The sequence below is a fragment of the Mytilus galloprovincialis genome, chromosome 13 (genome assembly GCF_965363235.1).
Source record: "Mytilus galloprovincialis chromosome 13, xbMytGall1.hap1.1, whole genome shotgun sequence".
Lineage (NCBI taxonomy): Eukaryota > Metazoa > Mollusca > Bivalvia > Mytilida > Mytilidae > Mytilus > Mytilus galloprovincialis.
The window spans coordinates 18,605,798-18,749,976 of record NC_134850.1 but is presented as its reverse complement, the minus strand read 5'-3'; the positions used below and the strand labels follow the sequence as shown (position 1 = coordinate 18,749,976).

The 144,179-nt window shown below is 31.6% G+C and overlaps 3 protein-coding genes and 1 long non-coding RNA gene across 4 annotated transcripts; 3 read left to right on the top strand and 1 right to left on the bottom strand.

Moving 5' to 3' along the window:
* The first annotated feature begins 5,087 nt into the window (after positions 1 to 5,087).
* Positions 5,088 to 10,404, top strand: LOC143056286 (uncharacterized). Its single transcript, XR_012972283.1, has 5 exons — positions 5,088 to 5,190; positions 6,211 to 6,841; positions 7,291 to 7,413; positions 8,425 to 8,491; positions 8,891 to 10,404. It is a non-coding gene; the product is annotated as an uncharacterized LOC143056286 (long non-coding RNA).
* Positions 10,405 to 23,642: 13,238 nt separating this feature from the next.
* LOC143057139 (uncharacterized) lies at positions 23,643 to 26,129 on the top strand. The gene is made up of 3 exons (XM_076230381.1): positions 23,643 to 23,887; positions 24,919 to 24,985; positions 25,395 to 26,129. The coding sequence occupies exons 1-3, from the start codon at positions 23,681 to 23,683 to the stop codon at positions 25,799 to 25,801; spliced, it is 681 nt and encodes a 226-aa protein (XP_076086496.1). The 5' UTR covers positions 23,643 to 23,680; the 3' UTR covers positions 25,802 to 26,129.
* Positions 26,130 to 70,537: 44,408 nt separating this feature from the next.
* LOC143056336 (ATP-dependent DNA/RNA helicase DHX36-like) lies at positions 70,538 to 116,913 on the bottom strand. The gene is made up of 29 exons (XM_076229424.1): positions 116,793 to 116,913; positions 113,293 to 113,364; positions 104,506 to 104,777; positions 102,424 to 102,536; positions 100,954 to 101,030; positions 100,461 to 100,547; positions 99,382 to 99,521; positions 96,663 to 96,737; positions 96,210 to 96,305; positions 95,631 to 95,710; positions 95,128 to 95,202; positions 94,467 to 94,633; positions 93,370 to 93,451; positions 92,133 to 92,252; positions 91,302 to 91,404; positions 90,619 to 90,706; positions 89,097 to 89,217; positions 88,208 to 88,351; positions 86,985 to 87,102; positions 85,125 to 85,223; positions 84,485 to 84,658; positions 83,846 to 83,932; positions 83,126 to 83,203; positions 81,338 to 81,437; positions 80,755 to 80,842; positions 78,907 to 79,030; positions 77,715 to 77,798; positions 75,524 to 75,604; positions 70,538 to 70,750 (listed from the first exon to the last, which is right to left on the bottom strand). Exons 1-29 carry the CDS (start codon positions 116,839 to 116,841, stop codon positions 70,601 to 70,603), a joined length of 3,144 nt encoding a protein of 1,047 aa, XP_076085539.1. The 5' UTR covers positions 116,842 to 116,913; the 3' UTR covers positions 70,538 to 70,600.
* LOC143056337 (cyclin-dependent kinase 11B-like) lies at positions 116,908 to 142,390 on the top strand. Its single transcript, XM_076229425.1, has 17 exons — positions 116,908 to 117,026; positions 119,941 to 120,143; positions 121,174 to 121,346; positions 122,466 to 122,640; positions 123,525 to 123,658; positions 125,239 to 125,394; positions 126,141 to 126,332; positions 129,000 to 129,080; positions 130,209 to 130,463; positions 130,840 to 130,961; positions 135,146 to 135,251; positions 137,874 to 137,995; positions 138,645 to 138,752; positions 139,104 to 139,220; positions 139,797 to 139,954; positions 140,711 to 140,900; positions 142,010 to 142,390. Exons 2-17 carry the CDS (start codon positions 119,950 to 119,952, stop codon positions 142,097 to 142,099), a joined length of 2,373 nt encoding a protein of 790 aa, XP_076085540.1. The 5' UTR covers positions 116,908 to 117,026; positions 119,941 to 119,949; the 3' UTR covers positions 142,100 to 142,390.
* The last annotated feature ends 1,789 nt before the right edge of the window (positions 142,391 to 144,179 follow it).

Genomic DNA, 144,179 nt, shown 5'->3' with positions numbered 1-144,179 from the left:
GTTTCTTTCAACAGATGGAAAATATATTATTGATATTGAATAAATACGAAATCAAATGCATTTTTTATAATGTAAAAAGTAAAATCACAACAATACTGAACTCCGAGGAAAATTCAAAAGTAAAGTCCCTAAACAAATGGCAAAATCATAAGCTCAAACACATCAAACGAATAAACTACAACTGTCATATTCCTGACTTGGTACAGGCATTTTTCTATGTAGAAAATGGTGGATTAAACCTGGTTTTATAGCTAGATAATCCTCTCACTTGTATGACAGGCGCATCAAATTCCAGCGATGTGCGAACAAATCAAACAGACATAATAAAATTGTCAAAAATAGGATTACAGCAGTCATCATTGTGTGGTATAAAATCAAACAAAGAAGCAACAAAGAAGCACACAAAAGCACACACATACAGACAAATCACATTAGCACAAATGTAAGAAAAGAATTCAAAATTATTCAATAGCACAATAACTGAATTATGGAATGTATACGTACAGAGCAGAGAAACACAAAAAGGCATATAGACAAAGCACGTTAGCAAAAATGAAAGACAAGAATAACACAATGACGGAATGAATAAGTATAATGTCACGTCAAATGGATTTCAAAAAAAGATTAAACAGTAACAATAATATTTATATAGAGAAATAAAAGATTACTATAAAACATTATTAAGACAACAAACCACGTCAGTACTCAGAATCTATACTTCAAGACTATCGTGTAGTTTTTGTGAAATTGAAACGAAACATGTATTTTTTTTCTTTTAGAATTTTTTTCTCGGGTTAATTAATCAATCGTTGATGGATTTATCTCAGAAGCAATTAAATGGTCCCATTAAATAAACTCCGCAATAAAATATTAGCTTTTGTAATTATTTGATGGGAGGAAAGAACTTAACAAAGTTTAAATCCACATTCCTTCACAATAAATTTGAAAATGCTTCTTGCAATCTTGTTCGGTAAATATATATTTTTTTGCAAGCAAAATAGTTGTTTGTGATAATTTTATCTGTAACTAAGTTGAGTATATGTCACTGTTGCAATTAAAATATACAAATGTTACAACCTCGTTATCTGATTAACGAAGACTCAGATGCATGACCTGGATGATTTACTTAGCCTTGATGATTAAAAAAAACAATTGTCCTTTATAGGTATTGAGTTGCCTGAAAAGTGAATTACCTAGCATCCAAATTCTTAACTGACATTCAGTAAACTAAAGATAAATATCAACAGTGCCTCACAAAGTGTCTAGTATGTTACAGAACCCTAGTATAAACAATACAGTTTATGAACCATAGTATACGATTAAGTTACCATGCGTCCAGTGATGCATTTTAAGATTTAGGGGAATGAATATTGTGCTCCCACTGGTATGCTCATACTATTTGCCACTAGATGTCAAGCAACTAACAATTAATAGGTTATTAAAAAAAATGTACTAATCTTAAAATATGTGTTATCAAATCCAAGGTTTTAATGACGGATGCGCGTTTTGCCTACAAAAGACTAATCTGTTATGCTTGAATAAAAAAAATAAATCTAAAGATAAAATAAAGTGTGAAGTCTCCATTATTTTAAGGTTTTAAACTGTAAATTTATATAAATGACAATATCAATGATAATTCATGTCAACACAGAAATGATGACTAAAGTGCAGTTCAATAAACATGATAATAAATTTATCTGAACAACAATATCATATGATGTTACTTTAAATAGCATGAGGTAATTTCAATTAATGGCTTCGTTTAAATGTATACTTAAGTAAAAGTAAAATAAATACTTAGCTACAAAAGATTAAAGGTAAGTTACTATACAGTAATATTAAAAACTGAAACAACATTGGAAACAAACAATAAGTTAACAATCTGAAACTATTTCACTTTCCCTCTAAAGGAGTAGGTCCGGTAAGGACCGATTTTGGCCTCAAATTTCAGGTTCATCTGACGAAAGATTTTGACCACTTTTTAAACACTTAAGTGTCTATTTTATTTGAATGAATTAATTTATGTGAAAGATTTTAACAGATTTAGTCATTAAAAACGATCCGATTCAAGCTCAAATATGAAAAATCTACCTAATATGCCGAAAAATGTCACTTTTCAGATGGTTTTTGGTAAAAATGAAAGTGGCCGCATCCGTGTTCATCCTCAACCTTTATATATGTTATGTATTATCATAAAATACAACTTACATTTCAATATTAAGGATGAACACGAATGCGGCGGCCACTTTCGTTTTACACGAAAACCGTCTCAAATTTAACTAAAATTCTAGAATAATGAGGATTTCAGTAATTTAGCATGACTTAATGGTGCTAGTACCGGATATATGTGCATTGTAATGTCAAAAACAGCCCATATTTATGTAGCAGAAGCATTCTACTGTCCAATAAATAACTAAAGGTTTACATTTTAACAATTTTGTAAAACTGCTATATTTTGGGGCCAAAAAGGGGTCTTACTGAACCTACTCCTTTGTGTATTTGCATTGGAGTCAGTTATGCATTATTTGCAATTAACAACAACATTTTAAATGTTCAGTAAAGTTTTGGGACACTTCGTAAGTTCTTGATTACCATTTCCTGTAGCATTAAGTGATGTCATCTTGTGGAGGTCTCCAATGACAAGATAAGTTTTTATTAACATAATAAGGTTACGCAAATATCCCTACCCTTACATCCGGTAATTTGTTTCCTCCAATGACAAGAGAAGTTTTTATTAACAAATAAGGTTACACAAATATCTCTACCATTATATCCGGTAATTTGTTTCCTCCAATGACAAGATAAGTTTTTATTAACATAATAAGGTTACACAAATATCCCTACCCTTATATCCGGTAATTTGTTTCCTCCAATGACAAGATAAGTTTTTATTAACATAATAAGGTTACACAAATATCCCTACCCTTATATCCGGTAATTTGTTTCCTCCAATGACAAGATAAGTTTTTATTAACATAATAAGGTTACACAAATATCCCTACCCTTATATCCGGTAATTTGTTTCCTCCAATGACAAGATAAGTTTTTATTAACATAATAAGGTTACACAAATATCCCTACCCTTATATCCGGTAATTTGTTTCCTCCAATGACAAGATAAGTTTTTATTAACATAATAAGGTTACACAAATATCCCTACCCTTATATCCGGTAATTTGTTTCCTCCAATGACAAGATAAGTTTTGATTAACATAATAAGGTTACACAAACAGACTTTCAAGACAAAGAGATAACTGACAATTCTTATATGACTTTATACTCAATTGATTGCGTTCATACCGGTGATTAAATATGAACGTATTATATGTCAGCTGATTGGCAAAGTCATGATTTATTTGTGCTGTTCTAATCATATTCCAACTTCGTTGACTTTTTATGAATGTGTATCAGCGTAGGTGGAGTCACCGAACAAACGACTCTTTCTGTGATGTAAAAAGTAAAATCACAAAAAATAAATCCGTGGAAAATTCAAAACGGAAAGTACCTTAACAAATGGCAAAATCGAAAGCTCAAACACATCAAACGAATGGATAACAACTGTCATATTCCTGACTTGATATGAATGTAAGCAAACAGCCATTTGGACATCGGAAATGTATTAAAGTAAAAACTGTCTAAACATGAACAAATGATGATACAAATTTGATTACTTTACAGTCAGATTCAAAAAAATTGTTTAGTAATAAAGTATATAATCAAAGGTCATGAAATAGTATGTATGGTCTTCATACACACATGTACCTAATAATAACGATACACATTAAACATTAAACATGATAACAAATATCTTCTGCTTTTTCACAAACACAAACAATAATTACATATTCATAATCTTTTAACTTCGTCCGTTTGATTTTAAATCGTTTCAACATTATTTCTATTTACTTTGCATGTTTTACGTCAATTTTTATGATGAGTTTATTTTATAGTACAATGTATATTCACTTATAAGAATAGAGAATACAATTGCCTTGACCTAGTGTGCTCCGATCCAAAAAATATCTGTCTTTGTGACATTACAATAGAAATAATTCATAGGTATTCGAATCAATTCTAAACCATAAATACGATTCTTTGTATTTTTGACTCATATTCTTTTTCGTAATAATGCTGTCATTCGTATTTGGTAACTGATCTTTTTCTAATGTTTTTTTTTTTGGTTATTTCAATTCATTCATATTATCAATGAAAAGAACATAAAATCTTTAAAATTGCCATAATAATGTTTTATTTTTTCATGTTCTTGAAATTCAAAACAAAATCATTCGCCAAAAAATCATACTGCCAAAACTGATCATTATCTATAGCTCTAAATCGCGGAAACTTCGGCAAAAGGACATAATAGTTCTGCATTTAACACAACAACTAAGTAATTGTAAAAGCCTGACTGCTGTATGTATATCCTACTTTATGTCTTAAATACATTGAAAACAAATCATGCAAATATTAGAAGAAAATATAAATCGCTCTGATAAGGGACTGAAATGATTACAAAACGGATCTTTTATCTCATTTGTTTATCATTTTTAAGTTTTCAGATCACAAATTCTTATGTATATCCATTGCAACTTTCCTAGACACACTCTAACAAATGTCTAAGGAATGAAGATTTTCCCCAATGTGCATTACATGCCCCAATCTATTTCAACCATTGCAAATATTCTCCTCTTCCATTGTAATTAAGTCTGTTATTGCAGGCATTAGTACACCTTCCTTTGGATTTTTGTCCCAGCTAGTTACTCCGGTTTTTTATTATTTTGTTCTCCAAAAGTTTAATCAACTGCGTCCTTAATTTCTGGGGGGGGGGGGGGGGAGAGATGGCATAAGAATTTTTATCTTAAATCGAGATTCATGACTCAAATGATGACTATAGGGGAATTATTTGCCATCGGGGTGATCTGACACTGACACACCGCGTACTTCATTGTACTTGTAGGATAACTATTAACAAGATATTTAGAGTATAAGGCTATCTGACAAAACCGAGGTAGAATAATAGTGACATCTACAGGCACTCAAATAAAAGCTATAAATAGAAAAGGGAATTTCCAATTAATGGCTAAGGTGAAATGTGTTTCTATATAAAGTAAAGGATATTTCCAATTAATGGCTTCCATAGAATTAGGTTAGGTTAAGTAAAGAACGAAATTAGCAATTTCAATCTTAAAGGTATGTTGCATTAATACATCATTATTTAATAAGTTGTAATAAAGTATAGATACAAAATGAAATTATCATTGAACAAACAACAAGTTATATATCTGCAACTATTTTACTTTCACTTTATGTTTGTGTAGATTCTATAAGGTATTAAGGGTATTCCTTTTGAGAAAATGTATTTTTGGTTATTCTACATTGGTTAGAGATATAAGGGGAGTTTGACATCCACCAAGCCATGTTTAACCCCGTCGAATGTTTTTTGCCTGTCCAAACACTGGGGCTTGTTACAGTTTGCCGGGTTTACTATCCATACGAACCCCGAAAAAAAATCACTTTCTTTTTTGTTTTGGTTCGTATGAATAGTTAACCCGGCAAAGTGTAACAACTCCCTGTGGTCCAAAGTCAGGTTTCTCCGACCTTTGTTTTACTTGTATGTATTTTTTATATTATTAGTTCATTTATGTTTTATAGTCCATTTTCACTGAACTACTACATATTTGTTTAGGGACAAGATGAAGATCTTCTCGGGTGCGGGATTTTCTCGATGTTTTGAATAACCATTGGTGATTTTCGTCTATTTTCTGTCTATTGGTTGGGTGGTTGTCTCTATAACACACTCCCATTTCCATTCTCAATTTTGTTGTATACATTGCTAGTAATGATCCTACCGCTGCCTTGTGTGTTGGTCTCTTAGGTTTATGACATACAATATTTTTTTTAACACTGGACAATAATAATACCTTGTAGGAGGTATACAAAATATCCATAGTTAATGTACATAGAATATTTTCTAACTGAAGTAAAAGGCAACACATTGCACAAGAATAAAATTCACCTGCATTCTCTATTAGTTGAAATAATATCATTAAAATAATATTGAGAATAAAAATAAGTAATGCGTCAAAGAGACAATAACCCAACCAAAGAGCAAAAACCAATCGATTGCCACCAATGGGTCTTCAACGCAGTGAGAAAAGCGCGCACCAGAAGGCATTTATAATACTTCATAGTTCAAATCTTTGTTTAAAGGATGGATATAGAGGACCGTCGGAGGTACTTTATCGTAGGATCAGTCATCTTGGAGATTGTTCAACCACTGTTTAGGGCCAGATTAGAAAAGGACTACTCGAATAAAGGTCTGGGTTCATTTCAAGCTTTTCTTTGCACTCTACCAGTATTACACATACTGTTTCATTTACGACACAGGAATGCCTACTGTTGTAAGGACAATATGAATTGTCGCAACAACTCAAAACTTCCGCTGATTTACTGCCAGTGGGATATGTTGTACACTGAGAATCCAGGACAACCGGGCCACAACTGTCATTGCAAGTTCATAGCAAACCCTGTCCAGCTTGAGGATCTTGATATAACTTTAGCAAGTTTAATTCTATTGAATTGCTGCCATCTTGGAACTTCTGAAGAAAACGCTATTCGGAAATTACGTCGGTACAAAAATGACTATCTCAGTCACAACATAAATGGTACAATTGATGAGACAGAATATAAAAGCCTGTGGACAGACCTGACTAATTTTGTCCTACATCTAGATCCAAATAAACAAGATGACCTTATCAGGATAGAAAAGAGACCACTTGATGAAGGACTGTGTAATAGATACAGTATAGACCTTTTGAATATTCACAAGAAACTGAATGAGGCAAGTAATTCTTCTGCCTAGTTAAAATCTTTTGATTGTGTTTGTTTATCAAATCAAATCAAATTAAATCAAATATTTTATTGTCGTATAAACTTTACAGTTTGTGACCAACATGTATTAACACAATAAATATACATACATACATATCAAGGGAATACATCCTTTCGATTTTTTTGAAGAGGATGAAGAACCTGGCCTTAAGTATGTGACTTTAACATAAGATAAATAATGTTGCTAAAAAATATATATTATTGTGAACAAATAGCATGTTTTAGCAATGAATAGTCAAATTCCACGAAAAAGTTGTATTAATATTTAACCCTCTCAGAGAAATATACAGACATTGCATAATTTATACATGCTAATATATTGTCAAATGATTTTATTTCATCTGCTTTATTTTGATTTAATATGAATAATTTATAGATTGTTAACCACCCTTTTTGCAGATGGGCACTCAAATTCAAGGAATTAGTTCTGGTATGCAGATGATTGGCCCTCAAATTCAAGGAATTAGTTCTAGTGTGCAGGTGATGGGGCCTCATATTCAAGGAATAACTTCTGATATACAGGTAAGACTATCGCTTTTAATATTTCAAAACATAAATTTAAAGAATATTGAGTTTTGTGAATGTTGCATCTTTTTTTTTCTTTTTTTTTAAATATTTTGACAAATTCGAATATTTGGCTTATTAATGAATAGTCTATGTAGAAACCCAAATATAATCGAAACATTGTAATATGTTGTCATTGATATAATTTAAGGATCATAGCTCACTAGCAATTACTTAACCCTAGTTATGGATGGATTAACATAGTGTTGTTCGATATCTTTCATCGGTGCCAACAGTGGTACAAACATGTCCTTTATACATTATGTTCATCCTGAGAATAAATATAGATTACTTCAAACATAAAACAATGCAAAGCTGTCTGTCAAAAATGATTATGTGAGATAAATATACAGGAATTGATTTTTTTTTTAAATAGGTTTAACCGTCAGATTCTGCATATTATGTTTGTTCCAACTCAGTCTTTTTGTTATTCAGTGGTGTTCATTTTTGCTGTCTGTCATATTTGTTGATCATTGTGTGTTATTTTTTTAAAGAAAATTTCTTTTTTCAATTATCTATTGCTTCATATATTGTTACTTCAGGGTCTTTTAAAGCTTACTACAATGTATATGGTATAGATTTACCTCTTTTTATAAGGCCTTAAGCTTATATGATGTATAGTCATGTCTTGGGGGTTGTATTTGAAATTTGTAACTTTGGGAAACTTACTACCTATCCTTACTTTTTTTTCTCATTTTTTCAGAAATCTGCACAAAATACTTTATTCCTCATGAAAGAAAACACTTTTTACATAGGATTATCAAACAAGTGAATTACACATTTCATGATTCTTATAACATGTATAAGGTACTTTTGGAATTTTGGGTTCTCAATGCTATTCATCTTTGTACTTGTTTGGCTTTATAACTATTTTGATCTGACACTGATGAGTCTTATTTATACAAAACGAGCGTCTGGCGTATTAAATTATTATAGTGGTACCTTTGATAACGATTTACTATGTTGAAGGAACTATTGAGTTACCAAAGAAATGCAGCCATGTGTCAGTACTGCAAGAAAACGTTGATCGAGCAAGGTGAGACTGTTTACTGTAACTTATCATGCCAAACATACTTTAAAATATTATTTTGTCCAAATCCTTCTTGTATTGATAAGATATTGTGGATTCATGTATTTTTCGTCTCTACCAATTTTTGTGGATATATATAAATTTTTATGGATGTTTATTTTCGTTGTTTACCTAATGTTTGCATTACAATGAACCTTTAAATTTGTAGTCTCAAATATCAAATTAACGAAAATCAGTATCCCAAAAATAACAATGAATCCACAGTGCTTAACTGATATGAAAAAAAATTATAACTATCTGAAACAAAACAAAACAGTTAAATTTGATAACTTTCTATAGTTGATCTAAGTAAAACATAACCTGGTGTGATAACTTTATGATAAAGTTTATTCTTATGTTTCATAGGCATGGATGAAAGAAAAATAAATTCTTACAAACTTGGACAAGATATCTTTTATCAACATGGTGAAATTGATCTAAAGTCTTTTCTCAATGAAAATTACATAGACATGATAACAGATGTAGTAATAATGGATGATGGTAGACTTGTGATGTGCTTGTTCGACCAGAGAAGACTCCTAATCTGTAACACAGATGGATCAGAAGACGCAGCTATACCAGTCAAGGGTATGCCATGCGCTATCACAGCTGTCAACAACTTTACAGTGGCTGTAACTGTTTTTCAAACTTCCGTTAATCGTATAGAAATATTTGACATTTACAATAAACAAAAACTTAAATCCATACCAGTACCTAAATTGGGGGTTTGTTTTGGCATAACAATGATAAAAAAACAGATAGTAGTAGGTGTGAACAGGGGTTTATTGATTGTTGATTATCGGACAGGGGAGATATTACAAAATATAAAAACACATTGCAGACCATGGGGCATACATTCTTCTAATGACAAAATATTCTTCAGCAATTACTTTCAAAATACAAACAACCTACACTGGTACAGTTTTGCAGATGATAATATACACACATTAACATTACCATCCGTTCCACTGTCAATGACAACACTACGAGATGGTAGTCTATATGTTCTCTGTACAGATGAAGATGGAGAATCTGTACAACATGTATCAACTAATGGGAAACATTTCAAAACTTCAAAAACAAATCAATCTCAATGCTTCAGTGAAAGTGCAAAGATAAGATATAATTCAAAACAGAAAACAATGGTCACATTAAATATCATATCTGAAATTATCAACATTTTTCATGAAGTATGAATTATGGAACTTCTTATATATTTTCTAAGGGAATCAAAAGAAATCATTCAATGGAAACAAAAACAATGGTCCAAATAAATAAATGTCACACTTCAACATACAAGATAATAGTGTTTGATAACTTAAGATTTCATGAACATTTAATATACATACAGCTTCTCTGTCACTAAGTATATTTTTTTCAATTGGATATTTTTAGATCAATCTTTTAAGTAGGAAATTCATTTACTAAAATAAAACCGAAATTTGAACCAGTTTTAACCAATCTACACAAATATTATTCCAATATTGAAATGATGAACTGTCTTGTTATTTTTATTTACACTATTTGCTTTTTGAAGGCCTTTTTGATATCGAGAATTATCAAGATTAATGCAATTAAATCTGTTTCAATAAATTATCTTTACATACACATATTATATATATTCATTTGATTCAATGTGTGTGGCTTATATTTTTTCCCAAATTTTATAGCAACATTGTAATTTATATAGTGTGGTAATAGTGGTTTTAAGTGAGAATTATTTTGTCTAAATATGTTTCTTGCTAATTCTGCTACATGTAATACATTACATTGATGGTGTATGTTAATGCAGCTTAAACATTGGTTATTGCTGAAGGCCGTATGGTGACCTATAGTTGTTAATGTCTGTGTTATTTTGTCTATTGTGAATAAATGTCTCATTGGCAATCATACCAAATCATCTTTTTTATAATTAATAAGTTGTTAATACAGTCCAACTATGAAAAGACTTCCCAAAAAAGGGAAAATTAGAAGATTGTAATTGGAGCCATTTCAGAGAGCCTGACTAGATTAAATAACAAAATTGTGATAGGTATTTAGATTATAACATAACTGATACAATCGTATTGCAGAACGTATTTGCTGTACCGTGTATTCTTCTCCAGTTTTTTAAGTTTGCGTGTTGAATCAATTTTTGTACATATGCCGGGGGTGGTTACGTTAAACTTAGTTATTCTAATTGACTTTCACTGAATGGTTTTCTTATATGTGACAACGATCAAGATTTAACAGATAAGTTTAAAAACAATTGCCACATATTTAAACAATGTTTTGAGTAAACTGCCATTTTAACTATATATATATATATATATATATAATAGATATATATATATAAAATCCATAACTAAAAAAAGACAATTGACTACAGATTTTTTTGACATAAATTAAGTAGAACAATATGATTTAAAATATAAATGACGTTTTCAGAGGTGGCATAAATATATAACCAATCTTTCCTATAGATACAAAGTTCCATTATGTAGCCTGATATTGAGTTTTGGCTATTAAAAAAAAACTGTTGACAAAAGATGCATCTCGTCTGTATTTAGTTTTTTATCCATGCTGTACAATGCATATGTTGAGAGGAACAACGTTTTCAGACTGTGCTTTCAGTGAAACCTGACTGAGGATGAATAATTCTGGTACCTTTGATAACTTTTTACACCAATGGGTCGATACCATTGCTGGTGGACGTTTCGTCACCGAGGATATCACCAGCCCAGTAATCAGCACTTCGGTGTTGACATGAATATCAATTACATGGTCATTTCTATAAATTTCCTGTTTACAAAACTTTGAATTTTTCGAAAAACTAAGGATTATATTATTCCAGGAATAGATTACATAAGCCGCATTTGGCACAACTTTTTGGAATTTTGGGTCCTCAATGCTCAACTTTGTATTTGTTTGGCTATAGAACTATTTTGATCTCAGCGTCACTGATGAGTCTTATGTAGACGAAACGCGCGTCTTATCCTGGTACCTTTGATAACGTTTTTTTTATGTTCTCTGTTCAAAAGTACTTTATTCATTTATTCAACTGCAATTGTTATTTTAAATGTCTTGCTAAAGTCATGTAATCCTTTAAGCTGTTCTAAGTCAGGTGGATTTACATTAATCAAGTCCGAACCAACAATTAACCTAATGATGACATGAATAACTTGATGCTGGAAAGAGGGTGCACATTTTTATTCTTGATTGTTCCATTTTATGTCATTTTAAAGTTCAATTGATTGTCCCACATCAAAAGTTCTGATCATCCCACATTATGTTATCATGTTATCTTTTATTGTTATATAGAAATGAGGAGATATGTTGTATGTTTTGCAGTATCAAATTAAAATTAATTATTGCATGAGTAATAGTAGATGATAAATATTTTATAAATATCAATATGAAATGTTCAATGAGTAATCTGTTAATATGCCCTTTACATAATATTTATAAGTGAAAATATCTGTAATGTAATGTTTACTTATAAAACAAATTTAAAGAGAGGAGACAAGCACTTCTATTTTTTATACGACCGCAAAAATTAAAAAATTTTTGGTCGAATATTGGTATCACGTTGGCGTCGTCGTCTGCGTCGTCGTCGTCGTCGTCCGAATACATTTAGTTTTCGCACTCTAACTTTAGTAAAAAAGAAAAGAAATAAATAAAATTTAAACACAAGGTTTATGACCACAAAAGGAAGGTTAGGATTGATTTAAGGAGTTTTGGTCCCAACATTTTAGGAATTAGGGGCCAAAAAGGGCCCAAATAGAACTTTTCTTGTTTGTCGCACTATAACTTTAGTTTAAATAAATAGAAATCTATGAAATTTTGACACAAGGTTTATGACCACCAAAGGAATGTTGGGGTTGATCTTGGGAGTTTTGGTTCCAACAGTTTAGGAATTAGGGGCCACAAAAGGGCCCAAATAAGCATTATTCTTGGTTTTCGAACAATAACTTTAGTATAAGTAAATAAAAATCAATGGAATTTAAACACAAGGTTTATGACCACAAAAGAAAGGTTGGGATTGATTTTGGGAGTTTTGGTCCCAACAGTTTAGGACTTAAGGGCCAAAAATGGGCCAAAATAAGCATTATTCTTGGTTTTTGCACAATAACTTTAGTATAAGTAAATAGAAATCAATGAAATTTAAACACAAGGTTTATGACCATAAAAAGAAGGTTAGGTTTGATTTTGGGAGTTTTGGTCCCAACAACCAAAATTGAACTTTGTTTAATTTCATCAAAAATTGAATAAATGGGGTTTGTTGATATGCCGAATCTAACTGTGTATGTAGATTCTTAATTTTTGGTCCCGTTTTTAAATTGGTCTACATTAAAGTCCAAAGGGTCCAAAATTAAACTAAGTTTGATTTTAACAAAAATTGAATTCTTGGGCTTTTTTGATATTCTGAATCTAAACATGTACTTAGATTTTTGATTATGGGCCAAGTTTTCAAGTTGGTTCAAATCAGGATCCAAAATTATTATATTAAGTATTGTGCAATAGCAAGAAATTTTCAATTGCACAGTATTCAGTAACAGCAAGAAATCTTCAATTGCACAGTATTGTGCAATAGCAAGACATTTTCAATTGCGCAATAGCAAGAAATCTTCAATTGCACAGTATTGTGCAATAGCAAATATTTTCAATTGCACAGTATTGCGCAATAGCAAGAAATTTTCAATTGGAGTTATCTTTCTTTGTCCAGAATAGTAGTTGAATCAAACTTAAATCATTGTTTTATTCAATATACAATGTATATTCACTTTCACTACCAACTGATAAATTAAAACAATCTTTACCATTCAGTGATAACAAGCACTTTATTTTTACATTTTAATATTTTATGATGTATTTAAATGAGTAGTTATTGTTGCAAACTCCATTAGAAATTTGAATTGAGGTCAGTTTTGGAAAAAGGGAAAGGGGGATGTGAAAAAAAAATTTGATGGGGCCCCCGGGGGGTAAATTTTTCTCATTTCAGATTTCATAAATAAAAAGAAAATTTCTTCAAACATTTATTTTAGATGATTAATATTCAGCATAGTGAATTGCTCAAAGGCAACAAAAAATATTTTAAGTTCATTAGACCACATTCATTCTGTGTCAGAAACCTATGCTGTGTCAACTTTTTAATCACAATCCAAATTTAGAGCTGAATCCAGCTTGAATGTTGTGTCCATACTTGCCCCAACCGTTCAGGGTTCAACCTCTGCGGTCGTATAAAGCTGCACCCTGCGGCGCATCTGGTTAAAAGTTGTTATTGAAATACGCATTTCCCCCTTCTTTTAAACGTCTGAACATTCAGACTGTAAGCGTAAGCTTTGGAGACTGGTTTGAAAGAGAAAAAAATATATCATCACAATGTTACATAACAATTACCTATTTTGTATTTTATAATTAGAATTCACAATATTTACATTATTAGAGGGAAAAGCAGGCGACAACCTTCATTTTTACCTACGAAGAAGAGGTATATGTGGTACAAATTGGGGAGCAATGGTATTTATTTGTCAGCTGGTCTCTAGTTTTATAAAAATGTTTCAAGTAGATTGACACACAAGAAATAGAAGTCTCATGACCTTTGTATAATATTTTGTTTTTGTTTGACTTTGTATCAATGTATTAACTTATCTATAACCTACGAATATGTGTAAACTCATTGTTTTGAATTTCTGAATCTATCTTATCCAATAAAATTCAGTTCTATCAGTTCTTATGATATATGTAAATTGGATATATCATTACACAATAAATTACTAACAAATAAATGTAGAAATATTTCTTGTGTATTACTGACTTATGAATTAATGAAGAAAGATAACTCTCCAACAGGAACAGATATTATTCATAACAATGTGTCCAGAGCAACATCGTTTAGGAATAGCAAATATTTGTGAACAAGTTTAATTAACAACATGACAACACGAAAAAAACATGTCACAATTGTTACTTATATCATCAACATTCATCGCTGTTATTTACCATACCTAACTTTAAATAAGGTAATCTATCTTTTCTTCCAATAGCTAGTTTTGTGAATATATTTCTGTACACATAATAACATTACAGGAAACAATTTCCAGGAAAAAGAAATTACTGATACATTCAATATTTCGTTCTGCAAACATTTTAGGTCAACCCTGGTGTTAACTGTGAAATGTTGTATTTCACTGTACTGATGGCTATGGCATGATTTTATTGGGTTGTTTTAGTCATGTTCCTTCATTGTAGGCATTTATAACACAAGGTCAATTTGCATTGAAGACTTCATTTAACAATATACCCTTACTCTGTATGGCTAAACTAAGGCAAAAAACAAAATTTAAACAAAATACAAAATCCTGTCAACACCGAGTTTATTAGTTGGAATCCAACACAGGGAAGGTGAGTATGACTCCAAATTATTTAATTGACTAGGATTGTCAGTTGTCTGCCGAATGTTATGGTTCTCTCTGAGCATCCTAGTTTTTTATACGACCGCAAAAATTGAAAATTTTTGGTCGTATATTGGTATCACGTTGGCGTCGTTGTCTCCGTCGTCGTCGTCGTCCGAATACTTTTAGTTTTCGCACTCTAACTTTAATAAAAATGAATAGAAATCTATGAAATTTTAACACAAGGTTTATGACCACCAAAGGCAGGTTGGGATAGATTTTTGAAGTTTTGGTTAAAACAGTTTAGGAATTAGGGGCCAAAAAGGGCCCAAATAAGCATTATTCTTGGTTTTCGCACAATAACTTTAGTATAAGTTAATAGAAATCAATGAAATTTAAACACAAGGTTAATGACCACAAAAGGAAGGTTTGGGATTGATTTTTGGAGTTTTGGTCCCAAGAGTTTAGTAATAAGGGGCCCAACAAAAAAGCCCAAGAATTCAATTTTTGTTGAAATCAAACAAAGTTTAATTTTGGACCCCGATTTTGACCAACTTGAAAACTGGGCCAATAATAAAAAATCTAAGTACATTTTTAGATTCAGCATATCACAGAACCCCAAGGATTCAATCTTTATTAAAATCAAACTAAGTTTAATTTGGACCCTTTGGGACCTTAATGTAGACCAATTTGAAAATTTTACCAAAATTAAGAATCTAAACATGTACTAGATTTTTGATTATGGGCCCAGTTTTCAAGTTGGTTCAAATCAGGATTCAAAATTATTATATTAAGTATTGTGCAATAGCAAGAAATTTTCAATTGCACAGTATTCAGCAATAGCAAGAAATCTTCAATTGCACAGTATTGTGCAATAGCAAGAAATTTTTGAATTGCACAGTATTGCGCAATAGCAAGAAATCTTCAATTGCACAGTATTGTGCAATAGCAAATATTTTCAATTGGAGTTATCTTTCTTTGTCCAGAATAGTAGTTGAATCAACTTAAATCATTGTTTTATACAATATACAATGTATATTCACTTTTACTACCACCTGATAAATTAAAACAATCTTTACCATTCAGTGATAACAAGCACCTATTTTTACATTTTAATATTTTATGATGTATTTAAATGAGTAGTTATTGTTGTAAACTCCATTAGAAATTTGAATTGAGATCGGTTTTGGAAAAAGGGAGAGGGGATGTGAAAAAAAAATGGGCGGGGGGTAAATTTTTCTCATTTCAGATTTCATAAATAAAAAGAAAATTTCTTCAAACATTTTTTTGAGAGGATTAATATTCAACAGCATAGTGAATTGCTCAAAGGCAAAAACATATTTTAAGTTCATTAGACCACATTCATTCTGTGTCAGAAACCTATGCTGTGTCAACTTTTTAATCACAATCCAAATTTAGAGCTGAATCCAGCTTGAATGTTGTGTCCATACTTGCCCCAACCGTTCAGGGTTCAACCTCTGCGGTCGTATAAAGCAGCGCCCTAGGATCATCTGGTTTTAACATGAAAACAAACAGAAAACTAATTTGTATATGTTATTTGTTTGTGCTTTTCTCTGTGATGAATGTTCTTGCTTGTGCTGTATTTCTGTCACTTAGTGTTGTCATTTTAGCGAAATGTTTTAACATTGTGATAAAGCGGGTGGCTTGGGTAGCCTTTAAACCTGGTTCAACCCACTGCTTTTTTCTAAGAATGTTCTGTAAGAAGTCAGGAATATGGCAGTTATTATCTAATAGTTTGTTTCTTTGTATGTTGACGTTTGTTTTTGTTGCTCTTCACTATTCCTGTTGTTCCTATGTTTTCCTCTTATAGTTAATGTGTTTCCCTCCGTTTTAGTTTGTAACCAGGATTTGTTTTCTCTCAATCGATTCATGACTTTTAAACAACGGTAGACTGCTGTAGCCATTATTAAGAAACTTGACAGAAAAATGAACATTGTACTTTAGGCTAAACTATAGCAAAACCATTATCTAGTAAATAACACGGATAATACAATCACAAAAGGGACCGTTTCTCTTTTTAATTTATTCATATTTTAGATCGCAAATTTTCCCAGCTTGCATCATTTCTTGTCCTGCATTACATGCCTTATAGGATCTCAGCCATTTGAAATATTCTTTTTTTCCATAGTAATTAAGTCTGTTATTGCATGCATTAGTACACCTTCTTTTGAACTTTTGTCCAAGTTAGTAACTCCTGTTTTGGTTATTTTTTCCTCCAAAATTTTATCTAACTGCTTTCTTAATTTCTGAGAGGTTTTTAAGAGGTCAAGTTTTTAGTTTTTAGTGGCAAATTGCCTGTTTTTCGTGCAGGTTTGTGGTTCTCACTTACTTTTCCACTCTCCATTCAGCCAATAAAAATTGTACCTATATGTATACACATTTATGAAGGTGTATCAACATGACAAAACGAAATGAACCCATAGGGTCTTCAAACAAAAAGAAAGTATCGGGATTCTAATAAGTTTGTTAAAAGTTGGTATTGACAATTCCTTGTCAAAAATATAAAATATATCAACACATTTAAAAAAAAACCCTAATTTCTTCATTGTTCTTTCAATCCATCTTTAAGTTCTGAAGCTGAGACTTTTTTTTTTTTTTGAAGCTTGAACTGTTTAAGAAGGGCACCAGAATCGTATTTAATCATTTAGCTGTTCTAAGTGTTCAGGAGTTGGTTTCACAAAAAAGCTTACGACTAAGATTGATTATATGTCATGAACAATTCAGTATACTTACGATCAATCTAAGTTGTTTTGTGAAACTGACTCCAGGTCTTAGTGAGAAAAAACAATTACCTTCACCAGTACAGCTATTTCAGCAGGGCACCAAAATCTTATCCAATTGTCAACTATCACTACATCCTTCATTTCATCATTCTGTAATTAAACAAAAAAAAATATTTCTTAAATTATGTGTATTTTCATTACATGTACATGCATGCCTAGGGAAAGATGTTTTAAGAATACATCTGTACTAATCAAATTATTAAGTTCTTCCCAACATAAATTTTATTAAGAAATAATTTGAAAACTACCATCAAAATGACAAATGTTGATGTATCTTCCTCCAAAAAGATAAATCAACCAACTATTTATTGAATATTAAAGTATAATTTATTTCTTTACTGATATGCAAGCCGTTCTAAATTTTCCAAATGTTACAGAATTTGCTCATTGTTGAAGAATTAGTGATGAACAGTAGTGATGCAGATTTACTATTCTAGTCATTTTTGTCTTTATCATGTTTATTTAGAAGCACATTTCCATATTTCACACTGAGGGTGTAACCAATGAACCTCTGAAGTGGACACAGATATAATGTAACTCATTCTTCCTTAAGCCAATTTAAATGCAGCTTTTATGAAAAGTTGACATAGAGATGGTTAGAAAGTGGATACAAATATCACTCTAAAGGATGAAATTTGTGTAGTCTTACTGCTGAAAGTAGCAACTAAATAATGAGAGAAATAAAAAAAATACTTGTTTAACAAAAGATACTTTAGTCCAATACGAAAGGTTCTAAAGCATTCTGTGTGAATCAAATCCAAATGTTTACAGATTTCTATGCTTGACTCTCTTTGCACATATTTAGCCTTATCAACATTTTACAGTACCAATGTGTAGTTGACCTTTATGTTTAAAGATAAATACATCCTTTGGTGTACTAACTCGTAATTGTTCTTAAGTGCAGATATTCCTCCAGAAGATAACATGAAATACCTGTCATGTCAGAAATCCATATCTGTAAAAGAAATTAAAGAAATGAAAATAAAAAAAACATACAATAAAATACATGTCACATCACACCAACAGGTTACAAAATTTGAAAAGTAAACATGTATGTATCAGAACTTCAATGTTTTGACGTCAGACTATTAATCAGCCATGATATTTAGTTTTCTTTATTAAGTCTAACTATTATCTGAAAAATTGGTCATAACTTAAGAATTTACTGTTTAGTCTTTAAAAAGATGCTCAGATCAAAATTACTGTTTCAGGTTACAAACTGTTTAACATTGGCTAGGACCAATGCTCTTTAAATATTGACTTGCATATAAGATAATTATTGGTGCAAGATAACACAGGTTTTATAAGGGAGAGATCTTCGAAATGCACGGTTAGTATTACAGCTGGACTGGTTTCGTTTGTTATCATGTTAATCTATACTATTAAAGTAGAAGAACTCATTTTGTGTGTCGCCTCTCTTCCTATAGGTACCATGCATAGTCGCATGTGTCATCCATTCTTTTGATTATTCAGTTTGGGTTATTTTGGGAGAAAAACGAAAAAAAAGGCGTCCTGATATTGTTTCCGTCATTAGACCGACCTCTAAGTCATAGTCAAGACTTCCGTTTTAAACTTTTAAACATAATTTTCATAATTACTCGGAGTCAGGACAATTATTTTCGCGTTATTCTGCATGTATAATATGATAATACTCCTATAATATATAGAGACTCTCTATATAATATAGCAGTGATCGCCGTGGAGAAGAAACTTAGAATTGATAGTTATTAGCAAATAGACTTTATCATGTTTATTTATAATATACGTATGTTCTTAGTGTACAGAAACGCGAAACTCATGGAATTTAACAGAAAACAATAAACATTTAAATTACAAACTATCAGATAAAGACCGTATTTAAATTTATACTTGTTTTAATAATGAATGCCTCAACCCCTAGAAACCCAAAACCGTAACCCTGAGTGACACATTTGATACTAACAATTCATACACATATACCTAGGATGACAGGTAAACGTTGACAAGATAATATCTCAAGGTTTTCAATTATTATGTGTAGATATATTCATTAATCTATGAAAATGTTGGTTTATTATATGTTAAACAAAACAGTAATTAATTTCTATCAATTGTTCGGTCAAATTACTTATCTGGTCAGTATAATAGAACCTTTTCCTGGTGCTCAAAATGTTCTTTCGTGAAAAATTCAAATGACAAATTCAAATATCAAAACAAAGACAGGAAAATTGTAAGCATTTAATTATTTGAGCCATAACTTATATGGTTCATCGTGTATTACGTAAAATGAGGGTGCTGGCAATTTATTAGATGCGCTGGTGGCTTTGAAGCGGATAAAATAGATAAAATTAAAATTCAGTATCATTTTTATCTAATTTTAAGCATCAACTATTTTGTTGCACGGAACGAACCTTTTTCCATAAAGTAGAAGTAGACGTTTTCTCAAACATCTCTTCCCAGTTTTCTTTGTTTCAGATTTTTCAAGTTTAAGAATTAAAAAGGCTACTTTTGGCGATTTGTTCCCATATGCTTTATATATAAACTAATTCTAGAGTTTAACCAAATGCTAGTTTCTTCAATAGTCATAATGTATTCGTTTTAAAGTACGTTTCTTCAGTCGAATTAATGTTATATATCGCTCAGGGTTTCAGATTTTGCGTTTCAAGGGGCTGAGGCATTTATAATGAAAACTAGAATGAATTTGACTATTAATCGGTCTTCATCTGAAAGTTGGTAATTTGAACACACCTTCTATTTTTTATGACTCCAAACAAAGGTATTTCATTTGGCCAATATTTTATTTTTTAAGTAGTAAGCATTTATAATGTAAGAAACAAAGAAAAACACTTCAAATAATTTGTTTTATACTTGAGCATCATTTGTTTTATACCTGAACATTTTTGTTTTCTTTTCACTTACTATCATGGTCCGGAAGAAACCACTGTTCTAATGAACCACAACATTGACCAAAATCACAGAGCAGACATCAATCAAAAGTTTTCTCCGAAGACACCAACACCTAAACTTCATAAACTTTCTTCGCCAGCTTCCTCTTCACAGCACGCCACAAAATGGACTTACTATGAAACGAATTCGCTTACTCAATCAACTGTCTTGAAATAGTTTAGTATTAATGTTCCAGACCGTATGAGTATTTGGACCGTACGCGTACGGTCTGGACCGTATGCGTACTTTTTCAAAATACGCATTCGGTCGGACCGTACGCGTACGGTCTGATTAACATTAAGAAGTTAGTCAAGTTTATTAGATACAAATGTACATGTATATAACAGATCAACAGAACTTATGTCTCAAATTCATATAAAAAGTTCAATAGTAATGGAAATAAAAACTTAATATTTTAACTATTTAAAATAATCACGCTTATTTAATCTGTTAATCTCCTGCATTTAGCATGTCAGTAATTCGTTAACTGCATGCAGCCCATTATGCTCATTGCAATTGAAGTTATCGGAAGTAAACATAATGTGGGGAGACAAATGTTATAGAATATTTAGGAACTTTACAAAAAAGACAAAGGAACATGCATGAACAAATCATGTTAATGTAAAAGAAAATATGACGTTCCTTGTGGTACATTTGTACCAAGTGTCACCTTGGTCCAGAGTAACAAAATAGGATTCAGATATCAATTAAACAAATATTTAATGTCAATTGTTCGCTTAATCACTTTATTCATCTATTTGTAATAATAACAATTTGTATAACTAAAAATAAAGCTTTTGATAAAGGTTTGTTTAAATTTAACCCATATGATCCCAAAACATGTCTGCTCAGCTGGACCGTACGCGTATACTCATACGGTCCGACCGTACGCGTATGGTCGGACCGTACGAGTATACGTATACGGTCTGGACCGTACGCGTACGGTCCAAATACTCATATGGTCTGGAACATTAATATGTCATCTTCTTCAGGTCTTCTTGTAGCTTTATTGTCATTTGTAAATATAGATGCTGAATGGTATTTCTGTGGAGTGAGTTATACAAATTCGTTTCGGATTAAGTTCTTTAAGTGGCGTTCACGTGTGTTTTAAGCTGGTGACGAAGTTAATGAAAATGTTAAGGGGTTGGTGGCTATAGATAAATCTTAGACGGAGGTCTGCTCTGTGATTCTGCTCCATGATTTGTTGCATTGGCTCATAGCTCATAGGTTTTTAGACAGTTAATTGGCATTCACTCGTATATCATTTAATAAAAGCAAACTGTCCTTAATAAACAAAACTCCTACATTCTCATTTGATAATTTTCTTTCAATATATCTGTTATCTTTTTAGATTACTATAATTACCTTAACAACAATATAATGTGATGTTCACGATGATAAAAAGCAAAGGATGTTCCCTTAGTATTGTAGGTGGGGTGTTTTGAAGAAAAAAATCATTGGTATGTTAAATTATCAGGTTTTTATATCAGCTGAGAAAAAATGCCCCCTTGATACAGATATAACGTATATCTTTGGTGAATGTGCATGTTATGTTTACAAATTGAAGCAAACACCAACAAAACTCTACAACAGACTGACCAAGAAAACAATTTACCACCCTTCAATTAAAAACAAAATATGAAATGAGATTATTTAAATGATACACTTATTACATGTATTAGTCCAGAATATTTTTTTCACAGGATGGATGTTGAGGTTCGTCGACGCTACTTTATTGTAGGATCAGTAATTTTGGAGATTGTGCAACCTGTGTTCAGAAACATATTGGAAAATGACTACTCTAGTAAAGGAATAGGGTCGTTACAAGCTTTTCTAAGCATTCTACCAGTAATACACATACTGTTTCACTTACGACACAGAAATGCCAGTAGATGTAAGGACAAAATCAACTGTCCAAACAACTCAAAACTTCCGCTGATTTACTGCCAGTGGGATCTGTTGTACACTGAGAATCCAGACCAACCGGGCCACAACTGTTAGTGCAAGTTCATAGCAAACCCTGTCCAGATTAATGATCTTGATATAACTTTAGCAAGTTTAATTTTATTGAACTGCTGCCATCTTGGACCTTCTGATGAAAATGCTGTACGTGAATTACGTCGCTTCAAGAATGCTTATCTCAGCCACAACACAGAAGGTAAAATAAATGAGACAGAATATAAAAGCCTGTGGAAAGACCTGACTTGTTTTGTCCTACAGCTGGATCCGAATAAACAAGATGACCTAATCAGGATAGAGAAGAGACCACTTGACGAAGGACTGTGTTTTAGATATAGTATAGATCTTTTGAATATTCACAAGAAACTGAATGAGGTAAGCAATTCTTCTGCACAGTTAAAATTTGAAAAATTCAATATTCAAATGTTTTGGTTGTGTTTTTTTATCAAATCAAATCAAATCAAATATTCTATTGTCGTATAAACTTTACAGTTTGTGACCAACATGTATTAACACAATAAATATACATACATACATACATACATACATACATACATACATACATACATACATATCAAGGAGATACAGCCATTCGATTTTTTTATAGAGGATGAAGAACCTGGCCTAGTATGTGACTTTCACCTAAAATGAATAATGTTACTCAAAAATATATATAATTGTGAAAAAATAGCATGTTTTAGAACAGATGAATATGAAAAGTCACTTCCCAAGAAAAAGTAGCATTAATATTTAACCCTATCAGAGAAATATACAGACCTTTCATAATTTATACATGCTTATATATTATCAAATAATTTTATTTCATCTGCTTTATTTTGATTTAATGTGAATAATTTATAGATTTTTAACCACTTTTTATGCAGATGGGTACTCAAATTCAAGGAATTAGTTCTGGTATGCAGATGGTGGGCCCTCAAATTCAAGGAATTAGTTCTGGTATGCAGTTGATGGGGCCTCAAATTCAAGGAATTAGTTCTGGAATGCAGATGATGGTCCCTCAAATTCAAGGAATTAGTTCTGGTATGCAGATGGTGGGCCCTCAAATTCAAGGAATTAGTTCTCGTTTGCAGGTGATGGGGCCTCAAATTCAAAGAATTAGTTCTGGTATGCAGATGATGGGCCCTCAAATTCAAGGAATTAGTTCTGGTATGCAGGTGATGGGGCCTCAAATTCAAAGAATTAGTTCTGGTATGCAGATGATGGGGCCTCAAATTCAAGGAATTAGTTCTGGAATGCAGATGATGGTCCCTCAAATTCAAGGAATAACTTCTGTTATGCAGGTAAGACTATTGTTTTTAATATTTCAATACATAAATGTCAGTATATTTTGTTTTGTGAATGTTGCATCTTTTTTTTTTTTTTTTTTTTTTAAATATTTGAACAAATTCATATATTTGGCTTATTAATGAATTTTCTATGTAGAAAACCAAATATAATCCAAACACTGTAACATTTTGCCATTCATAGAATTTAAGGATCATAGCTCACTAGCAATTACTCAACCATAGTTATTTCTGGATTAACATATCAGAAATAAATAGTATTGTTCTATATTGAATATCTTTCATCGGTGCCAACAGTGGTACAAACATTTATATTAAAAACTCATCCTGAGAATAAATTTAGTTTACTTCAAACATAAAACAATGCAAAGCTGTCTGTCAAAAATGATTATGCGAGATAAATATACAGGAATTGATTTTCTAAAAATAGGTTTAACAGTCAGATTCTGCATATTATGTATGTTCCAACTCAGTCTTTTTTTTATTCAGTGGTGTTCATTTTTGCTGTCTGTCATATTTTTTTATCATTATGTGTTATTTTTTTAAAGAAAATTTCTTTTTTCAATTAACTATTGCTTCATATATTGTCACTTCAGGGCCTTTTAAAGCGCACTACAATGCATATGGTATGTATTTAGGTCATTTTTGAAGGCCTTAAGCGTATGATGTAAAGTCATGTCTTGGGGTTTGTATTTGAAATTTGTAACTCTGGGAAACTTACTACCTATCCTTACTTTTTTTGATGCATTTTTTAGAAATCTGCACAAAAGACTTTATTCCTCATGAAAGAAAACACTTTTTACATAGGATTATCAAACAAGTGAATAAAACATTTCATGATTCTTATAACATGTATAAGGTATACTTTTTGGAATTTTAGGTCCTCAATGCTATTCAACTTTGTACTTGTTTGGCTTTATAAGTACTTTGATCTGAGCGTCACTGATGAGTCTTACTTATACAAAACGAGCGTCTGGCGTATTAAATTATTATAGTGGTACCTTTGATAACTATTTACTATGTTGCAGGAATTATTGAGTTACCAAAGAAATGAAGCCACATGTCAGTACTGCAAGAAAACGTTGATCGAGCAAGGTGAGACTGTTTACCGTAACTTGTCATGCCAAACATACTTTAAAATATTATTTTGTCCAAATCCTTCTTGTATTGATAAGATATTTGTGGATTCATTTATTTTTCGTCTCAACCAATTTTTGTGGATACATATGAATTTTTATGGATGTTTATTTTCGTTGTTTACCTAATCATGCTAATGTTTGCATTACAATGAACCTTTAAATTTGTAGTTTCAAATATCAAATTAACGAAAATCAGTATCCAACAAATAATTATGAATCCATAGTGCTTCACTGATATGAAAAAATCATAATTATCTGAAATGTTCAACTAAACAGATAAATTTGATAACTTTGTAAAGTTGATCTAAGTAAAACATAACCTTGTGTGATAACTTTATGACAAAGTTTATTCTGATGCTTCATAGGCATGGATGAAAGAAAAATAAATTCTTACAAACTTGGACAAGATATCTGTTATCAACATGATGAAATTGATCTGAAGTCTTTACTCGAGGAACATTACATAGACAGGATAACAGATGTAGTAATAATGGATGATGGTAGACTTGTTATGTGCGTGAACGACCAGAGCAGACTCCTAATCTGTAACACAGATGGATCAGAAGAAACAGCAATACCAGTCAATGGTATGCCATGCTCTATCACAGCTGTCAACAACTTTACAGTAGCTGTAACTTCCAATAATCAACGTATAGAAATATTTGACATTTACAATAAACATGAACTTAAATCCATACCAGTACCTGGACTGGAGTGTTATGGCATTACAATGATAACAAACCAGATAGTAGATAGTAGTAGGTGTGGATAGGGGTTTATTGATTGTTGATTAGCTGACAGGGGAGATATTACAAAATATAGAAACACATTGCGGACCATGGGGCATACATTCTTCTAATGACAAAATATTCTTCAGCAATAACTTGCTAAATACAAACAACCTACACTGGTACAGTTTTACCGATGATAATATACACACATTAACATTACCATCCTTTCCACTGTCAATGACAACGCTACGAGATGGTAGTCTCTATGTTCTCTGTACAGATGAAGATGAAAAATCTGTACAACATGTATCATATGATGGGACACATTTCAAAGCTTTAAAAACAAATCAATCTCAAGGCTTCAGTGATTGGGACAAGATACGATATTATTCAAAACAGAAAAAAATAGTCACATTAAATAGCAGAACTGAAATCGTCAGAATACTTCATGAAGTATGAAATACGGAACATATAATGATTTTTTTCAAAGACTCAAAAAATTAATCATTCAATGGTAACAGAAACAATGGTATAAATGAATGAATTTCACATTTCAGCATTCAATATAGTGTTTGTTGTCAGTAAAGATTTCATGAACATTAAATTTTCCATAAAGCTTCTGTATCACTCTAAGTCGATTTTTTTAAATTGGATATTTGATATTTAAGAAACATATGGTCTCACACTATGTAATCATGATGTCTTGTTATATATACAAAATGGAAAGACAGGTTATATGTTTTGCAACTTCAAACTGAAATTAATTATTGATACATGCATTAGCAAACTAGTAGATTATACAATTTTATAAATGTCAATATGAACTGTTGTATTAGTCTTCTGTGAAATTGCCCTTTACTTTATATAAAGAAAAAAAAACATCTGTAATGTGCTTGTTCATATAATAAGTCCAAAAGGGGAGCCATGTTACACTAAATTGACAAATTATTTTTGCCTATGTGTTGATCAGTCTTTGCTGTATCTCTGTAAATGCTACATGTATAGCGTAAAAGCAACAAACAAGTATTTTGTTATACCAGTTATCTAAATAGAATGTAAATAATGTTATCCTTGATATACTTCTAAACTTATCTTTATATAGTTGTTCAATTTATTATGTATGTTATTGGAGTCTATCAGACTGTTGCCTTTATAATTTATGAAGTTAAAATATATGTAGTCTTTGTATTACATTGTTCTAATGATGATTTTTTTAACAAATTATCACAAAATAAAATAAAATACGTAAATACCTGATTTCCATGTTTAACAAGAAGTATATACGTTCCCTTGATTATTACTGTTATCTGCTACACAAATATAATCTGGGAGACACCCTAAGGAGGTGTAAGTAAAAACAAATCCATATAAATTGTTAGTTATGATAGTTACCTACATCCTCATCATTTAGACTTATTTCAAAAAGAATATTGATGTACATGGTATACATGTTATATTGTTGTTTAAAAAAAAAACTTTAAAATCAATGATTCATTACATTAGTAAATTCCTCTTGTCTATAATCATGATAATATTGTGATTGTTTGAGTTTAAGTTTGTACCTAACAATATTAAATAACTGTTTATTTTCAAATTTTCTAATTTTTATATGACAGTAGAATATGTATATACTGTATAATCAGAAATTATTGCAATGTTTTTATTGTTTCAAAAAGTGAGACAGGGTTATATTCACAATAATTTAAAGTTGTATTTTTTATATGAATTAAACAAGATTTTTCTCCAAATCACATCAATTAAAATCGAATTTTAGTTTAAAATGACCAGATTGCAATAATAAGTGCACACAGTAATTTTCAAACTATCAGTTTATACCTATTTATATATATGATCAGACGTCCATAATACTAGATTAATATTATATGTAGATAGAAATCAACAAATGCCATTTTTATGATACAATATATCAGTAAAATTTTGAAATTCGTTTGATATGTTTGATCTTTTGATTTTGTCATTTGATAAGAGACTTTCTGTTTTGCTTTTCCTCGGAGTTCAGTATCTTTATTTTACTTTACTTTATGTTATTCGTATACGATGACTTTAGAGAAACAATTTCAAGTACATAGCAACCAGTATTAATCAAATCATATATATGTCTCAAATGAACTGTGGTATCAAGATATGCAAATAATTTTTTTGTTCAATATTTGACGTATTCGAACACTTTTTAAAACATCTATAAAATCATACGACAATCTTCAGTACCTTAATGTTTAATTGCAGACGACAAAATGTAACTATTTTCTTTATTTGTATGTTCCTACTAACTGATTTTGTAGAATGTAACATGTATCAGTCTGCCAGCTCACATCTGCTCCTTTTCATTGCGACAATTATTGTAATTTTTTTGCAACCAATAAATATTACAAATCAAGCCAAATAGAAATTATAATACTTTTATTTTAAAAGATAAACATGATAAATTTGTTCCTCTTTAATTTTGATAGTGCACCTACTAACAATACATGTTTAAAACGTGCGCTTCTGTCCTTAAATTTCAGCTAGCAGTGCTGTGTTTCTTTTTTTTTATCAAAATGATTTTTTGGAGTGAAAAGCAAAATGGCTACAAATTGAGGAGCAAAGGTATTTAATGTTGAGGTTGTCACAAGCTTTATAACTCAGTCTCTAGTAGAAGTCGAATGTCCTTTGTATATTTTATTTTACTTTGTATTTATTTAGTAATTTATGGTTCTAACTATCTATAACCTATGCAAATATATGTTAATTCATTGTTTTGAAGTTTTGAATAAATTCAGTTTTATCAGTTTTTTTTTTATTTGTACATTATACAATCATATCATTACACGATATATTACTAACAAATAAATATAGAAATATATAATGTTAGATTGTGGTTTGTCACGTCGTCTGATCTTTTTATTAACGAACGTGACTTATTCCCGAATGTGACTGTTTTTCTGAGTGTGAATTCGTATTGCTTTAAGACGTGGCACGGTACTTATCCATCCCAGACTAATTTGTTGGGTTTTGATGTTGTGTTTGTTGTTGTCATCGGATTTTTTCAAATGTTTTAAAAGTTGTAAATCGTATTTTTTTCTGTTGTATTATTGTGTTGTATTGGTGGATAACTACTCATCCAGTTCATTTGGTAGATTTAATTTTGGATCAACGAAATTTACACTATATATTTGCCTTGCAGTTTTATCAAAAGAAACAACCACAAAGCTAGATAATACAATTAATTATCTAATTACTGCTTCAATTAAATATTATTTAGTATTATAAGTTTCACTTCGTTTTTTATTCTATCTAGTCATCATTTCAGTTTAATCATGTATATCTATTAAATAGTCATTTTATAAAATTTACTGTTTGCAAAACTATGTATTATTCTTGATAATAATGATGTTTTGTCCCAGGCGGATAACCCTGACCTCACAACTTTTTGGAACTTTGGGTCCTCGGCGATCTTCAACTTGGTAGTTGTTATGGCTTTCAAACTTTTTACATCTGAGCATAGTGTTGTGTGGAAATAACGCGTCTGGTGTATAAAAATATCTTTTAACTTGTTACCTTTGGATGCTATTATTCGTTTGTTTCTCTGTCCTATATTTTCTCCCATTTATATGTTTACTTATTGTAACCCTGTCGTGTAATATTGTAATTTCAATATTATAATTAACACTGCCATTAAAGTGGGAGGTTTGGCATGCCACAAACCAGGTTCAACCCACCATTTTTTCCTAAAATGCCCTGTACCAAGTCAGGAAAATGGCCAGTGTTACATTGTAGTTCGTTTCTCTGTGTGTTACGTTTCGATGTTGTGTCTCTGTTTGATACGTTTTCCTCAGTTTTAGTTTGTAACCCGGATTTGTTTTTTTCTCTATCGATTTATGAATTTTAAACAGCGGTATACTACTGTTGCCTTTATTTGACAGCTTTCCTAATGGTTTACTGTTTCCTCATTGCTGAAGGCTGCATGGTGACCTGTAGTATTTTCCATTCTGGTCATATTTGATTTTGTTGAATAGTTGTCTCCCTGACAGTCATTACGCATATCCTTATTTCATATTGAAATGGTTATCAATGAACATGTAAAGGTACAATGCTATAACTTTTAACAATATTGGTCAAATGCAAATTCTGAATGTTTCTGTCCGATGTGAGGAGTCTGTTGTTCAGTAATTGGCATGTGTTGCTGTATATCATATTTGTTTTTCTTTTACTGTTTGTACATCACTTAGTTCATTACTTTTCTTGTTTGAATTGTTTTACTTTGTCATATAGAAGCCTTTTGTATACCCAACTTGAAACTCCTATACACCAGTATTAATATTTTGAAGGTTTTTTCAACAAAAAACTCATCAGTGACACTCAAATAAAGAACTAATCACACCATATACAGTGACCTGTAACTGTTAACTATTCTACATCATTTGGTCTCTGGTGTGGAGTTGTCGTCTCATTGCTACTACAATCTTACCAAATTTTTATTTTTATATGAAAGCTATGTAAAAAAATATGAAGAATATTTGTTATATTATAACTTCTCTGCCCTTATAATACCAGTCGTTTTGAGTTTGTATTCTTCTAAACTTGCGTGGTTTATTAAATTTCAAAGTAAGACTTGTAGTTAATATAGATTTATCCAACCAAAACAACAAAATGCCATTCCATACTGGAACTTACTACCAGGTAGTTATATTTCTATACACTAATGCCTTTGGGAACAAAATGATAAATTCAAGACATTTTTATATTCCCTCGGATGTTTCAAGAAGGCGATGAACAATTGTCTGGCAAGGTTCATGCACAAACATTTATATGTTATAATTTAACAAATCCAGGATGGAAATAAGTCAGGGCTTATATTTGTTTTATTAACATCTAAAATTTATGAAATTCGATTTGAACTTTAAAATTTCTGTGGCCTAGATCAAAAAGTTATATATTAACTGACGGTATTTTTCGATTTTTATGAATCCCTCATTATTTCAGGAAGGAAAAAAATGACCACATAATTGATATCCATGTCAACACCGAAGTGTTGACTACTGGGCTAGTGATACCCTCGGGGACGAAACGTCCACTAGCAGTGGCATCGATACAGTGGTTTAAATAGTTATCAAGGTTATAGGTATAAGGATTATAATTTAGTACGTCAGACGCGCGTTTTGTCTACGTAAGACTCGTCAGTGACGCTCATATCAAAATATTTATAAAGCCAAACAAGTACAAAGTTAAAGAGCATTGATGATCCAAAATTCCAAAAAATTGTGCCAATACGGCTAAGGTAATGTTAATGAATTTTCAACCCATGGTTCAAGCCATTTGACATCCGATACATGTCAAAATTGAATTTTCCTGTTTGTTTCAGTAAAATAGCTATTATAGATTCTTAAATGTAAAACAAAATCATTTGTAAGATTGCGCTCGGCACATGCCAAACCCTTATTCATAGAATAGTCATATACTGCAAAATGCTGTTATTCAGGGAAATCAAGAATGAATCGTTTAACAAAGTATAAATGTACCATGCAAAATAATCCATAGCATTGTTTGACATTGTACTCCAACCAGAATTTTATCAAACGTGTGTGCCAGACCCTTCCATGTGTGTAGCTTTAACAACTATTTAGCAACACCAATGTGTAGTGGACCATTTTACTAAAATAAAACGTTTTCTTGGTGTACCAACCTATAATTGTTCTTCAAAAAACATAATAATGCATAATCAGAAATACCTGTCATGCTGTATACCAATATCCGTAATAAGATAAAAAAAAAAAAAAAAAGAAACAAACAAACAAACAAACAAAAAACGTAAAGTACATGTCAAATAACACCAAAGTTACAGAATTCTCTTGACAGCATTTAAATTGTGTGTATCAAAATCTGATAAGAACTAGAGACTCAAATGAGCCTGTGTATCTCCCCTTAATTTTTAACAAACGGCCACTTTTTACTATAAATCCTCAGTTAAAATTCTCAACTCCAATAGCAAGTCCATTGAAGATTTTAAACAAACGGTTTAATTGTCATTTTTTCTTGTCAATAACGTTTGGTATTTAATGTGTCTATCTATCCACTAGAGTTTTGATACACAAAAATGCAACATTTGAGGTAATTAGCCATTGAAAGGCCTACATCGACAAATGATTTCTGTTTTTTTACACTGATTTTTTGTTCTAACCTTACTGATAAATATTGCTAAAAAGTTTTATCTATCTATTAAAATTTTTCTAGATAATTGTAAAAAAAAAATGGAAAAATAGAGAAAGTGACCGTTAAAGGGCAATTTAATAACATCAATAATAAGATGTCGATTGATTAATTATCTTTCTGATCATTTGTGCAATTTAAGTTTCTATCTATCTTTAACAGTTTTCAAGAAAATAGACAAAACTGAAAATAATCATCATCGAAGGGCAACTCCTGTCATAGCTTGACATAGGGCAAGTGATATGGCAGCGGCGTTAACTGACTACTTAAAAGCTTTATATTTTAGATGATGGAAGATCCGGATGCTTTCATTCTTTGTATAAAGATGCCTAATGCTATGAAGTATCCGTCTGTCATATGTTCATTGTCCATGACCTCATTTTCATGGTTCAGTGACTACTAGAAAAAAGTTAAGATTTTTGTAATGTTAATGTTAAGTCTTTTAATGAGTATTAGGCTAACTCTATTTAGTATGTGCGTACCTTGCAAGGTCCTTTTGCCTGGCAGACAGTTTTCATCTGACCTTGGTCGACCTATTTACATGGATCCTTGAACAAGTTTAAGTGTCCGTGGTCAAGTAAATAGAGCAAATACTTTACGCATTATTGCTTCGCATCACGGTTCTGAGATATTAGTTTAAGTCGACATAAAACCAATCATGAATAAAACTTCTGATTGGTTGTTGTATGATGCGGCAGAGATACAGCAACAGCTATTGACTGAAATGAGATAAAGAATTACAGACTATTCCCGTCTCAGTATAATACATCAAATGCTGGAAAACTAACTATGTGTATTTCAGTTCCGATCAACTGTCATTAATTAATGTACGTTTTAATATGCATTTATTGCACACTGAAATTAAATATTAATGTACAATGTTTACAAAAATGCATTGCACAAGTCATATCTTCTCTTACTGTTCATGACATTAAAATATTAAATCCCTGTGGTGTGTTTAGTTGAGTTTAGTCTCTGATGCATGCTTTTTTCATTATTAATTGTTTTATCTTTTAACTAGCTGTCAGTAACTGCGAGTACTCTCACATCGTATTTTCTTTTTAATTTGACCTGTTGATACTATTTGTAATGCTTTTTTTGTTATTTTTTTAATAATATGGATCTTGTCTGTATGACAGCTTTGATTATTGGACATATTTGCTAATTTTCACTTCGAACTATGAACATCAAAATTATTCCATTTCACCATAAATCTGTACAGGAAATTATATCTAGCTCTTATTGTATAGTTTTATTGTTGATTTTCACCCCATTGGAACTAAATGTTAGATTATGTTTATTTATATAGCAGAACTTTCTTGGTATTCCTAGTAGAAAGATTGAGTATAATTAACGACAACATTATTTTTATTTACCTGTGTAGAATTGAAAACCGTTTTTTTTTAAATTGAGGATTTCGTTTAAATTGGTAAATATTTCACAGTGATATCTTACCATAGCTTTGTTTAATAAGTTATCAAAGGTACCAGGATTGTAATTTAGTACGCCACACGCGCGTTTGGTCTACATAAGACTCATCAGTGACGCTCATATCAAAATGTTTATACAGCCAAACGAGTACAAAGTTGGAGAGCATTGAGGATAGCTTTAAACTTGTTAATTTACTTTTGACCTTAAATGTTTATCCCTAATAACTTCAAATTAACTATGTATATACATTCAGGTTTCGCATCTCAATTGTATTCGTTCAGAGTGTGTTAATCTACGTTTTGTGATTGAGTTAAGGCTTCCAATTGATATTTTATCGTGTGTTTTTTATGTTGTAATGTTATACTATTGTCTCAGTAAAAGGGAGAAGGTTTGGTATCATTAAAACGTTTAATCCCGCTGTAAATGTTTGCACCCGTCCTAGAAGTCAGGAATCTGTTGTACAGTAGTTGTAGTTTGTTTATGTAATTACATGTTTCTTGTTTCTCTTTTTTCATATAGATTAGACCGTTGGTTTTCCCGTTTGAATGGTTGTCCACTTGTAATTTGGGCCCTTTATAGCTTGTTGTTCAGTGTGAGCCAATGCTCTGTGTTGAATGCCATACCTTGACCTATAATTGTTAATTTTCATAAATTGTTATTTGGATAGAGAGTTGTCTCATTGGCACTCATACCACATCTTCTAATACTTATTATCTGTATTTTAGAACTCCTGCCAATCTAGGCACCCCTACATCATCAAGTAAAGATTTGATATATAAAAATGCCACTTGTCAATACTAAATAAACCACCACATGCACACATATTACCTTAAATTAGGATAGAGCGAAGCAGTTCATAGCTTTTTAGGAAGCTCAAACTTGTGTCTACCAAATTTGGTTGACGGAATGATTGTAAAGTGTACATGTCTAACAGGCAGGTGTCATCTTGGGTCGATGCCACTGCTGGTGGGCGATTCGTCCCCGAGGGTATCAACAACCCAGTGGTCAACACTTCGGTGTTGACATGAATATCAATTATGTGGTAATTTTTTATAAATTTCCTGTTAACAAAAGTTTAAATTTTTCGAAAAAATTAAGGATTTTCTTATTCCATGCATAGATTTCCTTAGCCGTATTTGACACAACTTTTTGGAATTTTGGATCCTCAATGCTCTTCAACTTTGTAATTGTTTGGCTTTATACATATTTTGATATGAGCGTCACTGATGAGTCTTATGTAGACGAAACGCGCGTATGTCGTACTAAATTATAATCCTGGTACCTTTGATAACTACTTTAACACATTTTCATGGTGCAGTGATCAATATAAGTTTTCATGGTGAAGTTTCTTTCATATATACTATAAACAATAGGTCAACTGCATTTGATGTATGGAATGATTGTAATGTGAAATGTCTGTCTGGCAGGTAGCATCTGACCTTGACCTCATTTTCATGGTTCATTGGTCAATGTTAAGGTTTCATAGTTTGTTTCTTAGAACTTTAAGCAAAAGGTTTACTAAATGTAATGCATAGATTAATTGAAAGGTTTTCATATCTGTCTGCCTTGGTTCATCTGACCTCGACCTCATTTTCATGGTTTATTGGTCAATGTTAAGTTTTCCTGTTTCTCAGAAACTTTGAGCGATATGGCAACTACATTTTGTATATGGAATGATTTTAAGATATACATGTGTGTCTGGCATGAATTATCTGACCTTCATCTCATTTTCTTCGATCATATTAAGTTTATGTGATACTTGTAGTAAGACTTTAGTTTTAAGACTATAAACACAAAATTAGTGATCAGTAATACATGTGAAACATTACAGCGTGTTTCCTCTTGTTGATCTAATATGTAAAAATAAAAAAACAATGGTATAATGCATCTAAGAAATAATTTCCGAAGAAGTTGTCTGAAGATTTTGGTATCAACAAACATAAGGTAGATCTCACCATTCTGAACATGGTTGCTCCGTCAGATGTTTTTCTATCTATAGCGGTTTTTCAAATTAATATACAATGGTGATTTTTTTTCTTCTAATTAAGCAAGCTACCCCATTGATGATTGTAGTAAGTTTGGTTAAATGTGAGGAGATGTCAGAAACCTTACTTTAAATATATGTTGGTTTTTTTTAATTTACTGACATCTTTACTTAGCATATTAAACAAGCTCTCCAAAATATAAGAGCTCTAGCATTCTTTTTTATGATTTAATCTGTAACATAGATTATTTACCTCTGTTGCAATTAAAAAAATTTGAATTTTACAACCACGTTATCAGACTAACTGAGATATAAGTTGACCTGTATTATTTACCTAGCCTTGATAATAAACAAAACAGATTGTCCTTTAAAAGTATTAATAAGAACCTAATAAAGATGCATACCTTAGTATCCAGATCATTAATTGACATTCAGGAAACTTATGATATAGATAATCAGTACTACACCAGTACCTGTATTGCAGGACCTCTAGTGTAAACATTACTAATGATGGACCACAGTATATGATCACGAGACAATATTTCAAGTTACTTTTTATCCAGAGATTCATTTAAGATTTAGGGAGATAATTTTGGGCTTGTACTGGTATGCATATATACTTCAAAGCTGCTTAGCTGTTTAATGAACTATATAATTCATTGTTTTATTATCAAACCATAACGTTACAAATTGTCCTGGACATGCATAGACTATTTGCCCCTGCATGTTAAGCAACCTACAATTAATCGATAATTCAAATAAGAATTGTTCAAATTTTTTTAAAATGTTTCTCATCAAAACTACCAGGCTTATAATTTTCTACACCAGATGCACATTTTGGCTACAAAGACCCATCTGTGATGCTCGGATAAAAGTTTAAAAGTAGAGTAAAGTGCAAAGTATTTCGATTAATTTAAAGTTTTGTAAACAATAGATTTATAAATATGACCATATCAATGATAATTCATATCAACACAGAAGTGCAGACTATAAAGTCTAGTCCAATAAGGTATGATAAAATTTATCTGCACAACAGAGTCATGTGATTGTTACTATGAATAGCAAAGGGTATTTTCAATTAATGGCTCCGTTTGAATGTATTGTTAAAAAGTTTTAAAACACATTAATTATGGTTCATATTACATCTGTTAAAGGATAAAGGTATGTTACATTATAGTATAGTTCAATACTAAACCAACAATGAACACAGCAAATAAGTAATTCATCTGAAACTATTTTACTTTCACTTTAAATATTTGTAAATGCTTTTTGAGTTTTATGACTCCTGTATGCCACTGTCATCAAGTAAGAAGTTTATCAAACCAGGTTTAATCCACCATTTTTTACATAAGTATCTGCCTGTACCAAGTCAGGAATATGACAGTTGTCATCCATTCGTTTGATGTGTTTGAGTTTTTGATTTTGCTATTTGAATACAGATCCAATTATTATCTAATGAATTATATTCATATATTCTATCGATTTTCAAAAGTTTTTTTTATTATACATCATCTTACAACTTAACTGTTTTGAATTTTCCTCGGAGTTCAGAAATTTTGTGATTTTTTTCTTTTGTTTTTGACACACTTGATAAGTTTTTGTTTTGTGTTTCCCTTAATTTTATATGACGGCATCTTGTAGGTATCTCCCTTAGTAATAAATATAAAACAACAAACTTGTGACAGATACTTGGCTTAAAATAATGTACAGCAGACATTTGAATTAGAAAAGTTAATAATTATAAAGCCTTAAAATCGTCGCTCTTCTAAGTATATTGACATCTTTAACAATAGAAACTCTCCAATATTGTCGAACAGAAAAAACATCAGGACAAAAATCTCTTTTTTGTTCATCTTGTACTGCTTTTTATTATTTCTGCATAGATTTACCCTTTATTTTCTTTAGTTTTTGTCAACAAAAGGTCTACATGGTCTACTAATGATTACTGCAAAATTTGAGTTAAATGTAGATATTTGCCCTTTTTTGGCCCTTTAATGTTTTTCTGAATGTATTACAGTTTTCAGGATTATATTCGAACATGGAAAAAATGTTGTCACTTAAGATTAATAACTCTTTTGTTGTTGTCCATTCGATTGATGTGTTTTATTATTTGATTTTGCCATTTGATTGAGGAGTTTCCGTTTTGAATTTTTCTCGGAGTTCAGTATTTTTGTGATTTTACTTTTTAAGAAGACGTCTGACAGTTTTAATTCAAATATACAATAGGTAGAACTCAAAATTCTAAACAATTTTGTCCCTGTTAGATTTTCCCTTGAAATTGTGATTTTCTAGATAATAGACAAAACATGCATTTTACTCCAGTGTTCTTTGTAAGAAATGTCAACCATGTTTGTTTGCAGGCCTGATCATCAAAATATTTTAAAACCAGATAAGTTTAGAATTTTAATTTAGCTAATATGATGGATACATCTACAAATATCCCATTTTTACAATATCAATCAATGCAAAATCCTGTTACTTGTAATTTGAAAAAATTCTTGCTGAGGTACTAGTTTCTTGTATATATTTCGGTGTTTGGTATGACGTCCGTTATCACTGAACTAGTACATTTTTTTGTTTAGGGGCCAGCTGGAGCACGCCTCAGGGTGCGTGATTTTCTCGTTGTATTGCAGACACATTGGTTGACTTCTTCTGTTTTCCGCTCTTTGATCGGGTTGTTATCTCATTGACTCATTCCTTAATTCCATTCTCAATTTTTAATTATTTTACAATCAGAATGTGTATCTATAGGGAACATAACCCTCCCACACTTGTTTAAACAGCTACTTTTGCATAGGTACTATTTCTGTACTAAAAATTTGTAGTACTGGAAATCTACTTTTAATATTCAGTACTATTTTGTTACTCTAAAATTATTGTAATATTTAGGTACCTGTATTGTACTGTACTTTATTTGTACTTGAAATTTAGGTACTACAGATTTGTGGTTACTACCGTTACATTTTCAGCATTTTTAAAGTTTTCTATTTCAAATCTCTTAAAGTTAGGATTTTCAAACATGGAATATTGTATTATTTCTGTACCAAAATATTTAGTACAAATCAAGTACTGTAAAATACAAGTACCTAAATATTACAATAGTACTTAAGTAAAGAAATAGTACTAAATATTAAAAGGAAATTTCCAGTTCTGCATTTTTTTAGTAAAGAAATAGTACCTATGCAAAAGTAGCTGTGTAGTTTCAAGTTCAGTGAAACAGCATAATCTTGAACAAAAACCTTTTTAGGCAAAATTATTAAAAAGTTAAATTCATGATTAACATGTGTATTCAGTTTTAAGTTGGTTTTACCACAAATTGATGGTTGAAATATTAATTTCAGATATAAGGCATATAATTTTAACGACAGACGTGTGTATTGTCTGCAAAAAGAACTCATCAGTGACATTGAATATAAAAGTTAAAATGCCGAATAAAGTAATAAGTTGAAGACCATTAAGGAAAGATTATTCCACATATAGCAAGATAACATACAATGTTTACCATGAGTAGAAAATCCTTTGTACTTCAAACAATTTATAGCTTTGTAAACAGTAACTGGTTTTTATAATGAACATATAACATTATATGTTTAACCATCACAGAAGTGTAAACTCCTGAGCTGAACAGTGTAAGACATTATATGAAAAATACGGAATGCACAGACTAGGATACACATGACCTCCCAGTATTATAATTGGGGCACTTTAAAATACAAATGCATTATAATTCTAAAATTCAACGTTTCTTTTTACATGACAAAACAAACAATACAATTCATTTGTATCAAACGTGCATAAAACAGGGGGGAAATCTATAACACAGTGCACATGACCCTTCCTCCCCCAAAAGTAAAATAAACAAAAAAATAAAAAAAACACTGAGGTATTATTTATTTTAAGCTTTCCAAATTTACAACGGAAATGATCTTTTTCAAAGCATTCGTAACACTTATTAGTTTCTATCTTTTTTTTTTACAGGATGGATGTGGAGGATCGTCGACGTTATTTTATTGTAGGATCAGTAATTCTGGAGATTGTTCAACCACTGTTTATAACAAGATTAGAAAATGACTACATTAGTAAAGGAATAGGGTCACTTCAAGCTTTTCTAAACTCTCTACCAGTTATACACATACTGTTTCACTTGCGACACAGAAACGCCTACTGTTGTAAGGACAAAATCAACTGTCGAAACAACTCAAAACTTCCGCTAATTTACTGCCAGTGGGATATGCTGTACACTGAAAATCCAGGCCAACCTGGTCACAACTGTCATTGCAAGTTCATCGCAAACCCAGTCCGGCTTAATGAGCTTGATATAACGTTAGCAAGTTTAATTTTATTGAATTGCTGCCATCTTGGACCGTATGAAGAAAATGCTGTTCGCAAATTACGTCGCTACAAGAATGATTATCTTAGCCACAACATCGAAGGTAAAATAAATGAGACAGAATATAAAAGCCTGTGGACAGATCTGACTAATTTTGTCCTCCAGCTGGATCCAAATAAACAAGATGACCTTAACAGGATAGAGAAGAGACCACTTGATGAAGGACTGTGTAGTCGATACTGTACAGATCTCCTGAATATTCACAAGAAACTGAATGAGGTTAGCAATTCTTTTCTCCAGTTAAAAAATGAAAAATTCAATATTTGAAGGTGTTATAATACATTAATAAAATCTCTATCTTAACATATAGTTTGCATTTTCTTTTTCATTTTTCTGTCACCTTTTGGTTGTGTTTGTTCATCTAGAATGTACAACCATTCAATTTTCGGGGTTTGGATTAATAACCTGGTCTAGTATGTCACATAAACATAAACAAGAAGAGAAATGATCGTGAAAAGGTTAGCATGTGAAAGAATAGATGAATATCAATAGTCAAATCCAAAAACAATCGACCTTCCCATTACACCCACACTGAACATCAAAGTATTGTCCCTTTAACAGCTATACCATAACACGTTCTTTATTTTATATGATCTTCATACTACATCAAAACTGACTTCATATCTACAAGAAAAAAAACTGAATTTTAGTTTTGGTTTTTACTTCTATATTACGTTAAGTATTTCTATTCAATTATAAATTATTCAATATTTGAAATGCCTGATCGAGTAGGACTGTTGCCAAATTATTTTCTAGTTAAAATGTCATGTATTCAAATTGGATAATTTTCATTTTAAACTATGAACTACTAATCTACATATTAATTGAATTTCAATTCAAAATGTCGTTTAAATTCCTTTTGGCTCTTAAAAAATTTTATTTGCAAAAGTGCACACAAAAATCTTTTTTTATATTGGTTACCATACGCTAAATAACAAATCACCGAAGACTAAATATTATTTTCAGTTTTCGTATTCCACAATAAATAATTTGGTTTAACCTGCTTCATTTTATTTTGATATAAGAAATTTATAGATTTTTTACCATAAACCTTTTGCAGATGGACACTCAAATTCAGGGAATTAGTTCTGTTATCCAGACAATTGGCCCCCAAATCCAAGGAATGACTTCTGATATGCAGGTAAGTGTTTAATTTTTATTTTTCTAAACATAAAATCACGTTGAAAAACATACTGAGTTTTCTTATCTTTATATCTAGATATCTCCACAATACTCAATTTATTACCAATAAAGCATCTGGTTGTCTTCTTCTAAAGGAGCACACAAGTTACACAAGTATTCTAATAAACTTGAATTACACCTTTCCTGTTTTTCATAATTAACTATGTTACAGGAATTATTGAGTTACCACAGAAAAGAAGCCATTTGTCAGTACTGCAAGAAAATGTTAATAGAACAAGGTGAGCCTGTTTACCATAACCTTTTTTTTTTGTCATGCCAAACATACTTAAAAAAAGTATTTTGCCCAAATCCTCATTGTACTGATAAGATACTCTAGATCTGGATTCATTTATTTTTCGTCCGTACCATTTTTTGTTGATTACAAAACAAATCATATTATTGGGTTTGCAAATGTCTGCATACAAGCCTATATCAAATTTGAATTTCGTTGAATGTTGAATTATTGTTTTTATTTATACCTATGAAATAAACAAAAAACTAGCCTCCCACAAATGATAATACATCCTCAGTCTTTCGGCTGACATAAATTAATCATAATAACCCAAAGAAAATCCCCTTTACACTTATATTTGACTACTTTGTTTAGTAGGTATAAGAATCCTTTGTATGACTATTTTATGACAATATGTACTCCTTTATTTTATAGGCATGGATGAAATAAAAATCAGTCCCTACAAACTTGGACAAGATATCTTTTATCTTCATAATCAGATTGATATGAATTCAGTTCTCAGAAAAAATAGCGTATTTAAGATTACAGATGTTGAAATGATGGATGATGGTCGACTGGTGATGTGTATCTTCCCGGTGTGCATACTATATATTTGTAACACAGACGGATCACAGGCAATAACCATACCAGTCAAGGATCCATTTCGTCTCACAAGTGTCAACAACTCCACATTGGCTGTAACAGTTGGTCTACCATTAGGTAATCAACATATAGAAATATATGACATTAACAATAAACAAAAACTTAAATCCATACCAATACCTGGAGATGTAGGCTATTATTGTGACATTACTATGATAAATGACAAGTTAGTAGTTAGCACGGAAAGGAAACTAGTGATGGCTGATTATCAGGCAGGGGAAATAGTACAGAGTGAAGGGATACATTGCCAACCAGGGGGCATACATTCTTCTGGTGATAGGATATTCTACAGAGATAAAAACCAAAGAAAGAACGCTCTACACTGGTACAGCTTTACTGATGAGGATATACACACATTATCATTACCATCCATACCATGGACAATGACTACACTACAAGATGGTAGTCTGTATGTTCTCTGTAAAGATGGATCTGTACAACATGTATCATCTGATGGGAAACAGTTTAAAACTTTAAAAACAAATCAATCTCAAGGCATCAGTGATTGTCACAAGATACGATATAATTCAAAACAGAAAAAAATGGTCACACTAAATATGAAAGCTGGAATTATCAAAATTCTTTATGAAGTATGAAATACAGAACTTATAATATTTTTTCATAGAGACTCAAAAGGAATCATTCAATAGTAACAGAAACAATGGTCCAAATAAATGAATGTCACATTTCAACATACAATATAGTGTGTGTTGTCAGTAAAGATTTCATCAACAATTTTCCATAAAGCTTCTGTATCACTGTAAGTCGATTTTTTTAATAGGATATTTGAGGTCAATCTTCTCTGGGACTATTATAGTAACAGTATTTTTTTTATTTTGTGTGGTTTTTTTTTTAATTTTGCAATTTCAGCCAATTTAGCCTTGTCTCTGTTATTTTTGTTCTCACTATTAGCTTCTTGAAGGCGTTTTTGACATTGCGGATTATTATAATTAATGTAATTAAATCTGTTTCAATACATTATCTTTACATACACATATTATATAATACATTTTATTAAATGTGTGTGGTTTATATTTTTTCCGAATTGTATAGTAATATTGTAATTTATATAGTGTGGTGATAGTGGTTGAGAATGAGAATGATTGTGCCTAGATATATTTTATGATTTAATTCAGCTACATGTTATAAATTAAATTGATGGTTTATGTACATGCAGCTTGGGCTTTGATTTTTTTTAAAACTTTTTTAACTTTTGGGCTTTGATTATTGCTGAAGACCATATGGTGACCTATTGTTGTTAATTTTTGTGTTGTTTTGTCTCTTGTGAATAAATGTCTCATTGACAATAATACCAAAGCATCTTTTTTTTTATAATTAAAAAGTTGTTATGTGAGTTCATCGCAATTACAGTCCAAGAAAAGAAAAGTAATTATGTAAAGTCTTCCCAAAATCAATAAACTAGAATGTAGTGATTGAATCCATTTCAGACGGCCTTACTAAAGAAAATAACAAAGTTATGACCGGTCTTGAGCTTTTACCATAGCTGATACAATCAGATCGCAAACGTATCTGCTGCACTTTTTTTCTGCCCGAGTTTTTAAGTTCAAGTGTTAAATCGATATTTGTACATTTTCATGGGGTGGTTTCGTGAAACTTAGTTCTTTTATTGACTTTCACTGAATGGTTTTCTTTCATGTATACAATATCAAGATTATACATTGTTATATACTAAATGAAGAGATATGTTGTATGTTTTGCAATTTCAAATTAAAATTCATTATTATATGAGTTAAGAAATAATTGAACTTGAACTTGCATCAATTATTTCTATTCTGATTAAGACCATTAAGGTATTTTCTATGTCCGATGTGTAGAAGGGTAAAGCGATTGTGTAGGCTCTTCCATGAACCTCTCTTTTTTGTTTGTATAGAAGCAAACAGCTGACACTGTGATCTTTCAGAGGGAGGAGTTTTGGAACAGCCAGCATGAACGGTTGTCTTATCTAGGTCAAATATGTCAATTTCGGAATGTAACACATTACAGTCATTATAAATGGATTGGTAACAACATGTGCATCATTTAAGAGTTTGGAAGTGTTTTTAGTTATTGCAATATATTAAATGCATGACAATTTGATAAAATTCATTATTTTGCAGTAGTCAATATACGCATGTACAAAAAAAAAAATATTGGATTTAGAGCATAGTTTTATTCATAAAGCGAAAGAAGCACGTAATATTGAAATATACAAGGTGATGATATCAATTCTATAAATGTAAATATGAACTGTTGAATAGGTCATCTGTCATGGGTGCATATTCTTTCTAAGTGTATTAAACCTATTTTTTAGTATTGTTCAGTATTTCATATCAATTTTTCTGTATGTAAGATAATTATAGAAATATTTGTTTATTTTCAAAAGTTTGCTTTACTTAAGAATTAAGTTTAACTTTTAAGTTTTCTAATTTAATTGTAATTTAATTAAATCACATACGGCTAATTAGAAAAATTTGTATATGTCACAAATGTCTTTGAGTATCTCTCTTTGATAGTAATTGTACATCTTAATAATTAGGCAAGCTGTTGTCATTTGATACATGGGATGATAAGAGTTTAATCCTTTAATTGCATTTAATGTTAATTTTTATATTCATGTTTTAAGATTGGTATTTTGTATATGAAATTATTATTACTGGGATTAATTTGAAATCGACATATCAGCTTGAGTTCTGTTCAGTTTTGATTATAAATAATTCTTAGAAATTGAAGGATCAATAAAAACATCACTAGCGAGTCACCAGAGAATCATCATGTAGAACCAGTAACATCATATTCACTTAGATGACCATCCAGTAACGACACTAATAGATTTCCAGAAACAGAGTACCTAAATGTCAAATATAGAAAACGTCACCAGCGAGTTGCAGAATCATCCTGAAGGAACCAGAAACATCATAGTCACTTAGGTGACCATCCAGTAAGGACAGTAAGTGAGTTTCAGGAACAGAGTACCTAGAAGTTAAGTAGGAGAAAAGAAGTTAGCTTCACAACTGTAACAAAACAGTTCGCTCTTCAGTATCCATCCGGCGCGGCAGTATAATAAATTAGCTATCAAGGATGTGGTTTCAGACCCAACAACTAGAACAGACTCAAATTTAACTAAACAACATTTAGTACAGTTACAGTTAACAACAGTGTGGAAGGAGTTAGGAGTGAACCTACGGGCTATCAAGACTTTGTTATGTAATTAATTTTCAGTTATAACAAGATTGGCCACCAATCAACTGGATTCATTGTACGCCTCAATCACACAACATGGAAAAGACAAACAGCGCAACTGCACAAGATCGACAACTCAAAATACCGTTTCAACTAAGTGACTCTGACATATAGGCAAATTTGGACATTTCAAATCAACAAACCTACTCAGAACAAAACAATAAATGATACAGACATTCTCAACCTAAATATCAGTTACTCTGCAAATTCATATTTCGGACAATTCCAGCTAGTGATTCGACAAAGTGTATCGGACTATTCTTTAGCACAGTGACATTTACTTTCAATTTATTTTGGATTTATCTTTGGAATATATTGTTATTTATCAAATTGTTAAACGTTTTAGAGTATTAACATTAATGCCATTTGTCTGTCTTAAGTCTATTTATTTATGCACAGATAGTCTGTTTAACAATTTGAGTAGGTTTGTTGATTTGACACTACTTTTTGGGACTTTGGGTCCTCAATGCTCTTCAATTTTGTACTTGTTTGGCTCAATAACTATTTTGATCTGAGCGTCACTGATGAGTCTTATGAAGACGAAGCACGCGTTTGGCATATTAAATTGTAATCCTGGTACCTTTGCTAACTTTTGTATAATATTTTTTTTTTTTTATTTTGTATCAATAGTGTATTTACTTATCTATAACCTACGGATATATCTATGTTTACTCATTGCTTTGAAGTTTTGCATTAATGTTATTCAATAAAATTAAAGTTTTATTACCGTCTTTGATTTGCACATTGGATATTTCACTACACAAAAATGTATTAACAAATACAAATAAATGGAAAAAATTGTGTGTGTATATATCACTGACTAATAAATAAACGGAAAAAAATATCTCTTGAAAAGGAATTCTAGTTATAACAATTTTTCCAGTGTAACTCCTGGTAAGAAGAACAAATATTCATTAACAAGTACCCCATGACAACACGCAAAATCCATGTCACAATTGTTTCTAATATTTTCAACATTCATCTCCGTTATTTATCAAAACTAACTTGGAATCCGGTAATCTATTTCTTCCAACAGCTAATATTGTGAATATATTTCATATGATAACATAACACAAACCAGTTAACAGAAAAAAGAGATTACTAATAAAACAATTGTTCACTCTTCAAATATTTATAGTCAACACTGGTGTAAAATGTGAAATATTTTGTGTAATCTTATTGACAATTACGTGATACGATTGTGCTGTTCTAATCACGTTCTTACATTATAGACATTTTATAACCCAAGATCAATTGGTATAAATGAAGTCATATAACAACAGACTCTTACTCTGTACAGCTAAACAATGGCGACAAAAAATCTAAACAAGTACAAAATCCTGTCAACAGCTAGGTAATGAGTTCGAATTCCAAACTGGTGCATTAGATGACTCCAAATTTAATTGACTAGGGTTGTCAGTTTTCTGCTAAAGGTTGTCGTTCTCTCTAAGTGACTTAGTATTTTTTTAGTTCTTATCATAAGCACCAAAATAAAAACAAAACTAAAATAGAAACTTGATAGAAAAATGAACATTGTACCTGGAGCAAAACCATAAGGCTAAGCTAATAAGTAGCGCTGACAATGGGTATAAAGAATAACAAAACAGACTATTTCTACTTTTCATTTATTCATCTGTCACAAATTCTTCAGCATATCCACTACAAGTTTCCTGGACACGTCGAGAGGAATTACAGATTTCCCCAGAATGCATCATATCTTGCCCTGCATTACATGCCTAGTAGTATCTCAGCCATTTGAAATATTCTCTTCTTCCATTGTTATCAAGGTGTAATACCACCAAATCAGTGTACGTCACATCCGGTTGTATACGAAAGTAGGTCTAAAAAATATTCCCTTGAATTTGACAGTTGTAGAAAATTAACCCTGCATTTGAATGCACTTAAATTTTTCTGAGTCATAAACATGTATGTTGAGTGTCTGAAAGCATCATTCCTTTTTGATTTGATGGTCTTATAAAATATTTTGGAAAGTTAAGGTTACATAGTTACCAAAGCAGGTAACCAGTAAATAACAGTGTAAAAATTGGGTTGTTTACTTCCGGTGATGGTTACTTTCTTATATGCAATGAAATGTAGTGTGAAATTTTCACTGTAGCACTGGAAAGAATTAAACTTTTACACATGATACATGCGAAGTATTTCTTTGGTTGAAATAAAGGTAAATACTGTACAATTTTTTTTAAAGTGCCAATTTAATAAAGACTAATAGGGTACAATCAATGGTGGTATTACACCTCAAGTCTGTTATTGCATGCATCAAAACACCTTCTTTTGAATTTTTGTCCCAGTTAGTAGCCCCTGTTTTGGTTATTTTGTCCGACATAAGTTTATCTAACTGCTTTCTTAATTTCTGAAATTAACAAATTGAAAGTTTTAAGAGGTCAAGTTTGATGTTTTTAGTGGCAAATTGCTTGTTTTTGGTGCAGGTCCGTGGTACTTTCTTGTTACTCAAGCTTTCTTCACCAGTAAAAATGTTGTCATCATGCGTCAAAAGGGCTTAATGATGCTTTAAACTCCAAAAACCAATAAAATCTGGGATCTGAGGGGGAATAATTTACGCCTGCAAAACTGTGCTACTAATTAGCATATAACCTTACATTTTACACTGTAAATTTTATGAACTGTTGAATAGGTCATCTGTCATGGGTGCATATTCTTTCTAAGTGTATTAAACCTATTTTTTAGTATTGTTCAGTATTTCATATCAATTTTATACAAAATTCAAAAAATTAGAACATTTTTATAGTAAATAAAAATGATCAGCATTTTAGGTATATGGATATTAATGGCACTCTCTAAGATAGATTTGAGTTACTTTTCTTTAGTTGTAATTTATAACAATGTCGTAGATGTTGAAATACTGTAAATTCAGAAATTATTGCGATGTTTTTATTACTGCGAATAATGATACAGGGTTATAATCGCAATAATAAAAACTCAAATTTTCTAAATTCTTATATGAATTGAATAGGATTTTTCTCAAGGTTGCAATGCTAATGCGGCGTAAAGCAAACACAAATCAATCAATCAATGTTGCAAAAATCAAAACAGCATGTTAGTTTAAAATGACAAAATCGAAATAATAAATACAGTACTATGAAAAGAAAATAATTGTTTAATATTTTTATTTGGTCTGTATAGATTGCTTGATAGAATTTCAAGTTGCAATCTGGTAACTATACAGATCCAGTGTCAACAATCTGATATTAACGATCTCACAACATCCATTTCTTTTTTCCGTTGTATTTACATGTATTATGATAATTACAGCAGTCAATAAAAATTGTACCAACACATCATCATGACAAAACTAGAGGAATCCAAAAGGTCTTCAAACGAAAAGAATGTATCTGTATATTAATCAAATTGTAAAAAAAACTGGTACAGACAATCCATTGTCGAAAATATATCACACACATTAAAAAAGCTAATTTCTATCAATTACTCTTTATGTTCTGAAGCTGATTATGTTTTTTTTTTGGTGCTTTTAGAGCTTCATTTTTTATGAAGGTTGTCAGAATCTTACCAAACTATTTAGCTGTTCTAAGAGTAAAGGTCTTCGTGAGAAAAGACAATTACCTTCACTAGTACCGCTGTGTTTCAGCAGAGCACCAGAATCGTATCAAATCAATTAGCTTATAATAAGTGAGAAAAAAAAATTACCTTCACTTCTACCTCTGTTTCAGCAGGGCACCAGAATCTTACCCAACTATCAACTACCACTACATCCTTCATTTCCTTATTCTGGAATAAAACAGAGAAATATTTCTTTAATTAGGTGTATTTTCATTACATGTACATGCATGGTTAGGTAGAGTTTTTTTTTTTTTAAAGAAGATGTACTAATAAAATTATTTACCTCTTCCCAACATATATTTTATAAAGAAAAGAATTTGAAAACTACCATCAAAATGGCAAATGTTTATTATATGTAAATTAACAACAATTTATCGAATATTAAAGTATATTTTTTAATGATATGCAAGCTTTATAACTTTCCTGACTCTTTGTACATATATAGCCTTAATAACAAATTTTTGCAATAGTAATGTGTAGTGGACCTTTTTGTTTAAAGCTTAAACATCCCTTGGTGTACTAACCCATACTTGTATCTGTAAAAAAAATTAAAGAAATGAATAAAACATACAATAAACTTCATGTCACATCCAATTAACCAACAGGTTACAAAATTTGAAAAGTAAACATGTTTGTATCAGAACTTCAATGTTTTGACGTCAGACTATTTATCAATCATGATATTTATTTTTCTTTATTAAGTCTATCTGAAAGATTGTACATAACTTAAGAATTTACTGTACAGTCTTTAAAAAGATGCTCAAATCAAAATGACTGTTTCAGGTTACAAACTGTTTAACATTGACTAGTATCAATGCTCTTTAAATATTGACTTGCATATAAGATAACTATTGGTGCAAGATAACATAGGTTTTATAAGGGAAAGATGTTCGAAATGCACAGTTAGTATTACAGCTGGACAACATGACAAGACTGGTTTCGTTTTGTATCATGTTAATAGACATTTAAATTACAAACAATCAAATAAAGATCGAATTATCAGTCAGGATTCAACTTCGTCAAAATTATCTCCCCATTACGCCAGTTCATTTTCACAATCGTAGAAATGGAAGCCATTGTAGGGATGACGCGCTGCCAATTTTGCTCTTGGAAACCGATAAATTTATCCACATTGCACCATTACGTATACGATCCTGATATACCAGTTGTATTTTAAAAGACAAATGTATCAACTAGCAAATGAGCATCAGTTAATGATCTTGTCTGCATTGATTCAACTTAAAACTATTGTCTGATCGGTTGTCAGGTGGAATTTTCGAAAATTCATAAACATTTAAAAAAATTCTAATTAAATATTTCGTGGAAGGGCAGACTAGATTTATTTAGTGGTTGAAGACTATAAACCCTAGTTATCACACACAAAAAATTATAATTTTTCGAAGATATGCATTTTCATCATCCAACTTGAAAGACTGTCGTAAAGTACTTTTAGTAAAAAATAGCTATTCGAATACACCTACTCTGTTTTTGTAATTCATTAGATAGGTATTTCACTTGACCCATATTTTTCATCTTTTAGCACTGTGATTTTTTAATGTTATAAAGTCAATCTGTAGCTTTGATATGTAAAACTGATAGAAACTGAAGCGAGACGATGTATGAAATATTCTTGCTTTGTACGATATCAAGACAAAATCTTCAACTCAAACACGCCCTAACATAAAAAGGTGCACTCGATTTTCTCTTTTCAATACAATTGTTACCCTTTTTTGGATTTTTTTCTTGAGTCACATAATGGAAGGGCAGACACGAAAATTACTGAACTAATAGATTGATATGTTTTCCGTCCGTGGTAAAAAAAAATAAAAAATCGAAGGTTATGCATTTTCTACATCCAACTTGAAAGATACCCATGTCGTCGACTTGATATCTAATTGTTCTGCTTAACTATGTTCTAGATAAATTGAAAACTTATGCAAATTGTGTTTTTATCATAAAACATTTCTAACAAAGAGCTTCGATTCTTTTGTTCTATTTTAACCGGGTTTCCGATTGTTATAGTTAAATTTATACAGGTTTTAATTATAAATGCCTCAACCACTAGAAACGTAAAATCGTAAACCCTGAGTGACACATTTGATACTGACAATTTATACATATATAGCTAGGATGACAGGTAAAATTTGAAAAAATAAATATCTCAAGGTTTTCAATTATCATGTGTAGATATATCATCATCCTAGGAAAATGTTGGTTTATTATATGTCAAACAAAACAGTAATTAGTTTCTATCATTTGTTCGGTCATAGTACTTATCTGGTCAGTATAATAGAACCTTTACCTGGTGCACAAATTGTTCTTTCATGAAAAATTCAAATGAAAAATTCAAATATCAAAACATAGACAGGAAAATAGTAAACATTTGATAATTTGAGCCATAATTTATATGGTTCGTCGTGTATAACGTAAAATGAGGGTGCTGGCAATGTTTGCGATGCGCTGATGGCTTTGAAGAGGATAAAATAGATACAATAAAAATTGTAAGCACCAAATATTGTGTTGCACGGAACGAAACTTTTTCCTTAAAGTAGAAGTAGACGTAAAGTACATTTCTTCAGCCGAATTGTTATATATCGCTCAGGGTTTCATATTTCCTTTAAAGGGGCTGAATCATTCATAATTCAAACTAGTATGAATTAAACTCGGTCTTCATCTGAAAGTTTTTTAAGCACATCTACTATTTTTGTATTACTCCAAACATATTTAAGGTATTTCATTTGGCCCAAAATTGTTTTCCAAGTAGGAAGGATTTATAATGTTGAAAATAAAGAAAAACACTTAAAATGTTTTGTTTTATACTTCAGCATCATTTATTTTATACCTGAACATCTTTGTTTTCTTTTAACTTACTATATTAGTCCGATAGAAACCCCGGTTATGGTTTAATGAACCACAACATGGAACCATATCACAGAGCAGTCATCCATCAAAAGTTTTCTCCTAAGACACCAACACCTAAACTTCATAAAATTTCTTCGCCAGCTTCCTCTTTACTGCACGCCGCAAAATGGACTTACTACGAAACAAATTCGCTTACTCAGTCCACTGTTTTGAAATATTTTAGTATTAATATGTCATCTCCTTCATGTCTTCTTGTAGATTTATTGTCATTTGTAAATATAGATTCTGAATGGTATTTCTATGAAGTGAGTATGCAAATTCATTTCGGATTAAGTTCTTTTAGTGGCGTTCACGTGTTTTTTAAGCTGATGAGGAAGTTTATGAAAATGTTAAGGAGTTGGTGGCTTCAGACAAATCTTAGACGGAGGTCTGCTCTGTGATTTTGCTCCATGATTTTTTGTATTGGCTCATAGCCATGCATGACTTCTTCCGGACAACAATGATAACTGAAAAGAAAACAAATCATGCTCATGTATAAAACACAATACTTTTAAGCTTATTCCTTCTTTTTTACATTTTTTAAAATGCACACTACTAAAAAAAAGTATTAAAGATAGTAGCCAAATGAAATATCTTAAGATTGTTTTTAGTCATCAAAATAGAGAAGTTGTATTTGAATAAACAAATTATCTGATGAAAACCATATTACAACCACATCTGCACTTGTGTTAATAAATGCATTATGTGTATTTTTAAATTGTTTGTACGAACATTGAATGACAAAAATATGTGACGTATTCAATTTTGTAACGTCAGACACGCGAAGCAATGAATGTGTTTGTAGATAGATGTTTTTGTGTTCTGTTAAATTGTTCCTTTTAAAATTGTTACACGATGATGACTTCTGTACCCATATTTTCACTATTTTGTTTAGTTCACGAATCATTGTAAATATAACGGAACTTTATGAGACTGACAACAAAGTGAGAGGTTTAGCGCTATAAAACCAGGATTAATCCACCTTTTTCTACATTCTAAAATGCCTGTACCAAGTCAGGAATATGACAGTTCTTGTCCATTCGTTTTTGATGTGTTTTGTCATTTGATTTTGCCATGGTTAGGGACTTTCCGATTTGATTTTCCTCTGAGTTCAGTATTTTTGTGATTTTACTTTATACCCTTGAGACGCAAATCTTGATACTCCGAGTGACACAGTACATTTCGGATGAAAAATAAGATTAAAAACAATATTTGTTTTATAAATAAAACTTGCATTCGGTAAACTTCTTTGATGGCAATTCACCTTTAATAAATCATGAGAGAAAACTCGCTATTATATAACTTGTAATTGATGTGAAAAGTGGAATAGACGTGTGTTACTGACCAGATTTACAGATAGAAATAGTTCACCTCCTAAATGTAACTAAAACGTTTAGTTAAAAGATTTCTTTCAAACAACGTAGTAATATGTTTAATTATTATTTGATTTATACACTTTACCAACATATCAAATTTAAACTTGTCTTTAAGGGCCTGTTACTTAAACTCATTAAAAAAAAACTGGTATTTCGATAGTTAACTGATATTTACTCGTATATCGTGTGATCAACTGTTCTTTATAAATATAACTTCTACATTCTCGTTTGGTAATTTTTTTTCAATATATGTTTTATCATTTTAGATCAATAATTACCTTAACAACAATATAATGTGATGTTCACTATGATAAAAAGCAAAGGGTATTTCCGATTAATGGCTTCTCAATCGAGAATGTATTCTAGGTTAATTTGAAAAAAAACCCATATACAATTATATCTAAAAGGTTTGTGTCATTATGATATTGTTGAAAAGTTTTAGTACTACACCTGCAACTGAAATAACACTGAAAAAACAACCAGTTATCCTTCGGAAACTTTCACTTTCACTTTCCATTCTTTTTTGCTACATGACGTTGTGTTATGTAATGCAGACTTTTGAAATGTAACGCAATATTTCAGGTATTTAATAATCATTTGCATTTTTCCCTGAGCTTTAAGTGATGATATAATATGATGATATAATATGGAAAGGCCGGAATGAACAGATCGAGAAGACACATGGTCCCCTTGGTATCGTAGGTGAGGTGTTTTGAAAAAAATGCATTGGTGTGCGAAATTACCATTTGTATTATATCAGCTGGGGGGAAAGCCCCCTTGATAGAGGTATGCAGTACATCTATTGTGAATGTGCATGAAATGTTTGCAAATTGAAGCAAACAAAAACAAAACTATACAACAAACTGACCAAGAAAACAATTCACCACCCTTCAATAAAAAAAACCATATAACATGAGATACTTTTAATGAATAGTTACATTTATTTGTCCAGTTCAGGTTATTCACAGGATGGCTGTAGAAAATGCAAATTTAATCCTGGTTTCTATAATGAGTTTATGTATTACATGTTAAACATAACAATTATTAATTTACATCGTTTGTTCGGTCAAACTACTTATCTGGCCAGTATTATAGGACCTATACCTGGTGCTCAAAATGTTACTTCATGAAAAATTAAAATGAGAAATTAAAATATAAAAACATAGACAGGAAAAGTGTAAGAATTTTATGAATAAAGTCATAACTTATATGGTTCATCGTGTACAACGGAAAATGAAGGTGCTGGAATGTATGAGATGCGCTGGTGGCTTTGAAAGGATAAAAGCGATAAAATTAAAGTTGAGTAACATTTTTTTTCTTCTAATTTTAAGCACCAAACATGTTATTGCACGGAAGGAACCTTTTTCCAGGACACAAAAGGAGACGGTTTCTCAAACACCTCTACCCAGTTTTTCGTGTTGCGGATTTTTGGATACCATATACAATGATTAGGATAAATAAAAACCACTTTTGGCGATTTGTTCCTGTCTGATTTATATATAAACTAATTGCAGAGTTTAACCTTAATTAGTTCAAATGTATTGGTTTTAAAGTACATTTGTTTCAGACAAATTATTATATGTCGCTCAGGGTTTCAGATTTTTGCGTTAACAAGGGTCTGAGGCATTAATCATTAAAACAGGTATTAATTTGACTATAATAATGTCTTTATCTGAAAGTTGGTAATTTAAACACACACCTACTGTTTTTTATGACTCCAAACAAATGTAAGGTATTTCATTTGGCTCATATTTTATTTTCAAGCAGTCTCTATCTATAATGTTAGAAAAATGCCCAGTAAAATATTTGTTTTACACCTGAACATCATTTGTTTTATTTACACGTATTATTATGGTCCGAAAGAAGCAACGGTTATGGTCTATAATGACCCACAAAATGGACGAATTACACGCAGCAGACATCCATAAAAATCCTCTTTTTGTCAAATAAACAAATACCAATTCCTAGTATGCAGCTATAAACATTGGAAAACTTTGAATTCATTCTAAAATGATTAATCCTTTCACTGACAGTACACTTTTATTCTTTTTCTTTTTCAAGATTTTCTAATCTAAAGCTTACTAGGGAGTTGTTAAGAAAAATAACAAATTACAACTCCTATATTATAGTACTAAAAAAAGCTACCATTCGGTAAAATTCTATAATAGGTACCCTTTTAAATAAATCATACGAAAACAACTGGTATATGACTTGTAGTTGATGTGAAAAGTAATATAGACGTGTAATACGCACTGACAGATGGAAAAGTACACCTTCTAAATGTAACCATAACATTTACTTAATAGACTTTCTTCAAACAACGTAAAATTTAAGTAACATTTAAAGGGGCACTAGCTGTCAAACCCATGTTCACCGATTTTCATCAAATTCTCATTTTTATTGATAACAATGTAAAACATTTATCCAAACTATTAAAAGTCTAAAATGAATAATAAACAGGGCACGAGAATGAAAATACGTAGCTTCGTTTCGTGTGTATTTTAGTTCAGACGCCATCTAATCAATTATCAAGTTGACCTCTTAAGTCATACGATGACCATATAAGCGATGTTAACATAAATATAGATATAAATAGATTAAGCAAACTCGTGCTGTTGGATTATTCAAGGTCTATTTAATTTCATATTATAGAGGAAAAGTAAATCTTTATCATCGTTTTGACATGTATAAGAATTAATTTTTGTGGATCGCATCAGTCAATCAAATGATTTTTCTTTGTTTCACTTTCAATGTTGACATTCTTTCCTTTAAATAACTTTTCACTAACAATTTACGTGTTATCCATCTCAAGCTAAGGGGTTAAATGGAAGTTCACATGAATACGGATTCAATGAGGTCGATTTATTCACTTGCAAGTGAATAATTCATAATCAAAATTGAACCATACTGGCTGCTGAAAGCTAAATATTATTTCAATATTTGCATTTCATTATTGATTGATCGAAGAAAAAAAAAGTTTTTATACATCTCGTAGCTAGTGCCCCTTTAATGTTAACACTATACCCATGTATCAAATTTAATCTTTTCATTAAGGGCCTGTTACTTAAACTCATTTAAAAATAACACCTGGTAATTATACGGTTAATTGACATTCTTGGATATCATTTGATAAACCAAACTGTCCTTTATAAACAAAACTTCTACTTTATCTTTCTCGTTTGGTAATTTTCTTTCAATATATGTTTTATCTTTTTAGATCAATAATTACCTTAACAACAATATAATGTGATTTTCACTATGATAAAAAGCAAAGGGTATTTCCGATAAATGGCTTCTCAATCAAGAATGTATGCTAGGTTTATTTGAAAAAAAAACATACACAATTATATCTAAAAGGTTTGTGTCATTATGATATTGTTGAAAAGTTTAAGTACTACACCTGCAACTGAAAGAACACTGAACAAACAACCAGTTATCCTTCGGAAACTTTCACTTTCACTTTACATTTTTGTTGCTATATGTCGTTGTGTTATGTAATGCAGACTTTTGAAATGTAAGGCAATATTCCAGGTACTTAATAATCGTTTGCATTTTTTCCCAAAGCTTTAAGAGAGGGTATAATATGGAAAGCACGGAATGCACCTACTAAGAGAACACATGGTCCCTTTCGTATTGTAGGTGGTGTGTTTTGAAAAAGAAAAAAAATAATATTGGTTTGCGAAATTACCAGGTTTTTATATCAGCTGGGGAAAAGCCCCCTTGTAGAAGGTATACGTTATGTATCCATTGTGAATGTCTAATATCAGCAAATAACAACAAAAGTCTATAACACATTACATAAGAATTAAATTCATTCACCCTTTTGAAATGATATTATTCAATCATTTGTAACAATCACCAGTTCATATCATTTATTTACAGGATGAATACAGAGGATCGTCGGCGGTACTTTATTGTCGGATCAGTCATTTTGGAGATTGTTCAACCAATGTTCAGAACCAGATTAGAAAATGACTACAGAAGTCAAGGTCTTGGATCTTTACAAGCTTTTCTAACCTCTCTACCAGTAATACACATACTGTTTCACTTACGACACAGAAATGCCTACTGTTGTAAGGACAAAATCAACTGTCGAAACAACTCAAAACTTCCGCTAATTTACTGCCAGTGGGATATGTTATACACAGAGAATCCAGGCCAACCGGGACACAACTGTCATTGCAAGTTCACAGCAAACCCTGTCCAGCTTAATGAGCTTGATATTACTTTAGCAAGTTTAATCTTATTGAACTGCTGCCATCTTGGACCTTCGGAAGAAAATGCTGTTCGTAAATTACGGCGCTACAAGAATGATTATCTCAGCCATAACATCGAAGGTAAAATAAATGAGACAGAATATAAAAGCCTGTGGACAGACCTGACGAATTTTGTCCTACTGCTAGATCCAAATAAACAAGATGATCTAATCAGGATAGAGAAGAGACCACTTGATGATGGACTGTGTAATATATACAGCATAGATCTTTTGAATATTCACAAGAAACTGAATGAGGTTAGCAATTCTTTTCTCCAGTTAAAAATTGAAAAATCCAATATTTAAATGTTTGAATATAAATTATAGATAAAAATGTTATCTGTAAACCTATAGTTTACATATGCTTTTATTTCTTTTTATTATCTTTTGGTTGTGTTTGTTTATTCAGGAGGTATAGCCATTCAATTTATTTTGGGAGAGGGTAAAGTATGTCACCTAATCTAAATAATTTTGCTCGAGAAGAGATAATATTGTGAAAAAAGCATGTGTAAAAACAGATGAATTTAAATAGTCAATCCCAATAAAAAAGTAGCATTTATATTTTTTTATTCAGAGAAAAAAACATTGACTAATTTATACTAGTACAAAGTAATATAAAATCATATAATTTGATTTCATCTACTTTATTTTGTTTTAATGTGAATAATTTATAGATTTTTAACTACCCTTTTTTCAGATTGGCACCCAAATTCAAGGAATTAGTTCTGGTATGCAAACGATTGGGCCTCACATTCACGGAATGACTTCTGATATACAGGTAAGACTATTGTTTTTAATATTTCAATACATCAATTTCCGTATGTTTTGTTTGGTGAATGTTGCACCTTTTTAAGTATTGAACAAATTTTATTATTAAGATATGTTGGACACCAAATAGCAACAGCTTAATAATAGTAATGGCCAGATAAACAAAATTTATAATATTGTTCTTAATTTTGCCTGCCATTTTTTTTTTTTTATTTAGATGTCTTATATTATTTTCTTTTATCTAAACTCTGAATGCCATCAGCAGTTATTAAATTATGTCCTTATATAAAAGCTTTTTATAGTTAAGATGTTGATAATCAAATATCTAAGTATGTCATATTTGACTTATCCTCAGATCAATATATATTTACATGATATAGTTCACTTAAGCTGGTACCCAACACCCTCACTAAAATTAATTTGAGTCGTTTAATTTTCATAAAATTTTGACAAAGTATTTACTTTGACCCTTTGACAAAAATATCAAAAAAAAATATCAAAACATTTGAACCAACCATTTTATCAAAAAAATTACACTGGTAGGTAACACATAAAACATAAAATAATGCAAAGCTGACTTTCCAAAAACATGTATACTAAAGTTAAGTGCTGTAAAATATATTTAACCCTGTCACATTCTGCATATACACGTACTTGTTTCAAAACGGACACTTATAAATCAGTTGTTGTAATTCTTGCAGTCTGTCGTCATATTTATGGATGGTTAACATTATAATGTCATATACCGAAGTTGCACCTATTCAACACAAGAGTGCACACGCTGAAATGTCTTGCCTTCTTAATAACCATTGTTGATAGTCCTTAATATTAAGCTTCACTACAAGTAACACATAACATTAACATGATTAAAGAAAATGACGTCAAGGTTAGATAAACCAAACAAGAATACATGTAAACCTTACAATCATTCAATAAAACAAACATAGTTGATCTATTGATTATAGTTTCTAAGACTGGACGTTTCGTCCCCGAGGGTATCACCAGCCCAGTAGTCAGCACTTCGGTGTTGACATGAATATCAATTATATGGTCATTTTTTGTAAATTTTCTGTTTACTAAACTTTGAATTTTTCGAAAACTAAGGATTTTCTTACCCCAGGAGTAGATTACCTTAGCCGTATTTGGCACAACTTTTTGGAATTTTGGATCCTCAATGCTCTTCAACTTTGTATTTATTTGGCTTTTTAACTATTTTGATCTGAGCGTCACTGATGAGTCTTATGTAGACGAAACGCGCGTCTGGCGTATGAAATTATAATCCTGGTAATTTTTATAACTATTTACACCACTGGGTCGATGCCACTGCTGGTGGACGTTTCGTCTCCGAGGGTATCACCAGCCCAGTAGTCAGCACTTCGGTGTTGACATGAATATCAATTATATGGTCATTTTTTGTAAATTTTCTGTTTACTAAACTTTGAATTTTTCGAAAACTAAGGATTTTCTTACCCCAGGAGTAGATTACCTTAGCCGTATTTGGCACAACTTTTTGGAATTTTGGATCCTCAATGCTCTTCAACTTTGTATTTATTTGGCTTTTTAACTATTTTGATCTGAGCGTCACTGATGAGTCTTATGTAGACGAAACGCGCGTCTGGCGTATGAAATTATAATCCTGGTAATTTTGATAACTATTTACACCACTGGGTCGATGCCACTGCTGGTGGACGTTTCGTCCCCGAGGGTATCACCAGCCCAGTAGTCAGCACTTCGGTGTTGACATGAATATCAATTATATGGTCATTTTTTGTAAATTTTCTGTTTACTAAACTTTGAATTTTTCGAAAACTAAGGATTTTCTTACCCCAGGAGTAGATTACCTTAGCCGTATTTGGCACAACTTTTTGGAATTTTGGATCCTCAATGCTCTTCAACTTTGTATTTATTTGGCTTTTTAACTATTTTGATCTGAGCGTCACTGATGAGTCTTATGTAGACGAAACGCGCGTCTGGCGTATGAAATTATAATCCTGGTAATTTTGATAACTATCTAAGAAACAGTCCTAACCACAGAAACTGAACACTGACCAATGAACCATGAAAATGAGGTCAAGGTCAGATGATATCTGTCAGACAGACATATACACTTTACAATCCTTACATACAACAAATATAAATGATCTACTAATTGCTTATAGTTAAAGAAAAACCACAAAAAACTTAACACTGAGATATGAACCGTGATAATGAGGTCAAGGTCAAATAAAATCTGTTGGACTGACATATACATCATAAAATATGTCTATACACCAAATATAGTAGACCTACTGCTTATAGTATAGACTTGACCACGAAAACTTAACCTTCTTCTCTGATCCATAAAATTAGGTCGAGGTCAAATAAAAACTGTATGACAGGCATGAGAACCTAAGATGGTATGCACATAGTTAATAAAGTTATCATATTACCCATAATAAGAAAGAAATAACCATTACAAAAAATCGTAACTTTGTTTTCAAGTTGTGACTGAACCATAAAAATAAGGTCAGTGACAATAGACAGATGACAGATGGCAACTTCGTAACATACAAAGTATGAAGCATCCAGATCTTCTAGCTTCTAAACATATTAAGCGTTTATGAAGTGAGCTAACGCCGCCGCCGCCGAATCACTATCCCTATGTCAAGCTTTCTGCGACAAAAGATATTTTAAAGAACGTTACTCAACTAAATTAAGCGTCACTGATGAGTCTTATGAAGACGAAACGCGCGTCTTGCGTACTAAATTATAATCCTGGTACCTTTGATAACTATTTACACCACTGGGTCGATGCCACTGCTGGTGGACGTTTCGTCCCAGAGGGTATCACCAGCCCAGTAGTCAACACTTCGGTGTTGACATGAATATCAATTATGTGGTCATTTTAATAAATTTCCTGTTACAAAACTTTGAATTTTTCGAAAAACTAAGGATTTTATTATCCCAGGCATAGATTAGCTTAGCCGTATTTGGCACAACTTTTTTGGAATTTTGGATTCTCAATGCTCTTCAACTTTGTACTTGTTTGGTTTTATAAATATTTTGATATGAGCGTCACTGATGAGTCTTATGGAGACGAAACGCGCGTCTGGCGTACTAAATTATAATCCTGGTACCTTTGATAACTATTAACTTCTGCTTCACATTTTAAGTTTGGCTAGCCACAAAACAAGGTTCAACCCACATAATTTTCTTAAAATGCCCTGTTCCAAGTGAGGAATATGGCAGTTGTTATCTCATAGTTCGTTTCTATGCATGTTGCCTTATCGTTTGTTTTCGTTGCACTGCAGTGTTTCTGTTGTTTCGTTGTTTTCCTCTTATAGATGATTGGTTTCCCTCGATTTTAATTTATTATCCGGATTTGTTTTCTCTCAATCCATTTATGACTTTTGAACAACGGTATACTACCATTATTTGTCATTTGTGTACCCTTTTAAAGGTTACTACAATATGGTAGGTGTTTTGCTCATTGTTAAGGACCTATATTGGCTTATATCCATGTTCCGTGGCCTCTTTTAGATAGTTGTCACATTGGGATCATTTTCATTTCTGTATTTAAATGTATCCACAAGATGTTTAAATAAACCAAGGAAGCATCAAGTTAACTCCCTCTTAAAGATAAATAAAATTGAGAATAGAAATGAGGAATGTGTCAAAGAGAAAAAAACCCGACCAAAGGGCAGACAAAACCACAGAATTCACATTTCACATTAGAATATCATACAAGTAAATTAAAATTTCGTGATTCTTATAAAAAGTTACTATATTACAGGAACTTTTGAGTTACCACAGAAATGAAACAACATGTCAGTACTGCAAGAAAAAGATTATAGAAAAAGGTCAGCCTATTTACCCTAACTTGTCATGACAAACATACTTCAAAATTTGATTTAGACCAAATTCTCATTGTATTGATAAAATATTGTGATTTCATTTATTTTTCGTCACTACCAATTTTTGTGGATTGCAAAAAGAATGCCTATTATTGGTTTTGCTAATGTCTGCAAACAAGCTTATATCAAATTGTAACTCTGTTGAGTGTTTAAAGTGTGGTTAACTTGTATACCTATGAAACTAATGACAACCAGTATTACAATGAATCCACAGTACTTCACTTGACATGAATACATCATTACATGCATAATAATCTGAAAAGTTCATTTAAACACTTACATGTGTCTATTTTGTATAGTGGGTATAAGCAAACCAAATCCGGATATGACTTCTTTATGACAACGTTTATTCTTTTATTTAATAGGCATGGATGAAAGAAAAATAAATCCCTACACTCTTGGACAAGATATCTTTAATCTTCATCATCAGATTGATGTGAATTCAATATTAAATGATCGCTTCATAGTAGCAGTAACAGGTGTAGTAATGATGGATGATGGTAGACTGGTGATGTGTTTGTTTAATTATGACAAACTTATTATCTGTAACACAGATGGATCACAGATAGAATCCATACCATTCGAGGGTTCGCCATATTCTCTTACACCTATCAACAACTCTACAGTGGCTGTAACTGTTTATCTACATTCAATATATAAATGTATAGAAATATATGACATTAACAATAAACATAAACTTCAATCCATAACAGTACCTGGAAGAAATTTTTTTGTGAGCATTACAATGTTAAAAGACAAGTTAGTAGTATGCATGGACATGGGACTAGTGATTGTTGATTATCAGACAGGGGAGATAGTACAAAATATAGAGACACATTGTCCTCCAAGAGGCATACATTCATCTGGTGACATATTATTTTATGGATATAGCAAACAAAGTCAAAACAATATATACTGGTACAGCTTGATTGATGATAAACTAAACACATTAACATTACCATCCATACCACGGTCAATGACTACACTACAAGATGGTAGTCTTTATTTTCTCTGTACAGATGGATCTGTACAACATATATCAACTTATGGGATAGCTTTCAAAACTTTAAAAACAAATCAATCTGAAGGATTCAGTGATTGTCACATGATACATTATAATTTAGTACATAAAAAAATGGTCACATTAAATGTCTTAACTGGAATTGTCAAAATTCTTCATGAACAATGAAATACTGAACCTATTATGATTGAAACTGAAAAAATCATTCAAGGGTAACAGAAATAATGATCCAAATAAATGAATGTCACATTTCAACTCAAAATATAGTAGTTATCAGTTAAAATTCCCTCAATATTTTCAGATAGTTTCTGTTTCACTCTAACTAGATTTTTGTAATTGGATATTTTTATACCAGTCTTTTAAGTAGGACATCTTAGTTATTAAAGGAAAAACTGAAAATAGAACCAGTTGTTACCAATAAATTTCAACCTAAACAAACATATGCATCCTACCAATATCGAAATGATGGATTGGTTAATGATTTCAGCAATGTTAACCTAAATAACTATTACAGACAAAGGCTTCTGTTATAGTTTCATAAAATTCTATAACAATTTGACAAAAATGATAATGCTGTATCATCTTGTCTAAGACAGTATCTGAATTCAAATTATACATGTATCAGCAAAATTAAACAGTTTTAACTTTTGTTTTAACTTTTTAGCTTTAACAGTTTTGCCTTTATTTATATTAAATTAAATTAATAGCAGCAAGTTTATTTTCAGTGTTTCCCTGTTTTTCTTTGTTTTCAGCTTTTTAGCTCACCTGGCCTAAAAGGCCATGTGAGCTTTTCACATCACTTGGCGTCCGGCGTCCGTCGTCTTCCGTCGTCCGTCGTCGTCGTTAACTTTTACAAAAATCTTCTCCTCTGAAACTACTGGGCCAAATTAAACCAAACTTGGCCACAATCATTATTGGGGTATCTAGTTTAAAAAATGTGTCCGGTGACCCGGCCAACCATCCAAGATGGCCGCCATGGCTAAAAATAGAACATAGGGGTAAAATGCAGATTTTGGCTTATAACTCAAAAACCAAAGCTTTTAGAATATTATTATAGATAGAGATAAACTGTTCACAGCAATAATGTTCAGCAAAGTAAGATTTACAAATAAGTCAACATGACTGAAATGGTCAGTTGACCCCTTTAGAAGTTATTGCCCTTTTTAGTCAATTTTAAACCATTTTTCGTAAATCTTAGTAATATTTTACAAAAAATCTTCTCCTCTGAAACTACTGGGCCAAATTAATCCAAACTTGGCCACAATCATCTTTTTGGTTAGTAGTTTGAAAAATGTGTCCGGTGACCCGGCCATCAAACCAAGATGGCCGCCATGGCTAAAATTAGAACATGGGGTAAAATGCAGTTTTTGGCTTATAACTCAAAACCCAAAGCATTTAGAGCAAATCTGACATGGGGGTAAAACTGTTTATCAGTTCAAGATCTATCTGCCCTGAAATTTTCAGATGAATCGGACAACCTGTTGTTGGGTTGCTGGCCCTGAATTAGTAATTTTAAGGAAATTTTGCTCTTTTTGGTTATTATCTTGAATATTATTATAGATAGAGATAAACTATAAACAGCAATAATGTTCAGCAAAGTAAGATTTACGAATAAGTCCACATGACTGAAATGGTCAGTTGACCCCTTTAGGAGTTATTGCCCTTTATAGTCAATTTTTAACCATTTTTCGTAAATCTTAGTAATATTTTACAAAAATCTTCTCTGAAACTACTGGGCCAAATTAATCCAAACTTGGCCAAAATCATCTTTAGGGTTAGTAGTTTGAAAAATGTGTCCGGTGACCCGGCCATCAAACCAAGATGGCCGCCATGGCTAAAAATAGAACATGGGGTAAAATGCAGTTTTTGGATTATAACTCAAAACCCAAAGCATTTAGAACAAATCTGACACGAGGTAAAATTGTTTATCAGTTCAAGATCTATCTGCCCTGAAATTTTCAGATGAATCGGACAACCCGTTGTTGGGTTGCTGGCCCTGCATTAGTAATTTTAAGGAAATTTTGCTCTTTTTGGTTATTATCTTGAATATTATTATAGATAGAGATAAACCATAAACAGCAATAATGTTCAGCAAAGTAAGATTTACAAACAAGTCAACATGACTGAAATGGTCAGTTGACCCCTTTAGGAGTTATTGCCCTTTATAGTCAATTTTTAACCATTTTTCGTAAATCTTAGTAATCTTTTACAAAAATCTTCTCCTTTGAAACTACTTGGCCAAATTAATCCAAACTTGGCCACAATCATCTTTTTGGTTAGTAGTTTGAAAAATGTGTCCGGTGACCTGGCCATCCAACCAAGATGGCTGCCATGGCTAAAAATAGAACATGGGGTAAAATGCAGTTTTTGGCTTATAACTCAAAACCCAAAGCATTTAGAGCAAATCTGACATGGGGTAAAATTGTTTATCAGGTCAACATTTATCTGCTCTGAAATTTTTAGATGAATCGGACAACCCGTTGTTGGGTTGCTGACCCTGCATTGTTAGTTTTAAGGAAATTTTGCTGTTTTTGGTCATTATCTTGAATATTATTATTGATAGAGATAAACTGTAAACAACAATAATGTTCAGCAAAGTAAGATTTACAAATAAGTCAACATGACCGAAATGGTCAATTGACCCCCTTAGGAGTTATTGTTCTTTATAGTCAATTTTTAACAATTTTCATAAAATTTGTAAATTTTTACTAACATTTTCCACTGAAACTAATGGGCCAAGTTCATTATAGATAGAGATAATTTAAAGCAGCAAGAATGTTCAGTAAAGTAAGATGTACAAACACATCAGCACCACCAAAACACAATTTTGTCATGAATCCATCTGCTTCCTTTAATATTCACATAGACCAAGGTGAGCGACACAGGCTCTTTAGAGCCTCTAGTTATTTTGTGTGTAGATAATTTGTGTATGACAAGTTTTTCTTGTTTCTCTAGATATATTTTGTTTGTTGATATAAATGACGTCAATAAAGGAGATGTTGACTTTGAGGATTATTATAATTGTAGTTCAATCTGTTTAATAACATTATCTGTACAAACATATATACATCTGATTCAATATTATTCAATGTGTGGCTAAGCATCATAGCTATGTTGGATGTTTTGTTAGGAATATGCGTTATCTGAGCTAGTTAATATCATATTAACTTAATCATTTATTCATGAAAAAAATTGTAGTGTCCTAACAGTGGTCACATGTGAGATTGATTGTGTTTAAATATTTTCCTGGTTTAAATCTGCAATGTGTAGTACATTTAATTGATGGATAATGTAAGGGCATCTTAAGGATGTTTTGAGAGTACTCGATAATAATAGAGACAAATTAAGAAAATAAATATGAGAAGACTTCACAAAAACAGTTTAATGGAAATAAGAGTCACCATAGTGGGCCTGACTAGAACTAATAACTTAATTAAGACAAGTTAAAATACATTCGATTTTAACATAGCTGAAACACTCGAAAGGCAGAACATTTCTGATGCACCCCTAGTTCATCCTGAATTCAGTTTTCATTGGTGCTTTAAAGCTTTAGTTAAGCTTTAATATAAAAGTTGTTCATTTTAGCTTGTTTATTTGTATTTATAAACTTTTAAGTTGCGATTGGCATTTAATTCAATATACATATGCTGTATATATGCATTTTAATATGTGCTGATTAATTTTTTTATCTACATGCTCTCTGTTTTTATGTTATGACATATGTGTTATTTATATTCATTTAAAAGCTCTCAGGAGCTTATTTTTGTATTTATGTAGGAAGACTTACAATCTTAGTCAATTGAGATAAAAGTCGGTGTTGGAACTCACAACCTCAGTGTGGACTAACTAGTTAGGGGACGACCATTTGATATTGGAGCGGGGGGGGGGGGGGGGGGGGCAGGAGGATTTGTTTTGATCGGTTATTTATTTTTGTAAACTAAGAGGACAGATTATTCATTTTCTGCACTATTGAAGCAAGATTTTTTTCATTTTCATTAAAGCAAGGGACTGATTATTCATTTTCACAACTATATTTATGATATTCGAAAACATACAATTTTTAAATGATTTGTTTATTATAAATAATACATGTATAGTCAAGTCATTATGTACCATTTAATCAGAATTACTCATCATCATCTGCAGAAATGGATCTTGTATATTCCCAACTGCATATACAAGTATTGCATATATACATAGTATTAAAGTTTGGTTGTAACCAGCCTCTTTTAAAAGTATTGGCAAACATATTTCGCCGAGCGGTGCGAGGAAAAAAAATATTGAAGGGTTTTGCAGCCCCTGAAGCCCCAAAAAGCTATAGAACAAATGATGCAAAATCATGTTTTCTGGGTGTTCCAAAGACCCTTTCATAATCTGAAAATGCAAGTTTTGTTTTAATAATTTTTTGACAATATTTTTGTCTCAAAGCAAAATGTATAAATTCAGTGTAAGACTTAAGTTTCTAGGGACAATATCCAAAGACCAATGTGTATGTCAGATAAGATAAACATGGAATTCACATAGTTAAGTCTGTGGATGCTGTTTTTTTTTTTTAACTCATGATCAATTTCATTACAAAATTACTAGATTACAAAAGGAACGCAATACTAACAGAATACAGAAGGGCAATCAATGAACAAAAGACAAATAAATAAGAAACATTGATCCCGAAAAATCAGGGCTACGTCTGAGAGAAAACAGACTTGCTTCTTGCAAGGCACTCGCCTTGAACACAATTTGATATGGAGACAAGTGTATGGTTTTGAAATTTCCTACACAAGGCATTTGCCTCAATGTAGTTACGGCCCTGTTAAAATAAAAGTGAGGTAAGGTTTCCTGAGACAATATACCTCAAGTTAAATGAAACCAATTTTCAGACATTTCAAGTATATCTAAATAATATATATGCTTATATTAAAAAAAATTGGGAAGTGTTTCACGATTTTTTGGGGGAAAAAAGATGAAGAATCTGGTGCCATCTCATACTTTCGATTAGACCAGCTGAGTTATTTATTTATTTTTTTTTATTTTTTTTCAATTTATTTTCAATACATTGCAAGTCAGATAATTTATTTTCAAACTACCACAGAACAAACCATTTATTTTTGTGATTATCAAGGCTGAGTTATTTAGTTTCAAAATCATCCTGTCCCCCCCCCCCCAGAATATCAAATGGTCGTCCCCTTATTACAGTAGTCGAACTACTTATACCATTCAGCCCCACTCCAACAATATATAATCTAAATTTTAACATCTGTATGTTTTTATATTAGATAATAAAGTTTTATCATCGCACTTGTATTAAAGCTTCTAAATTGGTAATTCTAACCTAACATGTCACATAAAGTTTTTAAATGTGTATGTTTGTTACTGACAGCTTCTAAAAGACTTTTATATAAACATGTTATTTACTATAATATTAACAAGGGCTCAATGTTTTTCAACAGTCTACTGTATAGATTTCAATCAAATACAAGAATAAAGATTAAACAAAAATCGTAGTGGTTCTGCGGAACCCAGTGTCTCGCCTACTTTTGTTGTTAATCGCACACTCAACAAAAATGAGGGAAAAAAACAATAAAATATTCCTCTCATTACTATCTTTTGATTATAAGAAGCTTCTGTCCAAGTAGGTAAAAATTCAGGATAGTTGATGAATCTTATAAATGTTTTTAAAACTTTAACTAGACTGTATGTAATGTTAACTGGAAGAAGTCCATTTATAAGTAATATATGGAAAAAATGAATTTTTTGTTTTACAAAATTTACTTCTGGATACTATCTAATGATCATAAACGAGCTTCTGTCCAAGTTCAGTACAAATGCAGAATAGTTTAAAAAAGTTATTAAATTTTAAAAACTTTAACCACAGAGTGAATGTAATGTTTCCTGGCAGAAAAACTAAGTCCATTTATGAGTAAAAAATAGAAAAAATGGAATTTTATTTTTACAAAATTTACTTCTGGATACAATCTTATGAACATAAACAAGCTTCTGTCCAAGTTTGGTAGAAATCCAAGTTGTCTAATTTGTATTTGTTTTTAATTCTTGTAGTGTTATGCACATAATGACTGTTAGAGTGCTTTAACATGTGCACACTTTTTTTTCAGTTTTATTAACCATGAATGAGAATTTTATTTTGAAACAGACTTAATTTATGCAAATGTTGTTATTTCAATTTTCAGCAGAGCTTACTAAGGTTCTGTAATCATTTAAGGCGAATTAACTTATACCGCCATCTTGGATTGTAAAACAGCAGTTCACACAATTTCTAGCCTCTTGCATAAATCACAAATTAATGGGTTACTGTTCTTATGAATACAGAAAAATAGGTGATTTATTGCATTGTTTAGACTAATTTATTTTTCGACATTTTTACCTATCTACTGTCTGTTTGTTTTGTTCACACATTGTTGTCAATATAATGTTATTTTATGCAATATCATACAAGTGGGAGGTTAGGCTAAATAACATCATTAGAACTGACTGACATACCAAGACATTGTTATTGTTATAAATATTCCGTAACAACTTCACAATTCTAGGTACTGCCATTGTTTATCAACTTAATTTCGTGTTAGACTTATATTTATTTTTCTGTACATTTTCTAACTCTACTGTTTAGTTCTTTTTTTGGTAATATACTTTTGGCATGGTTCCATATTTATGCAACAATACCACCAAAATGTAGTTTTGCTATGGACTTTTTTTGTATTTTTGTTGTTTATTTTTGTTTAATATGTACTTTGTCTATATTCTATATATATATATATACCATTTTGTTTTCTTTGTTGACATAGTTATTGGTTTTATAGCAATTAAGTTTATAATTCAATTATGACTGCTGTACCCCAATCTTTTACATTTTTACATAAAACCAGCTTGACTTAATTCACCATTCTCTACAAGTAAGGGAAATGACAGTTATTTTCCATTCATTTAATGCGTTGATCTTTGATAAAGAACTTTCCATTTCGATTTTTCCTTAGAGTTGGGTATTTTTGTTATTTTACAATTTTTAACAGAATTACACAAGAAGTAAAAGTATCATGTAATATTTTGTTTGACTTTGACTTCGTATTAATGGTTTTACTTATCTATAACCTATGAATATATATGTTGACTCATTGTTTAAATCTTTTACAATGAAATTCAGTTTTTTCCATTCTTTTGATTTGTTCATTGTATATATCACAACACAATGAATTACTCACAAATAAAAGAAGAAACATTTCTTGTGTACAGCTTGCTCATAAATTTACGGAGAAAGATAACTCTCCATCAGGAACAGATATACTTTTGCATTATTCATAACAATGTTTCCAGAGCAACTCCTTTGAGGAAGAGCAAATATTTGTGAATAAGTACTCCATGACAACATGAAATATCCATGTCTCTCTGAGTGTCATAGTTTTTTTAAGTTGCTTTTAGAAACTTTTTGACTCGATAGCAAAATGTATAAATTGTACTTATACAATAATTATGTAAACTATAACATAAATATAATAATAAACAGCACTCAGAAAATCTGAATGGGTTTAAATAATCAAAACAGCGACGGTTTCTCATTTCCATTTATTCATTTTTCAGATCACAAAATATCCACTACAAGTTTCCTTGACCTATCACCAGGCATTGTAGATTTTTCCCAGCTTGCATCATGTCTTGTCCTGCATTATATGCCTAATGGTATCTCCCTCTCAGCCATTTGAAATATTCTCTTCTTCCATTGTAATTAAGTCTGTTATTGCATGCATTAGTACACCTTCCTTTGAATTTTTGTCCCAGTTAGTAACTCCTGTTTGGGTTATTTTTTCCTCTAAAAGTTTATCTAACTGCTTTCTTAATTTCTGAAAGAAAAAAAATGAAGTTTTTAAGAGGTCAAGTTTAAGTTTTTAGTGGCAAATTGCCTATTTTTGGTGCAGGTCTGTTGTTCTGTTTTTCAGCTTCCTCCATCAATTAAAAATTGCCTTCATGCTAAAGTCATGAGAGCTGAAAAAGAGGGACGAAAGATACCAAAGGGACAGTCAAACTCATAAATCAAAAAACAACTGACAACGCCATGGCTAAAAATGAAAAAGACAAAACGACAAACAGTAGTACACATGACACAACATAGAAAACTAAAGAATAAACAACACGAACCCAACCAAAAACTAGAGGTGATCTCAGGTGCTCCGGAAGGGTAAGCAGATCCTGCTCCACATGTGGCACCCATCGTGTTACTTATGTGATAACAAACCCGGTAAATAGTCTAATTCGGTAGGTCACATTCATGAAAGGGAAGGGGATTGTAGTTACGACGTAAGGAACATATCCGATATCATTTGTGAAACGGTTATTCCATAACGGTCAACCAACTCGTGATGGCGTCCGTAAAAGTTACCAAGGAATGATTTCAACTTCACCATTTGGAACTCTTGGTTTAATAGCTTCCTTCTGACCACCAACCCTCTATCAGGAAAATCATGATAGGAAATGCAAGCACAGGAATATCGTATCAATTGGGAGATATATACCCTGTATGCACGTGCTGCTGGAATGTTGCTACTTAGAAATGGAAAGTTCACAATTGAAAAGCTAAAATCATCTCTTTTGTCGTAAAGTTTTGTTTTCAAACCGACCCTCATTGTCAATTTCTAGATGAAAGTTGCTTTAAACTCCAATACCAATAAAATTTACAGTACTCTCCGTTCTTTTGGTATCTGAAGTGGAATAATTTGTGCCTTCAAAACTGTGCTACTTATTGGCATATACATTTTAATACAAAATTTAGAACATTTTTATAGGGAATAAAAATTCTCAGCATTTTAGGTACTTGAATATTATTGACACATATATTTTAACATAGATTTGAGTTACTTACCTTTTGTTGCAATTTAGAATAATTTAGATATTGAAATAAAATTTTAAAAAAAATGTTTAATATTTTTTGGTCTTGGCAAAGTTGCAATCTCAAAACAATACAGATCCAGTGTCAACATTTTGCTATTAACAATCTCACAACAGGTTCCAAGTACACAGTTATTTCGTAATGCATTTCTTTTAGACAATAAATGAAAATTAAAAAAATCACACCTGCGCTTTCTCAATAATATTTTTACAGTGTGTTGTACTACTTTTGGGACAAATTATATCAAAATTATAGAAAACTTCATCCGCTCTACTCAAAATATGGACACTTTTATGTTAATGGGGTCTTGAAATCTTTTGACAGCTAAAGAAGTGCTTATTTATTTTTGACCTTTTTCAGGTGGACCTAATCACTACATTACATTAATATTTATGACCCAAATTTTTTTACAGTGTCATTTCACCCCCTTCTTGCTATATGAGGCATAAAACATGGCAAAATAAATTTGGAAGGGGTATACAAAAAATTGGAAAGTAACACACTGTCCACACTAAGGACTATATTCGTGGAAAACGAAAATCAAAGGACGATAACTGTGTAGTCAGACCAACATCCATTTTTAGCTCACCTGACCTGAAAGGTCAAGTGAGCTTTTCTCATCACTTGGCGTCCGTCGTCCGTAAACTTTTACAAAAATCTTCTCCTCTGAAACTGCTGGGCCAAATTTAACCAAACTTGGCCACAATCATCCTTGGGGTATCTAGTTTAAAAAATGTGTCTGATGACCTGGTCATCAAACCAAGATGGCCGCCATGGCTAAAAATAGAACACAGGGGTAAAATGTATATTTTGGCTTATATCTTTAAAACCAAAGTCTTTAGAGCAAATCTGACACGGGGTAAAATTGTTGATCAGGTCAAGATCTATCAGCCCTAAAATTTTCAGACGAATTGGACAACCTGTTTTTGGGTTGCTGCCCCTGAATTGGTAATTTAAAGGGTATCTTGAATACTATTATAGATAGAGATAAACTGTAAACAGCAATAATGTTCAGCAAAATAAGACCTACAAATAAGTCAACATGACCAAAATTGTCAGTCAACTCCTTAAGGAGTTATTGCCCTTTATAGTCAATTTTAACAACTTTTTCGTCATTTTTTATAACTAGTACAAAAATCTTCTTCTCTGAAACTACTGAGCCAAATTTAAACTTACTTGGCCACAATCATGATTGTGGTACAGTAGACTCCACCTAATCGGATATCGGTTAAACGAATATATCGGCTATTGTAATATTATTTCAAAACACCGAACCATTCCCTATACATTTCAGTCAAAATACATCGGATAATCGAATATCGGTTATTAGAATATATCGGCTAATTGGATAGGAATATTCATGAAAAATGTGTGAAAACCATGTACAATCGAATATTTGAAATAATTTCATATTTTTCTTGACAGGAAATGACGCCGGAAGTTGTGCCATTACGAAGTTTAAGAAAACTTCAGTACAGAAATGTTTCATTTTATTAATAAAACGATCTTTTATAGTCAAATAAAACATGTTGTTTCTTGTTGTCTTGTTTATTTTATGAATCTGATATTATATTTTGCCTAAGATGTGTGTGTTATGTGTTTATCCAAATGTGATCGTTATCATTTACTTTACAAACAAGGACACGACAGAAATAATAAACTGTGCGTGATGTTCATCAATATTTATTAAATATGAATGAAAAGTACCTCTTTCTCAACAATTTATTAAAATATATATAAAAGTCCCGTGTAAAAATAAGGAATCGTGTGTCAATAGCATATCCCAGGTGAAATAGAATTATGTAACTTGTACACACGTACGCCATTTTCCTAATTTACATAATATTCAGCCTTTTATTTTGAACCACGACAGGTAAGATAGAAAAGCAAATTAATTTTACTCATCTTGATGTCCAATTTTATAATCATAAAAGTAATTGTATTACTTGAAATTGGAAATTTGTTTCATAAATAAAAAAATGTAGAAAATTAGATCCGAGTTCGATCAACTTCTTAAGCTATTAATAGATTTACCTGTGGCCTACTTCCGAGAATTCATAGTTATTTTTAGCTTTTACCTGTTTTAACACACAAATGAAACAAATCACGCAAAAACAACAAGTCTCATTATTTAAGACAAGGATTTGTATAGTGAACTTTTACAAATCCTTGTTTAAGAGGTACATATTTTATTCAGATAATCAACACATAATTAAACAAGAATGTGTCCTCAGTACACGAATGCCCCACTCGCACTATCATTTTCTATGTTCAGTGGACCGTGAAATTGGGGTAAAATCTCTAATTTGGTATTAAAATTAGAAAGATCATATCATAGGGAACATGTGTACCAAGTTTGAAGTCGATTGGACTTCAACTTCATCAAAAACTACCTCGACCAAAAACTTTAACCTGAAGCGGGACAGACGGACGAACGAACGAACGAACGAACGGACGAACGAACGGACGCACAGACCAGAAAACATAATGCCCCTCTACTATCGTAGGTGGGGCATAAAAATCAACAGACTGACAGATAAACAAAATACATTATAATCAACTGATCGATCTATTACTCAATCAACCAAATTATCCGAACTTGTACCTGAAAAAAACATTGAGATTAGTTACAAATTTCCATTAATAAAGCAGCTATAATAGCTATTGGTATCTTAGGGTTGTGTCTGTCAATTTTGAAAAAAAAACTTGGAGGAATATACGTTCATCGGCTAATTGAATATATCGGACAATCGGATATTTTTAGCTGACATTTTGGGTATCCGATTGGCCGGAGTCTACTGTATATAGTTTAAAAAAATGTGTCCGAGACCCTACCTACCAAACAAAATGGCCGACATGGCTAAAATTAGAACAAAGTGGTAAAATGCAGTCTTTGCTTTATATCTTTGAAACTAAGACATTTAGGGCAAATCTTTCAATATTTAAATGTCCATCAGAATAAGATCTATCCCCTCACAAATGTTCAGATGAATCCTACAACCTGTTGTTTTGCGGTTTTTGGTTTTTATCTTGAATACTATTATAGATAGAGATAAATTGTAAACAGCAATAATGTTCGGCAAAGTAAGATCTACAAATAAGTCAACATGACCAAAATTGTCAGAGAACCCCTTCAGGAGTTATTGTCCTTTATAGTCAATATTGAACAACTTTTCGTCATTTTTGTAACTTGTACAAAAATCTTCTTTTCTAAAACTATGGGCCAGATTTAACCAAACTTGGCCACAATCATTACTAGGGTTTCTATTTTAAAAAAGTTTCTAATGACCTCGCCTACCAACAAAGATGGCCGACATCAGTAAATACAGTAACAGGTGAGCGACACAGGCTCATGAGAGCCTCTAGTTATTTTTTGTTGCATTTATAATGATTATCGGTGTTACAGCAGCCAATAAAATTTGTACCTGCACATTTAAGAAGGTGCTTCATCATGAAAAACTAGAAGAACCAGTAAGGTCTTGAAATAAAAAGAAATTGTCTGGATTCTAATCATATTGTAAAAAATTTGTAAAGCCAAACAAACCCTTGTAGAAAATATATCCAACACATTAAAAAAGAAAACCTAATTTCTTTCAATCCAACTTGATACTCTGAAGCTGATTAAGTTTTTTGCAGTTTGTTTATCTCTACTGTTTAAAAAGAGCATGAGAACCTTACCAAATTATTTAGCTGTTCTAGAGTACAGGTCTTAGTGAAAAAAATAAATTACCTTCACCAGTACAGCTGTTTCAGCAGGACACCAGAATCTCACCCAATTATCAATTACCACTACATCCTTCATTTCATCATTCTGGAATAAAACAAAGAAAAAAAATCTTAAATTATGTGCAAATTAATGTTTGCGAGGATATATCATTCAAATTATTACGTCCTTAGCAAAACAAATTTATCTATAAACAAGAATGTGTCCATAGAATATGGATGCCCCATCTGCCCTATCATTTTCTATGTTCAGTGGACAGTAAAAATTAGGGTCAAAACTCTTATTTGGCATTAAAATGCCCTGACCAAAAACTTTAACATGAAGCAGGACAGACAGACAGACGAATGGACATATGAATGGAGCACAAATCCAACCAGATACTCCGCAGTGCGCAGCTTTATATAACCGCAGAGTTCCAACCCTTAACAGTTAGGGCAAGTATGGACACAACATTCAAGCTTGATACAGCTCTGAATTTGGATTGTGATTAAATAGTTGACACAACATAGGTTTCTGACACAGAATGAATGTGGTCTAAGAACTTAAACTAAAAAACTTAAAAATTTTAAATTGGACATTTACCTATAATGGTCCAATATCCAAATCTAAATAAATGGTTATTAAGCATATCAAAGAACCCCAAGAATTCAAATTATGATGAAATCAAATAAAGTTCAATTTTGGACCCTTTAGACCTCAATGTGGACCAATTTGATAACCGGGGCCAAAAATCTAAATACATGTTTAGATTCAGCACATCAAAGAACCCCAAGGATTCAATTTTTGTTGATATCAAACCAAAGTTTAATTTTGGACCACGATTTGGACCAACTTGAAAACTGGGCCTATAATCAAAAATCTTAATACAAGTTTAGATTCAGCATATCAAGTAACCCCAAGAATTCAATTTTTGTTAAAATCAAACTAAGTTTAATTTTGGACCCTTTGGACCTTAATGTAGACCAATTTGAAAATGGGACCAAAAATTAAGAATCTACATACACGGGTTAGATTCGGCATATCAAAGAACCCCAATTAATCAATTTTTGATAAAATCAAACAAAGTTTAATTTTGGACCCTTTGGGCCCCTTTCAGCTGACTTTTATAAACCCTGAAACCAAATTTCTGAAATCCTTGTAATATAGTTCCTAAGAAAAATGCAACGAAAAATTTTCAACTTGAATGTCATTTGTACAATGATGTAAGTGTCGGTAAACAGTAAGTTGTTGAGTGATAAATCTGAAAACGCACTTACATGGGATAGGGAACTTTTGTTAACCCTGAAACCAAATTTCAGAAATCCTTGTAAGATAGTTCCTGAGAAAAATGTGATGAAAAATATTCATGGGACAGAGGGACGGACAGATTAACTGACAAGAACCAGGCCCTATTCATTATAGAACTCAACTAAAATCTATGAAACCTGATTTAAACTTCAATAACTCATTCGTTCTGATCTAAATTTAACCTATATTAATATTGGATCACAATATATATTTTTTAGATCCCTCATTTGTGCAAGAAAGCTAGAGTAATTTTCAACCCCTGGTCCCAGAAACCTAATACATGTAATTTGAAGGTTCCTTTTTGTCTAAAACCACTGTAACAGGTCTTGTTTTGCCAAAAAAATATTGCCCAACCCTTATTCTGGAAGAGCATTACCGCGAAGAGCATTACCGCAAAAAGCAGCTATTGAAGGAAATTAAAAATCAATCTTTTGGTGTTTTCCAACCATTTTTATTTACAAACTTGTTTGCCCAATGCTTCTTTGCATATACGTAGCTGACTATGTGTTATGTTGAAAACAGAGCAGTGACCTAAAGCTGTAAAGGTCTGTGTCATTTCGTCTTTTGTGGAAAGTTGTCTCATTGGAAATTATACCACATCCTCTTTTCTATATCAAAATCTTTTTCACAATACCAATTTGTAGGGGACATTTAGGGACAACATCAAAAGATCGATGTAGGATAAAAAACTTAAATCAAATAGTTTGGGGGGTGGGGGGTCAACATTGCTGCAAGTTTTGTTAATCTAAAATCGATTTTACATATATCCATATAGGTAAATCAATTTTTCCCAAATTAAGTTAAGAAGGGGGTAGGGGGGTCAGCGAAAAAACTATGTGAATTAAGATTTTTATCCTACATTGAACTTTTGATGTCGTCCCTTACATAAAACGTTGTTTGGCGTACTTACCCATAATTGTTCTTCTGTGCTGATTTTCCCTCCAAAAAATAACAAAGCATACGGTGAAATGCCTGTCATGTCATATACCCATATCTGTAATTAGGAAAATATATAAAATACATACAAAATAAACATGTCTCATCACACAAAATCAAGTTACAAAATTCTCCTGCTAGCGATGTAAAACTGTGAGTATCCTAATCTAATAAGAAGAAAAAATACCCATGACTATTTATAGTAATAATCACATGATATTGTTACGGGAAATATTGATCTGAAGTAAAAGGTTTTATTAAAATTTATTGAATTTAAAAAATAATTGAATCAGTAAATATATACATTATGGGGTCAGTTATTCATTTTTCATAGTTATTATGTGAAATTAATACGAATTTTCTCTATATTATGCTACTACATATTGTGTATATCTTGATCTGTCCTAATTTACCAAAAAACATTCGGCTGTTGTCTGCTCTATGGTGGGGTTGTTGTCGCTTTGACACATTCCTCATTTCTTTCTCAATTTTATGAAAGTTATAGACCCTTCTTGTGTAATGAAAAAGATAAATATAGTAGATATATTTACTAGAACTGTGATGAGATGTTTAAGGCTGTGGATTTTCTCCTTGACAACATCTATGTAACTGTGTTCATGATGTTTGAGCAAAAGAGTCAAACTATAAATAGGTATGTTTGAGGTATTCATATAGGTATCTACTGCACCCCTTTAATAACAGGCTTGTTTCTGTGTTGATGGTCAAATTTAGTAAAGATATGTCTAAATTCAACTGATTCATAACACTTAAAACATTACTTTCACTTAGCTGCATCGGATAGAAATCAACTTTATGAAAATGGTTATCAATACATCTGTTAACCTATTTCAGGTTGAAAAAATCTCTATGCACAATATGTTATTGCTTGAAAATTAAGTTGATATAGAACCCTACAAAACAGATACATGTTTTTTTTTTCCAAATGTTAAATTGGGCTACAAAAGTGGAACCGTGAGTCAAGTTATTTACAAGGGATAAATAAAATATATTTATTAAGGAAAGCTCAATTATGAATATAATCATTAATAGCATAGATACAACAAAATATATCAATGATTGCTGTGAGGTAACTTATAGAAATCCTTAACCTTAACCAAACAGGAGATTATACATCAGCATAGACAAAAGATGTGTCAGTAGTTTACCTTAGAAGTCTTCATAATTGTATGATACACAAACCACTTGGACATGAATACTTTCTCATTGGCATTCACTGACTTTGGATGAGCAGCAACCTTCTGACCATCGTGTAATGTCAAATTGGGAGATCTGTAAAATAAACATAATTTTTTTAAAGCTTGCTGTTCTGTGTGAGCCAAGGCTCCATGTTGAGGACTGTACCTTGACCTAGAATGGTTTACTTTTACAAATTGTGACTTGGATGGAGAGTTGTCTCATTGGAACTCATACCATATCTTCCTATACCTAGTATCTATAATCATTATACTTCATTCATTATATAGGTATTTTTGATACAAAAAAAAAATACTACTGAAGACCAGATATATCTACTATATCTTTTTGTGGTGCTTGGCAACCTTCAACACTTTCACAAAGATAAGATCTCAGCATTGTTATATACTGTTAGAAAATACACATCTGGTAAACTGGATAGACTTGTTTCAATAATATCAAATCATGTTTGAATAATATAAAATCAAATGCAATTAAATAATAGTTCAATAACACTGTGTTATTTGACTTTCCCTTCCTGATAGTGTTTTAATTAAAAGCATTGTTTAATAGTAAAGCGAAGACTAGTTATCTTACAATATTTATAAAACGTTAAAAGCTCACTTAAACAAGAATGTGTCAATAGTACACGGATGCGCACTATCATTTTCTATGTTCAGTGGACCATGAGAATGGGATAAAAACTCTAATTTGGCATTAAAGTTAGAAAGATCATATCATATTAAAGGAACTTGTGTATTAGGTTCTTAGTTGATTGGACTTCAACTTCATCAAAAATTAACACAACCAAAAACTTTAACCTCAAGCGGGACAGACGGACGAACGAACAGATGGACGGATGGAGGAACGAATTGACAAACAGACCCAAAAACATAATGGCCATAAATGGGGCATAAAAATCCAATCTAGTACAATTCAACGTTCACATGGTGGATGTCAAACTTCTTTATAAAATACACCACTGGGTCGATGCCTCTGCTGGAGGACGTTTCGTCCCCGAGGGTATCACCAGCCCAGTAGTCAGCACTTCGGTGTTGACATGAATATCAATTATGTGGTCATTTTAATAAATTTCCTGTTTACAAAACTTTGAATTTTTCGAAAAACTAAGGATTTTCTTATCCCAGGCATAGATTACCTTAGCCGTATTTGGCACAACTTTTTGGAATTTTGGATCCTCAATGCTCTTCAACTTTGTACTTGTTTGGTTTATTACGATTTTGATATGAGCATCACTGATGAGTCTTATGTAGATGAAACGCGCGTCTGGCGTACTAAATTATAATCCTGGTACTTTTGATAACTATTCTACCATCAATCCACTTCAACATATAAAGCTGTCAACTTCAGATCTAGATTTATTAATTCCTTAATAACCATTTACAAAATTTCCACATAGAATTCTTGATAAAATAAATTCAAATACATAGGTTGCTTTTTCAGAAGCTGAATTTGTAATTTATTAATATGTACTTTATAAAATACTTTAATGAAATTTGTACTTTTATAGCATTACAATATTTATTCTAATGCAAATTCTTTGTAACTTTCATTTTCAATTTATATGGCATCAAATCATGAAGTTATAAAAATTCTTGCACAATCGCAGATGATGTATGACAAATCTGAAATTTATGATTTAATGTTGTTTTCTGTCAGTTTCATTAGATAATTACAATATTGTATTTTAAGCTAGGATGGTATCAATTGGTGATTTGATGGTCACAAATACCTATGAGAACATCAAATCAGAAATTGATACCGTCGGAGTACAATACAGTTATCTCCTAAATACATACTTTTCCATTGATCGAGGAACGTTTGTCAGTTTAGCTACATTTGGATACAACCCTGCACATATCACAGCTTTTACTAATCCAATATTATCTAAAATGATACAGAAAATACACTATCAATTTTTTTTTTTTTGATAACATAATCACATATCCTTTTTGTATAGACTTTGGAGAGAATTTCAATAAGATTACTAGTTGTTTTTCAACAGCTGCGTTGATTTCAATTAACAGTATATTCTTTTAATGAGTTTGTCCAAGAGGCTTTTTGAAGTCAATTTTTTGGATAATAGTGTGCATGATAATTAGGTGTTTACCTGTATAGTCTTCACACTTTTTGATACAGTTTACATGTAACTAGAAATGTGAATTTAAACTACAGGGTATGCATTTTGAGGCATTTTAAAAAAAAGAAAAAGAAAACCATTTCACAAGATGTTTTTTTTTACTTAATATACAACTTTTTAATTATGGTTACTAATTTTAAAACACTGCAGAAAAAAATCAACCAATATTCAGATTCCATGGTAAAATTACAAAAAAAATACCAGGAAAGCTTAATGAGCACAACAGACAATAGCTTTCATACCTGAATTTATATTAACTTCTTTATCTCTTGGATCTCTATTGGCAACAAAACCGAGATCATGTAGTAATTCAGCAAACTGTCTTTTCATATCAGCCAGCAACTGCAAAAAATCAAAAGTAGTTATCTTATGATGGATACATTTTCCTGCAATTCAAAAATGATATACATGTAAAGCTTACTTTGATTTTGTCTGAATTTGAATAAAAAAATGACTCAAATTCAATCTGAAAATGCAGATCATCAGTGTGCATGCTTTGCTTAACATGAAAGGATTTCACATCACTCTATTCTATTTTCTCTGTTGGTATAATGATTATAAATTTTAGCGTCTAAACTTTTGAAAGTGTGTATCATTATGATAAAACCAGAAGTGTGGAGCTGGCTAGTAACTGATTGTAGTCCTTTATCAATTAATGAATCATTGTCATTTTGTTTAGTTTCTTATGTTACCTATTCTGACATCAGACTCAGACTTCTTTTGAACTGAGTTTTATTGTGCGTATTGTTATGATCTGTTATGTGTTTGTTTTTTCTACACTGGCTAGAGGTATATGGGGAGGATTGACATCTCAAAAAACATGTTTAACCCTGCCACATTTTTGCCTCTGGCCTTTGTTAGTCTTGTATGATTTTTAATTTTAGTTTCTTGTGTATATTTTGGAGTTTAGCACGACGTCCATTATCACTGAACTAGTACACATTTTTGTTTATGGGCCAGCTGAAGCACGCCTTGGGTGCAGGAGTTTCTTGCTGCATTGAAGTCCCATTGGTTGCCTTCAGCTGTTGTCTTCTCTTTGGTCGGGTTATTGTCTCTTTGACACATTCCCCATTTTAATTCTAAATTTTATTATAACATTGTTTATGTGTAATGAAGTGTGGACCCAGGGTCTGTATTTCAATCAGGTTGAAATAACTTTCCCCATAATTTTATATCCTTGTACAACCAAAAATATTTGAAGTTATTCAAAAAATGTTTTTTTGTTTGATTTAATAATAAGGTTGCCAACATCGTGACATCTTTTCCACGTTCCAATTTTGATATATTGAAGACTGAATTTAAGCTTTATAAACATGAAGATGTGGTATGATGTCCAATAAAACACCAATCCATAGACCTTCAAGGGAGCAAACTCTCTCTTGACCAAACAAAACATATCTACAAAATATAAGGGCATACAACACAAGCAAGGAGACAAATTCTACTGCATCCACACAGCATGATTTAGTATCATTTTGGTTTTATCGTCTTGTTTGTGTTCTGTTTCATTATTGATGTATTACCCATATATCCTTATATTCAAATATAATATCAAAGCTAGTGGAGATTCAGTCTTAACTACACTACAATAATAACAAACGCAAAGCAATGCATTTAGCCGTGCAGACTAAATTTAAAAACCCGCTTTCACCTCATTAACATAAGAATACTTATTGACACAATCCAAATGATTGGTCCACGTAACCACGTGTACAACTACACATAACAAAAACCCACCAAAAAAAAATACCGTTCTTATATAACGTTCCTTTTAGACAACATTTTCCAGCTATACTCCGAAACGCGGGAAAATACATTTATCATTCTAGGGATAACAATTTTAGATTTTAGTGGATTTTGTGAATATAGGTTAACAACTAATCTAAATGTTCAATGATGTGCAACCTTTCTATTGAATTTCTGAAGACAAACCACTTAATTTAAATCTATGAAAATAAGAAAACTTCTCAAAATGCATAAAATTTATCCAATTATGACTATTCTTAGAATATATCCAGCAAAGTACTTACTTTTAATGTATTTCCAGATAAAAAGTTGTCATAGCAGTATTGTCTGTCATTTCCTCTTGCTTTAGATCTTTCCCATCCCTGAAGTAAAATTTTTAATATATTCTTTAGCTATCTTAAGAAACTATTTATTATCTAATTATTTCAACAAAAAACTTGGCTTATTTGCCTATGTAAAAATGAAAGGATGTGGTATGATTGAGACAGCTATACACTAGAGACCATATGACGTAGAATTTAGCAATTGTAGGTCAAGGTACACATCTTCTTTTTTTTATATTAAATAAGAAACCCATACCACATAGCAAGCTATAAAAGGTCTTGACATGACAATTTATGTAAAACAATTCAAAACAAAAAATATCAATTGTCACCTTTCTTGCTATTGATCATTGAAAGACAAATCTTATTCATGTATCATAGTTTACTGCAAGATATGATCACTGATTTACTCGTGAAAGAAGAATTTTTCATTAAAACAATTAGCTTTGTTCATATAAATCTCCTTTTTGAAACTTATTTATAGTCTAATCATATGTTTTTGTTGAAAATATATCTGTTCTATTTAATTCAACATTTTTTTGAATTCAATGCCTTGATTTTCTATGTAGGGAGTAATTGTTTAGAGAAAACTGAAATATAATTTGCATGGCAAACCTGGTACTGCTTTTCTATTTAAAATCTTACAAAAACAAAATAATTTAAATATCAATTCACAGATACCTGAAAAGCATTTATCAACATGATATGATCACTTTGACTGCCTTCAGAGAGTCTTACTCTTGTTCTATCAGCTTCTTTCTCTTTACCCTAAAACATATAAAAGACAATAGCATTGAAATAGTTTGTATTCTGCATGGCAAAGTTAAAAAAAAAAATAGATTATTACAGAAACACCATAGTCATATAGTTGCATAATCCTTGTTTAAAGCTGAAATTTTATGTAAATATGTGCTTGAAATGGCAATTTAAATTTTTTGTAGCAGTTTTATTCCAAACTTGTAGAGATAACCCTAAATTTGAATAATTGACACAGACATCAGAATTTGACCTTTCTAGACACCATATTGTTTAATCTTACATTTTACTGTGGTGTTTGTGGACTCGTTATCTTTTTTGTCTTTTAACTGTTTTCATAACTTCTCAACTTACGAATTTTATTGTCATTACGGTACCGTCTTTGTTTTATTTCCTTACAAAGAATTACAGTAAGAAGAGTAGAAATAAAACTAAAATTGAGAAAGGAAATGGGGAATGTGTCAAAGCGACAACAACCCGACCATAGAGCAGACAACAGCTAGTTTACTATAATATTACTATATGAGGATGTCCTTTATATATCTTATAACATCATAAATTTACCAGAGGAATATAGAATGCATCTTTAAAACTAAGACTGGCTGCTACAATACAGACAGGGTCTAAACACCCAAACATAGCACCAAACAGGATCATCTTCCCAGATTGAGGGTCCACTGGCATTCTGGCAAGGTGGTAGCCTAATGGTAGTAAGTTCTCATCTTCGTCCAAAGCTTGCTGAAATAATACAACTCAAATAAAATCTAGTTTTTGCTGTGTTTTATGAATTTTTCAGAATTTTCATTCATCTGGAAATTTCAAGAGCAAAAGGCAACACAACTAGTGAAGTATATGTACAAGTGGAGCTTTATAACCAAAAGGACATAGAATGCATGGGTTATACTTTTAATGGACAGTTTTGTCGGAGCAGTTTCAACCTCCGTTTTTGATAAAAGGCATAATTTGGGAACTAAGAATTAATCAAAATAAACAAAATAAATCATATCAAATATTAAAAAATATAAAATTATATAAATATATAAATATTTTAGACAAAATAAATTAAAACAAACTTTTAACCAATACACAACAGAACATTTGAGAGATGTGATTTGATATATTAATAATACTTTTTGTTATTTTGCATTCCGAGGGACCCACCATGAGGCCTTAATACACCTTTACCACTGAAATATATACTCACAAGATTCTGTAACATAGCAATAGATTTGTGAACAGCTTGTAAAGATGGTTTCTCCATAGCTTTGTTGATGAAAGGTTCTATTTTTCCTAATTTTAATAACTGAAATAGAAAACATCTGCCATAAAAAAAAGTTATAAATGTATTCAAAGTTTACCAAAAGTGTGTAGTGCTTGTCTTGCATCTCTGCCGTAATAAAATTATACAAATATATACAATGATCTTGGAATAACATCATAAACAGCAACAATTAATAACAGCTTTTTTCTCATTGTTGAAGACTGTATGGTGACCTATAGTTGTTAATTTCTGTATCAATTGGTCTCTTTGGGAGAGTTGTCTTATTGGCAATCATACCATATCTTCTTTTTTATATAAACACTATGACTTTCCTTTAAACTTTTTAATAATCACAGAATAGTATTTGTTTTGTTATGTTCCTGAAGAAAAATCAAATATGCAGTGTATGGGAATATTTACATATTTATAGACCATAGAGTGGCACCAAAAAATGCACCAGATTATAATGTTTGTTGTAACTATACATTGATGCCAAAGAAATACAAGGTTTCAGGTTTTTTTTTGCCATTGAAGTGTGTAAGATGTGCCCCATTCACATAAACCCTTCATTCTAGCACATACATATCTTTATCTGGTAAGATGTGCCCCATTCACATAAACCCTTCATTCTAGCACATACATACCTTTATCTGGTAAGATGTGCCCCATTCACATAAACCCTTCATTCTAGCACATACATACCTTTATCTGGTAAGATGTGCCCCATTCACATAAACCCTTCATTCTAGCACATACATACCTTTATCTGGTAAGATGTGCCCCACTCACATAAACCCTTCATTCTAGCACATACATACCTTTATCTGGTAAGATGTGCCCCATTCACATAAACCCTTCATTCTAGCACATACATACCTTTATCTGGTAAGATGTGCCCCATTCACATAAACCCTTCATTCTAGCACATACATACCTTTATCTGGTAAGATGTGCCCCATTCACATAAACCCTTCATTCTAGCACATACATACCTTTATCTGGTAAGATGTGCCCCATTCACATAAACCCTTCATTCTAGCACATACATACCTTTATCTGGTAAGATGTGCCCCATTCACATAAACCCTTCATTCTAGCACATACATACCTTTATCTGGTAAGATGTGCCCCATTCACATAAACCCTTCATTCTAGCACATACATACCTTTATCTGGTAAGATGTGCCCCATTCACATAAACCCTTCATTCTAGCACATACATACCTTTATCTGGTAAGATGTGCCCCATTCACATAAACCCTTCATTCTAGCACATACATACCTTTATCTGGTAAGATGTGACCCATTCACATAAACCCTTCATTCTAGCACATACATACCTTTATCTGGTAAGATGTGCCCATTCACATAAACCCTTCATTCTAGTACATACATACCTTTATCTGGTAAGATGTGCCCCATTCACATAAACCCTTCATTCCAGTACATACATACCTTTATCTGGTAAGATGTGCCCCATTCACATAAACCCTTCATTCTAGTACATACATACCTTTATCTGGTAAAATGTGCCCCATTCACATAAACCCTTCATTCTAGTACATACATACCTTTATCTGGTAAAATGTGCCCCATTCACATAAACCCTTCATTCTAGCACATACATACCTTTATCTGGTAAAATGTGCCCCATTCACATAAACCCTTCATTCCAGTACATACATACCTTTATCTGGTAAGATGTGCCCCATTCACATAAACCCTTCATTCTAGTACATACATACCTTTATCTGCTAAGATGTGCCCCATTCACATAAACCCTTCATTCCAGTACATACATACCTTTATCTGCAGGCAGAGTTCCTCTAATCTTGTCCTCAAAATTTCAGGTGGTATATAATCTCTTAATTCAGTCTCTTTTAAACTTGTAAACAGATGAAAACAATGGCCAGCTTGTACTCTTTAAAAATAGATTGACATATTTAGAAGAAATAAAAAATATATATATATAATCATTTTTCTCCTGTTTTTATTTGGCTTTTTTTAAAAAATCTTATCAAAGAAAGCTGAAATAGAAAGAGAACTGATTCATGTTCATCTGAAAGACTTCTAAGATGTGTTTTCCTTTAAATATGTTTTGTCATCCTTCATAAAGAATGCAATATTACAGCGGATTCCATTGAGTGTGTAGCCAAAGGTAATATCTTTGGTTAGCTTGCTTGTTAGCTGAACCGTGAAGGTCATTGTTAGGTTAGGTAAACTACCCTCCTTTAAGAATAGAATAGTCCGACAGAAAACCAACCCATCTGTCTGTTGGACTATGCTACTTCGAAAGGAGGGTAGTATACCTGACCTAGTAATGACTTCACGGTTCAGCTAACAAGCAAGCTAACCAAAGATATTACCTTTGGCTACACACTCAGTAGAATCTGCTGTAATGGTTGTCTTTGGTTTTCTTTCTGTATTATTTTTCTTTTATTATCATAATATATATAAGCATTAATATAAAGACTGTTGGTTTTCAAGTTCAGAATATTTTTTTTAGTCATGCCAAGTCCATTTAAAGCTTACTATACAGTATTGGTTTTGCTCATTGTGGAAGGTTCAATGTTGACCTAAATCTGTTTTAATAACCTCTTTCTTTTCTCCTTGTTAGAAAGTTGTTTTATAGGCAATTAAAAAACATCTTCTAATGTTTATATTTTTTCCAAAATCTATATAATTAAACTTATTCAACATAGATATGTGAAAATCAGAATTAAAACTATCTGGTTTGCTAATATATATAACTAACTACTGTATTATTCTTGTTACAGTAAAATGGATGTTTAAATGTTCAGAATTGAATTTCTTATTGCTCTAATACTGCAGCCTATATTTTTTTTTTCTTTGACCAGGATATGTGGGTTTTTTTTCTTTCATTTTGTATAACATTTGCAATAAATTCAATCATTTCAAATAATCCTTATTTGTTATTCTTTAGAAAATGACATTTTTTATATAAAAAATGAGACGATTTTCTTCCTGAATATTGATAGACAGTCTTGCACACAGAAATAACTTACCTTCCAGCCCTACCACGTCTTTGTCTGGCGTTTGCCCTTGACACCCATTCAGCCTCTAATGTTGTCATATTCTGTTCTGGATGGAAGTCTTTCACCTTAATTTTACCACAGTCAATAACAAACACGACATCATCTATTGTTATACTACAACAGAAAAACATTAACTACTGTTAATATGAAAATCAAAAGGGATTATTTCCCCACTTGATTACACCTTATGTAAGAATCTTGTGTTTTGATTGCTTGATAACCAGTGTATTTTTCACCAATTGACTTATCAAATGAATATCGTTCATTTTTTAATGCCGCAGGGGTATATGCAAAAAGGATATGTATTTTTTACCCTCTCTACCGTGGTATTTGCCAAAAAATACTCTATCTGACTGGACGATTGTAACGTCCGGATCATCAATGCGTTTTTGAACGTTAACATTCGGTGTAATTAAACAGATATAGCATGTTCTTGAGGGCTATTTGGGAAAAATACCAGTCTTGAGAATGAATTTCCCTCGCCTTATGGCTCGCAAAATTTAACATTCTCCTCGACTGGTATTTTTTGCAAATACCCCTCCTTAACATGATATATCTGTTAAAAATTCATTAATCACATGCTCAAATATCATAATTGGAATTCGTGTTGCCGAAATATTAATACTGACAGAAATAAAACAATCTATATATGATTTTTTTCCCCAGACTATTCCATTAAAATTATTATGGAAGGAGGAAAGAACTTACATATTCCCTTACAAACAACATGCTGTCTATGAGAAATTTTAAATACATTAAATGGATATAACACCTTAAATGACCAATGGCCCATTTCACTAAAAAGAAATTCCTGGAAATTCCTACCCACCCATATCCTTTTAAATGGAATAGTCCTTACCTGGTTTCAGCAATATTTGTTGCTATGACAATTTTCCTCACACCAGGTGGGGGTCTGTTGAAGACTTCTTTTTGGTTAATGGTAGGCATCAAAGAGTGTAATGGAATAATCTTGAATTTACCTACAAAAAAATTCAAAATAAATGAGGATCTCAAAATGTCAGGGGGGCAATTAGAAAATGTATTAAACAGACTAACTGACTGCTCATTTTTGATGGCCCTACTGTGGCCTGTGTCGTTACATCCATGTCCTCAAGTTCTTGGTGGATAGCTGTCTCACTTGCAATCCACTTGTTTTACTTTTCATATTGTTATTCAAAAGTATTTAAATCAACAGTGCTAGGGATGGAAATATATGACCTCATATACTCAATGTAGAGCACGCTTTAACCAAGATGGAAGCTTTGAAAATAAAATTTTCCGATTAAGAAGGCTATAGTATTCCAAATATCAATATTCCGATATAAGTACTTTTTCATCATCATACTTAATAAAAAAAATTGTTCTTAAGTCAACTCAATAATCACTGAAAAATTGGACTCATAATGATGAATGATTGAATCTAGATATAAAAATATCAATGCAAAACATGTCCATTAAGGTGGTACCCAACACCTTCACTAAAATTAATTTGGCTCGTTTAATTTTCACAAAATTTTGGCAAAGTATTTACTTTGACCCTTTGACAAAAATATAAAAAAAATCAAAAAATTTGAACCAACCAATTTATCAGAAATATTACACTGGTTATATATCAGTTTGACAAACACTAATTTTGATTATTGAGAAGCTTAATATTCCCTTAACAACCCAACGTAATTAAAATGTTTAGCTGATTTTACAGAGTTATCTCCCTGTAATGTTAGGTACCACCTTAAGTCAACTCAATAATCACTGAAAAATTGGACTCATAATGATGATAATGATGATGTTGATGATGTATGCTTGAATCTAGATATAAAAATATTAATGCAAAACATGTCCATTGAAAGATCAATGTTGCATAAAAAAACTTTTAAATAAAAATTGATTACTTCCTTATCAATGGAACTCAGGTGGATAGTTGTTTTTATTAGCAATCATACCACATTTCATCCTCTTATTTTCATAGTACTAATCTATGAAATTGAGAATGGAAATGGGGAATGTGCCAAAGAGACAACAACCCGACCATAGAAAAAAACCAACAGCAGAAGGTCACCAACAGGTCTTCAATGTAGCGAGAAATTCCCGCACCCGGAGGCGTCCTTCAGCTGGCCCCTAAACAAATATATACTAGTTCAGTGATAATGAACGCCATACTAATTTCCAAATTGTACACAAGAAACTAAATTAAAATAATACAAGACTAACAAAGGCCAGAGGCTCCTGACTTGGGACAGGCGCAAAAATGCGGCAGGGTATAACATACATGTATATAGAATTTGAATAGTATGAACTTTTAGTAACAAGGGTATGAGGAAAAGGTGTTGCCACATATTTTTTCTATTTTTAGATACATTATCTGCCTATGCAATCCTTACCTGATGTAAACATTCTATCATTATTCAATAACTTATGTAATTTACTGATCTGTTCCCAACCAGGAACAAACACCAATATGGCTCCCTCCTGCAAATAAACAAATTATTATATGCAACTGTTATAATTACTAATTTTCTGCAGTCTGTAACTGTTATTGGAGGTACATCATTATTTGTGGGATACCAATTTCAAGGATTTCAGTAGTATATGTTCACAACGAAGTATATATATAAGCTTGTACACAGACTTCGTCAAATTTACCAAACCAAATATCCATGAAAATAAATGAATCCCCAGTAAATAGGTTCTATAAGCAGGATCTGCCTACCCTTATGGAGCACATGGAGATGTTATTTAGTCTTTAGTTTGTAGTAATATGTACACTTGTCTTATCATTGATTTTCATTTTTTGCCATGGTTTTTCTTCGACTTATAAACTTTTATTAGCTTTTTTATATCTCCTTCCTTTTTTTTTCGACTTATATGGAAATATAAATTATAGAATGCACTTTAAACCAAAATATAAACCAATAACCCTCTTTAAATTGTACAGGAATTTTATTAAACAAACTGTGATTAACACTATTTCAACAAAAATCTTGATTAGAATCTTATGTTTAAATAAAATATTAATTTTCCTAGCCTTTAAATTCTATGAATTTGTAAATTTGTAAATTCGTACCTCCAACTTATAAACAATATGTCTAATCAGACTGTGAATCAGGTCCAGGTCTATAAGTTCCAAATCCATATCCTTCAGGGACTGAATTGTTTGTCTGGAGTACCTACAACAGAACATTGTACAGATAAGAAGGTCTGTTAGTGTTTGGGCCATTGGTCTTGTTGTATTTTATCGCACCGCGGATAAAATATCACGTTGTGATTGGTTTAGTGCCGTCAAGTGGTGACCCCCTATGAGACCGTAGGGTGTTTGCTTTTTAGTTCAAACCATGTTTGCAATTTTGTTTTGCATAATATATTAGATATTTTTGATCAAACAGTTTGCTTAACAGGTACTAAAAGCCATTTCAAATAATACTCCAAGTTTGATACTAATTATTTTAATATTAAATAAATGGAGAATATTATATACATTGACATGGGACACAGATCATACCCCTAATTGCATATAAAGTTATAAAGTGGCTTAACACAGAAAGTGTTCAAGTGGCTACCCAAATTCTAACTTGATCTGTGTTTTGTTGTAATAAGCAGTGTGTATAAGTTTCATAACATTTGTTGGCAGAAAGATTAAGTTAGAGAAAACCAATTTTGGGACATTGGTATGGATAAAAGGACATACAAGGGTAACACTAAATGGTCCCTTCCGGTGATGACAGGGGTATAAAAGTTAAAGTTTGAATTTATAACATTGTACACATCCAATTAAATGGATAGTAATTTACTTTTAAATCAAGACTTGATGTGAGACATAAAAAGACCCAGCCATGAAAAGAATAAAGAATATTTTAATCTATAACTATTTAAAAATTCAAGAAAACATTTCAATTACCCTTCAAGATTTCTGCACCAGGCATCCATGTTCCACTGATTTAAATCTGCTTCTTCCCTGTCCTGTTTAAATTTTGGTCCATGACGAACTTTTTTCTTTTTAGCTGGAGGTGGAACATACCTAAAAATACAAAAAGTTTTCTCAATTGAATTGTTTCATATTTTTCATGTCTGGGCCTTTTATAGCTGACTATATAGTATGGCTTTTCTTATTGTTTAAGGCCAAACCATTGCCTATAATTGTTTACATCCACATCACTTGAACTTTGGTGGATAAATGTCTCATTTGTAATCACCACCTCTCCTTATTTCAATATTTAAGATTGGATATAACCTTGGGTTCATTTTTTTTGTGGGTTTCTAATTTCAATTGATTTCCTTGTTTTAAATAGGTGACCATGAATTTTGAAATTACTTCATTGAAGTTAAAGTTCCTATAGACATGTATGCAGAATTTGTCAAACAGATGAAGTATCCATGAAAATAAAATTTTCTTAAGTCCACGAAAATTGATATCCAAAAATCTACATTATTTAGCTGTTCTTTAATTTATCTATATGTTTTGCAAATTTAAACCACTAATTGATATTTATTAGTATGCGTAAATTCATAAACGAGAAAGTATGCTTGTTTCCTCATCAAGTAAGTGAAAGTTTCGCTTTAAACAACTGTAATTTTGTAAGACTTATGTTCCACATAAAATTTCTTATCACTCTATATATAAGCTCCATCCATCAAAATTTATGACCATCATACAGTCAGTCAACTCCCAATCTTATCTATTACAAATGTTTTTAGGAAAAACAATGTAAAAGGTGATATTTTCTTATAAAAATCACTGTTTATGCATTTGGAAATAGAAAAATAAAAAAATCTTATGGAAAAGTGAATTTATTTATCTCATTTTGTTCGGACCAAATTCAATAGGTAAAACAAATAAGGCCACAATTAAAAATATTTTGGTTTGCCCAAACCCTACCCAAGGTTGAGACAGTGGGTAGGTAGGTAGGCATTTTTTTTTTAAAGAAATTGAAATATCGGATGTTTATAAGTCTTCATGCCTCTGATTAAAAAAACTTCTTCAAATCAGGACAATAAAAGAATTTGAGTAGGCAGCTTTTTTCTGGGTAGGTAGGGTTTGGGCAAACAAACCTATTCTTTTTTATGGCCTAACTATTTCAATTTTTCAGCTTCAACACTTTTTACAGGGGCTTGTTTTCAACAAAACCATATCTTACTTTGTCATCTCTAAGACATCTTCCAATCTGTACTCTGTAACTGGGAAGGTAAAACCTGGGATATTCAACTTGGGGCAATTATCTGGAAAAGAATGAGAAATTTGCTAGGATTATATAGCAATTAAAAAAACCAAATCAAATATTTAGATGATCAAAGTAAAATTTCTTTTTTTCTTCTTGTAACTTTGTCATTTACTTTGATAACAACTTGTGTCATGATCACATACAGTTATTAGTATTGTTCATTTATATCACTGACACTTGATCATTTATAAAATTGCCTTGTGGATTGTTACTCCATGTGATTACCTTCAAGCAATAAGACAGGCTTTTGGTAACTACATAAATATTAATGTTCATAATGGGCATACAATACAGAATTTTCCTATTTTTTTTTTATACAAAATCAACTTTGATTTTCACTATAGAAATATGCAAAGTAATATAATCATACATGACTTTCTTCTCAAAGATATTTTGGTTTGATTTTGGCATGTTTGAGGTTTAATATTTCTAAATAATTTGCAAAATTTCAAAAAGAAAAGTAACTTTTTTTCAACTGCTTCTTTTCTAAAGTGTTCTCTATATATACTTTGTAGACTTTACACAAAGTTATCAATTGAAGGTGAAGAAAGATAAAATTGTATAGTTCAGAAAGGCGTAGATAACTTTTCTTATACCAATCAACTCAATGCAAACAAAATTCTACTGATTTTGTTCCGGCCAATTTGACATAAAATTGTTAAGCAGAACACAATTGTTTAAAAAAATCAAACAAAAAACAGGGGTTATTAAATGTGCTTATTTTTGTTGTTGTTAGGACTAAAAGTAGAAAACCCCATTTCCAAGAAATACACAACATTTTTTGGCTGATTCCAACACTTTTAGTGTATATCTTGAGACCACCTGATGTAGGTTAATCCAAAAATATCTAGTGCACAACTGAAATAGGTGTACAAACATGTGCATTGTACTACATGTAGTATATTTATGTTTGAACTGTTTCTTTGACATATCATTGGAAATTTCTAGTCATGCATACACAAATCTTTTAAAAAAAATTTGAGACATACATGTAATATACTACTATAACATACTAAAATACTTTGAAAATTGCTCTGCATTTAATGTTGCACTCATCAATATAATTTTCAAATCTGGTCGCTTTGGTAACAAATCTTTCAGAATAATCATCAGGAAGTCTGACAACAAATCTCTCTCATGAATCTCATCAATTATAATGTGACTGGCCCTGATCAAGGATCTGAAAAATAAACAAAACATCCTGTCATATGACTCAATAGATTATTCAAATGAGCTTCTTATGTCTTCTTAGCTCATGTTGCTTTCTTACCAACAATGACATTTCAGTTAAGTCTTGTTTTTCTTTTTCTGATAATTCTTATGTGATTTTCAGATCTACCAACACTTGAATGAGATTGGTCAATTAGAATTTTATTCCTTAGTTTACACTTCAATAGATCATGTTGCTGCAGCTATTTCCATCATCCAATTAAATACTGTACATGTCAATTTCAATGTGGTATATCAATGTGCTATACAGGAAAGGTGAAAGAATAAAAATGATAAAAAAACAATTGCTTAGGTTGAGAATTATAAAAGATTATACAATTTTTTTATAGAGGTTATTCAAGTGTAAACTGGGCCAATGCTGTCACAAACTTTAACTTTTAAGAATATTTTTTGTTATTTAAAATTGTTTTCCATCTCATGTAAAGATTTAAAAACAATACTTACGGGTCTGATTCTAGGTATTTGATTAAAATACCAGTTGTACAAAACAGTATAGAGCCTTTACTTCTTGGGGTTTCTCTAAAATATAAAGAAAATTATATAAGCAAACCTGAAAAATAATCAATTGAATATGAAATATATTAAAACTTTTTCCCTTTGATATCATTATATAATAGTAGATGGAGCATACACATTTCTCCTCTAAGAAAACAAAACCTATTCAAAAATAAACCTACTTAGTTTCATATTTCTGTTATTTAAACCACAGGAAAAACATAGAAATAATATGCACTCAATATAATACACAGATGCTAGTATAGGTGACAACAACAAATGGACTCCTTAGGAGCTTCAATTTTACAATTCAACAAAAATTGTGATTTACCAAAAATATATTTTGGAATGACATTAATCTTTCATTGCACAATCTTTTTAAAATGGAGCAAGAAGTAATTGGGTGGTAAACATTTTAATCTAAGAATAGAAAATATATACATAAGAATTACCTTTCTAATCTTATAGAATATCCTACAGAGTTACCCTTCCCACAAGCCTCAGCTCTCTCGTCAGCTACTCTCTGTGCTACCTGAAAGAGAAAATAAATAAGAATAAGTTGGAAGTAAAAATTGGTAACGGTATTCAAGCTAGTTTTCTGGGTTTTCTGATATTTTTTGGTAACTTGTAATATCTATATATTAATGCATGAACTACTACATCAGGAACTAATTTCTTTTTCGAAGTAGAGTTCCTTCTCATTTTAAGCATTGGACATTGGTGGCCAAGGGGTCTAACTAGTCAAACTAATGTATCACTAGTCTTTCAACTTTGAGGTTTATAAAGTCAAATATTGTACGAGACATGTGAACTTGAAACCAATCTTAATTGACTAGGATTGTCAGTTTTCTTACAGATGGTCATGGTTCTCTTCAGGCACTCCAGCTGCCTCCACAAGTAAAACCTGACCAACGAAATAGCACAATAGTGTTGTAAGCGGCTTTAAACACCTATAAATCAATTGTGTTGCTAAATTATTAGTTTTCTTTCAGGTTTGACCCATTTTAGTAACCTTTAACTCTGCAACTTACCGACACAGCACTAATTCTTCTTGGTTGTGTACAAATAATGTGACATTTTGACCCCTGACCTTTCTGAATACAGTCATCTAAAAGAAACTGTGGAACCTACAAAACACACCATTTTATATAAACATCATGATTGCTATTATAATTCTGTAATTACATTATTGTGTTTAATTACAGTAGTAAAATAAGTGTGTCCTACATTGTAATAAATGTATATTAATAAGTTTTGATACACCTTATCGCTATTTGGAAATCTGTCCTAATTGACCCAAGAATCTGTCCCGCTTGAACTTTTGACATCATTCAGCAATCACTTTACTTTTTTGGCGTCAGATATTTTCTGTTATGACGTAAAAAAAATTACAGGAACTTTTGTGATGTCCAGTAATGGTGGACAAATAGCCATCATGACTAGTTGTGTTGCCAATTCATCTGAATTTTTAAGGACAAAATTACCTGTGTAGTTTTACCACATCCTGTTTCTCCACTGATCACAGTTACTTGACTAGAATTCACCACAGACACAACCTCCTACAATAAAATATATGTCAACTGAAAATCTTTGTTGACAGAATTTAATTTTGTATCATATGGTACCCTTTAACACTATTCTAGTAGACACCTTACAATAGAACTATACCAAACAAAATTAAATGGTTTTTGAAAACATATTTTTAGGCTCCACTTTTTTATGGTTTATCTTATGGTTATTTTTATAATTTGCATTTCTTAAAATATTTAAGCAAACTAACAATTTAGTATTTCCTTTGGTTTATTACATGTATTAGTCAGCTTGCTTCTAAACCCAAAATTCTCAAAACAATAACCTATAAATAAATCATATTTTTTATATGAGCTAGTTCAATAATTTTGAAAATGTCACAGATTACCTGATAATTCAACAAACAATAGTTTCAAAAACTTACAAAACTCTACTGAATTTGATGGCAATTTTTATTTGACCCTACCATGCATAAATTTTTAATTGGATATTTCTTTAAATATTCAAGGAAGCTCTCTTAAATAACCAGCACCTATTAAATTTAAAAAGAAATGCTTTCCTACCCCCACCCCCTCCCCCCCTATTGCAGAAAACTATTTCAAAAATTGAGCTGAAAAAAGTACTTTTAAATCTGACAGAAATTTCTGCAAACATTATTATTGCATAGGATGGATTATAAATGCTGATTTGAGGAAATGTTTCATACAAACAATAATAATGCTATCAAAATTTTTAATGCTAATTTCTATTTTTTGGAACCTAACTTATCTTTTTCTCAAAAATAAAAAAACAAGGCAAATATTTCTGAATATATATGATATATACATAAAAAAAGTAAAATCACAGAAATACTGAACTTAGAGGAAAATCAATTAGGAAAGTCCATAATCACATGGCAAAATCAAATAACAAAACGCATCAAAAACGAATGGACAAGAACTGTCATATTCCTGACTTGGTACAGGCATTTTCAAATGTAGAAAATGGTGGATTAAACCTGGTTTTATAGCGCTAACCCTCTCACTTTGATGACAGTCTCATCAATTTCCGTTATATTTACATTGATGCGTGAACTAAACAGACACAATAAATAAAATAGTCAGAATATGGGTACATCAGTCATCATTGTATAACAATTTTAAAAGGAACAATTTAACAGAACACAAAAACAATTTTACAAGCTTAATGTTTTTTGGCATTAATATCACACTACTCTTACAAATCTAACATTAAACAAGAGTGCACACACTGAAATGTCTCGCCTTCTAAACTAATCATTGATATTATGTTGATAGTCCTAAATATAAAGCTTTATTACAACTGTCACATAAACTTAACATAAACCAAGAAAACTAAAAATTGACCTTTGAACCATGAAAATGAGGTCAAGGTCAGATGGACCATGCCAGGCAGACATGTACAGCTAACAATTCTTCCATACAACAAATATAGTTGACCTATTGCTTATAGTTTAAGAAAAACAGACTAAAACACAAAAACTTAACACAGAGCAATGAACCGTGAAAATGAGGTCAAGGTCAAATAAAACCTGCACGACTGACAAATTGTTCATAAAATAATTCCATACACCAATTAATGTTGACATATTGCATATATAGTATTAGAAAAAAAGACCAAAACTCAAAAACCTAACTTTGACCACTGAACCATGAAAATGAGGTCAAGGTCAGATGACACCTGCCAGCTAGACATGTACACCTTACAATCATTCCATACATTAAATATAGTAGACCTATTGCATACAGTACAAGAAAAACAAACCAAAACACAAAAACTTAACTATAACCACTGAACCATGAAAATGAGGTCAAGGTCAGATGAAACCTGCCAGTTGGACATGTACACCTCACAGTCCTTCCATACACCGAATATATTACACCTATTGTTTATGGTATCTGAGATATGGACTCGACCACCAAAACTTAACCTTATTCACTGATCCATGAAATGAGGTCAAGGTCAAGTGAAAACTGTCTGACGGACATGAGGACCTTGTAAGGTACGCATATACAAAATATAGTTATCGTATTACTTATAATAAGAGAGAATTTAACATTACAAAAAATCTTAACTTTTTTTTCAAGTAGTCACTGAACCATGAAAATGAGGTCAAGGACATTGGACATGTGACTGACGGAAACTTAGTAACATGAGGCATCCACATACAAAGTATGAAGCATCCAAGTCTTCCACCTTCTAAAATATAAAGCTTTTAAAAAGTGAGCTAACACCGCCGCCGCCGCCGGATCACTATCCCTATGTCAAGCTTTCTGCGACTCGACAATAAACTCATCATAGATACCAGGATCAGAATTTTATATTAATGCCAGACGCATCAGTGACGCTCAATTCAAAAAATGTTTAAAAGGCCAAATAAAGCACAAAGTTGAAGAGCATTGAGGACCAAAAATTCCTAAAAGTTTTGCCAAATACAGCTAAGGTTATCTATTCCTGAGGTAGAAAAGCCTTAGTTTTTCAAAAATTCAAAGTTTTGTTAGCAGTTAATTTATAATTATGAACATATCAATGATAACTCAAGTAAACACAGAAGTGCTGACTACTGGGCTGGTGATACCCTCGGGGAAATAAATCTCCACCAGCAGTGGCATCAACCCAGTGGTTGCAAATAAACTCATCATAGTTTATACTGACCTCCCTCATATTATAAGAAGGTAATTTCTTTCTGAATTCCATCATTCTTAAATACCGAGAGTTTTTACTCTTGTCGTTTAATTCTTTTATCATTTTCTGATCATCTAAAGATATTTCATCTTCTTCACTTGTGTCCATTTCTACAAAATGCAAAAAATAAAGAGTCTCAGTTAGTATTTGAAAATATTTAAGCAATTTACCTATTTTATTCAAATTAATTATATTCTATATTCATTAAAAACATATAGATATAGACATTTTTCCACTATTTAATTTCCAGTTATGAAGATTTCTGAAAATTATTTTATCTAATCATACATATGTGAGGCTCCATGTTGAAGGGTGTATTTTGACCTATAAATGTTTACTTTTTACACATTGTGACTTGGATGGAGAGTTGTCTCCTTGTCACTCATACCACATCTTCTTATATCTATATATGACGCAACTGTTCAACTCTTCAGATTTAGATTGAGTGCTGGCTTATGTGTTTAACCCTGCTACATTCTGTATGTGTATTTCCCAATTTAGAAGTCTAATTCAGTGGTTGTTTTTAACACTGTCTATCATATTTGTTTTTCATTTTGTGTTTTGTACATAAATCAGGCCCGTAGCCAGGAATTTCCAAGGGGGGTTTGTTGGACGCATGAACTCGACTTTAACAGTCACAATTTGAACAAAACGTTGACTTTAACAGTGCTTATTTGATTTCAAGGGGGGGTTCGTCCGAACCCCCCTGGCTACGGGTATGTAAATCAGCACATTGGTTCTTTTATTTGAATTGTTTCACATTTTGTCATAAATAAAGTATGGAATTTGTTAATTTTTGGTTGATAATTTTCTCATTTGACAATCATATTTTATCTTCTTTTTTTCATATTGTGTTGGTATTGAAACTGATTTTAAGAACGTAAAAAAAAAGTATAATGTGAAAGATAATTCAATCTTTGTGATATTTAAATTATATGTAAAATGACTTAGGACTTTCCTTAACCCTATGTTAAAGTGCCGATTGAATGGAAGGAATATTTTTCATTTTTCTTTACAAGTTCACCTTACCCTTTATATGTTAACCTTACCCTCATCCCATTCCTCTAATATCAAATCCTGTTCTTGTTGTGTTAACTTAAACATCTGATCTAAGTCAGGAACCTCCGTCACTTCATCTGAAAGAAAACAAATGATATGCTTCACATCTAAGGATCTCACATTAATCTGCATTATAACTGTCCCAAAGTCAAGAATTGCTAAATATTAGGTAAATTCATTTTCAATATTGATCAATTGATTGAAGCATGTTTTGTCGAAAGCGAAGAAGCATTAAATTATCTAATTCTTATAGCTACAACCATGAAATTTAAAGATATATCAAGCTTTTCGTATGTTTTTCAATGTTTTCTATTAAAATTGTCAATGATAGCATGTGTAGTCATAGCTGATATATTTCATACAAAAATTGTTGTCAGCCAATCATGTTACAGATTTTAATGAAACATACATGCAACTATTGTGAAACATACATTCCTGAGTTAAATAAAGTTTATCTGATACTTTTCCTATTGTCAATATTACCTTCCTGAGTTACATCATCTGTTTTATCACTGTATGATGAAGAGGTAGCTTCATTTCTGTGTCTGTCGGGTCTCTTACTGTTTCATATATAAAACATTTAAACTTTTAAGAATATATGTGAAATCCATGCAAATGATGAAGATCAAAGTAATTATGGTTCAACGTAGATCTTTTACAATGAGAAAAACCCACACTGTACAGTCAGATTTTTAAAAGTTTCTACCAAAAAAAAAAATTTCATGACTGACCTACATGATTTTACACTAGTCATTTTTGGGCTCTTTAGAGCTTGCTGTTCAGTGTGAGCTAAGGCTTCATGCTGAATGCCATACTGAGGCCTATAATTGTCAACTTTTTATACATTGTGGCTTGGATTAAGAGGTGTCTCATTGACATTTAAACCACATCTTCTTATTCATAATCAAGCAAATGAAAGGAAAACAAATTAAAAATACAATATATATAAAAAAAAATATGAAAAAAGTACAACATTTTTATTAATATAATACTAATTGAAACAAGTGAAACTGCAAGCTACTGTTCACTGTTGATACCCCTGCCGCAAGGGGATAATTATGTAAGTGTTTGTTAAACAGGAAGTTGTTGAGTGGTGAATCTGAAAACACATCAAACGGTAAAGCTGACTTGTATAAACACTGAAACCAAATTTCGGAAACCCTTGTATTGTAGTTCCTGAGAAAAATGTGACGAAAATCTTCAACTTTGCTATCAGGTGTAATATGATAAAGTGTTTGGTTAACAGGAAGTTGTTGAGTGATGAATCTGAAAACGCATCACACAGTATAGCTGATATATATAAACTCTGAAACCAAATTTCAGAAATCCTGGTATTGTACAATGTAGTTCCTGAGAAAAATGTGACGAAATTTTTCAACTTGGCTATCAGGTGTAAAATGATGCAAGTGTTTGGTTAACAGGAAGTTGTTAAGTGATGAATCTGAAAATGTAACACACAGTATAGCTGACTTGTATAAACCCTGAAACCAAATTTCAGAAACCCTTGTATTGTAGTTCCTAAGAAAAATGGGACAAAAAATTTTCAACTTGGCTATCAGGTGTAAAATAATACAAGTGTTCAGTAAACAGGAAGTTGTTGAGTGATGAATCTGAAAACGCATCACACAGTATAGCTGACAAATATAAACCCTGAAATTAAATTTCAGAAATCCTTGTATTGTAGTTCTGGAGAAAAATGTGACGAAAAATAATCATGGGATAGATGGATGGACAGACAGAGGTAAAACAAACAGTAAACCCCCCTTTTTTCAAAGCGGGAGTATAATTAAAGTACAAGCACATTAATATGGCAATAACTCATCATCTAACCAGTGAATTTCCTACCTTCCCATATCAATTCTAATGGAAAATTTTACAACAATTAAATGAAATAGTCAAACTCAACATTAAAAAATAATGTGATATTACTCCTCAGTTTTATATGAACATTACCTGCCACTGAAGGAGGCTCCTGAAGAAAGTTTATCATCACTTTCCAAATTCTCGATATCAGCTAACATTTTCTGTATGTGATCTTCTTTACCCTGCATTGACACTTCTGGTCTCTGTAAAACAAAAAAATCTGCATACATGTAAGGAACTATTTGACTCAAAAGTATAGAGTCCGGAACCTGTTGTACAGCGATTGTCAGTTGTTGATGTGGTTCATAAGTGTTTTTCTTTTCTTTTAATTTTTATTGATTATTAGATGGTTTTTCTGTTTGCATGATTTTAGACTGGTCAATTTTGGGGCCCTTTACAGTTTGCTGGTCAGTGTCAATCGGTTTTTAAGGATGTACTTTGACCGATATAAAAGTTTACTTTTTCCAAAATGTGACTTGGATGGAGAGTTCACATCTTCTTATATCTGTAAGGGAGTTATAAATAGCTTATATTTAATGATTAATTTACATGCTTTTATAGATGCTTTGAAATGTACTTGGATAAGAAGACTTTTTAAAAACAATTGTAAATGGCGAAATATATTTTTGTCATATATATGTTGATAAAGATAGATTCTTTAGTTGTGGTAATAGCTATGTAAAGCAACTAAAGCAAAGTATTAAGAATAAATTTTGGAAAGATGTACTGGGTGCTTGCATTGGCAAATGGTAATTGAAAAAGAAATGAATGTGCACGACTGGGAATATTTTCTTTCCAGTCCAATTCGGATGAATAACCTATTCCAAATTGACAACAAACCAGTGTTTTTCAAAGACTGGCATAGTAAGGGTATTCTACATGTAAATGATATTGTTGGGGAGAATGGTACCTTTCTAAATTTTTATCAATTTCAGGAGTATTTTCAGATGGATATAGACATCATGAAATATAATAGCATAATTTCTATGCTAACTATAAGACTTCCAAAAAAATTAATAGGGGAGATTATAAATTAGTATCTCCTTTCATACCATCAGTAATAAAGACCATTCTCAAAAGCAAAAAGGGATCTAAAGATATGTATTTGGTGCTAAACAAAAACAACACTGTCCTACAGGAGTAAAAAGATGGGAAGCAATTTTAGTTTTAGAAAATCAAAACTGGAAAAAGATTTTTCAACTACCATTTGCTATTACAAAAAATACTAAGCTACAATGGCTTCAGTATAGAATTAATCAGGGTTTCCGCTGGCGGTCGCCATTTTCGCAATTTGCGTAAAAATAATAAATGTGGCGATTCAATTAATCATAAAATTCTGGCAACAAATACGTTTTTAAACAAAATCATTGAAAATTGGGATAGTGCAAAACCCATACTGTACTTTTTGTAAGACTGAACTTGAATCAATTGAACATATACTGTGGGACTGTAATTATGTACAACAATTTATTGAGCAAACTGAAATAATTTGCGAAAAAATAATAAATGTGGCGATTCAATTAATCATAAAATTCTGGCAACAAATACGTTTTTAAACAAAATCATTGAAAATTGGGATAGTGCAAAACCCATACTGTACTTTTTGTAAGACTGAACTTGAATCAATTGAACATATACTGTGGGACTGTAATTATGTACAACAATTTATTGAGCAAACTGAAATGTGGTTTCTCCAGAATGGTATTAGTATACCATTTACACATGATATTTTTTTGTTTGGAAATTTATCACGAATGTACAAAGGTGACCCTCAAAACAATATTTTTCTCTGGATTAAACAATATATATATAATACACGATATTTTAAAGGAAAATTAAGTTTAACAGCATTGATTGAAAAAATAAAGCATCATTATATTTTGGAGAAGAAGATATCAATTAAAAATAAATGTTTTGACAAGTTTAACCAAGCTTGGTGCATTTACCAAGAGGCTTTACAGGATAATTTAGTGGATTAGCAACTACAAAATTAGCAGACATCAAACTAAATTATTTGTCATGTTTCTCCAAAAGATCTTCAAAACAGAAAGAAGAAAAAAACGTTTTCATATCCTTGTAAAAAAATTAAAGACTATAAATGTGAAATCAACATGTATCTGTTACAAAACTATAAGCAGGTTGTGTAAAATCTATATATATAATTAACCTTACTTGTTCAATTTCTTCCCTTTGCTTTTTTTCTTTTCCTTGTCTGGCATAAAATAATCCAATTTCTTTTCCTCTCAGTCCTGTTGGCCTGCCACCACGACCTCTACCTCGACCTCTAAAATCTCTTCTATCATGATTTCCGTCATCATACTGTCTGTGACCTTGTCTTCCATCATCATACTGCCTGTGACCTTGTCTTTCATCATCATATTGCCTTTGACCTTGTCTTCTTTGGCGATGACCTCGCCAGTTGTTATGTCCACCTTCTTCTTCATCTAAAATATATAAATCATCAATATTAGAGGGGGTAGGAGAGGTCCTGATCCCGAAATCCCGGGTTTAAGGTAGATTCATGGTATACCGCCATCTTGGATTGTACAATCACAGTACAAAATCGGTCTAGTTATTTGCCCAAATCAGCGAATTTGGAAACAGATTTGCAATTTTATGGTTAGACTGTTTATTTATATAAAGAAAACTTGTTAATTCATTATTATTCATAATATTTTAACAGATATCAACCTTTTGTGGTTTTTAAAATCATTCTTTTCAAATGAGCCATTTAAGGGGAGATTCCTCTTTTAGTACAAAATTTATACTGGGCTAATAGGGAAATTTTTTATTTTACTTGTAGCAAGAAAACAAGTTTGATGACACCATGTTTTCTTTTTATTTTCTTAAAACATATTATAAAACCTATCTTCTCACAATTTATTTCAAAATTCTATCTGATAGAATTTTTTTTATGCACTCTTATTTGTTTTTTTGTGAACAAACTAACCAAATTTAGGCAATTTTCAACGACTCGTAGCTTGAAAAATAGCACGGTGACCCGTACTTTTTATTATATTTCTGAAAAAGCATAGTAAAATCTTCATTTTGGCAAATTATAAGAAAATTCTGTCTCAAAAAACATTTACTTATCAGTGTTCCAGCTAGCATGAAATGGAGGGGCGCCGCGCCCCGCCCCCGAAATTTTGCGCCCCTCTGCCTTTTTTAAGCGCCCCTGCGCCCCTCTGTGCCCTTTTGAAAAAAAGTTTAAAAAACGATTTTTTTTTCCTCATATCGTCGCCATTTTGTTGAGTTCTTTATACACACACTTCATTAAGACAACAGATTAAAATTGTTGACACTTGTTACCTGATTATAATCACCTATTTGATTAGAGTCAATTACTTAATCAGGTGAAATTTACGACCCTGTCTAATCGGGTACACGACAACTCGTACTTTCGGCAAGTCGTACTCAACCAACTCGTACCCTATTTTTGCCAACTCGTAACCATGTTTTATTTGATATTATTTATCAAGTTTATATGCATAGTTATTGTAACTTTCTTTCGTATATCATTATATAGCAAAATACAAATAAAAAAACAACTTTCATTGTTAATAAAATTCAATCATAATAAATTATTGTTTTATATAAGCTTATAAAATGCTAATCGTTATAATCATTAGTATTCCTTAGAATTGATTGTTTGAAATTGTTTGCACGGCAATTTATTTGATATGCACATTAAAATAATTATGAGTACACAATATGCTAATCAGTGGTCATTAGTGGATAACATACCTACAAAAATCACTGGTATTAAAGAGATAATAGTAACTGTAATTACGATTATCCCAATATGGCGACGGTAGATATAGGTAAAATCTTTACACTCATTTTTCTTAAATGTAGCATGCTTTTGTCAATAGTTACTCAGCTGCAAGGTTTATCTATACCAGTACATCATATTTGAATCGTAAAGGTGCACTGGATTAGTCTAAGCGCTTTGAAAATTGCCGTCGAAAAATTCGGGATGATAATCGTAACTCGGAAAAAAAGATAATCGTAATTATGGTATTTAAAAATGGAAAGATAATCGTAACTGGAAAGTGTTTTATTGATATTGACACTTAAAACATATATCTAATAGCATATAATGAAGTTATGTCGATGAATTATTTACGAAACGTTCCAACATCTTATGACATTTCTTTTTATGCATATATTATTAACAGTTACATATGTGTATTAATTTATGTTTTTTGATTGAGTTAAGTCTACCAATTGATATTTTAACGTGTGTTTTTCTATGTTGTGATGTTATGCTATTGTTTTTTTTTACACTAGTAATTTTGGGGCCCTTTATAGCTTGTTGTTCGGTGTGAGCCAAGGCTCCGTGTTGAAGGCCGTACATTGACCTATAATGGTTTACCTTTTTATAAATTGTTATTTGGATAGAGAGTTGCATGTCTCATTGGCACTCACCCCACATCTTCCTATATCTACATACTAGTATATCATCAAATTTAGTTTTTTTAATAAATAATGCCGTTAGTTTTCTCTTCTAAAGTGTTTTACATTGTCATTTCGGAGCCTTTTATATGCCGTATGGGCTTTGCTCATTGTTGAAGGCCGTACGGTGACCTATTTTTTTGTTAATATCCGAGTCATGTTGGTCTCTTGTGGAAAGTTGTCTCGTTGTTAATCATACCATATTTTTTTGGCATTTTAGCTACTTCATGACTGTCACTGAAATTTCGATATCTCAGAAAATAACTATAAACTAAACAACACAAATTTAATTTTGAATTATAACAATATGACATCCTTTAAACAGTTAATGCTATATAAGAATAGAGAAAGGTTGGGATTTTTTGTGTATTATGAAATTAAGTAACGTGGAGTTCTTTGACAAACATGGATTTGTGTTCTCGAAAATGAAGAATTGAAGTTGATGTGGCTTTAAATTGTCTTACAAGGAATACTTATTCAAAGAATGACTGCAAAGTGGAGAATAAAATAACGCATATTCCGCAATATTAAAAACAAACTAATTCAAAAACTCATAAATACTCGGTATATGAAAAGTATGATGCAGGGTTCTCGCTAAGGATTTTTGAAGGAGAGTCCAAAGACTCAGCATTTTTAGGCATAATGAGTCCAAGAGCAATAAGAAAATATTTTATTGCAATATAAAGTAATATTTTAGTCTCTATTTCCTAACAGAGAAATGAAATCAAATCAAATTCAGATCACTTTTAAATTTTTTATAGGATATGCATGTCACTTGATGATCGCTGTATAACATCTCTTATATTATGTGATACCTCGAAAGCTTTTGATAGGGTATGGCATAGTGGCCTCTTAATAAAACTAAAAGCGTATGGTATTGATGGAAATCTGTATAAATGGTTTGAAAGTTATATTTCAAATAGAAAACAAAGCGTTTTCGTTTCAAATGCCTATTCGCCTTTTGATAATACTAATGCAGGAGTTCCGCAAGGCTCTGTATTAGGTCCCCTACTATTTCTTATTTATGTAAATGACATAGCTGATAATTTGACAAGTCTAACTCGATTGTTTGCTGATGATACATCTCTTTCTTATTCCAGCAATAACCCTTACACTATAGAGGATGTCTTATACAGCGATTTAGAACAAATTTCAGTATGGTCTAAAGATTGGCTTATTAACTTTAACCCTAATAAGACAAAGGCTATGATATTCTCCTGCCATACTTCCCCAGATGATATTGAAATAGAATTTCAAAACCAATTAGTAGAATTTGTCTCCTGTCATAAACACTTAGGGATTACTTTTGATTCCAATGATAAATTCCATACACATATAGAAAATATTTTAAAGTGTGCAAGCACGAGATTAAATGTTCTTAAAAAATTGAAATATGTATTGAATAGAAATTATCTTGCTCGTATATATTTAACTTTTATAAGACCCGTTATGGAATATGCATGTGAGTTATGGGATGGTTGTACTCAACAAGAAGCCGACAATTTAGAACATGTTCAGTTAGAAGCAGGGAGGTTAGTAACTGGGTTGCCCGTGTTTGCTAGTCGGGAAGCTACATATTTTGAAACTGGCTGGCAATTGCTTGTGAACAGAAGAAAATCCAGAATGCTCAATATGTTCTATTCTATACATAATGAGACTGCCCCTGATTATCTCTGTGATTTAATGCCCCCGCTTGTTGGTCAAGTATCTAACTACGATTTGCGAGACAGTAATAATTATGTAGTACCCGGTTATAGACTAGACATAACTAGAAAATCCTTTTTCCCATCCACTACTTTTGAATGAAATAGCCTTCCCCCCGACATACGTACGTCCAAAACATGAATATTTTTAAACGAAAGATGAAGTCCAAATTGATACAGCCACCTTCCTATTTTAGTTGTGGGGATAGAAAATTAATATCATTCATACACGTTTGAGAAATATGTGCAGTTCTTTAAATTCAGATTTACATCGTGTTAATATTAAACCCAGTCCCGCATGCAGCTGTGGCCACCCTGTTGAGGATAGTATACACTATTTTTTACAGTGCGCTCTTCACAACGAAGCCAGAGAAATACTGTTTTCAAAATTAGAAAGTTATGCTATATCCATTGAGCTTCTTTTAGCTGGTGACGGTGACCTTTCTTTTCAGCAAAACAAAGACATTTTGAGTCCGTACAATCTTATATCAGAATAACGCAAAGATTTAAAGCAGTCAATTAACATTCTAAATTTCTACTTTACAACCTTTCACTTCAGTCTAGTTGTTTCATTATTATTCCTTATTATATTGTATTTTTTTTTCTTTTTTCTTTTTATTTCTAATTTTTGTTTGAAGTATGTATTACATGCATTACTACTATGTTGTGTTTTTTTTCGCCATTATCTAATGTACTTTGTGTTTATATTTATATTGGGAGAGGACGTCTCTAATGTTGTTATAACTTGTGTCCAATCCCTTTTGCTACTTTTGCAAGTAAAATATGTTTAAACTAAAAGGTTATGCATATTGTTGTCAGTTATAAATAGATATACAAGTTGAAATGATAGGACTTTTTTTTACTGGGAACTCACTTTAGTCCCATGACTGTATATATATATATATATATATAGGTAAATTTGTCCTAGATATTAACCTGTAAGTTTCTTCATTGCGTTTATGTCATCGTTAAACTTGACATTTGCATTTTTAACACACAAAATACCATTGAAATGCTGAAAGACACATTTATTATGTTTCAGTTACTATTATCCGATAAAGAAAATTACGATTATCAAAGAAGAAAAATACCATAGAGTTACGATTTTCATACCGAATTTTTCAACGGCAATTTTCAAAGCGCACAGACGATTCCAGTGCACCGTTACGATTCAAATATGATGTAATGGTATAGATAAACCTTGCAGCTGAGTAACTATTGACAAAAGCATGCTACATTTAAGAAAAATGAGTGTAAAGATTTTACCTATATCTACCGTCGCCATATTGGGATAATCGTAATTGCAGTTACTATTATCTCTTTAATACCAGTGAAAAATAGAATGGATTTGTTAAAAGTAGAATAAACAGAGAGAAGTCTAGTATAGAAAGTCCTGGTTGTAGTTATATACCTGTCTGTTCAGCTTTCAACAATATTGAAATTCAAGATCCTCGATAAAAAAAAATATCTTGCGTTCTATTATCTTGCTTTATATGTTTTTTGAACTTACCAGTTTCTAAAAAAAAATATCTTTAAATACAGATAATAATTGTTTGCATGAAAATTGCTCCAAGGATCCAGTAAAACTGATCTTTCTTAAAGTAAGGAAATCGAAGTAAAACGGGTAATTTTAAGCCATATCATTTCAGAAAAAAATCCGCGGTCACAATGTATTTAATGTTAACAATTATAGGTCAAAGTACGGCCTTCACGACGGAGCCTTGGCTCACCCCGAATACCAATCTCAGCTTGTTTTTGCATAAGTTTGAGTTGCTACCAGGTTCAAGCAATACTGATGTTTCTTAAAGTAAGGAAATCGAAGGGAAACGGATTATTTTTAGCCAATGACTGAGGGAAAAAAAATCGGCGGGGGAGGCTGCGCCCCCTATCTCGAGGGCCTCAATCGGCGGCCCCCATACCTCTGCCTCCCCTGAATTCGAACCTTAGTTACGGCCCTGTTAGTGATACTAGTGTTTTTTTTAATACGCCTCTCGTAATTCTTCTAAATATTGGCTTAATTTTTATTTTAACTTTTATCATAATTGAGGTCAATACGTATATAAATGATAGTAGTATTGTGATGAAATATACATTTTAAAATATAGTGCAAACGTACATGCAGAAAGATTAGATCAGGTGTGAAGTTGTTTTGATAACGGTTAAATAATTAATGGCACGCTTCGTGTGTGAATAAGGGCCGATTAACTGGTAATCGACATACTTCAGGTGTGAAGCCAATGATCAATCAATTAATCACTGGCACGCGAACTGCAATAAATAATTTGTGTATTAAGGTTTATGTTTAAAGGCTGTGGATTTTCTATAAAAATCTTGATTTATTTGCCACAAAGTCCTTTTTTTTTGAAGATCTCGTCTGATTGCTTATGAGACAACTCTTCACTAGAGACCAAAATGACACAGAAATGAACAACTATAGGTAATCGTACAGCCTTCAACCATGAGCAAAACCCACCCATACCTCATAGTCAGCTATAATGACCAGTAAAACAATTCAAACGGAAAACGAACTGACTGCCATACTTATATAAAAAAAAAAGAACAAAAAACAAAGTGTTAACACATCAACAAACAACGTGTTTATCGCAATATTCAGTAAAAAATCTCTTCAAATATTCTAAGGATCGAGCACACCTTGACACTTGAGGATTTTTTTTTCAGATACAAATCCTATCAGTAGATAAATCAGTAGGTAAATAATAAAATATGAAGCATTATAATGTTAAAAATATTTTCTACTAACACGAAAAAACTAAGACATGTTCAACGCAATGTTCAGTAAAAAATATCCTTTTCATATTCTATGGATCTACCTCAGGGTGCACTGGGATACTTCAGGGAGTTAAAATATCCATATCTACTGATATAAACGTAGAAAACTTATATTATGATGCTAAAAAATATTGGGTACGACTTAGTAGAAGTACGAGTTGGTAGAAGTACGAGTTGCCGAAAGTACGAGTTGGCTGAGTACGAGTTGCCGAAAGTACGAGTTGACATGTATCCGTCTAATCCCTTTACCCTGAAGCACCAAACATCGAAGTTAAATAAATTGATTATTTTAACACCTGACGATGCAAAATATAATTTATAAAATAAATGTGAACGGTGTTCATTTCTATTGTATTTGTTATTTATTATGTCATTTAAAAAGAATCATTCCAATAGGTCAACACGCAAAATGCATGAAACATGATGTAACTTTGACCTCCGTAGCAGAGTTCAAAAAATTTATGGGTCACTGAATATTCACAATTCAGATCGTTTTTGTTTTGATGTTTTTATTTTTGAAACTGATCTTTCAAACTAGTTTTAATCCAGAAGAAAGTAAAAACATTGCTTGACTGTACCTTAAGTTGAATATCTATATCCAAATTTAATTAATTAAAACTGTAATCCATGATCACAAATTCAATGCTTTGTTTACAATTGTTCAAAGCCATGTGCTTTTTGGCGGGAAAATTCGGGAAACCCCTTATTAACAGGAAACAGTTACATTTCATTGTTATTTATAGACAGTAGGAATTTCATTTTGGAAATCATTTTGATTACAACTTCTAAGATTTATTCATGAAAAATTATAATAATTTCTTGGGGTGAAACTGATAATAGTTTTTTTATTAAAATAATTTACATCTAGGGGTATGGAAAGGGGGGCTGTTTTTTTTTGGTTTTTTTTTTCAATAATATTACAAATATATATAAAGTTCACCAGTCTGAAAATACATGGTTAAATGGATTTTAATTCTGAAAAACTCATGTTTATTTAATTCCTTTATTATTTCCATCATAATAAGAAACAAGCTACATGTATAAAGTATTTCAAACATATATTTTTGGCTTTTATATAAGAACATTCAAGACTATTAATATGTATGTACCTGTAGTAAAAACAAACCTGGTAAGGCCTAAAAAAATTCTACAGGGCCCTTGTAAAAACTTTTGAATCCAGGCTGGCCTTCAGAGAAAATGTTAAGTATTGTTCCTGACTGTATTGCAGATTTATGTGAAGTTTTTAAACTGACATGCACAATTCATTTCACAAGTGTAATAAAAATAATTCTACAAAACAACGCAGCGCATCGCGTTGCAAATTCATCTTAGACCCACCATGCATCAAGAAATATGTCTTTATGTGGTAATATTAAGTATTTGATTTTTTTTCAGTGAGAACGTGCTAAAGTGCCCTTTTTAAAAACGCGCCCCTCTATTTTCAAATCCTAGCTGGAACACTGCTTATGATCTACCTTCAAAACACAAAATCCCAAGGTCCCGAATTTAAATAAATTTAAATCCAGATTTCCCAAGATTCGAAAAAAGAATTCCCCAGATCCGAAAGGGTCAATCCCGAAATCCCAAGCTTAAAAACAAGTCTGAAGTCCCGATAAAGGTCCTATCCTCCCTCATATTAGGAATGACAACTTTTGTTTGAACAATCTCTGAAGGTCACACTGCAGGACACAACAAATTTGATCGTCATTTGTTTATGTGTTACATATATTTGTTTTTCGTTCATTTTTTTACATAAATAAGGCCGTTAGTTTTTTTCGTTTGAATTATTTTACATTGTCATGTCGGGGCCTGTTATAGCTGACTATGTGGTATGGGCTTTGCTCAGTGTTGAAGGCTGTATAGTGACCTATAGTTGTTAATTTCTTTGTTAGTGATCATTGTTTTGTCTCTTGTGGAGAGTTGTCTCATTGGCAAACATACCACATCTTCTTTTTTTATATTTATAATTTGATCCTTAGAAAGTCATAAATTGATCCTTAGAAGGTTATACCTTGATCGTGATTACCGGGTCTGTCCCTTATGTATCCTCTTCTTCCCCCACCTCTACCTCTATAATTCATTCCTGAAAAAGAATTAGACATACATCATGTATAATGTGTTTATTTAAGTAGCCAACACATTAGGCAACAAAGGTTACCACATTTTTTTAAAAATAATTTAACATGTTTACCTTTTATATATACATAAGCCAGGGGCGGATCCAGGATTTTGGAAAGGGGGGAATAGTATGGAAACTTTGCCCAGTGTAGCGAGGTGAAGTTTTTTTGGACCTTTCTTTGGTTGAAAAACATAAAATAAAATAAGTGTAAATGATGCACTTTTGTTTATGGTTCCTGATGTGGGGCATATATATTTTATAGTTAAATTGTAAGTGTTTGACATTTTGATAGCGTATTCTCCCCATTAAATGTTGATCATAAAATGATTGGATGGATCCAAAGCAATATATTTGACGTGGGACTTGTAAGTAAAAAATGGACATGGAAAATTCTTGTCTGTTGTATTTTTAGTAAGCGTAACCTCACAGATTTCTTGTTGTAAATAAGATATACGCTGGGTTATTATATGAAATTTACAATACGACCGACACATGCACGAGTTAAGAAAGACAAACAACAATTTTTATCCAAATGTATGGTTGAAATGTTTCACCCAACAGTGGAAGTGACAGGTTCCAAACCAACCAAAAGCTAGGAATTAGTCTGAAATGGCAACGAATTTATGAATGACGATCGACAAATGGAGTCATAAAGGCCACACCTAGCAGGTTGCAGGCGGGCCTTGAAAAAAGTATTTAATATATCAGTTTGGCGAAACAGACATTCCGGTCAGATATGGGATGTACATGTAACCCCCGGGCCCCAAATAAATTACGCTCGTTTTTTATTTATCCTGTTCATTTAATGCTAAATAATGTTTTTGGAATTTTTTGTTTTCTTTAAAAGTAAAATTTATCAGTTGGTAGTAAAAGTGAATATACTGTGTATATTGTATAAAACAATGATTTAAGTTGATTCAACTACTATTCTGGACAAAGAAAGATAACTCCAATTGAAAATTTCTTGCTATTGCACAATATTGTGCAATTAAATATTTCTTGCTATTGCGCAATTCTGTGCAATTGAAAATACTTGCTTTTGCACAATACTGTGCAATTGAAGATTTCTTGCTATTGCGCAATACTGTGCAATGGAAAAATTTTTGCTATTGCACATTACTGTGCAATTGAAGATTACTTGTTATAGCTGAATACTGCATGTGCAATGGAAAATTTCTTGCTATTGCACAATACTTAATAGAATAATTTTGGATCCTGATTTGGACCAACTTGAAAACTGGGCCCATAATCAAAAATCTAAGTACATGTTTAGATTCAACATATCAAAGAAGCCCAAGAATTCAATTTTTGTTAAAATCAAACTTAATTTAATTTTGGACCCTTTGGACTTTAATGTAGACCAATTTGAAAACGGGACCAAAAATTAAGAATCTACATACACATTTAGATTTGGCATATCAAAGAACCCCAATTATTCATTTTTTGATGAAATCAAACAAAGTTTAATTTTGGACCCCGATTTGGACCAACTTGAAAACTGGGCCAATAATCAAACAATCTAAGTACATTTTTAGATTCAGCATATCAAAGAACCCCAAGTATTCAATTTTTGTTAAAATCAAACTAAGTTTAATTTTGGACCCTTTGGACCTTAATGTAGACCAATTTGAAAACGGGACCAAAAATTAAGAATCTACATACACAGTTAGATTTGGCATATCAAAGAACCCCAAGTATACAATTGTTGATGAAATCAAACAAAGTTTAATTTTGGACCCTTTTGGCCCCTTATTCCTAAACTGTTGGAACCAAAACTTCCTAAATCAATCCCAACCTTCCTTTTGTGGTCATAAACCTTGTGTCAAAACTTCATAGATTTCTATTCACTTAATTAAACTAAAGTTATAGTGCGAAAACCGAGATAATGCTTATTTGGGCCCTTTTTGGCCCCTAATTCCTAAACTGTTGGGACCAAAACTCCCAAAATCAATCCCAACCTTCCTTTTGTGGTCATAAACCTTGTGTTAAACTTTCATAGATTTCTATTCACTTTTACTAAAGTTAGAGTGCGAAAACTAAAAGTATTCGGACGAAGACGCCAACATGATACCTGAATATACGACCAATTTTTGCGGTCGTATATATAAGATTATTGCTTTCAATCCAGATACGGCCAGCATTTTTGTTTCAGCAAAAATCATGCTCAGAACTTTTTATTTCAAATATCTCAGACTGCCTCCTCAAACCAAATGGTCTATACCTTAAACTTTACATCTATCTAGAGCTTACTGACTTTGGAACATTATTCAGCTATTCTATTAATCATGTTAATAGGCTCGGGCGTGCATTAAACATGCTTTCGTATGTAAATAATATTGCTGTATACTTTTTTTTCCTGTCAGAGAGTGACATATATATCTGTATATAGAGTATTACTTTCTGTTTGGTGGAATTGTGAAAAAGAAGTCAAATATGTTCTTGCTCAATCTTTTGTCGCTTTGAAGGTGTTACATGTATGCTTGTCATCCTCAGCCTATGCAATGTGTTACTTGCGAATTTCACAATGACTGAGTGATTTTTTTTTCGAAGCACTGGTCAGCTTCACCCTAGCGAATCACATGACTGACTTTGACATTATCAAAAATATATGACATAAATACAAGCGAAAAATATCTTTATATAAGTAAAAAATTGTTGCAAATTCAAATTCAAATATATTTTATTGCTAATCAAAGCGCCCACAAGGAGCAGAACAATCAACATTAATTACATACAAATGATTACAAGTGATTCAATATGATTAAGACACAATGTTATAAAAGAAAAATAAACCAAAAAAAAATATCTATCAACACAAATACAAGAATACAACAAGCACAGTGTTTAACAATATAAGGGGGGGGGTCACTGGGCATTTCTATATCTTTATATTATTTAAGGAAACTTTCCTAAATGAGGATAAATTTTGCATGAAAATTAAATACACGGGAAATGGATAAGTTCACGAAGTCTAGTCTGATTACCAGTCATTTTACAAAAAAAAAAAGTGCAAGCAAAGGAGGGGCATACGCCCTCTACGCGCCCCTCAGGATCCGCCACTGTAAGCTTACAGTTTGAAGATGATGCACTAGCCAATGAAGGATTATAATTTGCTTTAAGCTTATGTTTGAAAATCATATCATCCTGTTTTACACACATGCCTTTTAAGATCTTTTAATACAGAGTGAAATACTAGGTCACTAATACAAGTATTCTCTGTGAAATCCCAACTAACACAGTAAAGTATAGTATAAATCAGCAGACATACTATGGGTATAAATTTGGCACTGCTAAAAGTATTCTGTAAAAATGGTCACACCACAACCATTATATATATATTAATAGGCCATTAAATGTTTGTAAGACTGGTACATCTGTCTGTATGTACTCACTATGTATTATGTTGTTCTTTACGCATAGATTTGAAAATATTTTCAGCATGTTCAACCATAGTTGTCTGCTTTTGATCTGAAGAATAGTCTCCCCTGGTACAACTCTTCAAACGGAAGTTTCTAATTTTCTTTATTTTACACACTTCCGGTTTGGAAAAACGTTTTTGATTATTTATTTCGACTTGAATTTTAAAAACGCTCAGATTTTCAAGTTTGAATTCAAATCTTTATCAGGTAAAATGTTATTCTTTTAAAAAGATATCGCGAAACCTATATAATGTTAAGTCTTTCTTCTGAATCTTCTTCATGATCATGTTTCTTGTTCAACTGTTCCAAATTATTTCAAAATGAAAACAAAAAATGTTACAGTAACACGTTAAAAGGTTCAGAAGAAATTGATAAATAATGCTGTGTTTACACCAAATAAGTTACTTTGATTATCTTACATAACCCTTTGACATTGCCATAATGTCATTTAGGGAGGGGGGATAGGACCTTTATCCGGACTCCGGGATCGGGTGTTTTTGAGTTCAGGATTTCGGGATTGACCCTTTCGGGATCCGGGAATTCTTTTTTTCGAATTTCAGGAACTCTGGATTTTGTGTTTTTAAGCCCGGGATTTCGGGATCAGCAGTCGACACGCTGAACTGCTAAATCTACAGGCCCGCAGCTCAATTTTTAAATTTTTTTAGTTAGATTCTGTTGGCCTGTTTGTCTAATTTTTACAGGCCCAAGAGCAATTTTACCTGCCTGGGCTGTCACTCGGCATGAAGACTGGGATCAGGACCCCTCCTACCCCCGATCTTTAGGGGCCTAGCTGGCAGAGTGCTCTAACTGTCTAAGTAATGTAATCACTAGCCTGTCAACACTGGGGTTGTGAGTTTGAACCACGCTTGTGTGTTTGCACTGGACTCCAATCTTGATTGACTAGGATAGTCAGTTTTCCTATCGAAGGTCAGTGATTTTCTCTGGGCACACTGGCTTCCTCCACCAATAAAATCTGTCTGCCACTAAATAGCCTAAACATGCTAAATGCAGTGCTTAAAAGTGACGTTCAAACATCAAATCATAATGTTTTTTACAATGTCAGAAAGTGAATATAACTTTTTTTTAAATATATCAAGACACAATTTTTTTACTGTACATTATTGTCATAGTGTTAAATGTACCTGCAGGATGTTTGGTTGTGATGTGGCACTCTGCTGTGCCTTTCTTTACGGCAAATTGCCCTTCCTCTTTATGAAAATAGTTGGCTCCATGCCACTTTTCCAATGTATTTAACCCTCTTGCTGCAGGAGGGACACATGTTGGTGTGACGTCATATATCGAATGACATGTTCAGGAACTCTGGATTTTGTGTTTTTAAGCCCGGGATTTCGGGATCAGCAGTCGACACGCTGAACTGCTAAATCTACAGGCCCGCAGCTCAATTTTTAAATTTTTTTAGTTAGATTCTGTTGGCCTGTTTGTCTAATTTTTACAGGCCCAAGAGCAATTTTACCTGCCTGGGCTGTCACTCGGCATGAAGACTGGGATCAGGACCCCTCCTACCCCCGATCTTTAGGGGCCTAGCTGGCAGAGTGCTCTAACTGTCTAAGTAATGTAATCACTAGCCTGTCAACACTGGGGTTGTGAGTTTGAACCACGCTTGTGTGTTTGCACTGGACTCCAATCTTGATTGACTAGGATAGTCAGTTTTCCTATCGAAGGTCAGTGATTTTCTCTGGGCACACTGGCTTCCTCCACCAATAAAATCTGTCTGCCACTAAATAGCCTAAACATGCTAAATGCAGTGCTTAAAAGTGACGTTCAAACATCAAATCATAATGTTTTTTACAATGTCAGAAAGTGAATATAACTTTTTTTTAAATATATCAAGACACAATTTTTTTACTGTACATTATTGTCATAGTGTTAAATGTACCTGCAGGATGTTTGGTTGTGATGTGGCACTCTGCTGTGCCTTTCTTTACGGCAAATTGCCCTTCCTCTTTATGAAAATAGTTGGCTCCATGCCACTTTTCCAATGTATTTAACCCTCTTGCTGCAGGAGGGACACATGTTGGTGTGACGTCATATATCGAATGACATTATTGTTGGACATCTGATGTCACAGACGTCAAGCTTTCAATTTTTCTGGCACAGGAAATGCATCCTTGAAAAAAAACTGGCAGCAAGAAGGTTAAGAACACCCCACCGTGTTTTTTTTATCTCCGTTCTGTGATTCACATTTTCAGCAAGAACATTTTGAGTTATTTCCCTTGGAACAAAATTCAAAATTTTAAGGACCGACATCTTATTGAATTTTATAATTTTTTAACAGTTTGAAGCAGCAGAGTACAAATATGATTCATGATTGAATTTAATAGAGACAACATAGATTTGTACCTCTAGAAATTTAAAATGTTGTCAAATTAAAAGGGAACCAGGCGCTTGTTTGAGTTATAATTTTATGATAACATTACCACTGATAATTTACGTAAACAATCCAATGTTTGTTTATATTTCCTATTTATACTATTCTGAGAGCGAGACGTTGGGTTGGTGTGAATATACGACTATTTTATTCTGTTGTTACCTTCATTATGACCTTAACCCTCTTGATTCCTGAGGGATACATGTGTGAACACCAACTGTGCCGGAGGGACACAAATGTCCATGTTTTAATTTAAGCAAGCTTCTCCTCTTGCTGTATCTTTTTCAAATAAAAGACAAAAGATTTTAAACAGGTTTATATTTTCTTCAATGGAACCCAAATGTAACTGTCATTTTGGCGTGAGGTCATATATCGGATGTCTGACGTCACAGACGTTGAGCGGTCATATTTTTTGGCACATGAAATGCAACCTTGAAAAACAACTGTTAGCCAGATTGAGGGTTCATAATAATATTGCTGAATTAGTTTTGAATAGTTCAAAATATCGACAACGTTTCATTAAACATGTTAAATAAAAAAAACACAGATAGAAAAAAAGATGAAATGCAGAATCTTTGAACATATCCTAAAACTATTTGTACAGTTATGACCTAAGGTAGCTTTGATTGGTATAAACATGCAAGATCCAAAAGGCATTGATATTACAATTACATGTACATGTACATTTTACGTTGAAAAAATAATATAAAAAATAGCCTTTTTATTTTTCAGTAAGTCAAAATGACAGATGCTAGTGGAAGTAGTCCTTATGAACAAGGGGAACTTGAGTCAACACCTGAGGGAGGTCAGGCTATGGAAGAAGATGAAGACAGTGTCAGTGAATTATCATTGTCTGTTCACTCTAAAGAGGCTCTAGACGAGGAGGAAAATGATCATCATGATCATGAGGAACAAAAGAAAGAAGATTCTGGCAGGTACATGAGAAAATTATGTACTGTTACTGTTAGTGATACAGTGAACAAAAAATGGTGAATGAATCCACAATGTAAACATGTAAACTGTGGGTTCATTATACTAACAGAATTTTGTTTATTATGGACTGAGGCCAAATAAAAATATATGTGTGGTTCCAGTAACCCTACCATGCCTACTGTCCCTATTTTTTTGGCATAAAAATAGCTTACCCTAAAGATTTTATTGTCATTTTTCAAAAAGCACTGTTAAAGTCAGAATGTTGCTCCCATAGACTCAGGGTAAAAAAAAAACCATAAAATAAAAAAAAATCCCTACCTACCTACCCTAGCTTTTTTTTCAGATGTAACTGGAACCACACATACTTTTTTATTTTGCCTAACAGAATTGTTTTAATCATGGACTGACGGAAAACACATTTTTGTGGATAATTGACTGCTGTGGTTTTGACAATGTCTGTATACATGTATACAAGCTTATAAAAAATGTATACATTGTTGAACAATTTCAATCTTGTTGATACATTTGTACTTTAAATTATTTATTCTGATACTTTTTACCATGTTTTCCTACTAGATGTTAAAATATATGAATAAGTTAACATGCAACATGTGCAATAGCAACAACATAACATATGACATAATGACATTGCTTATGCATACACACAAATGTAGTACATGTAGCATGTGTAGTATGTGATCAAGCTGATTGACTAACTTAAACATTGTTAAAGTGACTGTGTTAACTATAATTTTAAATAAGCCTTGCTGCTTTCACTGCTACATAAGTTATGTAAGTATACATCAATAATTGCCAATGTCTGTCTTAATTTTTGAGTTGGGTCATTGAGGTGTATGTACATTAGGAGTGTTTTAAATAATCTGTGTTAACTATAATTTTAAATAAGCCTTGCTGCTTTCACTGCTACATAAGTTATGTAAGTATGCAGCAATGATTGCCAATGACTGTCTTAATTTTTGAGTTGGGTCACTGAGGTGTATGTACATTAGGAGTGTTTTAAATAATTTTCAGGGAAGACCTTGGCGGCGAAGACAGTGATGCATTAGATATCAAACCACCACAGACACATGCAGGTCGTAAGGAAAAAAGTCATAAACATAAACGTAAAGATGATCACAGGAAAAACAAGAACAAACATGACCCAGATCGTGATCGAGACAGGAGGAGGGTGAAAGAAAAAGAACGTATGTAATTGAAATAGCTTTGCCTTTATTAGATTGATTGGTTTCTATTTTTCTACCTTCTTCAGTTTTTACATGTTTTATTTTCTGACAATTTAAAAAAAATGAATTGTAATACATGTACCTTCATTTTACACAATTTTCACTCTTACATGTCTTAATATGAGGCATTCATTCATTACCTGTGAAAGGGGACGAAGTCTGTATGAATTTTTTTTTGTAACTTAAATATTTGTTAAAAAAAAGAAACGGAAATACCATAACGTTTCTGATTTTGGTTCGGTTATTAGGGATTTTACTTGTGACATTATTTAAGTTATGACGTCATGTTCAATGTAAACAAAGAAACGCAATGCATCAGGTAACGTCAATTCATATCAAAGACAAAGAATTATAAAAAATGAAATATTGGTATTGTGTTCTTCGAGTTCCTATATTTTACTAGACTACTCAAAGTTTCACGACACCGAGACCAGAAGAAGGAAGTAGATTTCTACGTTCTGCGCAAATGCGCAAATTCAAAACACGACAAAAAAAAGTTTGAACCATTTTGAGTTCATTAGTACAATGAAAATTATAATATAATGTTATAATAAAGCTATTATTTGTTGGACATTTAAATTATTAGTATGGAATCCATGACAATTGGTATCTAAAGAAAAATAATTAATCTACAGTACTTAGGTTAACAATGTTAACAGTGGAGATAAAAAAAAAAAAGAAAAGGCTGTGCGATTGCTTATAATTGCTTACATTCACTTCATTTGAACTTGGATAGTTGACTCATCAGCAATTTTCCCATATCTCCTTATTTGTGCAGAATTAATTTAGATTTGGTTGGTAAAATTAAAATTTTGCTCAGCTGCATGTGTCTGTTCTAAATTTGTGCAATATCATGAATATAGGACCTTACCTCTCAACATTGAACATAAATCTTTAATTTGGGAGAAATGCTTCTTGAAAAATACAACTCAGAAATTGGAAAAATTAAATTTATCTCAGAAAAGTCAGACAAATACAATATAAAAAATAAAGTTTACTCTGGTTTCTTACTGCTACTTTATAGATTCTTCAATATGAATATGTGCCTTCAAATTAAGACTGAAAACATTCTACTTTCAGGGTCTACAATCTCACTAAAATCCACAGCAGAAAGACCACAATATGCAAGAGACAAACATGTTGTCAGCAAGAGAGACTCCTACCAGGATAAAATCAAGGAAAGAGAAAGAAGATTTAGAGATAAACAGACCTTGCAAAGTGAAGAAGAAAAAAGACTAAGATCTATCAAAGAAAGGTTTGTTAATTAGAAAACAAATAGGATATAGGGTATCCATTTATGACTAAAATAGAAAACAAATAGGATAAAGGGTATCAATTTATTACTAAGAATCAGTACATGCACAGCTAAAAAACATGAAAAACAAAATTAACAGCACTTTAAGGTGGTACCTAACACTACAGGGAGATAACTCTGTAAAGTCAGCTAAACATTTTAATTACGTTGTGTTGTAAAGGGAACATAAAGATTTTCAATGATCAAAATTGGTATTTGTCAAACTGCTATATAACCAGTGTAATTTTTCTGATAAAATGGTTGGTTCAAATTTTTGATATTTTTGTTAAATAGTCAAAGTAAATACTTTGTCAAAATTTTATGAAAATTAAACGAGCCAAATTAATTTAAGTGAAAGTGTTAGGTACCACCTTAATTGCTGTTCTTCATCTCACAAGTCACAGTGAGAACTTCATTGCAGAGCAAAAAACTCTCACCTCACAAGTTTAGGATGGTGATTTGAGCCAAATTCTTTGCAGACTGACTGTTTGTCCTAGTTTTGTTTTATCCAAAGGGTTTTATAACCAAAGCTTTTCCATAAAAGATGCTAGCAAATTAACGACCAATTGGCACACAGTTATCCAGTGATTTGGAAAGTTAGAATGCCTACTAATAATGATAATGTTAAATAATGGAGGGAAAAAAGAATCAGAAGTCACCAAAAGGATAAAAAAACATACTGTAAGCTGAAGAAAATCAACAATACTATTTAAACAATGAAAAATTACCGGTATCACTTGTGGGGGAAAATGTTGTTTACTTGAAAATACGTATTATAATACAATAGATATCATTTTTGGTTTATTTGGGTTCTTGATTTGGTTTCTAAATATTGTTATTTCCAGAGAGAGATTAGAACTAAAAGAAAGGGAACGAGAAAGAGACAAACGACTGAGAGAAGATAGAGAGAGGAAAGAAATGGAAAGAAGAAAGAAAAGAGAAGAAGAAAAATACAGAGAGGCACAGGCTAGATTAGAAGGTATTATGTTTAATTTGTTGCTATTTGTTTTAGATATAAAATATGTTTGCATTTTTGTGTTTATCTAAGAAACATCATTTTTATTTATATGCCTAATCATCAAGATTGCGAATGACTTATAATTTTGCACTCTAATTAAAATGTACAAGTTTCTGTTTTAATTAATTTACATATATTATTAAGTACATCCCCACACTAGCAGGACTAGTAGTGTGAACGATATAACATAATTACAATTAAATTGTCAAACCATTTGCCCAACAAATATCCTGTATAGGGTTGAGATCTTATAAACATGTTTAACCCCTATTTTAGTTTCTTTTGTACAATTTGGAAATTAGTATGGCGTTCATAATCACTGAGCTAGTAAGGGGATAGCTGAAGGACGCCTCCGGGTGCGGGAATTTTCGCTACATTAAAGACCTGTCGGTGACCTTCTGCTGCTGTTTTTTCTATGGTCGGGTTGTTGTCTCTTTGACACATTCCCCATTTCCATTCTCAATTTTATTGTCACATTTTTTTGAGAGACAACTAAACAGAATTAATTTTTGTCAGCAGCTTGACAGTATGAGTTGTAACTTGTGAGCAATATTTGGATCTGTCAGATACCTAATTCCTGTTATACCTTAAATAGAAATTATAAGTGGCGATATGTGGAGCCCTACAACACTTGTATTCTTGTTTTTGGGTAAAGATTGCATGGAAATGCATTCAAAACCCTATTTTATTGACTTGATATCTAAATCTTCCAAGGCTTATCACTACCTTTTTGATACACAAAATTTAGTGCATTGATCATAACATTCTATACATCCTATCCATGAAAATTTACAGAAATTTATCATGTTTATCAATGTAAATATATGCTCAGATATTTTAAAAGTCACAAACCAATGTTACACATGTGAAGAAAATTACATAACTTTTGCAAGGTGCAGGAATCTTAGATCTTTCTAAAAGTATAAATGATGTCTTTGTTAAAGTCATCTTTAAAAATTGGAGTTATCTTCCATTGTCCAGAATTGTAGTTGAATGCTTTTATTAACAATGCAATAATAATTTTGCTTCCAACTGATGAATAAACTCAATCTTTCAAATTCTCCTTCAGTGTTTACAAGCACTTTGATTACTTTTATGTGCACATAGTAGGCACTGGGAGGATTAAGGTGGTACTTAACACTACAGGGAGATACCTCTGTAAAGTCAGCTAAACGTTTTAATTACGTTGTGTTGTAAAAGGAATATTAAGCTTCTCAATGATCAAAATTGGTGTTTGTCAAACTGCTATATAACCAGTGTAATTTTCTGACAAAACGGTTGGTTTAAAATTTTTAAAACTTTTATATTTTTGTTAAAGTGTCAAAGTAAATACTTTGACAAAATTTTATGAAAATTAAACATGTTAAACGAGCCAAATTAATTTTAGTGAAAGTGTTAGGTACCACCTTAAGTGTTGCCTCTGTCTGTCTGTTTTTCTGTGTAAAATTTGGCCATTTTTGTTTGTTTGGAGCTTCATCAGTGTCATTCGGGTCGTTAGACACATTGTTCTTTTATTTACTCAAACATTTTCTCTATTGTAGCTTATCGCTCAGATAAAGACAGAAATGAAAGAAAATCAGACAAATTATCAAGTCAACATAGAAGTAGGAGTAGAGACCCAAATCGGAGAGATGATAGAGGGAGGGAAGAAAGATCTCGTCATAAACATAAGTCACCTCAACTGTCTCAACAGAAAGGTAAATAACAGTTTGGGGTTTAAAAATGTATTCAAGGGGTACATTAACCCTACAGGGAGATAACTCTGTAAAAATCAGTAGAATGTTTAATCACATTTTATTGTTAAGAAAATATTAAGCTTCTCAATGATCAAAATTAGGGTTTGTCAAACTAATATATATTTATATAGAGAATAATACATGGCAAAATCCGTATCATATGTCGTATCATCCCGAGACACCAATATCAGCCCAAGGGCCTTTGGGTGTGATAAAGGGTAAAGGGTATGCGATAAAGGGTAGGGTGTGATAAACGGTATGCGATAAAGGGTGCGCATCAAAGTTGCGCGATATGGATTAAACAGCAGGCTATTTATCACATATTCAAAATTACTGTATTTACTACTAAACATATATGATAAATATTTATGAGTTTTTTCCAATTATTGAGGGTTAGAGTTGATTGAAATTGTTTTATTTTTGTCAAAGGGTCAAAGTTAATATTTTTTTCAAAATTTGGTGGATATTAAAAGAGCCAAAATAATTTTAATCAATGTGTTTTGTACCACCTTAAGGAAATAATTAGTATACAACTTCTACAATAATGGTTAATTGACTAGATTATTTGCATAGTTTACGATATTACATGTAACAGGGGTTGAAAACTAATTATTTAGTCCCTTGAATGTGTTTTCGATAAAATGGCTGTTTCAGTCAGCTTCACATCTTTTTCTACTATAATTTATGGGGTGTTCTTTATTTTGCAGAAAGAAGACAACCAGAGAAGAGAGAAGTCCAAGAGGAAGAATCGCCTAAGAAAGAGACAGATTTATCATCAAAACCTGAGAAGAAAGAGACGACTGAGGAAGAAGTAGAAGAGGAGGAAGAGGGAGAAGGAGGCACTGAAGAAGAATCAGAAGAAGAAACGGATTCAGACTCGGAGTCTGATTCTGAATCAGGTAAATGTTTCTGTTATAAAAAAAAAATTAGAATAGGAGACAGATACAAACTTCAAATTTTATATTTACAGATTTTGAAATAAAACATGGACTTTGGATTCATGATTATTAGTTGGATACCAATTTTGATTACTTTTATGGGTATAAGTACCCCTGTGAAACACAAATTTAAATGTTCAATGGAGGAAAAAATATTCTATTTGCATATCTATGCATTCTTCGGCAAAACCATAATTTAAAATATCAACGAAAATAAATGGATCCACAGTATAAAGGAAATTCAGAATAGGAGTCTGATTTAGACTTGAATTCTTACATTTCAGGGAAATGTATATAAATTTGAACCTGAAAGTTGAAAAGTTTTAACACAAAACATTGGCAGTAATTGTGTTGTGATATATCACTAGTATCATTCCTTATCAAATCAATTATTGTATGCAATATAAGAATATAACTGCACGAGGAAGATGTTATTTACTTTAGATGTCTCATAAACTATTATTTAATTTCAATATATATTATATATCACAGGAAAATAATTTAATCAGGGATCTCCATGGCCTGTTTAACGATGGTGCCCTGCCATCGTTCAAATGTCTTGCACCATCGTCAAATGACCTGCACCATTGTTAAATTGTCTTCTGCTATTGTTCAAAACTGTTATCGTTTTTATAGCCCGACGCCATTTTTTTTAGCAATTATAATCAAATGCATGTAATTGCATAACCCTCAGGCTTTTTTTATATTATAATCCAATACAGTTCTAAAGCCTGAGGGATATCCAGATTAAGATCGCTAATCACTTGTACCTGAGCTAGTACAGGTAGATCAACAAACCAGACAGGAGAATACTATCTGAAGATAGACGATTCATTTGTCGAATTATTCAACTGAGTTTCCGCAAATGCTATGATAATTTAGATTAAATAAATGAATTAATAATCCAGTTACAAAGAAAACAGTTTAAGTAGTCGAACACATGCTTTTATTTTGACTTACGCAATCAGCATCCCCCTTTTGTGAGAAGTACAAAATAAGACGTAAAACAGTAATTATTATTTCATCGCAAATAACTCGAGTACTGCTGTATTGGAACGATAATATAGAATAACTTTTAAAAGTTAAAAAGTAAAAACTTTTATTTCCTGTAAAGAAATATCGTATCGTAATTCTGAATTTATTTCGTAGTTTACAATCAAATTGATACATCCGCGTTTCCGGTTTCTATTCAGACTCGAAAGATGCATGTTGCATAGCATCAATTTGCTACAAAAAGTCATTAAAAACCTTTTCATTTGTCAACGTTTGCTTTACAAATCTCTTCAACCTTTTACATAACCCGTACGAACCGTTTTGTTGTTGCTGCAAAAAAGCCATACCGGTAATGGGTTCATGACTTCTGAAATTGACAAGTGTCCGTGAAAAATAAGCTCTACATGATTTTTAACCTCCATAACAATTACCAAATATAGCAAGAAAACTACATGGGGACCTTCAGGACAGCTTTTGATCATTCTTGACTAAAGGGGTGGGGGGCATGAAGGCTTGGCCTTTGAAGGTTACAAATGGCAGTTATTGAAAATACTTATACTTCTATTTACAATGAAAATTCAAATAAATAAAATTTAAATAAGCAATGAATTAGCATGTTCACCAATCCTTATGTGGAGGGATGTTATACTGTCGATCGTGCTACACTGTACTGCGTACACATGGTTTGTGATGGTGAAAGTTCCTCCATTGTTCAATTTTCATCCATGGAGATCCCTGTTAATGTTTCTTATTTTTCTTATTTATTAATTTTAACAATATATGATGTTAACTACTGTTTTAGATTAATGAATTGTGAAAGGAGTAGGGGCAATAAGGCCCCTATTTGGCCTAAAAATTGCTGCAAATTTAAAAGTTATCATACATATTCTTCAATTACTGAAAACTTGACTTAGATACAAGGTATTCAGAAAAACAAAACAAATGTGACATTATACAAGTTACCATGGCAACAAATCATGACTAAATTTGCATGTGATTTTCCTTGTTTTTCATCAAACTTTTAGTATGTTTTTGATTGAAAAAGTATGTGCACACCCAAGAAACAAGATTATGTCAATAGTTATAATAAAGCTTCTGTTAAATTATTTTGTTGTTTTTTGGCTGCGCACGATGTTTCCACAAGAGAAATAAAGATAAAAAACTGCATAAATTCTGTATTTTTCATCCTTTTTGTGAAAAAAGTACACATTATGACGTAATTGTGACGTCATCAGATAAAAATCTTGCTGTTTTTCATTTATATTTCTTGACCCTATATATTTCTAAACGCTATGTGCCAATTTGAAATAGTTATCAAACATGTTATTTTCTTGGGCCAAAACCAGGCCTTAATGCCCCTACTCCTTTTTTAAAGTATTAAAAACGTTTGTAACACGTACATGAAGAATGTGAAGAAAAAACATTGATTAAAAAGGTTGGCTGGGCAAAGGCTAGAATTGTATTCTTATTTGGTATAAGTTGAAAAATAAAACATAATGTGATGGTTCATATTGTAGCTTATATAATATCTGTATTTTTATTAATTAAGCACCTTCTGTAAATATTCTGTGTCATATTGAATTTTTGATAATGGATGAATTATGATAACTTCATAATTTATTTATATGTTTACAGAAAGTGACAGTGATAGTGAAAGTGAAAGCGAGGCTAGCAAACAAAGTGAGAAGGAAGAAGAAGAAGAAGTTCCACATTTAGGTTGGCATATAATATCAACAAGTTATATAACATTGTCAATAAAATCATTATCATATTAAAAAAAAAAATCAATGTATGAAATTCATTAAAATGATTTTTTATCATGTTTATTGTCTTAGTCCTTTACAATTTAGGAACAGATACTAAATTAAGTATGGGAACTTTAACATTTGAATTAGGTGAGGTATTTTATTTAATTGAAACATATATTATTTAACATGTTTAATGTACAATTTATTTCTATTAAAGTAGAATTTCATATCCAGAAAATTGATTTGCTGATATTCAATAGCAAATTTTTCAAAATTGCATATTTTATCATGTTGGATCACTTTGATAATTGGAAATTTCGTTGTTAGTCCAAAGTATTGTGGATTTCAATTGTTCTCTCTATGTACTCTGGCTCCTTCCGCCAATTTAAAATGGCCCTCATTAAATTGCCAAGAGTGTTGAAAGTGGCATTAAGGATGTACTTAGGCGAGGTTTTGGAATTTGTGTCAAATGTTCGGACTCCTTGGTATTTTTCCATACAATACAATGTAAAATATTTTGCCCCATAACACCCATTTATTTTTTCATATAAGACTTAATAGCTCATGAAAGGTCATTTACCAAAATTTTATAAGATTCTTGATTTTCTTTCTTTTGTTTTGAGACCCAAATAACAATGCAAATATAATGTTAAAGTCTGAGTCAGCCTTTTCCCGCCATATTTTAAATCTCAAATATCTCGAAAAGGAGGTCCATGACCTATCAATTTTTTTAGCTTAGTTTTTTCCTTAACGAATGGTCTGCCGGCTTATAGTATCAATTTTAAATTCTTGATTTATTCATTTTTACCTAACCTCACCTAAGTACATCCTTAAACACCAACAATCATTTATCAGCAGTGTGATTACTGTAAATTCAGAAATTGTTGAAATGTTTTTATTACTGCGAAAAATGAGACAGGGTTATAATCCCAATAATTTAAACTCGCATTATGAAATTTTTTAAATGAATTAAATAAGATCTTTCTCAATATTGCAAAAATTAAAATCACGTTTTATGCTTAAATGACAAAATAGCAATAATAAATGCAAACAATCATTTCTGAATTTACAGTTATACTTGAAATTTTTCCTTCAGAAAAAGTGAAATCTAAGTTTGATGACCATTCTGATGTTGAGAGTGAGACCCACTCAGTCCACATGAGTGACCAGGAAGATGACCAGTATTATTTAGAAGCCACTCCCCCTGACTCACCTGTAGAGTTATTGCCTGACCTACCTCCATATTTCCCAGCAATACAAGGATGTAGGAATGTAGAAGAGTTCCAATGTCTTAATAGAATTGAGGAAGGAGCATATGGTGTGGTGTATAGAGCTAAAGATAAAAAGACAGGTAATAATGGGTACCAGTTGACCTGTTTTAAAGGGGATTTAACAAAGAGATAGGTATTAAAGGATTAGAGTTTGATTAGAAAATAGAATAAAAATGCAAAAGATAAGAAACTGTAAATGATGATCATAATACAATCCCCCAATCCCAACTCAACTTGCACCCTTGCACCCCTTTTGTCCGCCTTTTGAAAATTTTATGATCTATTCATGTGCACAGACTTAAAACTGTGGCATCTATTGAGCCATAAACACATTGGAAGGCTGTTAGATTAAAAGAGACTTGAAATGTGTAGCCAAAATTATGTTATGTCTAATTATACTAAAGTTATTAGTATGTAATATGTTTACAAAGAAAAATAAGTTTAATTCTGTTACAGATGACATTGTTGCATTGAAGAGATTAAAGATGGAGAAAGAAAAAGAAGGTTTTCCAATCACATCACTGAGAGAAATTAACACACTACTAAAAGCTCAACATGTAAACATAGTGACAGTAAGGGTAAGTAAAAGATAAAACAATTATGGAGGATTAAATTTCAGTGGTCATTCTTTAAACTATATTCATTACAAGTACATGTTGAAGTGAATGTGAACATTGTTTTGTACTCATTTGTAGTTTTCTGTACAAATTTGGGCACATTTTTTATGCCTTTATAAAAAAATAGAAAGAATCTTGAAATAATTTCTACATAGTTTCTGTCAACCAACATATTCACTGATACTATTTTCCTCTTTAGCCCTTTCTAGCCCATTTTGCTGCAGTATACTTTCATAATTTTCTGTGTTTATCATGGTTATTTGTTTGACAATTTTTTTATGATTAATAATACGTTATTTATCTCTTCTTGAAAGTCATTGAAATATAATGAAAATAAGTTGGTTTATTTCTTATGCAGCAATAATACTGCAATCTGATTGGTTAATTGCCCCGGTGTAAATAACACCCACCCTGGTTCACCCCGGGATAAATAAAATTTAGCCAAAAATTTCAGAATTTTTTTTTTGGCAAAGATAAAAAAAAAAAAAAAAAAAAATCAAAATAAAATAAAATGTTAAAAAATTTTAAAAACAAAAATTTAAAAAAAAAAAAAAAAAAAAAAAAATTTCCGGAAAACTCCAAGAACACAAAAATTTTCTCAATTTTTCCAAAAATTATGTAAAAAGTATTTCACAATGAGCAGCAACATGGACATTGAAAAAATGTTACGCTGTAAATTTTTCATTACCTTTTTTTCAATTTTACATCCTGGTTTCAAAATGAGTAAAGGAATTGTTCATAAGAATATAAGAAATAAATTCGCTCAGGGTGTATGAATTTTCAACAACAGTGTAAAATTCTGTACACCCCTGATTACACCAAGATAACTAATAGTATTATGCTCTTCAAAGTTTTATGCTGATTGAATCATTCCTTTTTGATTGCTTGGCTTAGTGAGCTAGAAATCTGTGAAACATCTTTTTTTATGCCCCACCTACGATAGTAGAGGGGCATTATGTTTTCTGGTCTGTGCGTCCGTTCGTCCGTCCGTCTGTTCGTTCGTTCGTCTGTTCGTTCGTCCGTCTGTCCCGCTTCAGGTTAAAGTTTTTGGTCAAGGTAGTTTTTGATGAAGTTGAAGTCCAATCAACTTGAAACTTAGTACACATGTTCCTTATGATATGATCTTTCTAATTTAAATGCCAAATTAGAGTTTTGACCCCAATTTTACAGTTCACTGATAGAAAATGATAGTGCAAATTTCAGGTTAAAGTTTTTGGCTTCAGGTTAAAGTTTTTGGTCAAGGTAGTTTTTGATGAAGTTGAAGTCCAATCAACTTGAAACTTAGTATACATGTGCCCTATGATATGATCTTTCTAATTTAAATGCCAAATTAGAGTTTTGACCCCAATTTTACGGTTCACTGAACATAGAAAATGATAGTGCAAATTTCAGGTTAAAGTTTTTGGCTTCAGGTTAAAGTTTTTGGTCAAGGTAGTTTTTGATGAAGTTGAAGTCCAATCAACTTGAAACTTAGTATACATGTGCCCTATGATATGATCTTTCTAATTTAAATGCCAAATTAGAGTTTTGACCCCAATTTTACGGTTCACTGAACATAGAAAATGATAGTGCAAATTTCAGGTTAAAGTTTTTGGTCAAGGTAGTTTTTGATGAAGTTGAAGTCCAATCAACTTGAAACTTAGTATACATGTGCCCTATGATATGATCTTTTTAATTTAAATGCCAAATTAGAGTTTTGACCCCAATTTTACGGTTCACTGAACATAGAAAATGATAGTGCAAATTTCAGGTTAAAGTTTTTGGCTTCAGGTTAAAGTTTTTGGTCAAGGTAGTTTTTGATGAAGTTGAAGTCCAATCAACTTGAAACTTAGTATACATGTGCCCTATGATATGATCTTTCTAATTTAAATGCCAAATTAGAGTTTTGACCCCAATTTTACGGTTCACTGAACATAGAAAATGATAGTGCAAATTTCAGGTTAAAGTTTTTGGTCAAGGTAGTTTTTGATAAAGTAGAAGTCCAATCAACTTGAAACTTAGTATACATGTTCCCTTTGATAAGATCATTCTAATTTTAATGCCAAATTAGAGAATTTATTCCAATTTCACAGTCCTTTAAACATAGAAAATGATAGTGTGAGTGGGGCATCCGTGTACTGTGGACACATTCTTGTTATCTTTAAAAACAACCTTTATTTAGTGAATAACTTATTAATCAAAATCCCATTTAGGGTAATTTTGAGTAACAGAAAGAAAGAAAATATGAACTTAACAAAATGTTGACATGATTTATTGAATGTAATTTACCTATTTTATCAGAAGAAAGTAGTATTTTTTCAACTATTGCAGCACTTTTCCAACTATTGCAGTTAATGAGCATGTGATATTACAGTGAGTTGACTGTTAGTGTTGCTCTCCACCAATTGCAACTCATTCAAAATTTTGACCAAATTGCAATTTGTTTTATTAAACCAAATTGTTCAACTAGTCAGAATATTGAACAAATTGTTCAGTCAAAATGTGAAAGTGCAAGGTGATAAAATAAAATATACTTACAATCCTATAAGTCTTTAACTCCACTTTAATGATGCTGTGACAAAATTAGTTTATCAGTTTGTATAGTTATATTATAGTCATTTCCATGCTGAAGAGGAACTGTTTATTTTTAATTGCTATAAAATTGTCCAAACTAAGCTTTCATATAGTTTTTCTTTCTAAAAGTATTCTATATTTATAAGAATCAGATATCATTTTAAATAAAACATCATATATTCAGTAAAATATGTGTGAAATAATAATATGCTATTGATAAGTTTTCAGGGGAGATAACCTAAAATATTATTCTTTTGAATAAAGAATTTTTGAAAGAAAAGTTATTATCTCCCCCATGGAAACTTCCTACAAACATATATTTCAATTTTACACATATTTTACTGAATATGAAATGTTTTAATTCACATAATGTCTGATTCTTATAAATATAGAATACTTTTAGAAAGAAAAACCATATGAAAGCTTAGTTTTAACAATTTATTGCAAACCCAATTGAACCTTTCCATAGATTCACCTGATAACTATCTGTCCATTTAAACATTTGGCAGTTCTATTGTCCCATTGAACAAATACAGCAGGTATTGTTCTCTGTATAGTTTATTCACTCAGACCTTTAAATTTCTAAGAGAAATCTATCACTCATTGATTAATCTACCAGAGTAAAAAGTTTATCTGCTAAATTGATGGAAATTACATGCTTCACATAAAAAAAATGCCTGTGATTTGATGTTTTTTAAAATAAATTAAATATTTTTTTCTATCTGTTCAAAATAAATAATAATTTGATCATAAAAAGTTTGTTTTTAAAAAAAAAGTATGGTTCGTATGAAAATTTGCATCTTTTAGTTTTTGTTCAGTTATAGAATACTTTTAAGAAGGCCTTAATATATAAACATCAACATTTTTAGGTTTTTTTTATAAAAAAATTTTTCGAAGTAGGAATAATGTTGATTTTTTTCAGAAATCAACTTTCATTAATGTTTGAATCAGTGTTTACATTCAACAGATTGAAAATATAATACATTCAAACTCATATACAGTTTTTTATAAATAGTAAACATGTTATTTCCATCTAATTCAGCAGTTAATTTCTTACTCAGGTAGATTAATCAATGAGTGATAGATTTCTCTTACATTAAAAGAAATTTAAAGGTCTGAGTGAATAAACTATACAGAGAACAATACCTGTTGTATTTGTTAGATGGGACAATAGAACTGCCAAAAGTTTAAATGAACAGGTAACTATCAGGTGAATCTATGGAAAGGTTCAATTGGGTTCGCAATAATAGCAATTCAAAATAAACAGTTCCCCTTCAGCATGGAAATGAATATAATATAACTATACAAACTGATAAACTAATTTTGTCATAACATCATTAAAGTGGAGTTAAAGTCTTATAGGATTGTAAGTATGTTTTATTTTATCACCTTGCACTTTCATGACTTGGCTGTGGTTTTCTACAGCAGTTGGTTCAAATCTCTGACCAGTTGAACAATTTGATTTTATAAAACAAATTGCAATTTGGTCAAAATTTTGAATGAGTTGAATTGGTGGAGAGCAACACTAACAGTCAACTCACTGTAAAGGTTTGTTCAAAATTTTGTTCTCAATTCATTATTTTTAAATTCAGGAGATTGTAGTTGGTAGTAATATGGACAAGATTTATATAGTGATGGACTACGTAGAACACGACCTGAAGAGTTTAATGGAGACAATGAAACAACCTTTCTTAGTTGGTTAGTATCTAGAAATAGACTGAAACAACCTTTCTTAGTCGGTTAGTATCTAGAAATAGACTGAAACAACCTTTCTTAGTCGGTTAGTATCTAGAAATAGACTGAAACAACCTTTCTTAGTCGGTTAGTATCTAGAAATAGACTGAAACAACCTTTCTTTGTCGGTTAGTATCTAGAAATAGACTGAAACAACCTTTCTTAGTCGGTTAGTATCTAGAAATAGACTGAAACAGCCTTTCTTAGTCGGTTAGTATCTAGAAATAGACTGAAACAACCTTTCTTAGTCGGTTAGTATCTAGAAATAGACTGAAACAACCTTTCTTAGTCGGTTAGTATCTAGAAATAGACTGAAACAACCTTTCTTAGTCGGTTAGTATCTAGAAATAGACTGAAACAACCTTTCTTAGTCGGTTAGTATCTAGAAATAGACTGAAACAACCTTTCTTAGTCGGTTAGTATCTAGAAATAGACTGAAACAGCCTTTCTTAGTCGGTTAGTATCTAGAAATAGACTGAAACAACCTTTCTTAGTCGGTTAGTATCTAGAGATAGACTGAAACAACCTTTCTTACTTGGTTAGTATCTAGAAATAGACCTGATATTTATTTAGTAAAACAAACATACATTGTACATTAGACTTATATAACTTCTGAACTTACTGATACATACAAAATAAGATGAATTCTACTGCAACAGTGTTTATATGTTAGTTCATTTTGATTTGATAACATTACAGTGTTCCAGCTAGGTTTTCAAAAGGGCAGGGTGCCAATCCTGAAAAAGGGCATTTAACGCGCGATATGATAATATGAAAAGGGCATATTTTAATAAAAGATGTTAATCCGTTGAATCACAGGTTATACAAGAACAACATCTTTAGCCCATATAGAACTCTATCTTTCTACTTTTAAGGCTGAAAAACTTGTCAAGCAGCTTGTCACACAAGTTTTTTTATCATTGCTTGGCACAGTTGAACTTTATATGCAGTATGTTTTGAAAGGAGATCTGTTTCATACTGTTTCTATGGTCTACCACATTTTACCAGTTTCATCTTTCTACCCCTGCTGTGCTTGATGGCAATACAGCACAAAACAGCTGTGCTCAGTAAGTTCACAATTTTAGGATATAAAGCAACAGTGAAAAATAGTATCAAAAATAAAGAATACAGAAAAAGATGACCAAGGCACCCTACCAACACTGCTACTAAGACCCTCTTTAACTTTTCCCATAACTCAAAATAAATACCTAAACATATATATTCTTAAGCAAGAAGTATGGAGACACATTTTAGAATATGTAAATGGGTTACTCAATGCTAGGAAAAAAATCAGATTGAGTTATCTTTCTTTATTCGGGTGTGCTCCTTCTTTGGAGGATTATAAACAGTACGTAAATATGATGTAAATATGATCACAATATGGCGGCCGATTATGTTATTTTCGTATCAAAAATGAAGGCAGTCAATGACAAATACGTCTGAATTTTCTGTTTATTTTACAGAAAACAAGTAAAACAATGTCTTCAACGAGTTTATAATGGTTTTCCAACTTTCTGTCATTACGTTTCTTCCATGAAACTACGGTAAACATCGCAAATTGTGCCCAAGTTGTTGTATGCACATTTCTTCAAAGATAATTGCCGACTGACCGATTCTATTTGAACGAATTAATGTTGATGATCATTAATGACCCATCCGATAAACGGATTACCTATAACAACAGATTATGACACCAGTTGTAACCATTGATTAGCTTGGGGTGGTAAACAAAGTCATAATCTTTTCCCCAGGTAAAATTTAGTAATTAGCGTATCATATCAATACGTAAATTAATATGCAATCGATCTTCAAAAAAGGCAGGGCGCCCTGGAAACTGTAAAAAGGGCACAGAGCGCCACTCGGAAAAGGGCGGGCGCCGCGCCCTCTGAAAACGGCCTAGCTGGAACACTGCATTACCAATTTCAATAAAATTGAGAATGGAAATGGGGAATGTCTCAAAGAGACAACAGCCCGACCATAAAACAGACAAATAGACCTAGTATTTATCTAGTACAACAAACATACATAAGACATAAGATTTACACGAACCTATCTTCTGACTTTATACTAATGCATGCATTGTAAGATGAGTTAGTTGTTATTAATTTTAATGGCAATGAAGATACACTTATATTAGATCATGCAATGAAATATCCATGAAAAAAAAATTGATACACATGAAAATAAATGAAACCACAGTTCATTGATTAAAAGTTTAATTACATTCTTAATTTCTACAACTCTCAACTAGTTATTTTGTAATAAGCAATTAAACAGGCTACTTGTTTCTGCATCTGCACGCTTGTGTTACAGGTAAATCAGAGAACCTTAAAGTATGTTATCGTTATGAAGTTAAATTTTTAAAGTGTACATATATCTGTGTATAAAAGTGTGCATATATCTGTGTATAAATGTGTGCATATATCTGTGTATAAATGTGTGCATATATCTGTGTATAAATGTGTGCATATATCTGTGTATAAAAGTGCATATATCTGTGTATAAAAGTGTGCATATATCTGTGTATAAAAGTGTGCATATATCTATGTATAATCATGGTCATTTAAGTGTTTGTTTTTTTTCCAGGTGAGGTTAAAACATTACTGAAGCAGTTGTTGCTAGGTGTTGCTCATCTCCATGACAACTGGATAATACACAGAGATTTGAAAACATCCAATTTATTACTGAGTCACAAGGGCGTACTTAAAGTGAGTGAATATTATTTAAATCAATTTGTTTGATAGATATAACTGTCTGTTCAATTTTCAATGAATTTAATAAACAACCTTCTAAAATATATAAAGTTATATTATTGCATCAAATTAAGGTAATCAGTTTTATCATGTTTAATTAAATGTTATAATGTTCATATTAACTAAATACAACTTTTTAATTAATGTTAATAATTAACTAAGGCCAAATAAAAATATATGTGTGGTTCCAGTAACCCTACCGTCCCTACTTTTTCGGCTTAAAAATAGCCTACCCTAAAGATTTTATTGTCATTTTTCATTAAGCACTGTTAAAGTCAGAATGTTGCTTCCATAGACTCAATGTAAAAAAAAACCATAAAATAAAAAAAAATCCCTACCTACCTACCCTAACTTTTTTTCAGATGTAACTGGAACCACACATACTTTTTTATTTGGCCTTATTATAGATACCAGGATTAAAATTGTGTATGCCAGACATGCATTTCGTTTACCAAAAAACTCATCAGTGACGCTTGATAAAAAGTGAATATAGATTGTGATATCAGAAAACCAATATTACCTAGCTTGGTAAATATATATAATTATGTATTAAAATACAAATTAATGTGGTATTAAAGTATTTATAAATCTATTTTTGTTTCAGATAGGAGATTTTGGTTTAGCCAGAGAGTATGGAGAACCATTAAAACATTACACACCTGTTGTGGTAACACTGTGGTATAGAGCTCCTGAACTCTTACTTGGGATTAAGGTAAATTAAAATAAGACAGTACACCCTAATTTAAGCACCCCATGTGATTTCATCGTAATTTTTATATCTTATCACATAAAATTCATTGTTATTATAATATGATTTTTGTTTCGCATTTCATTTATTTTCACTACTTTTTTAAGTATAAAATTCTGCGGTAAATAAAAATCATCCTGAAAGTGTTAAACTTTGATATTTCCTAATAAATATATATCAAGAAATTTAGAAAAGCACAATATTAAATCTCTGTAAACCATCCTATAGGGCTAACCTCAAAAAAGGTTTCAGGAATATAAAGTTGGTTTTTCTCTTTAGCATTCATTTATATCTATTGTATAATTTATTTTTTAGGAATATTCCACACCTATAGATATGTGGTCAGTAGGATGTATATTTGCAGAGTTTTTAATGATGAAAGCTTTATGGTCTGGGAAATCAGATATTGACCAACTCAATAGAATATTTAAGGTAAGTTTTAGATAGATATGAAGTATGCATGTAAATGTTTTTTTACCAAATAAGTGCCTTTGTATACGAAAAAAAATATATCACAATTTGTTCATTGGATGTTAAAACATTGACTGAATAAGCATTTGTAGTCTGACATTTATTTTCCTTGAGAGATGAAGTCATGCATTGACAAATAAGAAATTTTGATTCTCAAAAGGCACGTTTCAACTATTTGCACAAAATGCACCTTACAACATTGTTTCAGGCGGAAAACAGTACCTGCTAGCTTATAAAACCGCTACATGTCCTTTATAATTATATACTCACAATTCTGGGTGAACAACTTAATCAAAACTGCCTTAAAATGATATTAATAAAAAATGTCCTATAATCATCTGATAAAAAGCAGAAAACTGCTGAAATATTACACAACTCTTTAATAGCACTATCCAATATGCATTAAATGTGCTTTAGTTAGCACTTTTAAAAAACTATCAGAAAAATATTTTTGTGGTCAAAAATTGGCCAGAAGAGCTGAAGACCTAAAGCAATAGATTTAAATTCCGTCACATTTTACATAATGCCTTTTTTCAGGATTTAGGGACACCTAGTGAAAAGATATGGCCAGGCTACAATGAACTTCCTGCGATAAAGAAGTTGTCATTTGGAAGTTTTGCTGACCATCCGTATAATACACTAAGACAGAAATTTGGATCTTACCTGTCTGATGCTGGTTTTAATTTACTCAATAGGTCAGTATACTTCTACATTTTACACTGTTGTATTGTTAATGGCTATACCAAAAAAAGATACAATTTTTATACAAAGCAATAAATCTGTGGAAGTTCTCATACTGATTATTCAAAACAGGTAATATTGCAGGGGTATTTAAACTGATCATTAAATTTTGTAAAATAAGGAATATTTTTTATTTTCTAATTAGAAAAAAAGAAAATACAGATTAGTGGTGTAGTTTGAATGGCACATTGTCAAACAAAGCACTTTCAGGTTGCACTTATATCGTTACAATTTTGAAATTAGAAACTTCTGCCTCATTATGGTGAAGTTTGGTTCAACAAAATGATGAGCAATGATATAAATCACCCATGCACTATAAAAAAATACTGTCACTTTTGACTGTAGATTCATTTATTGGGAACCAATTTTCATGGATTGCTGTAAACTTATCTTTTTCTGGATATATGACTTCCATGGATTTGCCAAAGTCTCCATACAACCTGATAAACAATTTGTAACTTGTTGAACATTTAAATTCATGGTTCACCCTGGACCCACAAAAACCATGAAATTTGGTATCCAAATAATATTACAATGAATCCAGATTCAGATATAAGCCAGGGCTTTGTGTTAGAGACTGTACTTTGACCTATAATGGTTTACTTTTTTTTATAAATTGTGACTTGGATGAAGAGTTGTCTCATTTGCACTCATACCACATCTTCTTATATCTATAAACAATGAATTAAATTTATATCAATCCATTTCAGATTTCTGACATACAGTCCAACAAAACGAATTACAGCAGAAGAGGCGATGAAGGTGGAATACTTCAAAGAATCCCCAGATCCTATAGACCCTTCAATGTTCCCAACGTGGCCTGCTAAGAGTGAACAACCAAGGAAACATCAAAACTCACCTAAACCGCCATCTGGTGGCAAAGCTTACAACAAATTATTGGTAATTAAATACTTTCTGCTTACTGCAACAAGTCTAGCTATAAGTTTTTATTATATTTCGTTTCCATTTAAAGCATTTAATTTATTTTGTTGATAATACTGCACCTACATGTATATGTATTAAGTTAATATGGTCTGATGTCACTTTAACAATAATTCACAGAAATGTTTGTTGAATTAAGTGCTAGAGGACATCTTGAACTTGCAGTGAAGTGCAAGATGAAAAACAATAACAATAGTTTAGATATATTTATTTATAGTGGATTGGGAAACAAGTTATTGAAACTGATGTGAATCCTTTTCCACTTTGCTGATGCAAATGCTGTCTTGGAGTAACAATAATAAAAGTACTGTTTCTTTGATTTGGGTAGTTCCAAGTGTCTCTTGGGATTTTGTTATGAATAAATACACTATAACCCTCCTTGTAGATTTATAAGTAAATTCAGAAATATTTTCATTTTTCTATTATTGCAATTTATTAAACTGGACAAAATTTGAGATAAATTGTTTTGATTTCAGGATTCTGTATACAAATAGTGCTATTGGAATTTGACATGTTAGATTTTAATTTTGTGCAACTCATCTTTGGAAAAAAACCATTGCACAACTTTATGAAATTAGAATTTAAATTTTAAGGATATAATGAAGCGTGAGAAATTATGTCATTTCCCCCAAAATTGCACAATTTCAACGGCCAACTTTCGATTTTGAAGCATTTCCATCAAAATCTTTGGTTTTAGTGAATATCATTCTTGCATATAAGGGCATCTTCACTTTTGGTTCCAAGTTGTTGGAAAAACACGAATTATTCGCCAAATTGAATTCTTATAATTGACAATGAGCACTGCTGTCTTTAAGTACCAACTGTTCAAACATTATTTCTAGTTCATCCTTCACAATGACAAACACTAGGACACCTGATGAATGTTAATAGTGTAGGGATACAAGTGATCCACTCTACCCTCTATCTGCAGATGAATGACGTCATAATAAAGGCCAACATAATTGATGATTTTTTCCGGTGAAGACACGACTTAAAAGTAGTCTATAATTAAACAAGGTGTTTTGTGATGACAACAGCTTCAAATATTTTATTTTAATTTTTTTCAGGGTGATGATGATGACAATATAGGATTCCATTTAACCAATGCTTCTAGCGGCGTGTCGGCAGTCGGACCTGGATTTGCTCTCAAATTCTGAAGACACAGATCACATATATCATTAGAAAATTATATAAGACATTCTTTAGAAGTTCTCTAGTGACCAGCAATTTGAAAAAAATTCTTGACACAGTGCTTGTTTTAGATGCTAAATATTTCAGATCATGAAATAACAATTAGTGGTAATAATGATTCTTCAAATAATTTATGAACTGTTGGAACAAATTGGATTTCTTAAAACCTGAGTTGTGTTCGAATTGTTGTTAGAGATTGAAGTCTCTGCATTGTATATAAAAATCATATTTAATAAAAAATGAAAATAATTTTTAAATGGATCATACATTATTTACAAAGGATATATATCAGGTAGTGATAGTGATGACACTGTAACCAGTTTTGATTCATATAGGGCAACAACTAAATTATTGATGTCATGGTGGAAATTTGAAAATGAGGCTAAAGAGTATAGACCCAATTTTATACTCCAATTTGATAAATATAAAGTGATGTGGTATGATTGCGGAAAAGACAATTACCAGTATCCAAGTTTTCTAAATGAAGTGGATGAAGGCAAAAATGGACCATACAGTTCTATAAGTTCATATTGGAAAAGAAAGCAAAATATGATTTTCCAAAGGTTTTAACCCTATATGGAATCATTGCTGTCATGTAAAAGGCTTTCAATAAGTTTTTTTAAAGTAATTGAGGTGACCAGATACTTATTTATTACACACATATGTATTTTGAAGTAAAATGCAAATATCAGAAATCGGTAGTTGAAATCCTTTGCCCGCCCTTCTTGGTAGCTGTGCAGTCTGAACAACACCAAGTATCCCACAAATCTCTTTGTCTCCATCTAAAACTAATTACTGGCACAAGTCTGATATCTGTAGTATGATTGGAGAAGAATATTGAAAGATAAGACTGCATTTGCAGCATGAAGTTTTATTCCAATTACAATAAAATGAGATTTTTTGGTTCAAAGGACCTTAAATACATACTACATGTACTTTATCCCTTCAAAAGGTGAGATTTAATTGGTCAATAGATCAAAACATGCAAGATCTTTTGGTGTCTGATACTTCCAATGTAGTTAGAGCTATAAGCTTAAAAGAAAAATAGAAATTGACCACTTTGAAACAAGAATTACAGTGTAGCTCTCCAGTGACAAATTGAAAGCATATTCAGGACAAGCACATGTTAATATATGAATAAGAATCCTGCTTTGTACTAGACTAACATGCTGAGATGTGTTTTTGTCGAGCCTTCGACTTTTGTCGAAAAGTGAGGCATAGGAATCCTTCATTCGTCATAGTCGTCATCCACAACTATTCTTTCTGTGGTTAAAGTTTTGAAATCTTAATAACTTTCTTAAACTATCCTGGATTTCTACCAAATTTGGACAGAACCTTGTTTATGATCATAAGCAAGTATTAAGAAGTAAATTTTGCAAAAAAAATCCTGTTTTTCTGTATTTTTCTAATAAATGGACAGAAAACATTACGTTTACTCTGTGGTTAAAAGTTATTAAATCTTAATAACTTTCTTTAACTATCCTGGATTTCTGCCAAACTTGGACAGAAGCTTGTTTATGATCAAAAGCTAGTATCTACAGGAAATTTTGTTAAAATTTTGTACCTGTTTATTCGTATTTTACTTATAAATGTACTTAGTTTTTCTTCCACTGTACATTACATACAGTCTGCAGTTAAAAGTGTTTAAATCATTTATTAAATTCAAAAACTATCCTGGATTTTTATCAAACATGTACAGAAGCTTCTCGCAATCAAAAGATAGTATAGAGAGGATTATTTAATTAATTTTTTTCCTCATTTTTGTTGAGCATGCGATTTAAAACAGCAAAAGTAGGCAAAGCACTGGGTTCCTTGGAACCCTGCTACATTTAGTCGAGGGTGGTATGGTAGATATCATGAATTAATTGCAGCAACAGTTATCTCCTATTGGCTATTGTAAGACAGGAGTTACCTTATTGAAGTTTCCTTGCACCTTGACGATGGCAACATGTGGAGCAGGATATCTTTACCTTGATATCACCCCTAGTTTTGGGTTAAGATTTATGTTACTCAGTCTCAAGTTTTTTACGATGGACTATGTACTGT

What these genes read in the sequence shown, in the direction of transcription:
- LOC143057139 (XM_076230381.1), top strand. Translation starts at nt 23,681, where the DNA reads ATGGGGCCTCAAATTCAAAGAATTAGTTCTGGTATGCAGATGATGGGC. An exon ending in GAATAACTTCTGTTATGCAG is followed by an intron (nt 23,888 to 24,918) that starts GTAAGACTATTG and finishes ACTATGTTGCAG; the next exon opens with GAATTATTGAGTTACCAAAG. An exon ending in GAAAACGTTGATCGAGCAAG is followed by an intron (nt 24,986 to 25,394) that starts GTGAGACTGTTT and finishes GATGCTTCATAG; the next exon opens with GCATGGATGAAAGAAAAATA.
- LOC143056337 (XM_076229425.1), top strand. Translation starts at nt 119,950, where the DNA reads ATGACAGATGCTAGTGGAAGTAGTCCTTATGAACAAGGGGAACTTGAG. An exon ending in GAGGGTGAAAGAAAAAGAAC is followed by an intron (nt 121,347 to 122,465) that starts GTATGTAATTGA and finishes TTCTACTTTCAG; the next exon opens with GGTCTACAATCTCACTAAAA. An exon ending in GGAGTCTGATTCTGAATCAG is followed by an intron (nt 126,333 to 128,999) that starts GTAAATGTTTCT and finishes ATATGTTTACAG; the next exon opens with AAAGTGACAGTGATAGTGAA.
- LOC143056336 (XM_076229424.1), bottom strand. Translation starts at nt 116,841, where the DNA reads ATGCTGAAAATATTTTCAAATCTATGCGTAAAGAACAACATAATACAT. An exon ending in ATTAGAGGAATGGGATGAGG is followed by an intron (nt 99,522 to 100,460) that starts GTAAGGTTAACA and finishes TGCATTTTGTAG; the next exon opens with AAATGGACACAAGTGAAGAA. An exon ending in GATGTGGTAAAACTACACAG is followed by an intron (nt 96,306 to 96,662) that starts GTAATTTTGTCC and finishes TGTGTTTTGTAG; the next exon opens with GTTCCACAGTTTCTTTTAGA.